General features: G+C 45.9%; 1 protein-coding gene and 1 long non-coding RNA gene across 2 annotated transcripts; both read right to left on the reverse strand.

Moving 5' to 3' along the window:
- Nucleotides 1–35928: 35928 nt before the first annotated feature.
- On the reverse strand, nt 35929–61001 carry EDN3 (endothelin 3). The gene is made up of 5 exons (XM_055544571.1): nt 60339–61001; nt 59453–59741; nt 40334–40510; nt 39173–39253; nt 35929–36443 (listed from the first exon to the last, which is right to left on the reverse strand). The coding sequence occupies exons 1-5, from the start codon at nt 60388–60390 to the stop codon at nt 36404–36406; spliced, it is 639 nt and encodes a 212-aa protein (XP_055400546.1). The 5' UTR covers nt 60391–61001; the 3' UTR covers nt 35929–36403.
- A 29327-nt stretch (nt 61002–90328) lies between these two features.
- Nucleotides 90329–102387, reverse strand: LOC129625018 (uncharacterized). The gene is made up of 5 exons (XR_008701223.1): nt 102329–102387; nt 95352–96799; nt 94089–94217; nt 93271–93467; nt 90329–90744 (listed from the first exon to the last, which is right to left on the reverse strand). It is a non-coding gene; the product is annotated as an uncharacterized LOC129625018 (long non-coding RNA).
- Nucleotides 102388–144179: the final 41792 nt, after the last annotated feature.

Below are 144179 nucleotides of genomic sequence, written 5' to 3' on the forward strand. Positions count from 1 at the left end.
AACTCTTATATCTCCTGCATTGGCAGGAGGGTTCTTTACCACTACCGCCACCTGAGAAGCCCTCTAGGAGATACAGTGGTGAACAATACAGACCCAACCTTCCTGGAGCTCATTTCCTAATGATAAAATCCCACAGATACTCACTGACTGCCTAGGTTGGCCCTGAAACAGGAGAAACAGATGCAAAGTGAGCAGTTGCCCCAGACCTCTAAGAACTGGGGTGGGGAGACACAGAATCTAGGGGGCATCAAAGAGACCCCTGCCTCCAGCTAACATGCTCAGGAAAGGCTGCTCGGGAGAGATGCTCTGTAGGTTCTGGGCAGGGAGTGGAAGCAAACCCAGCAGGAAACAGTCCATGCATGGGCCCTGCCCTGTCTCCCCAGGATCTAGAACAATATGAAGCATGCAGTAGGACCTCAAGAAAACCTTGTTGAATGGACGTCTGGTGAAAGTGAGAAAGAGAGAGAGAGAGTGCTTTAGGGAGCCAGAGAATCCTGTTTGGCACAGGGCCCCAGATACATTGTTAATGGAACGAAAGGAGGTTAGGGGGTATAACTGTTAGCCTGTCTGTACCTTGACGATGAAAACAGTGCCTGCCTCGCAGGGTTGTGATCAGTTACAGTTCTCAAAACACTAGTGGCCTGGCCCAGAGGGGTGATCAGTGTTACGGTTAGTGAAAAGGGAAAGTGAAAGTCAGTCATGTTCAACTCTTTGCGACCCCATGGACAGTAGTCTGCGGAATTCAGGATACTGGAGTGGGTAGCCTTTCTCTTCTCCAGGGGATCTTCCCAACCTGGGGATCGAACCCAGGTCTCCTAAATTGCAGGCAGATTCTTTAACAGCTGAGTCACAAGGGAAGCCCAAGAATACTGGAGTGGGTAGCCTATCCCCTCTCCAGAGAATTTTCCCAACCCAGGAATCCAACCGGGGTCTCCTGCATTGCAGGCAGATTCTTTACCAACTAAGTAACTAAGGTCAATAACAATCACTAATAACAATAGAGCAACAACAGTGATACTTGGGACTACAGTATCAGCATATAGCTCTTATTATCATCATCAAATACTGGCATCCATCACAGGGTGCTTTTCTGTATCATTTTGTAGGAGGAATTTGCCGGGGAGTCCAGAGGGGGCCCACGGCTTCATCTCTTCTCTCCCCTTCCTGAGCCCTGAGTGAGAGCAGGAGCTCTCAGTGGAGGAGCTCCCCTCGGGCTGGGGGGACTCAGGTTTTCAGGAGGTCCTGCCATGAGCCCAACCTCAAGCCATGGCAAGGGCTGCAGAAACGTGTAGGCGGGCTGGTTCCCACCTGACTGGAGCCAGGCCTCGCCATGGCCCCATGAGTGATGCATCCTACTCTCTAGATCATGCCGTTATGGCTGTCACCCATGAATGTCACTAAAACCTTTTGGAAATTGTTTATATTTTCAGCTGATTGACCTCTTGGGGTAATGAATTTCCATAATGACTGATGGGTGGCCCACATGCTTCCGCCAGGCAGGGTACTGCCGGCTCGGCGAGTACTGATGGCTCTTCCCGTTCCCATTCTTCTGCAGGGGACGGTGCAGTGTGGGAAGGGCCCGGGTCTCTGGCTTTGCCCCGACCACCCTGTGTAGCGTGAGCCTGTCCCCACTTGGGGCTGAGGGGACAGCCGTGTCTGGCTGGAAGCTTGCAGAAAGCACTCCTGGATCCGGACTGGGGGGCGCCAGGGCTCCAGGGCCATCTCTGCAGCTAAGCAAGGGGGCAAGCTTGCAACGCAAGAAATTGAGGGTATAAATCAAAGTGTCAGCATCCATGCCTGGGCTTCTTTCTCTGTCTGCTGTTCCTGGCGGTGGGGGAAGAAGAGAAGAGGAAATTTAGAGAGACCCCGACAGACCACCTCCAGTGGAGGTGGGTTTTAAAATAGAATGGGTCACCTCTGACTTGCAGCAAACATGTTGCCAGCCAGCATACCCCAGCCCAAAACCAGGAAGCCCCAGTCAGGCCCCCTCCCAGCCTGAAATTGGGAAGATTGGGCTGTTTCCAGCCTGGAACACTCTCAAGCACAGTGCCCACCAGAGGGCCAGTGGGGATGTGCTGTGTTGTACTTAGTTGCTCAGTCATGTCCAGCTCTTTGCCACCCCATGGACTGCAGCTCACCAGGCTCCTCTATCCATGGGATTTTCCAGGCAAGAATACTGGAGTGGATTGCCATGCCCACCTCCAGGGGGTCTTCCCAACCCAGGGATTGAACCGAGGTCTCCCCCATTGCAGGCGGATTCTTTACCAACTGAGCCACCAAGGAAGCCCAGAGGGAATAGGTGATCCTAAATTGTTTTCCACAGGCAGGGGTGAGCTGATGGGCAGCTCTTAGTGAAAGATTAAGAACCCAGGAAGCACCCAGCAGATGTCCATGGCCTCAGAAAAACTGTCTCTTTCTGTCTTGCCTCTCACCAGAACTGAGTTCCTAGTGCCAGTTTCAACTCACTCTCAGGGGCCTTGGTCACCGACAAGGTGAGGTGGGCCCATCAACCCTGAAGTCCTTTCTGCCAGAATCAGAGGCCATCGGACACCTGCTACCTCCTTTACAAATCCAGAGTTGCCTGGAGAGTGCCTCCAGGGTGGAGACCCCACTAATAGCTGCCAGGAGAACCCTCCCAGGGCGATCAAACCACTGGGACCTCTGTTCCCTCCCTCAGCTGCAAAATGAGAAGCTCTAGAGAGATGAGCCCAGACTCATAAAATGTCATGGCTAAAAAAGGCCCATAATGATAACTGGGCTCGGCCCCAGGGCCTCTGAAACTCAGAGCACGTTCATTCATTCACTCCACTGACATTTTTGAACACCTTCTTTGTGCCAGACAAGGGGCCAGGTATGCCAATGCAAGGATGAAGGGGCATGTTCTAGTGGGGCAGGAGGAACATAAGCAGGTAAACAAACTGAATAAAATTCCAGGCTATCATAAGGCGTGATGCTGTATGAAGGGAGACAATGTAACCTGGAGAAGTGACCATTGAGTTGAGGATTAAAGAATACGACGGATTGGCCATGGGCAGATCAGAGCATTCCAGTCAGAGGAATCAGCATGTGCAAAGGGCCTGGGGTGGGAACCTACTCAGAGAGTACCACCAGCTGAGCAAAGCCTGGAGTGGCTTAGGAGAGTGAAGGGGGAAGGGGAGGCATGGGTGCAGGCAGAGAGGACAGAGGAGGACCTGGGCCACTGTCCCCACCCCTGGCTTCACTCCCAGTGAATTGGGAGCTGCTGGTGAGTTCTGAGCCAGGGTTTATAGTTTAAGGTTCATTTTGGTAAAAAGCATGGACGTAGGAGCCAGAGAGGAACTGACCCCTGGAGATGCTAAATCATGGCTCCTGGGCAGAGCCAGGCTGTCAATATTTCTGAAGAGTTAAGTGCTCGGGCAGAGGTGGACCACTCTGCAGGCTCCAGTCCCTCGGTGGTGGACAGTAGCGAACTGAGATCCTGAAGGATCAGTGACACTTTAAAGACAGGCCCAGGGCTGCTGGCTTCTCTGCCTTCCTTAGGCACAGAAGTGAAGCTGTGCCAACAGAGGCGAGAACTCAGAAGCGAGAAACTTTCTGAGACTCTGTTAGTCATGCCTCAAGCAGAAAGGAAGAAAAGAGCTCAGAAATGAGGGAAGGGGGTCGACCAGCCACATAAAATTGGGCTTATGAAAGAAAAATCCATTTGTGGTCCTTTGCAGGAAGAGGGCCTCATGTGGCCCGAATTACTCCTCTGGGTTATTCGCTTTTGCCTTCAAATTAGAAAATTGTAGTTATTACAGCCCCAGGATTGACTGGCATGGAGGCAGCTTCAGGTCAGCACCTCTGGCTTTGTCTCTCCAGGTGCAGCTGGGAAGTAGGTCTCATTTCCTCCCTGGTAGGGTCCTCTCCAGGGTGATGAAGAAGGGAGGGCAAAGGCTGGGCATCTCCAAGTGGCTGATGAAGCAGCAACAGTTCCCAGTATGCGCTGAAGCCCTGGTTCCTTGGATTTGGCACTTGACGACATACTGCTTACCTCTGATAGTCAAAGGGGTGCGGTCACAGCAGCCCCCCTCTGAAGTCCCTGCCCACAAGGCTACAATGTGCTGTCCCCCACTCCAACATGGCAGTAATTGCCGATCGATCATCCACAGGCTTTAACCTTAATTCCCTTAAGCCTCAGTAAATAGCCCTTAATTCACAATCACCTGAAATGCTATTGATTTTTTAAAAAAATTTAACCTGTAGTAAGTCTCCAGCCCACTGCCTCCCAGAAGGAAGTAGATGATTTCAACCCCCCTCCCCAGAGCCATTAAAACACCTCCACCCCAACCCCCCCACCCCCGCAAATAAAATCCCATCTCTCAAGCACAAAATAGATATATTTTTTTTCTGGTCTTTTTTTTTTTTTTCAGAAACAAACTCATTTAAGATTTCTTTAAAGTCTTATGACTCCTTTACCAACAATTGTTATATTATTGCAAGACTGTAATTCAGTTTTCTCTTTGTTAAAACTGATCTTAGAATATTCAGTCTTTTCCCTAAAATGTGGATGAAATCTTTGTTTACATTGTGGGTTGTCTGCCCAAATAGCAGAGGTCTCATATTTCCTCCAAATAACTTGTGCTTTGTGCTAACGTTGGCGTGTTTTGGTCATTATTTATTGTAGTTCAATGACCTTTTAAATTCCTAACAGCTCCAAGAACAAAGACAAGGGGCTAGGGTGTGTTAGTTTTGCAATTTGTTATTAATTTGCAGTCCTCGGATGTGAGCAGCTACCTTCCCTCTGGTGTGAGGGGGGCCTCATTTTTGTTCAGTTGCTAAGTCATGTCCGACTCTGTGTGACCCCCTATAGACTGCAGTACGCCAGGTTTCTCTGTCCTCCTCTATCTCCCGGAGTTTGCTCAAAATCATGTCCACTGAGTCAATGATGCCATCTAATCATCTCATTCTCTGCTGCCCCTTATCCTTTGCTGTCAATATTTCCCAGCATCAGAGTCTTTTCCAATGAGTCAGCTCTTCGCATCAGGTGGCCAAAGTATTGGAGCTTCAGCTTCAGCATCAGTTCTTCCAATGAATACTCAGGGTTGATTTCCTTTAGGACTGACTGGTTTGATCTCCTTGCAGTCCAACCCCCATCCTGTGTGAGGTGGGTTTCCATTTGCCAGTGGTTTCTCCCCCGACCCTGACTGTCCCTGGTCACTTTTGCCCACCCTATTAGACTAGAGACATGTGACAAAGAGCCCCTTCTCCATGACACTCCACCTGTTCAGGTACATTAAGGCCATGCCCAGACAGGAAGACACTTGCACCACACCGATTTTTTCCCTAAAGCTCTGTTCTTTGCATATCATCTTTAGAGGAGATAAATTGATAAGAAGACATTTTTGTTTTTAATCACAAACTGTGTTTGTTGTTCAAGCGCTAAATTCATCCACTAGTCAAGTTCCCACCTATTAATCATGGTCCCAACTGGGAGGGGGGTGTGTATTGGAAAGCCTAGAGGGGCAGGTGGAGTGTGCAGGATCTGAATTTGATATTGCTTGGCTTGGCCACTTACTAGTTATGTCATCTTGGACAAGTCTCTCTTCAGCTTCTCTACAGTGTAGTTTCCTCATCTATGAAAAGGATATCAGAATGACAAAACTGAATAGAACCACACACACATATGCATACACACACACACACAAATGGTGCACAAAAAACCAGTGATTTCTGAGTAAGGGCTACAGATTCAACCATTCAAGATTCCTGCCTTCAATACTATACTGTTGTCACATAAGATACCAGCCTTTGGGGGAAGCTGGGTGAAGGGTACATGAGACCCCTCTGTTCTTTGTTTGCAGTTTCCTGTCTATTTCAAAATTTAAAAGTTGCTTTTCATAAGCAACAAGGTCCTGTTGTTTAGTACATGGAGCTATGTTCAATATCCTGTAATAAACCATAACAGAAAAGAATATGAAAAAGAATATATATTTGTATAACTGAATCACTTTGCTGTAAGCAGAAATTAACACAACATCAGAAATCAACTATATTCAATAAAATAAAATGTTTTTAAAAAAGATTGTTTTCCTAAGGATAAAACAGCATAGATTTCACCAGAGTTGGATGGGATTCAGAGAACTAAGTCCATGCAGAGTGCTGAGTGCCAAGCCTGGCATTAGTATGTGTTTAATAAATGGGATTTATTTTCGACCTACCAGTCTATGCATTTAAACCACTGGCGGCTCCTTTTCCCATTAGGAGTGCCCAGAAAATCAGAACAGTTTGTTGAAAGGGTGTCTGCCCTGCTTAGGAAAAGTGAAACCATTCCTTTTGTGGATTCATTTATTGTCGAGGTTAATTGTTGCTAATTGGCCAACAGGTGTCAAAACACCAGCTCAATTAGATGTGCTGGTTGTTCATTGGCTCCTGCGAAGTGAGCAGGGAGCAAGCAGAGCCTTGGGGAGAGTTTGGGGTCAGCAAATCAAGACAAATAAAGTATGAATAAGGTACGGAGGACCTTGGCTGCTGGCTGCGTGGTACTTGTCCCTCCTACCCTGTAGGAATTCAGGTCTCCTCCAGCCCCTTGCAAAGCAAAGTCCATCTCAGATAGAAATAAAGCTTTGCCCTCATTTCTGCTCTTAAGTACTAGACATCACCTTCCGCAGACACCGACAGCTCTGCTCCTTCCCTCTGATAAAGACAAGCCCCTGCTGCTCCTTTTTAAGCCCTTTGGTTGTTCACACTGACAGGCAGCTGAAGGGCCACAGGCAAAGCTGCACCCAGATTCACACTCACATCCTTGCTGCGTGACCTTGTGCAGCTTCCTTAACCTCTCTGGGCCTAAACTTTCTCTTAGAGACTGTCCATTAAAAACACTTTGATGTTAACACAGAAAACTGGCTCGGGGGCCTATAGGAATACTATTTTTGCCACTCTTTTCTAAATCTCAACTGATCTAAAAATTAAAAGTAAAAAAAAAATCTAACCGAGCACTAACTTCCTAGGTCGTCTGAGGACTGAAGATGACAAATGTGAAGTTGCTTGGCACGTACTCCGCAATCGCTAGCTTTTATGCAGAAGAAACAAACAGCCCAAACATCGCTTCATCTTTTTTTTCTTCCCCTCTACCCCCTGCTGTACTCTGTTTCAGATTAGGAAAACAGATTGATCCAGCTCTAAAGGGGTGATGTACATTAAAGAAGCCGATGGTGTACGAAAGCACAGTGGCGATTCCCTGAAGGGAGGCATGTTTCTTCCCCTTGGAGTTACAGTCACAACCTTAAAAACAAATTCCTGGGACCACCAGCTGGATGCACTGCCACTTCTCCCAAATGAGGGATTTGGGGCCACCTTCTCCCCAGGGCCATGCCAAGCAGGAGATATGGGGGGGGCTGGCGTTAGACCCACCTGGTGAGACTAGCAGGAGGCTGAGCATCTTCCCGTGGGTAATCTCCTAGGCGCTCCTGGCAAGTTTAACGCTTTGTGTCGTTCTGGATCCTGGGGACAGGTAAAAAATGCCCTGTATCGTTTCCGCTATTAAAGCAGGAGGGGTCCCTGATTATACTTACAGGGAGAGTTGGCAGGTGGAAGGCAATTCAATTAAACCAAAGGCAGGACACAGGGGAAGTTTGGAAGGAGGGTTGATGGCTGAAATGCTTCATCCACACACAGTTCCGTCCCCACCTGGAGGCCGCAGAGAAGCCACGTCCTGCCCAAGATTTACAGCCCAGAGCATCGCCTCCACAGGGTAATAAACTGTGTCTTCTAATCGATGCTGGCGCTGGCTGCTGTCTGCAGCCTGGCCGCCCATTTAGCAAAATCACTGAGTAATGGAAAACGCAATCAAGTTGCATAATGAGTCTGGGTAATTAGATGGACGGGGCCGAATGGCCCAGCTAAATATATTCAGGCCAGCGTATTAATTAAAAGGTTGACACTACAAGCGCCGCCCTAAGTGCCCCATTAATTATTCTTTGAATCCAAAGGTCAGACGTAGTGGGAGAATTATAGGACGTCGATCACATTGCTCAACGCCAGGCCTTTGCGATGAACATCCACCATCCACCATCCACTGTGGCGTGGCCTGGACTGACCTGTGGCTCCCGAGGAGGTGGACTGCCAGCGCATCTCTGTCACCTGGGCACCTCCACTGCCAGATCCGGGGGGGAGTGGGGTGAAGGGCCGGCACCTGCCGGAAGCACTGACCCGGTTCAGTCCCCACGCGGGCCTGGGGCCACAGTCACCCAGAAGCCGAGTCTCCCCTGCATGGGCCCAAGGAGGCACTCACCCCATTAGACCTCCATCTGTGAGCTCCACAGGCACACACAGGTGAAGGGACTTGCCCAGAGTCAGCAGGTGAGGATTCAAACAAGGCTGGCTGTCTCCACAGCCATACATTGGTGCCAAGTCGCTTCAGTCCTGTCTGACTTACTGCAACCCCATAGACTATAGCCCACCAGGCCCCTCTATCCATGCATGAGACTCTTCAGGAAAGAATACTGGACTGGATTGCCATGCCCTCCTCCAGGGGATCTTCCCAACTCAGGGATTGAAACTGCGTTTCCTGTGTCTCCTGCATTGCATGCAGATTCTTTACCGTTGAGCCACTGGAGAAGCCCCCACAGAGATAACATGGTTCTTCTTTTATATAAGAAAAAAATAGGAATTTTGTGCTCAAAACAAAAAGCAGAATTTGGTGCTCAAAGCAAAAAACGGAGCTTCCCCTGGGAAACTGACAAGCTGGGTGACCTTGGGCAAGTCACTTTGCCTCGCTGGGCCCCTGTTCGCCTGAAAATGAACAGACCACCTCATCTCTGGGACTTCACAGAGGAGTGGACCATCAGGAGGGGTGGCCCTATTTAGTGGCTGCCCATGGGGCTTCAAAACACTCCTTAAAGTAAGTACAAGGGCTCAGTCCATGTCAGCTGGAAGAGCAGCAGCCTCTAGAGTCTTCCATCTCTACCGTGCTGTCTCCCAAGCCCAGAGGGTCAGGTGGAAGGACTGTCTGTCTAAGACTCTGGGGAAAACCAAAACCTGTTTCAAGAGTCAAGGATGAGCTATCTCTTCAGATGGGTCAGCAATATGGCAATATCCATCAGAATTAATGACTTAGCCCGTCTGACTTGGGGACTCCGCCTCCAGGAAGCCACCCTTCCGATTCATCGGTTTATGCGTCTAAGAAGCAAGGGGCTGCCAAAGCAGAATTTCTCACAACCCCCACTGCCAGCTCCGTAGGGCCCTGAGAACAACAAGGGGGTGTCACATCCATCATGAGAACCCCACAGTCAGCCAACAAGGAGGCTCATCTGTATTCCTTCACTCTTCCCAAGTATTTCCTGGGGGCTACTTGGAGCCAGGTGCTGAGCTAGTGAGCAAAGTAGGGCCTCCACACCTCTGGGCTAATATGGGAAGAAGTCCCAGCAGATTCAGAGGAGAAAAAGCTAGTGGGAACCAGCACACACGCAGTTCCACTGTAGTTGTTAAAATATAAGATACATACACACAGGTGAGTAGATATGGAAGACTTTCAGAAAATGTAATGTCAGGGTGAAGAAAGGGGGAACATTTTTTCTTTTTCTCGTATTTCCTCCTGTCATGATTAATTTGTTTTTGTACTGTCACGAACATGTATTTTATAATACTTTGAAAAACAGTTTGAATTTAAAACTTCCATGACCAGCTCAGAAGTCTGTGGATGAGACAGAATTCCTCCTCCCTCCAGAAATGCACCCCCACCCACCCCACCCCCTGGGCTCTGAGTGAACCGCACACACATCAGAGTTCAGAAGCCATCAACCCCCAGGAGGGGGCAGCCAGGCGGTGTTCTGAGCCTGGCTAGCCCTGGAAACCGCCTGACTATTTATTTAATTGATGGCGGCTGTCTTCATTCAAATGATGTCCTCCCCATAAGCAATGAATGCCCCGAATCTGTCACCGTGACAAAGTGCACCTGTGTGTATCCTTCTGCCACCACGCTGAGAGTTTAAGATTTTGTACATTAATATTTAACACCTTTTTTAAAGTGGATCTTCAGCAAGGGAATCCAGGGGACATCACATAGGGTCTCCTCACTTCTTCCCTCTCCCAGGATTCAGCTGGAGGCAGTGGAGACACACTGAAGGGCCCTGCTGTTGAAACAAAGGTCATGTTCCCCCCAAGCTGTGGCCAGTGGGCAGAGAGAGGCAGGTGACTTTCTAACAGTGAGAGGCCACCCCGGCTTATGCCCAGATGCGTGTGCCGCCAGTATGAACATTCCACTGTCCCCGGAAAATGCCTAAACCTTGCTGAGGCCCCTGGGCTGCCTTCTCCCCTCACTCCGCCTGCACTGGCCATATGAGCACCATCCCTACTCCTGGTCTTAGCCCCTCAACAAATGTTCACCAGGCAAACTAATTTATTCTGTTTCCATGAGGCTCTGACATATCCTGTTTTGTTCAGTCACTCAGTCATGTCTGACTCTTTGCGACCCCATGGACTGCAGCATACCAGACTTCCCTGCCCTTCACTATCTCTCAGAGTTTGCACAGACTCATGTCCATTGAGTCGGTGATGCCATCCAACCCTCTCATCTATAGGGAAGGACAGAGTGATCCTGCTGTGTCAACTCATTCATTCATTCATTCTCAGCCTGTATGAAGCTCCTGCTGTGGGCCAAGTACCACGCTGGGTCTGGGGACCTGGCAATGAACCATCACACAGGAAAGCCCGTCCACAGGAAAGAGGCAGTCTTCCCAGGTCTGGTGGGTACTCAGTAATGGATGCCCCCTCCACTACTGCCCCCGTGGTGCTGGAAACCAAATGGTGCTCAGAACGTGTGGACGGGTAGAATTTGAAGGTGAAGGGAGACAGCCAAGCTGCCCATGGGGTTTTTCCGGTTTCTGGGGGCTGGAGCTACACCTCCGTAGTGTGTTTCTGTCACTGTGTCCCGTGCACCTTGGCTCACACTGAGTGGAGCTCATCCTTAGACCCTTCCCCACCCACTGCCTGCACAGGCTCCCTTCAGCCCTTGAACTCCCTGCTGCCTTGCTACCTGATTCCCCCAGCGGGGACAGAACAGCTCCTGCATTTGAGCATGGCTGGCTGCCCCCGAGCCCTGTTTGTGCTGTGTCCCTGCTGGTAAGCCCAGCAACCGATGCGGCCAGTTCCAGCTCTGCCTCCGGGACCCCGAGGAGGAAACCAAGACTCAAAGAGGCCAAGAAACAGCCAAGGCCACATGGCCACTGAACAGCACAGCTGGGATGTGAACAGTCACGTCCGACCTGAGCGCTGATGGCCTTGACCACCCTGCTTCCCCTGTGGATGGGGGTGGGGATATGCTGGGCTGCTGCATTTGGAGGCCAGGGCTTCATACAACCAGGCTCCCTTTCAGCTTCCTTCCTTCTGTCTGAGGTCCAGCCCGCATCCGGTCAGCATGAAATACACCACAGATGACCTCGTCCCCGTATCCGGCCAGGATGCGGCCTTGGGGCAGTGCCCAGAGGGGTCCAAGGCTGGGCCACAGTGAAACCCCCAACAGCAAGTTTCCCACATGGGAGCCCACCAGGTGGAGACAGGGGCCCCCTCCATGTCTAGAGAGAACTCCTGGTGTTTCATCTCAGTCTTTTGTTTCTCAGAGGGTGAGTGCTGTGAGCAGGTGGGGACAGGGAGACAGACATGGAAAAGAGGGCGTAGCTGTCCTGGGCATAATGATGAGCATGGCAGAGAAGCCTGGCCCCGATTCCCATGGAGCTGAGTGGGGCGGAGGAGATGTGCAGAGGTAAGGAAGGCCAGGCCGCACTTCCCTTCTGCTGTCCTGAACTCCAGGAGCCCCTTGGCACATGTCCCTGTGGTTCCCTTGGGGCTGTGCTCGAGCCCCTGCATCCCAGTGATAGATCCATGATAATGGGGGCTCCCCTGAGGCCCACTTTCTCCTTGCCCGTGTGCACTGTTAATAATAACACTGAGGATATTCAAAATAGCCACTTCCTGAGCCCTGGCCATGATTCCACCAGACACTCTGGGAGAGGCGCTGAAGTCACAACCATTTTTCAGGTGCATAAACTGAGGCTCCAGGAGTCCAGCAGCCCGCTGTCCAAGGTCATCCAGCTGGCGCGGCAAGACTGAGCCTGTGACCCTGCCTATTGTTTGCTTCACCAGTCAACTCAGTGATTAGACCCCCTGTGGAAGAGTCTCTCCACTTAGAAAGGATCCCCAGATAGGCCTGCCTCCCCAGTGAGAGCAGACTCACCCGAAACAAAGACCCCAGGCCGGTGACGCTGGGCAGTTTGTTGTTCAGTCACTCAGTCATGTCTGACTCTTTGCGACCCCATGGACTGCAGCACGCCAGACTTCCCTGTCCTTCACCATCTCCTGGAGCTTGCTCAAACTCATGTCCATTGAGTCGATGATGCCTTCCAACCATCTCATCCTCTGTCATTCCCTTCTCCTCCTGCCCTCAATCTTTCCCAGCATCAGGGTCTTTTCCAGTGAGTTGGCTGTTCGCATCAGGTAGCCAAAGTATTGGAGCTTCAGCTTCAGCTTGGCAGTTACAGAAGCCCAAACTCAAACTGTTTATATCCAATCTCAGCCTTATTAGGTAATACCATACATTTGTATAATTATACTTCATTGAAGGGGATCACAACAAACTGGAAAATTCTTATAGAGGTGGGAATACCAGACCACCTGACCTGCCTCTTAAGAAATCTGTATGCAGGTCAAGAAGCAACAGTTAGAACTGGACATGGAACAACAGACTGGTTCCAAATTGAGAAAGGAATATGTCAAGGCTGTATATTGTCACCCTGCATATTTAACTTACATGCAGAGTACATCATGAGAAATGTTGGACTTGCTGAATCACAAGCAGGAATCAAGATTGCCAGGAGAAATATCAATAACTTCAGATATGCAGATGACACCACCCTTATGGTAGAAAGTGAAGAAGGACTAAAGAGCCTCTTGATGAAAGTGAAAGAGGAGAGTGAAAAAGTTGGCTTAAAGCTCAACATTCAGAAAACTAAGATCATGGCATCTGGTCCTATTGCCTCATGGGAAATAGATGGGGAAACAGTGGAAACAGTGTCAGACTTTATTTTTCTGGGCTCCAAAATCACTCAGATGGTGATTGCAGCCATGAAATTAAAAGATGCTTGCTCCTTGAAAGAAAAGTTATGACCAACCTAGACAGCATATTAAAAAGCAGAGACATTACTTTGCCAACAAAGGTCTGTCTAGTCAAAGCTTTGATTTTTCCAGTAGTCATGTATGGATGTGAGAGTTGGACTATAAAGAAAGCTGAGTGCTGAAGAATTGATGCTTTTGAATTGTGGTGTTGGAGAAGACTCTTGAGAGTCCCTTGGACTGCAAGGAGATCCAACCAGTCCATCCTAAAGGAAATCAATCCTGAATAGTCATTGGAAGGACTGATGCTAAAGCTGAAACTCCACTACTTTGGCCACCTGATATGAAGAACTGACTCATTTGAAAAGACCTTGATTCTGGGAATGATTGAAGGCTGGAGAAGGAGACAACAGAGGATGAGATGGTTGGATGGCACCATCGACTCAATGGACATCAGTTTGAGTAAGTTCTGGGAGTTGGTGATGGATGGGAAAGCCTGGCGTGCTGCATTCCATGGGGTCGCAAAGAGTTAGACACAACTGAGCGACTGAACTGAAGGGGAAGTGGCTTTTATCACAAAAGGCATACTTCTGATTTTGCTTTTTCATTTAAAAAGTTCCATTCATTTAAAAAGCAAAATTAAAGGCCTAAGGGGACAGTGAAAGGGGTACTTTGGCTGAGGCAGGAAGAGCCAGCCAGGTGAGTGTGTTGGGAAGAGCACGTCAGGCAGAGGGCACAGCCATGACTCTCATGTGGGCCAGCAGGGCTCTGGCTAAGGAGACAGGGACCACCAGTCTCTGCTCTGTGCAGACAGAATGAAACAAATGGTCGTAGCAGTGGCCAACTGGGGCTCAGCGAAATCTATCGTGGATGACTATTTTAAGAAATGACTGACTAACACTATCTGGGGAGGCCAAACCCCATGAGGAGCAGAGAACAGGGTTACCCAAGGAGACCCCCCAGAACCATCACTGAAAAAACAGAACCAGCCAGAATCCAGCAGGCCAGAGTGAAGGGCAGAGGGCAGCGTGCTCCACAAGAAGGAAAGGAGCCCCGCCATCCCCTGGGAACAAATTACTAATGACCCAGATCATTCCAGTGGCACCAGTCCTGGATCCCTTGAACGATTCAGGGCTGAGTCGGGTTGAGGCTCAGGTGGATGAACACCGCCCGCCCTGGGAGGAGGCGCACAGCATCCGCCCATCCTCAGGTGAAGGGTTTCAAGACAAGAGTGGCACAGGTGCCGCCATGCTCCACCAGGGAAAGCAAGTTTCAACCACTCCAAGGCCTCCAAGGGATTATGAAATGCCACTGCGGTTCCAGAGGGAGAGAAAGCCATTTTTCTGTTTGTTTCTTTTTCACTCCTCAAACTTCACTTCACTTGCTAAGGCTTGCACAAGTCTCCTGCTGGCAGGTGGGGTACCAACTCAGCAAGCTGGCACACATGCCTCACCCACCCCTACATGCTTCTCCCACCTGCCTCGCTCTGCCCCTGCACTGCCCTGCCCGCAGGAGGATGGGCCCTCCCTCCCCTGTGTCCCCACGACCTGTTACCACCCTTCATACAACTGAGCTGAAAAAGAGGTATTGATTTGATTGTCCTTTCCCACCATGACTAGCGAAGGACCTCTTGAAGGATCACCACTGTATTCCTAAGGGCTTCGTGTGAAGATCACATCATGGAGGTACTCGGTGGTACTGGATGGGTAGATCAAAGGAAGGAAGCAAGGAAGACTTGCTGATAATTAAAGCAGTGTCATCAAATTTTAGTGTGCAGAAGCCTCATCTCCAACATGGGAATAGTGGGATGTCCCTGGTGGTCCAATGACCACGACTCCACTCTTCCAATGCAGTGGATGCAGGTTCAATCCCTGGTCAGGGAACTAAGATCTCACATGCCGTAGGGCAAGGCCAATAAATAAATAAAATGAAAATAGTAATCCTGCCTCTGAGTCAGGGGTATTATTGCCTCCAGTTTACTGATGAGAGTGCTGAGGCTTCAAGAACCCAGGATCTATCAGGCCAGAGCACACAGCCCCAGCCTACCTGGTGATGAGACACACTCAGTTCCTGTGCCCTGACACTCAAGTCTAGGTGGGGAGGGAGGTGGGCTTCTGGATAATTTGTTCCCTGGCTGCCACTGGGTAAGGATGTGGGAGAAGCAGAGCAGAAGGCAAGGAAAGGGTTAAGGAGGCACTGCTGCTGCTAAATCGCTTCAGTCGTGTCCGACTCTGTGCGACCCCAGAGACGGCAGCCCACCAGGCTCCCCCATCCCTGGGATTCTCCAGGCAAGAACACTGGAGTGGGTTGCCATTTCCTTCTCCAATGCATGGAAGTGAAAAGAAAGTGAAAAGGAGGCACTAGTAATTGGCAAAGTAAAGAACCCACCTGCCAATGCAGGAGACATAACAGACTCAGGTTGGCTCCCTGGGTCAGAAAGATCCCCTGAAGAAGGGAATGGCAACCACACCAGTATTCTTACCTGGAGAATCCCATAGACAGAGGAGACTGGTGGCTACAGTCCTTGGGGTTGCAAGAGTCAAACATGACTGAAGCGACTTAGCATGCATGCACAGGTTACTCAGAGAGCTGTAGAATGGTGACCTGGCCCAGGCAATCTGTCAACACATCACCCCTTGGAAGGGCAGGTGGTGAGGAGGAATTACTATAAAAGAGCTGAGGGCTACTCTGAACTTGCCCCAGGTCTTCTCGTCTTAGCTGACATCTTTAAGAGCCAGATTGTCTTCTGGGTGGCCTGCTGAAACTCAGACTCACAGCTTTTCTGATATATTAAATGGTTCCCCCATTAAAGAGGTCTGTTTGGCTGTAGATCTTCAGGGGAGAAAAGGAGAGGTGCATGATGCCATCTGTGCAGAGAGTGACAAGCAGCCCAGCGCCTTGGGCAGGCCACATTAAATTTTCATGTCGTCATGCCTGCTTTTAGTTCCTTACGTATTTGTTTAGATTACAACATAATCCCTGGAAAAGGTAAAAGGCCGTTACAGAATACATGTTTAAGATCCATTAGGAAAACCCTGCCGTATTCAAATGGAAAAACAGAATCTCAGTGAGTGGCCTGCTTACCTGTGTTTATTTTATCTTGGTGTCCTAGGGTGTCAGTGTTGGAGCAACCTGGATGGCCCTTTCCCTGTGTTTGACAGAGGAGGAAGCTGATGCTTTCTGGACAGTAGATTTGTCCCTGTTAGGTGGCATAAGCAAAGAGGGGAGGTGAAAGTGATCCATGAAGTAGTGGGTTATACTTGGAGATACAATAGGAAATTTCAGTAAACAGCTACCCTAGGTTTTCTAGCAGCTCAGCCACTGTCCATCAAGAGCCTGACACATAACAGGTATGTGCTAGGTGCTGGGAGGAGGGAGGTTTGGTGTTTGAAAGGCCTAATGTAACCTCTGTCCATAATCTGTCCTTTGGTTTTCAAGGTCAAGTGTTACTATCTTCCTTTTACCACAAGGAAAATGAGGCTCTGAAAACTTAAGTGACAACTGCCAAGAGGCAGGAGAAAACCTGACCTGAAGTCCATGCTCGTGACCTTGATGCCACACTTTTTTACAGGCCTGTCCATCTTTCTGGACACCATTCTCTCGCTTCTCTGCCTCGTGGGTAAGCAGAGTTATTATCCCACATTCCAGTGGAAAAGTCAGGACTCATGGAAGTCCTGAGGGTGGCAGTGGGTCCAGGCCAGGATTCAGGACTCACCTGCCCACACTCCCCTGGACTCCCCTTTGCTTGGCAGAGCTCTGATTTCCAGGGGCCATGTGGACACAGAAGAGCATTCACACCCATTGCCCTCAGTTGCACTTTCTAGAACTGTGAGCCCCTCCAGCCACGTGCTTCACCAAATGAGTTTTGCTGTTACTCCAATTAGTGCTGCTTTTGCAATCATTGTCTGTGTGTGTTTCTCTCGCCTTAGTGCAGCCCAATATGTTCATTTCTACGAGCCAGAAGCCCCCACGCGGCGCTAAGAAACAGAGTCTGAGCTACAAACATGCCTGATGTTCTCTCACTGCTCAGCCTGGGAGACAAGGGCCACTGCAGAGACTCCGGGCCACGAGCAGTCCAGACGTGATGCTGCTTCTTTCTCTGGTAAGTGTTTTTTTAGGTTATTGAAACAAACCTCCTATTGACTATGGTTCTGTTATTACAGGGACTGGCTCCACTGAAGCTGGAGTCTACACTCGGGACCCAGCATCCACCAGTTGTGTGATTCTGGGTTGTCACACAGTGACAGGTGTCTCCTCTGTCTCCTGTACATCAGATACCATTTGGTGCATAACAAACAAGCCCCAGACTTGCTCCCTCTGTGTCTACTTCCTCTCCTCATCTTCCAGGAACACTGTGTCCCTAAATATGAATATGCATCTGGGCCTAAAGGTGGCCAGTGCCAGGAGGTCCTGGGGTTTGCCTTTACCTGACTGGTGGGCTACCAGCGGGCACTGAATTGCTCTCAACTTTCCATTATTCACCGGGCCTGGGATGGACAACCTTGGGCATATATGCCTGCACTACTGAGGGGTTTCTTCCTGGAGGTGAACCACCGGATCCAAGAATACACCAACACCATGTCTTGGCCCCAGCCACTGATGACCCTCCAGAAAGGAGGCCATCACTCTGGCTTCTCCCAGCTGTGTATCAAGGTGTCTGCCTCCTCACACTCTTTCCTACAGCATGCAGGCAACTTTCAAGACCCCTGGGATTTCGCCCCATGCCTGACCTTTTGAACAGCCTAACCTGAACGCAACCAGTGCCTTGATAATGTGGAACAGGAAGGGGCTGAAGGTGTCTGGAAATCCCCCAAGACTAACTCAGGCTCTGAGGCAGTGCCAGTGAAACAAAATATGAATCAGAAAGGCACATGCAAGTCTCAACCCTTGGGAGACCTTTGCCCACAGCCTGACCAAGGCATGTCACAGCCCAGCAGATCAGACCCACAGGGACAGTGGGTGCTGGGGATGGGTCGGAGGAAAGGGGGCAGTGGGAGGCACTCTGCGGCACTCTCATGCCTCCCTAAGGCACGAGTTCTCAGCCAGGATTGATTTTGCCCCCAGGGCACATCTGGCAGATCTGCAGACATTTTGGTTGTCACGAGTGTTGGGGGGTGCTACTGGCATCTCATGGGTAGAGGCCAGGGATGCTGCTAAACACCCTGCATACACAGACAGCCCCACGATGGGGAAGGACCCAAAGCAAAACATCAACAGCAGCGGGGCTGAGAAACCCTGGTCTACAGAAGTGGTTCAAGGTCCACAGTTCAGTATTAGCCCCTACCCGTTCTCCTGAATCCCTCTCCTTTCCTGTTTCCTTGCCTATGAAACATAGATGGGCTTCCCAGGTGGCGCTAGTGGTAAAGAATCCACCTACCAATGCAGGAGACACAAGAGACCAGAGTTCGATCTGAAGAAACAGGCAGCTGGGACCTTAGCCCAGAGCAAATGATGAGGACCCCCATCACCAAGACCCGTGTCTCTGAGCAGATGCCCAAGTGGCTGTTCCTGGGCAAATGTGCAGCTCACGCGGCAAAGTAAGAACAAGGCAGACTCAAAGCAGATGCCACTGCCCTGTGACCTCCCCAGAACACCTCGTCCCCATCTTTGGGGACAAGCATCTTGAGGCCACACTAAAGGCTGCCTTCTCCAGGAAGCTCTCCGGATGCCTTCCCCCAATCCCAGGGCAGAACAATAACAGGGAGCTTGTGCCAGCTTTCCAAACACTTAGATTATTATCTCATTTAACCTTCACAAAAATCACAGATAAGGACACTAGCACAGAGAAGCTGAGTAACTTGCCCTAAATCACAGAGCCAGTAAGTGGGGAGCCCAGCTGCCCATCAGATGGCGGTCACCACGCTGCCAGATGGCACTTTCTTTGACAAAGGAACTCGGGGCTCTGGAGTTTTCTGGGAAAGAGTCTGTATTCCATGTGCACCTGAGTTCAGTGGCAGCCAAGCTCCCTCCACATGGGACAGGCCAGGAGAGAGACACATCGCATTGTGACCCATGGACCTCTCTTGAGCAGACTTGCGAGCTTGCCAGCAGCCCCCAGCCTTTGTCACCTCATACCCAGCTGGACTGTTGTTGCAGTGCCCTAGGGTCTCTGGGGCTCTGTCTAAACCCATCACCACTGGTGAGGAATCCCAAAAGCGCCCCTTCCAGAGTGAACCTAACTTCTCTCCTCCCCCCTCAACTTTATGGCTGCCCAAGGAGGCTCATCCTTTGAGGCCTCACTACAGGCTGCCTTCCCACAATCCCAGGGCAGAGCAATAACAGGGAGCTTGTGCCAGTTTTCCAAACACTTAGATGTAGTACCTCATTTAACGCTCACAAAAACCACCAGCACAGAGACGCCGAGTAACTTGCCCTAAGTCAGAGAACCAGTAAGTGGGGAGCCCAGATTTACGCCCTGGCCATTAGGCTTTGGGCTTACAGGCTTAACGACTGCCCTATACTGTGGTCTCCAGAATGCTTATCACCCTGCCCCCAAGTCCGTTGCTGTCTCTTAAACTTTGATCATGCTCCTAATGGCTGCTGGATACTGCTATGGGATTCTAGTAGGCAAGGCCCAGCCCCAGAGTCCCAGGGCTGAGCCCAGAGCCTGGCACCCAGTCAGTTTTGAACTGTTTCCACCAGGCCCTTTGGTTTGTGTGTGATTCTGAGTTGTTGGAAGGATGAGCTGGAAGACTCCCCTTTCATCAGCATCCACCTCCCCAGCTGCTCCCAGGCAGGCACCCCCAGCCTCACCACGAGGCTGAAACAGCACACTGCCCCTTATGAGTGAACCCCAGCACCCCTCGAATGAGCACCCGGCCTCCTGCTGGCCTTTCAACACATGACTCTTTGCAGAGATGACCAGTCGGGGATTCCTGGTCTGCCACGGTACACATTGTTCCCATAATCCAGATCAGGCTGGGGCTTACCGCGGCCAGAGGGGACTTCTCATGCCACACAAGGTGGGCCACCGGATGATGGAGGGCTGCATGGCAGGCACACAGGAGTGCTACCGGCACAGACTTCAGCACAGTCCCCAGCACAGACCCTGTTAAGCGCTTACAAGCTCCAGTTCCTGTAGCCCTCATAACCATCCTACAAGGAAGTGTCCTTACTGATTCCACTTTACAGATGGGGAAACTGAGGCAGAGAGCGGTCGAGGAGCTTGCAGTGGGCACCCAGAGATATGAGGAGACCAGGTTTCCAGTTCCAAGCCCTTGGACCTCCCGGGGTACCGCTGATTAAGGTGATGCTCGGATGTCTGGGCTGCACCCCAGCCCAGCTTTTGACGGCAGGGCATCAATGCTGCCTCCCGGCTTCTGCCCCCACCTGCACAGGTAGAATTTCTTGGAGTCCCCACGGTCCTCTCAAGTTTTACAGACACAAGGCCATGCACAGCCTCTAGCAGGACACCGGCCCTGCTTCCTTTCCCTGAACTTCCAGGAGAAAATCCATCCTCAGAGAAAGACCTTGCTGGGCAGATGTTGAAGGTGCCCAGAACCACTTGGTGGTTTTAGTGGGTCCCAGGCAGTTTCTCCTTACTGGTCCCCTTCTTCTATAAAAAAAAGTATGGAATAGCGTATTTTACAACTGCGTGAATGTAACCCAGGTGGGATCTGTTATTAGATACTTATTTTCCTAATGTTCATTTTTCTTCTGATTTGAAATGTCAGCATTGTCAAAGGGACCTGGAAGCCTTGCATGCCCCTGCGCTCTGCTCACTGTGTCTAGTGGGGGTGCTGGCCCTGAACTCCGGGCTTGCAGCACAAATTGGGTAGAAGCCCTATCCTGAACCCTGGCCCCTGGGGCTGACTCCACAGTCTTGTGAAACTGCAGCTCGAGTACACAGGGCAACAGAAAGAGAGATCAGGGAGACCCCACGGAACCCTCCTGCCTTGTCTCTGCCCTACAGGAAAGCCTCTGTTGCCCCAAACTCTTTCACGCACATCAATGTTATAGGGAACCCACAGCCCATCAACTCCCCAAATGTGAGGCAATGCTGTAGATTCCAGCCTCAGCTTGGCCAGACCACCGTTTACCAGCCCCCCTTCCCCTTTCCCCCAGCATTCCAGGATCTGGCAAGCCTGTGACCGCCTTGGCAACAGGGAGCCTCACCCCACGCTGGAATTGAAACCACAAGAGCACCCTCCCAGTGTACTCCTGCCAGCCTGACCTGAGCCTGTCTGGAGCCCTTATACCACCTCAGACGTTGTCATTAGGCAAAACTGTTGTTCCTGATGGGTTATTCGTGAAAGGAATTTTCAATGCATTTTATATGTTTCCTAAGACACCAATCCAATACTCTGATTTCATTTCTATGAGCGTAAGTCGCCGGGTCAAGGAATCAGAGCTGATGGTGTGTGAGTGAACTCTGAATGGTAAAGGGGCCAGTGCATCTGCAGGAGGAGCCCCTCTGAACATGGACAGTCACCTCCAAATGTCCATCCCCAGGATGACAACAGCCCAACCAGAAGACTACATGCGTGTTTTTTTTCTAACCCCACCGAAATCTTTGATAGCCATCATCAGATTCCTTGCTTCTTGCTAGAAAATTTGGGGGGAATATTTCAAATTATGCAACAGATTTTTCCCCCCGGGTTTTTTGCTATTTTGAATAACATAGTGATGAATACCTTTGTGATCAAAGTTCAGGGTATGAACATTTGTAAGTTCTCCTATCATTTCGACAGACTGTTTACAGATGGATCATCCCAATTTGCACTTCTGCCAGGATGCGATGCAAATGGTAATTCCTCTGTATTCCTGTCAGGTTTGGTAATTGCCCAAGTCGGTTCTATACTCAGAAAACTGCTGTTTTGTTTTGTTTTCCAATTAGGGAGTAAAGGGGCTGAAACAGGCCAGAGACAGACATCTGTTGGAAAGTGCAGAACGAAATCCCCTCGATCTTGGGTTACCAGAAGAAATACAGGACACACAGTTCAGTTTGAATTTCAGATAAACAACCAGTAATTTTTCAGCATAGTATGTCCCAATGATTGTATGGAATAGACTTCTACTAAAAATGTATTGTTTATCTGAAATTCAAATTGCACTGGGTTTCCCACACTTTAGTTTGCTAAATCTAGCAACTCAATCCCCCATTTTATCTGCTCTTTTCCTTCACACATCAGAGCGAAGCTCACTACCTCTAACATTTACACGCTCTTACACTATGCTAAGACCATCCTAAGCACTTCTCCAACATTGACTCATTTCATCCTCAGACTAACCCTATTGGTCAGTATTACTATTAGCAGTATTTTTTGGCTTACAGTAATTAAGCAGTTTATTATCTTAAAAGTTTCTGGTTAAGAATCCACATTCTAATGCAGGAAACACAGGTTCCATCCCTGGTCAAGCCCCACATGGCTTGGACCAACTAAGCCTGAGAAATGCAACTAAGGCCCAGTGCAGTCAAATAAATAAAAACTTTTTAGAAAAGCTTCTGGGAGTCAGGAATGTAGGAGGGCTTAGTTGAGTGGTTCCTGCTTGGGGGTCTTTCCTGAGGCTGCCATCAGGACTGGCCCTTGGCTGCAGGCTTCTGACTCGATGCTGGAGGATCCACCCCCAAAGTGGTCCTTCTGGCCAACCTGGCACATTGCTTATGACTGTTGGCAGGAGGCTTTATTACCCCCATTTTACAGGTGGAAAAGTTGAGGCTCAGAGAAGGTAAGGGATCAACCAGGGCAGCAGGTAGCAGAACTGAGGCTGGAACCCAGGCCACCTGACTCTGGACATGAGCCCTAAATTCCTTCTCAGCTTCGCTGTGGATTTACTATTCCCAGTGCATCAAAAAGGAAACAGTTGTGATGAGCTACATCAAGTGCTTCTGTGTGTGACTCAAGGCACAACCAAAACCAAGAGCATGTCGCCCACCAGAATCCTGATCAACTTGGAAAAGACTCATCAGCAATTACCCTATTAATTTATGACACAGTAACAGATGTGCAGAAAGGGCATGGACTTTCTTTCTATAGGCACGTCCCATGCCATCAGGGTTATGCTCTTATTTTGCTTTTTCACAGATAATTGGAAAACCCAATCCGTTCCCTACTAGAACAATTATAAACTTGAAATTTATGGAGCCCACATTACCCAGTGTGGGCCACACAATTCTTCAGGTGCAGAAAATCTGACATCAGGGGATGATTTAATTCAAACCTGAGTGCGAAATAGTGCAAATTCTCCTGTTCTGGACCTTATTGCTAATTAACCCTGAGGCTCTGGGAGGCTTGCAGACTGAACACCCATCTCCCTAATCCTTTCAACATACAGTTGCTTTCCAGCTTCCTCCGTATTCCCCCACAACTCCCCAGTGGGAGATGGCAGGCCACTCCTCCCCAATGAGGTTGGGGTAAATGTGAGAACCAGAGCAGGTGGGCACCACTTGTGGTTGGCTCCAATTCCAGGCACACAGCTGCTGCCCAGCTGCAGGGAGCCAAGTCCCAAAGTTTTCTGAGGATTTTCCCAGCATCTGGGTTCAGGAACTCCCAGGCCTAGAAGCTTTCTCGTGAGCCAAAAGGGTCCGAGTGTCCCATTTCGGATGTAACCAGTGCCTTTCCCAGCCCATTCCTGACCCCATGAACATTTTAATCCTCTCCCACTAAGGCCCCTCCGCCCCCACTACCTCCTGTAGCAATGAGGCCCCATCTGTCTTTCAGCAAGGACTGTCCATCAGAAGACAGGCTTCTGCCCAGACCTTCATCCGTGCCTGGTTCAGAAAGAACTTGGAATCTCTCCAGCAGTATTAGGTTACCCTTCGCTGTCACCGTGGTTTTACGTTCTATCAGATAAAAGAGCTGACTCATTGGAAAAGACCCTCTTGCTGGGCAAGATTGAGGGTAGGAGGAGAACGGGGTGACAAAGGTTGGATGGCATCATTGATTCAATGGATGTGAATTTAAACAAACTCCGGGAGATGGTGAAGGACAGGGAAGCCTGGTGTGCTGAAGTCCATGGGGTCATCAAGAGTCAGACATGACTGAGCGACTGAACAACAAGAGAAAAGCATCATCTCAGATTTCTCAGAAAAAGTCCTTTTCCCATCCTTCAGAAGCCTCGGGTTATTCACCCATTAGCTTTGTAGCGGTCCAGACATTCGACACGCAACAGGGTACGAGGGTTCTGTGTCGTTCCTCAAGAGACCCCTGGAGCCTGGCCAACCGTCCTTGCCTTCTTTTTCTGGCCTGCACTCTATTGCTCTGCTCTTGAGGAGCAGGTCTCAAATCATTTGCTCATTCAGTCAACAGATCTCCCCAGGCACAGACGTGGTGCTGGGCTCCAGAGGGGGCCAGCAAAACAGCAAGAACAGTTATATTTATTGAAGACGTTAATGAGCATGTCAAGCCCTCAGCATATATCACCCAAGTCCACATGGCAGCCCTCTGAGGGAGACAACACTGCCACTCCATCTTGAAAACAACTGGAATTCAGAAGATCGATTCATTGGCTCAAAGGCAGATGGCTGGTGAACAGCAGAGGTACAAACCTCAGAGCCCACGTCCTCTGCTAAGACTTCGGAATCAACATGAACGCTTGACCACCACACCACTCAGTGCTGGCGAATGCACAGTTTGCATCTTTGCCACTTGACGTAAGGTCCAGGCAACATAAATTGCATCATACGGGACAGACAGAATTGGGGTAGAGTGAGGTTCCATTTCTTGCCAGAGCTAAAGGTTTTGTTGAAATATGAAACACGAATGAGGGATTTGCTGTCCATCTCTGATAAATACACAACTGTAACTCCAATTTTCCACCTCTCTCCATATCCACGCCCTTTGCAATAGGATTTTAGGGCCCCTAATATCCAGAAAGAGAGTTCGTTTCTGGACTCCTCGAATACAAGCCACCTTGTGCTTTGCTTTCAGGAGCTGAGGCACCCCCAGACACCAAGCATCACCCCTCTCTTTCACACTCCTGCCTCCAGCAGGAGGCCAGCCTGTGGAAAGACAAGTGACCACATGGAGAGGAGCCAGGTCAGCTCAGCCAAGGCCATGTTGGCTCAGACAGCCCTGAGCCAGGCCACCAGCTGATGGCACATTATAAGCCAACCTGCGGACAGCAGCCAAGCCTGGTCAATAGAACCACACAGATGGTTCACAGACTTGTGGGGAAAATAACAAATGACTATTTCTTTAATCCACTAAATTTTAGGATGATCTGCTACAAAGTAGGCTTTCCTGGTTGCTCAGACAGTAAAGAATATGCCTGCAATGTGGAAGACCCGGGTTTAGATCCCTGGGTTGGGAAGATCTCCTGGAAAAGGGAATGGCAACCCATTCCAGTATTCTTGCCTGGAAAATTCCATGGACAGAGAAGCCTGGTGGGCTACAGTCCATGGGGGTTGCAAAGCAATGGCTAACTGAACTGTTCACAGAAGCTAACCCCCAACTTGAAGCATGTTGCTTTATTTCCATAGACTGATCATTTGAATGTAGGCAGTTCTTGGAGCCGTAATAATTAAGAACCCAAGTAGCAAAAAGATAAAGAAAAAAGAACCCAAATGGCAATCTGGAGCCATTTTATCCTGAAGCACTTCCTTATAGGAACAAGGTTTTGGGTGAGAAAACTTCCAAGGGACCGCATTTCAGGGCTGAAAAAAAAAAAAATCTACTGGCTCAAAAATACAAACAAACCTTGCAAAACAGAATTGATAAATGCTTCATTACATGCCTTCAAAACATAGCATTGTGTCAACTAGTAACTACAACTCTACCATATCCGCACGTAACTGTGTGAATTAATTCAAATTCAACACGCCCAACCCAAATGAATAATTGCTTCTTAATAAAACACCCAAATGTTGAAAATCATGAGAGTTTGCATTGTGATCTTTTCCACCTTCACTGAACCTAATTCCAGATACCCGTCCAAAGAAACACAAAGCTTTTAGGGAATTTTGCAGCCCCCGTAAAGTCATCCTGTGCGGCTGCCGGTGCACTTCCTGTAGTCGGTACATAGTAACCCGAGTCTGCTGACCATGACAGTGACCGAGGCCTGTGGAAGCCTATGAACAGCTCTGGGAAAGCATCCTCATTTCTCAGATGAAAAAAGTGAGAACTTGAGAGGCTAATTGCTCCTAAGGAGACATCAGCACTGATCTGAATCAATAAACACGCCAGAATGTGGGGACTCTTGGTGAGAGAGTGGAAGAGCCCTGCAGTTGGCAGGTACCTGTTAGGTGCCCCGGAGAAGAGGTCTGCTTGGCCCTTGCTCCTGTAGCATCCTACAGGTCACTGAGCTCCCAGGCTGATCATGCTTGGTCTGTTGGCTTGCTTTCTGCTGGATGGTGCACCCTGCCAGCAGGGACCAGGCAGTGCTTCCTGTGAGTGCTAAGTGGCGGGCTGAGTGCTGTGGTCACGCCGTGAACACAGCAGACTTCAGCTCTACCTGATGAAGGCGACAATAAGCAAAGTGACAAAGGAAGTGTGTGCAGGGCAAAGTCCTCATGAATGAACAAGGAGGCCTGCACCCTCAACTTTACCTCTCCCTCTGGCTCCTTGACTGACCCGCCCCGAAGGGTGAACCCTTCATAGGCCAGCTCTCTGGGCCCTTTAGGGGGTGGCCCTGGGGAGGGGCTCTCGGCTCACAGGAGATGTGGAGAAGGTGCGAACAGGGGCAGGTGTGCGGGGAGATGCTGACAGGCGTCCATCTGCTCAGTCTCCCTTCCCCACAACTGGGAGATTCAAGTAAAGGACTCAAGTCTTTCTGGTCACTGAGTTGTGCCTCTTTGTGGCTCCCTCCTGAGACAGGACCATGTGGATGAGGACTTGGTATGCATAGTGAAGGTCACTAGGAGGAGAGGAATTCAGGAAGCTGCAAGGAGTCTTGTGTGGCTGGAGCATCAGGAGTAACTGGGCAAGATGAGGTTGTTATATTAATAGATAAATACCAGGTATTTGACTATAGGTCCCCAGGTATTGCATGGGGACCTATAGTCAATATCTTGTAATAACCTATAATGGAATACGATCTGAGATTGTATACCTGAAACTAAGACCATGTATGTTGTCCATCAACGATAGTTAAATTTTAAAAATAATTAAAAAGATGAGATTGTGGATGAAGAAGGACCAAATCAAATATGGGCTCACAGCCACATGATGGATCTGCACTCACTTTACCTTAAGAGTATCTGGTAAATAGTGCATTCTTAGGAACTGACTTTCCCCCCCCCCCCCAAAATACTGACTTAATGTTTATAGAAACCAAGTCAAAAGTGAAACTGTTAGCTGTTCAGTCATGTCCAACTCTTTGCAGCTTCATGAACTGTAGCCTGCCAGACTCCTGTAGTCCATAGAATTCTCCAGGCAAGGATACTGGAGTGGATTGCCATTCACTTCTCCAGGGGATCTTCCCGACCCCAGGATCGAACCCAGGTCTCCGCCATTGCAGGCAGATTCTTTACCATCTGAGCCACCAGGGAAGACCAAGAGAAAAGGTAAAAACCTCTAGAACTCATCCTATCCCAGTTCTAAGCTGGGATCACAATTAAACTTCCTGAGCCAGTTGGAAGTCCCTGTTACCAAATAACTTTGAAGAAGATTCAAGAGTAATTCTGATTCATACTGCTGCTTTCTTATCTCTAACCTCTACCTGCATTTAGGACTCCTTGATCCCAAGTAAATCTATTAGTTACTAGGAAAATGTTTCCCCTGATTTTTGATTCAAGCAACTGAGTACACAAGTACTTAAAATATGAAAGGTTTGACTTTGAAACTCGACACTCTGACCCTGGGTATGACTTGGGTATGGCTGTAGGTGATAGTTTTTTGGGCAACCCTGTAAAGTTTCACACACACACACACACACACACACTCTCTCATTAATCTCATTGCTGTTTGAAAGGCAGTCTCCTCTAATATACTTTTCTTAAAAAGAAGGCATATTTTCCCTTTGAGTTTTCTCTTTCCCCCAGTTAAAGTCTAAGGGTCTTTCTTGGGTCACAGGGCATGGAAAGAAATAAAGATGGCACCAGGTCTCTTCTGATGAGAAGTGCCTGGAAAGAAGTCCCTGAATAGGATGGGGAACACATGTACACCCATGGCTGATTCATGTCAATGTATGGCAAAAACCACTACAATATTGTAAAGTAATTAGCCTCCAATTAAAATAAATTTAAAAAAATAAAAAAACAGAAGTTTCTGAATATGTCTGTCAAGATGCATTTCACATGGGCAGGCTGGAAATTGATGAAAACCATAGTTTCTCTTGCAAGCACTTAGTTCCCTTAATTCAAGGCAGACATGATGTCTTAATCAACACCCTTGGGTTACAGCCCCCTGCAATAGAGCCCTATGCATTTAGCTGCCCATATCTCATTTCCCTCACCTTCTGAGAAGAGCATCTAAACTTCCTTTGGTCCATGAGCAGAGAGAGCATCAGAGCCCAGGCTAATTCTTATACTGTATCCTCTTGACCCAGTAACTGGTTCAGCTATAGACCAATGACCCAATTTGGTCCAGTCCCAATGAATGCAAGACTTTATAGGAGCAATGGGCTCAACGCTCTCTCTTTTCCCTTGGACTTGAAGCCATCAGATTAGATCAGATCCATCACTCAGTCGTGTCCGACTCTTTGAGACCCCATGAATCGCAGCATGCCAGGCCTCCCTGTCCGTCACCAACTACCAGAGTTCACTCAGACTCACGTCCATTGAGTCAGTGATGCCATCCAGCCATCTCATCCTCTGTCGTCCCCTTCTCCTCCTGCCCCCAATCCCTCCCAGCATCAGAGTCTTTTCCAATGAGTCAACTCTTCCCATGAGGTGGCCAAAGTACTGGAGTTTCAGCTTTACCATCATTCCTTCCAAAGAAATCCCAGGGCTGATCTCCTTCAGAATGGACTGGTTGGATCTCCTTGCAGTCCAAGGGACTCTCAAGAGTCTTCTCCAACACCACAGTTCAAAAGCATCAATTCTTTGGTGCTCAGCCTTCTTCACAGTCCAACTCTCACATCCATACATGACCACAGGAAAAACCATAGCCTTGACTAGACGAAACTTCGTTGGCAAAGTAATGTCTCTGTTTTTGAATATGCTATCTAGGTTGGTCACAACTTTCCTTCCAAGGAGTAAGCGTCTTAATCTCATGGCTGCAGTCACCATCTGTAGTGATTTTGGAGCCCAGAAAAATAAAGTCTGACACTGTTTCCACTGTTTCCCCATCTATTTCCCACGAAGTGATGGGACCAGATGCCATGATCTTCGTTTTCTGAATGTTGAGCTTTAAGCCAACTTTTTCACTCTCCACTCTCACTTTTCATCAAGAGGCTTTTGAGTTCCTCTTCACTTTCTGCCATAAGAGTGGTGTCATCTGCATGTCTGAGGTTATTGATACTTCTCCCGGCAATCTTGATTCCAGTTTGTGTTTCTTCCAGTCCAGCATTTTTCATGATGTACTCTGCATATAAGTTAAATAAACAGGGTGACAATATACAGCCTTGACGTACTCCTTTTCCTATTTGGAACCAGTCTTTTGTTCCATGTCCAGTTCTAACTGTTGCTTCCTGAGCTGCATACAGATTTCTCAAGAGGCAGATCAGGTGGTCTGGTATTCCCATCTCTTTCAGAATTTTCCAGTTTATTGTGATCCACACAAAGGCTTTGGCATAGTCAATAAAGCAGAAATAGATGTTTTTCTGGAACTCTCTTGCCTTTTCTATGATCCAGCGGATGTTGGCAATTTGATCTCTGGTTCCTCTGCCTTTTCTAAAACCAGCTTGAACATCTGGAAGTTCACAGTTCGCGTATTGCTGAAGCCTGGCTTGGAGAATTTTGAGCGTTACTTTACTAGCGTGTGAGATGAGTGCAATTGTGCGGTAGTTTGAGCATTCTTTGGCACTGCCTTTCTTTGGGATTGGAATGAAAACTGACCTTTTCCAGTCCTGTGGCCACTACTGAGTTTTCCAAATTTGCTGGCATAGTGAGTGCAGCACTTTCACAGCATCATCTTTCAGGATTTGAAACAGCTCAACTGGAATTCCATCACCTCCACTAGCTTTGTTTGTAGTGACGCTTTCTAAGGCCCATTTGACTTCACATTCCAAGATGTCTGGCTCTAGGTCAGTGATCACACCATCGTGATTATCTGGGTCGTGAAGATCTTTTTTGTACAGTTCTTCTGTGTATTCTTGCCATCTCTTCTTAATATCTTCTAAGACCTGGTAATTACTGGATCCTCTTTGGTAAGTTAGAGGAGGATGCCCACATTAGAACTTGTATCCCATTACATGGGCTTCAGGAACTGGAGGGATTTTTCTAAGAGAAGAACATGCTATTTTATGAAATCCAAGTGTAAAATACAGCTAACCAGTGATCACAACAAGTAGAGCCAGAGACAAAGCATCACCAAGAACCAGGCTTCATGCTCTCATGTCTCCTGGTAAGGACTTCATCTGAGGGAAAAAAGGGGAGCCCCTCTCGAGAATATCATAATTCAAGAAAATAAATGCACCAAGGAACTGATGCTTTTGAACTTTGGTGCTGGAAAAGACTCTTGAGAGTCCCTTGAACTGCAAGGAGATCAAACCAGTCAATCCTAAAGGAAATCAACCCTGAATATTCATTGGTAGGACTGGTGCTGAAGCTCCAATACTTTCACCACCTGATTTGAAGAGCTGACTCATTGGAAAAGGCCCTGATGCTGGGAAAGATTGAGGGCAGGAGGAGAAGGGGACCAAAGAGGATGAGATGGTTAGAGAGCATCACAGACTCAGTGGACATGAGTTTGAGCAAACTCCAGAGACAGTGAAGGATAGGGAAGCTTGGCATGCTGCCGTCCGTGGGGTCACAAAGAATCAGATTCAACTTAGCCATTGAACAACAGCAACAACAATGGTCATAGCAGCACTTTTTACAACAGCCAAGACACGAAAGCAACCTAAATGTCCATCGACAGAGGAATGGATGAAGAAGATGTGGTACATATATACAATGGAATATTACTCAGCCATAAAAAAGAATGAAATAATGCCATTTGCAGCCACATGGGTGGACCTGGAAATTATCACACTAAGTCAGACAAAAACAAATATAGTATATATTTGTCTTATAGTATCATTTACATTTGGAATCTAAAAATCTTGATACACATGAACTAATATCCAAAACAGAAACAGACTCCCAGACTCTATGAAAAAAAAAAAAACGTGTGGTTACCAAAGGAGAAAGGGAGGGAAAGGGTAAATCAGAAGTTCTGGATTAATGTATACATACTGCTATATATAAAATAGACTGCCAACAAGGATCTACTGTATAGTACAAGGAACTATACTCAGTATTTTGTAATAACCTATAAGGGAAAGGAATCTGAAAAAGAATATATATATATATGTGTGTGTGTGTGTATAATGGATGACTCAATCATTTTACTATACACCTGAAACTGTACTACACTGTAAATCAAACTATACTTCAATAAGAAATATACCTTAAAAATGAAATTCGATTAATAGGCACTCCTGAGAAACAGAATGGCCGAGCAACAGTATTGGGGGCAGAGCAAAAAGCCTTCCAGAAACTTTTAAAATAGGAGATGGAAGGGAGAGATCCTCAGATTGAAAATAGATACCAAGTACTAATGGATACACACTGGAGGGAAAAAAAATCCCCAGCTAGACCCTTGCTACTGAAACTGCAAACCATCAAGGATAGGAGAAAATTCCTAAATCAACAGAGAGAAGAGACAAATTATGCACACAAGAAAGGCACTCTTAGAAATTTTCCACCATTAATAACTGACACCAGGAGAGAATGAAATAACATCTTCAAGCAACTGAGGGAATACAGCTGTCAACCTAAAATTCTATCCCCAGCCAAACTATAATCTATAAATTCCAAAGTAAAGACATTTCAGATGGACAAGAACATAGAAAACTCACTCCTCGTGGAGTACTCCAGTGCAAGGCTTGGCAAACTGCAGCTCACTGGCTGTTTTGGCAAATGAAGCTTTACTGGAACACAGCCAAACCATCTCATCCACTCACATACGTATTATCAAGGGTTGTTTTTCCAGTTAAAACAGCAGAGTAGCTGCAACAGATGTATATGGCCCAAATGGCCAAAGGTATTTACTATCTGGTCCTTTTCAGGAAAGTTTTGCTGATCCCTGCTCTGTAGGACTCAATATTTACATGTGTATTTATTCATCCAACACATGTTAGATAAGCATCCGCCATGTGTGCCAGACCCAAACACGGTGAGATGAAGGATGGCAGGTTCGTGGTCCAGGCAGACAGAAGCTTAGCAAGGGCTGTGCTCAACAGCCACCCCTCTTTTCTGGGCGATGGTGCCAGGGAGCACCTGGGAGGTGGAGCCCACAGATATGTCTGAAAACAGCAAAATAGAAACCTTTCTTGACCTAGACAACTCAGTCCCCTTTGAAGCTCATGTTTTAGACAGGGAGCTGGCACTCTGAGATAGCTCATGGGTCATGGAGTTGGCTTTGCTACCTTGTGTCATGGAGGTGGTCATGAATTCCTCATCTCTCTCTCTTTCCAGCAACGTCTGCTCTCTCCCACCTCACCCCAGCGCACAACTGGTGCTAGAACAGCCCAAGTTTCCTGGCCTTTCCCCAGCACAGTGCCCCACATGGACCTTCCCCAAACCTCTGCTGAGGCTCTACCCATCACTTGGGTACAGCCAATCCATTGCCTGGCTTGGCTTATTCTTACTTATCTCCTCCCCAAGGAAGTTTTCCTCACCTGCAGACTGTCAATACCCACTTCTTCATCCCATTATATATTACATTATAAGCATCTCTGGTGGAAAAGGCAACGGCACCCCACTCCAGTACTCTTGCCTGGAAAATCCCATGGACGGAGGAGCCTGGAAGGTTGGACACGACTGAGCGACTTCACTTTCACTTTTCACTTTGATGCATTGGAGAAGGAAATGGCAACCCACTCCAGTGTTCTTGCCTGGAGAATCCCAGGGACAGGGGAGCCTGGTGGGCTGCCGTCTATGGGGTCACACAGAGTTGGACACGACTGAAGTGACGTAGTAGTAGTAGTAGTCATCTCTGGAGTGCCTCTATTGCTCATCTCTGAGTCCAGGTGGGCTTTCTCTCCACCCACTTTCTGAGACTGATACATATCTAACACCGAGATAGCCAAAGGGGACATTCACACTATGCAACCTACCATGGAGGAAGACGCGGAAAGCCTTTGCTGTGAGTACCTTACATGAGATGAACAGAAGTGTGCTAGAGAAAGTTCTAATGCTTCTGCAGATGGTACAAAATACACCCCCACCACCATGCCAGCTCCCTCAGGTGGTGTTGGAGGGGAGCTGATACTGGGCACCAGACTTGACCTTGGTGGTTCTTGCCAATTGTATAGATATATAGGAATTGACACACTCCATAATGGAGGTCTGTTCAAAGATGAGAGAGGAGAAGGGAGGAAGGAAGAGAGGGGAGGTGATGAGCTCGTGTTCGATACACGACCTCCCCAGTCCCACGGGGCTCTTTCCCCCTGTCATGAATTCTTGATCCCTCTGCCTCTTCCGTTCCTCGCCCACCTCTTGTCACTTAGAGCATCATTCTGGAATGCTGCAAGGATTAATGACACACGCCTCGCAGAAAGTTGCTTGCATTCATTCATTCTGGCCCCCCACAGTTATTAATTCTTACAATTTCCCCGCACTCAATACCACTCAGATCTCAACAATTCTAAGCATTCCTGCCAGCAAAGAGAAAAGAAATCACATCTTCAGTGACAGAAGGACCCAAGTGGATTCATAATGGTGTGAATAACAGGTAACTTGATTTGCTTCAGCTTTGAGATACTTAAGAATTCATATAAAAGGATTTGGGGCTTTAGAGAATACATGTCTTCCGGGGGTGGGGTGGGATGATTGACTATCCTGACAATTTCTATAAGTCAAATTCCATTACTTTGAAGAACATTCAAAGATACACTTCCGTAAGAAACTTTTAAGTAAAAACAGGAGTGACTAAAGTTCAGGGCAAACTTTGAAGACTGTATCTTTTCCTTGTGTGAGATTAGGATTGAAAAAATAATTGTCTATGTACATCATTTCTTTCCATTCGGCCTCCTAATAAGGCTGATAGATAAGCAGTAGCCAGTAATCACATCCATTTATAAATGAGGGAACTGAGACTCAGTGTAAAGTTTGTTCCCCGTGGGGATTTGGCAGGCGGCAAAGGCAGGTCTCCAGCTCGAAAAGCCCCTTATGCTGGATTTCCCAGGCCTGCAACCTGGCCAGGTGATGGACCCCATGCTCAGAAGGGCTCCTAGCTTGGTTCCACCATCGCCATCTTGAAATTCTCAGTAATTTTGAACTGTGTTTGTTCAGTGTTGCTGAACCAGTATCCAACCCACAAGCCAAAATGCTAAGATGCAAAGACATGCAGCAAAGAAAGGGTTTACTCACATGGCAGCCAGGTGGGGAGATGAGAGACTGACTCCCAGGTGACCCTTCCTGGAGGCAAGGGGTTTGGGGTTTTCATGGGATAAAACAAAGGGCAGTCTTAGGCGAGGGCAGCATGGGGAAAGCTGGTTGGAAAAAGGTACAGTAACTGTCACCTGCACAGTGTAACCAAGCCCCAGGCTGCTGCATGTTAACAAGTGGAGGTGGGCTTTTCAGCTTCCTGACATCACAAGGTCACCAGGCAGACACTCACACATGGCCAGTTGGAGGAGTGGTTGTCCCATCCAGTCTTAACCCACTTAGCTTGAACTAGACACAGCTGACTCCAAGTTCTTGGAACATATGCAAATATCTTGTTGTTTAGGTGCCCCTTGGAGGACAAGCAATGATTTAAATGACCTTGATGCGTGAAGGCAGGTTACAGGTGTAATGGATTTAACTAATGTGTACCCATGGTTTCACAAGGAGTCCTGCATGGGTGTTCTGTACTGGATCCTGCAAGCCTTGTAGCCCATCTCACACACAACTCCATGGACTCTCCTTCTAGACCTCCACACAGGTCCCAGGAGCATTGGGACTCTCTGTCTCCCAGCTCCCGGGACTCCTTGACCCTTCTCCTCCTCTCTGGGTCTGCAGCAGCTACGAGGGCTGGAGCCCAGGAGGAGTGCTTCCCATGAACACTGGCAGCTCCTCCCGTGCTGCCGAACAGCCTGAAGGGTAAATCAGTACCCAATTCTATCAGTTCATCAAAGTCGAAACTCTCTAAAGTTTGTTTAATTAAAACAAGAAGTTCTTGGGCTTTCTCAGGTTAGATGTGCTCAAACCCCAGAATACTAGATTTATCCTGGCTCTCTGGCTGAGTCTCTTAGTCCCATTCCCTGATGGTCTCCAATGCTTGACTCAAAAGAAAGAAGGAGGGGAGAAGAGAAGAGCCTGGCACTCCCACCCCCCAGATGTCTTGTAAGTCTCGGAGGCTTAAAAACATTGTAATTGATAGAGAAGATCAAGCAAACATGGTCACTTTTGGCTTTTAATTCTCAAGAATCGTGAGTAGCAGGGCAAAATAAAATGCTACTCAAGAATCGTGAGTAGCAAGGCGAAGGTCCACTGTTGGCTGTTGGCTATGACTGTCTTCTCCCTGGGATCCTGCTCAATACCTCTGTGCCTGTGGGGCCAGAAGACAAAGGTGTGCATCCCTACGAAGCTGACAAGGGTAGCACCAGGGGAAGGAGCCATCGCTCCCCCAAATATATCTCTTCCCAACCACCTTGAATGTTTTATCTTCCTCAGACAGTCCCCCAGATCTGCTCCTTCCTTACAATTCAAGCAGCCCCCTTGCTCATCTTGCTCCATAACTGACTTTAGATGAATCTGCTTCTGGAACTGGAACTGTTTTCTGTCCTCTCCCAGGGCCCACAGAAAGCTGATGTGTAACAATGTGCATCACACCAGCCAGAAAAGCCCACAAATCAGAGCAAACTTTGAGATTTTTTTATTTTGCATTTGACAGTATTTTCTGAGTGTTAGCACAATGAATGCGTTTCCGAGATACCATCCTGCCACAGAGCCAAACAGTGCTTAGGTGTTTAAAACAAATGTAATTCAAGCCCTAAGGAACACGAGCTGGGATTCAGAACAGAATTTAACATCTCTGTGTACAGAGATTCTGCTGCGCACACACCCACCGAAAGGAGTTGATGTAGAGACCAGTTTCACAATAAATAATCCCTTCTCGAAACTGTATACCATCTCGCTGGCACATCAGTCCTTTCCATTTCCGTATGATGGATATTCACATTCGTACCTTATACTACTCATTGAGAATTTAGCATTTGGTCAAGGCTAACACCCCAGCATCCACCATTGCATTAGCATCTTGGCAGGGGAAGGGGGAGGGGATGGGCGGCCTCTCCCCATCCCTGCGGTTGAAAAACACCGTCTTCTTCAGCTGCTCAGTAATCTCAGCGTAGCCACTAGAGCGCAGCTGAAAGAGATTGCGAACTGTCAGGCGTTACAATTCCCAGTTGTTGCCAATTATATAGATAAATAGAAATTTACATAATTTACAAAGCGCTTGTGTCTGCGGCTTATTTTGAAGCCATTCCCCAAAGATCCACATTTCTTCCTGAAAACAAATATCACCCTAATAGTCTTGCGCTGGGGCTGCCTTCACAGCGGCTTCCAGGGAACCAGGTCTATGGTTCATCAGTGTGCCTGTTGGCAAAGGGCACGGAAGTCCCTCTGCTGCACGGCCTGGGGTTCAACACCTGAGGGTGTTCATTTCCTCCTTTTTTATCACAAACATCAAGAATCCTTTCTTTCTTCCCTTCCTTTTCTTTTTTAGATGTATTCTTTTAGTGGGTACCAAACACAGCTGAAAATGTCTGTCTAAATCCCATAAGCTTCAAATTCATCAACTCCTGTAGAGCTGTGATCTGCTAGCTCACCCCTGGTGCCTGCCCCCTGTGATGGGTCTGACGTTGACATGCTCCGACGGAGCCTGCATCTGTTCCCAGATGGACATGGGTTTACATTTGCAAAGAGTTAGCTTGGGGTCCACTCACTCCCAGAGAGAAGTGGCTTTGCGACATGCCATACCGCTCCAAAAACAATTTCCTGAGTGAAACCGGAGCCTTGGGCTGTGGGCCCTGAGGCACAGCTGGGATCGTTTTACCCATTAGGGAAGCTGGGGTCTTTGGATGGGGCATTCTTGGGAAAGGGCTGTATTGTTAAGTGAGGACCCTTTGAGTGGGTTTTCTCCCCCAGGCAAAACTCCTTTCTTGTCCTCAAAGAAGTGGAAATGTGAACCAAGGAGGAGCCATAACTGAGGTCTTCCTGCTGCAGGCCCTTCTCCCCAGGGAGCTGCCGAAAGGGCCAGTGGAGGGGCAGGCAGACCACGGGGCAGGGACGTCCACTTTGATGGAGGTCTAAAGCCTACTTGCTTTGTCTGGCCTTGACTTCAGCCTACCTCAGAAAAGGCGGAAGGGATATGCAAAAGAGAAGACAGAAGCCTATAACAAAAGCCAAGCTCTCCACTACCTGAAAGGGAGCCACCCCATCCTTCTTCAGCCTATTCCTTGTTTTGAACAAGCTCCTTGGCAGAGCTTCTTGGCAATTTCAGAGCCTGCCATTAGCCTGAAGGTGTACACACAGCCATCGCTGCCAACAGAGCCTTGGGAGCTCTCTCTCTTGCAGCCTGGTCCCATTTTTGAGGATCACAAGTTCAGGACCGTAGCAAGTCCCACTCTGAAAATGTCAAACTAGGGATGACTAACTCCAGTCTTGCAAGAAAGTCAGGACCATGATTATAAGGAAAGACTTTTTCTTTCCAAGTAAAGCTTCTTACAGGAGCGTGACAAGCAACGTTGTGAAGCCTAGAAGCAGATCCTTTCCAGGCGCGGGTGGGACATCTGTGCCAATGTCCTCACCTCCTGAACATCAACAGGACAATGACAAGAGCACTGGCCTGCCCTACCTTCCCAGAACGCGCCCAGCACAGCACGTTCCTACTGCAGGGCCTATGCGCTTACCCTCCCCTGTCTGACACCCCCTTCCCTTCCTCATCACTCTGGCTCACCCTGCCCCATTTCCTCTAGGTCTTTATGCCACTGTCACCTGGCCAGTGAGACCACCCCACCTGCAACCACCCCCAATACTCCCTACCCCCAGCCTGCTCCTGCTCTCCTTCACGTGCCCTGCTCTATGTTTTATGTACTGGTTTGCTATCTGTTCCTCCCACTATTTAAGTGCCAGGAAGGCTGAACTTTTGCCGTATTCTCGGTAGTGTCCCCAGCATTTAGGATGGTGCCCTGTACCTCACAGGTGCTCAATGAATCCTTGCTGAATTGAGTAAATGACATAATAGGTGGATGGTTTAATCACACTACTCCCTCACTGAGACTGGTTTGGGTTTGGGGTGAGGAAAAAGAGGCAAAGTGGGGTCTGGTGGGGGCCTAACTCATCCTCTCCAGGGTCTGCCTCTGCCGCTTCTCTGTGTTTTCATTGTGGATGCTGACAGAGTCCTCTCCAGGTGACTCGAAGCAATCTGCCACCAATTTGGAATGCCTTGTATATATCCAGAAGGGTTTAACCCTCCCTTGATCAGACCATGTAGGAACCCAAACCCCCTCCAGGCCACTGCTACGAACATAAATTACCATTCCCATTGCAGATGTGTAGACAACTCATTAATAACAATTTCTGACTGATAGAATGACAAACCCAGTTGGGCTGCTGGAAGCCCTTGGGATCATACAAAAACCACAAACGGGTTAAAAAAAATTTATAAAATGAACTGGAGGACTTGGAGGACCTGGCACCCAGCTGCTGTAATTCATCTCTGTCCAGAATCAGCTGCTGAAAAGAAGAAATGATTCTTTTTCTAAAGATCACATTTTGCTATGGGAGCAGAAGCATAATGTGGGCCCCAGCAGATGAGCCTGCAGGGGCTCCAAGAAGCAGTGGTTGGTGAGCTTTATCCAGACCTGGTGAAATCCAGGGCTAGACATCACTGCTCAAAAGCTACAGGGAATGCAGAAGTCAGCTCCTAAAACAGAGAGCAGGCTGTCCACAGCTTTTGGCTGCTCTGATCCCAGGGGACAAAGCAACCCCCCCACATGCAGTGGGGTTCCCGCTAGCCGCCTGCACAGACCAAATGCACCCCACATGTCCTCCATGCCACCCAAGGGGCAGCAACTCAGAAAGCAACTTCACCTCCTCGGACGCACGCCCCCCAGGGCACCACCAGCCTGCTTTCCCACTTCTTTGTCAGATGTTTGTGCCGACCTTGAATTCCTGTGGGGAGAGAGCCAGTTCAAATGAGTCAACCTACATTTCCATGTGGCTGGTTTTTCAGCATCCAGTAGGGCTTGTCTTTCCACCAGTATAAGCATGGTCCCCCAGGACTGCCTCTCGGGTAGTTTCCGAAGGCTGAGCACACGGGGGTGGAGTCCCACTAAAATCCAGCCTCCACCCACACTCCTCAGTTATCCATGGACATTAAGGAGCCAAGAAGAAAAATGTGGTTGTGCTGGGGGTTCCAGACAGCAGGCAGGCCCTGGGTCCCTGGTTGGGGTGGCACCTGCTGCATAGAGAGCCCCCCTGCTGGTGCTTACTTGCCCAGGAAGCACCTGGAGGTGCCATCCCACCAGTGACGGCTCTCAGAAGAGGCTCGGCAGGGTAGCTCTGCCTGGCGGGGTCTTGGCCCAAATTAATGAAAAACAGGAGCGAGGAGCATTAATAGGAATGGCTATTAGGTAAAACCCAACTTAAATGGCCACCACAGGGCAGAGCTAGGGCCTGCTGATTTATCTGAGTCCACACTGACTCAAAAGCTTCTCCAGTTGCTTGTAGGAGACTACAGGGTCTCCAACTCAGGGACTGGGGAGGCAGCCACAAAGTAAGACGATGAGTAACACAGGTGAATGGACATTGCACATCTCACCCGTGGCCTTCACTCGGTACCAGCCTATCTGGCCACGAGGGCATGTGGGCTGGTGAGACCAGATGCTCCCATTTGTTACTTTTGAAGAAGCTAAAAATGTGCATCTGTGGGGGTGGAGGTGGTATTCTTCAATTTTTAAGAGTTAGCAACTTATTCAGATTTTGGCAAATTGCTATGCAATCCAGAAGAAATACCTCTGGAGACCAGACAAGGCCGTGGCCGTGTAATGGGCTCTGCTCTGAAAGGCAGCAAGGGGATGGGATACCATGCCCACGGCCCTCCAGGAGCCAGGGATCCACATTCCCTCTGCGCGGTCCCCACCGTCACGGCACGTCGGATGGTATCCCCCAGGACAAGCCGAGCCCTCCTGTACCCACACTGCCTAGGGCAAGGGTCTCTGGAAGTGCGGAAAGCCAGGGAAGGGGTCATACCCGCGGGCAGCCAGGGACCAGGTGCAGAACTGCAAGCAGGCATCATCATCGCTGTCCGTGCAGGCGCAGCGCAGCGTTCCCTTCACTGGCTGTGGGCTCTGTGGGAACTGCCCAGCCGACCTCCTGCCCCTGTTTCCGCTGCCTCTGTAGCTGGACAGTCCATAGGGCACAGTCCGTCTGCAAAGGAAAGAGCAACGTCAGGGCCACTTCTGGGCAAGCCGCCTGGGCCTCCTCGCTCTTGGGTGCTGGCAGGTGTGGAGTTGGCGAAGGGGTGGGAGATGGTGGACACAGGATGGGTGAGACACGCGGTGCAGCCATGTCCCAGGATCTGGTCTCCACACCCTCCCCACGCTTTGAGCCTTGGAAAGCTTCTGGAGTGAACCCTTCACCCCTACTACCCCGACTCCCTGCCTCCTGCTCTCCCCTAAGCCCCAGGCAGTGCGCTGGAGCCGCAGGGTTGGAAAGATGGGAAGTCCCGGTGGAGGATGGAGGATGGCCTGTCTGCACCTCCCAGCAGCCAGCCCTCTCTGGGCAGGAGCCAGCAATGCCAGGTGTGCGTGTGTGCATTTTCAGTCTTTTCAAGACCTAACCTCAGCAAGCACACCTCCCGTCCCGGATCCTTGCAGGGCAGTTCTGGTTTCCCCTTCCTGCATCCAAACCCCTGACATGGATATTCCTGCTGGCCCAAATGCTGATCCTAGTCTTCATCTTTCAGCCAGCAGCACCTGAGCCTGGTCATCCATACCAGTAAGATGCCTTCCTACCCCGCGGCCCAAAGCCTGGTTTGTTCCTGCCCCGCCAGCCACTGAATTTCTTCTGTGCATACACCAAATTTGTAGTCTGTGCTAACTGGAATACAAATTCAATTATGGCCGTTGAAACACACTGTGGCCTTGGAACAAGGCTTCCTTAAAGACACAGACATGGAAGCCTCTGTGCCCTGAGAGATACATAGCCAAAGACAGAAGTGGCTTTGGGAAAAGTCTTCTTATGAAGAAATAAATGCCTGAAACTATTTACCCATTTCATTTATGGTTGGAGCTGGCATGAGGGTGGTGGTGTCTTTGAAACAATAAATGTTTAATCTGTTTCTTATGCTCATGTCCATCCAACCAGTGCTCTCCGGGGATGGGAGGACACTACCAAGCAATTCAGTGGCAAAAAGTTAAAAGCAGCTGCTTAATTCATTAGCACTACTGAATAGGATTTGGGGCAGATTAATAATAGCTAGAGGAAACACACGTGGCCAAAAGTTACTTTTCCAATAAATTCTGGCTTTCCTTCCAGTCCCCAAGATTAACCACCTTGGTTTCTGTGAGCCCCATGAAGTATCACCAATCAGCCACCTCAAAGGGGGTTCTGACATCCTCTGCATGCTTTCAAAATAACATCAAATTGAATTTCCTTTAATTTAAAACACATGCCATGGTGCCTTTTAGGGGTGGTGAGGACAAAGTGGGGGGTGCCTCATCCTGACCTGATGCTTGGGAGAAACCTGCTCCCTGCTGGACTTGAGACAAGCTGAGAACATAACCACCCCCACCCTCTTTCTCTTCCCCTCTCCCCACTCGTTCCTACCCGAGTTAGTTATGAAATGGTTCCTGGATCCAGGCAGGCCCAGTACGGAGCAGTCTGTGCCCACAGGATGGAGAAAGCAAGGGGCCCTTCCCGTTCTGAGCTGTGCATGTGTTTTCAATCACTCAGTCGTGTATGACTCTTTGCGACCCCATGGACTGTAGCCCACCAGGCTCCTCTGTCCATGGGATTCTCCAGGCAAGAATACTGTAGTGGGTTGCCATTTCCTTCTCCAGAGGATCTTCCCAACCCAGGGATTGAACCCTAGTCTCCTGTGTCTCCTGGGTTGGCAGGCAGATTCTTTACCACTGAGCTGCCTGGGAAGGCCCTGCTCTGAGCGGAACCTTTGCTAAAACCTCATCTTTTCTCAGGAATGGGAAATGGTGGGGGTGGGGTAGCAAGACAATACCGACATTGTGGGGAGGCAGGATTTGGCTAAAGGTATAGATTTCCAGTAATAGGGCCCCATTAAATCTCTAGGTGTTGACATTAAACCCAGGCCCCCATTTCTTGGTGAAAATTACACGCAGGGATTAACAACCACGGCTCCCATTTTTCCATCAACAGCAAGACCTGCAATTTTGAAGTTACTGTCAGCTGATTAGGCATTTGTGTGCTCAGAGCCAGTCAACTTCACAAAGTGTTTTAAGTGAGGAAACAGGGCGACCCGGTATTCATTAACAGAACTGCTAAGCACTTTCCCAGCAGCCTAGTGGGAGGAGCTAGTATGCAAATGAGCCCTTGAAACTTTCCAGGAATGTTCATGGAGGGAGAAAACCCTGCTCCAAGCCTGGGTGTTCTAGGTGTGCACTCTGCTGGCTGACCTAGGAGCCGGTAGCAGGTGATGCAAGCTGAGAACCAGAGGACTTGGGAGAGGGTCCTGCCCACCGAAGGCCCTCCCTCCGCTCCCCAACGCACAATAGCAATTCCAGCTCCAACGAAGGCGCACTTCGAATAGGTTGAAATTTTAAAGGTTTTTAAAATCTGATAAGCGCTTAAATAAGAGTTTGGCTTCAGAATACCTTGGAAATCAGAACTTGATTTTAGGATTCTGGGGCTCCTTGGAGTCCTGTGTTGCAACATTCAGCACTTCAGCTTCCCATCCTGTTCGACCCCAAGTGCACCCCAAGCTCCACCCACCCCCACCCCCATCCTGCGAGCAGCTGCGCCTTGGCTGCCCTGTAGGCCTTGGGAGATGTGCCCTAAGCCCTGTTCTGTCCATGGACGTCAGACCCTGAAGTGGGCTCGGAGACACCTGAGGAGGGGGGATTCCAGGGTTATAAATACTCGGTACATGGTCTAGAAGAAGGGGCATATGGCTTTCAGTCCCATAGACTCCTTGCAGTGGGTAGGAGATAGGGCCAGAGGAGGGTCAGAGACGCCCTCTACCCCACAGAACCAAGGCAGAGGTCTTTCTTGTCCAGCTCTTAGAGTGGACACCAGCTCCAAGAGAGTAGGAGACAGGGCTCCGTCTTTTGCACCTGCTGTGGACCCAGCACAAAGCTGAGAAAATGAAGACTATTAATTAAGTAACTGGTTGTTGAGCGTGAGATAAACTAGACCAGTAAGACTGGATTCTCTCCAACCTACAATGTTCAACAGCCACAAAATTCCTTACAAGGAATTTCTAACATTTGCCAAGCATCCACTATATCTGGGAATACCTTATTTTACTGCACTTCACAGATAATATGAATTTTACAAATTGAGGTTTTGTGGCCACATGCATTAGATGATGATTGGAATTTTTAGCAATAAAGTAGTTTTAAGGGATGTACATTTTTTAGATATGCTATTGCATACCTAATAGATGGCAGTATGGAATAAACAAAAGTTTCCTAAGTGTTAAGAAACCAAAAAATTCGTCTGACTTGCTTTTTCACTTTGTTGAGGTAGCCTGGAACCACATGTGCAGAATTTCCAAGGTCTGCCTATGTCTCCCTGGTATTATGCCAAGTGTGATGAGGATGCAGAAAGGCCTTAGGGCATCCACATACTACTGGTGTACGAAAACAGTACAGGATAAAGAAACCTCACCAGCCAATATGCACAGGTATGGACAAGGTACACAGAGCACAGAGAAAGGTTACCTGGATCCCATTATTATGCTGTGTAGCACTTACATGATGATCACTCCACCCGCTCCAGTTTCGTGATTTACAAAAGTTGTTGGACTGAATGATACACTGCACTGCATGAAGAGTACTTAGCAAAGAGCTCCTAGCAGTGAATGAATGTGGCTACTGCTGTTGCTTTTTCGGTCTGGGAATTCAAGTGAGTTGTACCGGGCATAAAACACCCTATCTACCAGCCCTGCATTTAAGATGTGTGACTAAGTAAGAAAGACAAGTAAGAAGGAACCAGAATGCCACCTGGCACAGCAGTGCCATTCTTTGTCAGGCTTCCTTTGACTGGGCCATCTTTCTACACTGTCTGCCCAATAAGCACTCATGTTTTAGCTGCTGTCTTGGTACCTTTGTCATTTCTTGAATGATAAAGAAACGAATGTCTCTTGAACGATGAATTGGAAGGAACTAATGAAGGAATCCTGAAAATGAAGTGCCAATGGCTGAGAACTTTGACCAGCACACCGTCTGACCTGTGGTTTAGCCTCCTGTTCTACAGTGGGGCTTAAAGAACACAGTTCTTTATAAAAGTAGGCAGCATTTCAACCTGCTAATGTTCCAGTTATAACACAGAGCTCCAAACAAAAGAGAAGCAGGTAAGATCAGTCCAAATGCTCTTAGACAAAAGAAAACACCCCAAAACAATCACATTGACAATGTCTAGTGTTGTGTGTCTTTGTATATTAATTGTCCTCAGCGTATGCTCAGAACATTCATTATTTGATCAGTGATGGTGATGCCAAGATCATACTTATCACAGTGTTCCTTATTTCCCATTTTCTCCCAGCTGTCATATATAAACGTGAGTAAATACTAAACTTTCAAATCTCCTGTATTCATTCTCCATCTGCATCATCACCCAGCCAGACTCTAAATTCTCAGCAAAGTCGATCGAATTGTCCTAGAAAGCCCAGTTTTCATAACCCCACCTACCCACCCCAAACTGAATAGCACTCAACAAATATTTGCAGAGTGGTTTCCAATGTACAGGCCTGGACTAGACTTCTGATGATTCATGACGGGCCCATGGCCCTGTACACACACAGTCTAATCTAGTGCAGAGGTTAGAAAATTGGCATTCCTGTAGGCTTCATCCAATCACAAGAGGGTGGTGTTTTTGTTTGTTTTTTTTTTTAACTTGAAAATTTCACACAAATATCCCAATTTCCATCTTCTCTCAGTTATACTCACTCCAGTCCCGCACTCCAACATAGCAGCAGCCATCTGCCGCTGAGTGGTACCATCAGAGCCTGGCTCAAACACTCGTGTTTGGCCCCAGTCCCTACTCCTGTCCTTCTCTGCTTGCTTTTCTTACCTGTCTGGCCTTCATGGGCATCTCAGGGTACAACCCCTGCCCTAGTGGCTTGTTCCATAAGGCAAGGCCAGACAGATCGTGTGACATGGTGACAAAATTAGCACCAGCTACTATTTTTACAAACTGTTGTCATTTTCAATTTTAAAAAGCCCAGGTTCTGGTGAGTATCTCCCCAACAAACAACATTTTCACTTCACACTCAGATGCCAAGATGATGCTGTCTCCTCCGCTTCACGTTTTCCTTCTGAAACGGAAGAGCAAGGTCAGGACCGTCTTTGGGACACATCGCACAGGAGGCACGACGCTGCTGACCGGTCCTGCAGCCGAAAGAAAGAGGAACAACTGTTTGCCAATGGCAGGCAGACGGCGGGGGCCCCCCAGCTGCCAGGCACCAGCGGTCATCAGATACTGCCCCTCACAGCTCCCTGGAGAATCAACTTCCAGACTCCAACAGGCTTTCTAACTAAGGCTCAATTTCAGATTTTATTAAATTTCTTCCTTAGAAGGTACCACTCAGTTGCTCTCTCAAGTTTTGAAACACATTCTTGGGCAAGGAAGAAAATGTGGATCCGCTTCATTGACTGTCTTTGTAAAACTTAATCAGAAAAAAGTGTGAACCAGGAACTCTGTTAGAAGAATAAGACAGAATGAAGTAACTACAGAAAGTGACTGAATATTCAAAGACCTGTAAAAGCATCCATTCACTTCAAGAAACATCTAGTGGACTGCCCCCTCCCCACTTCCACTTTACACAACGACACAGAGACAAGGAGGAAACAATAGCTCAGAGACAGAAATACCCGCCTTGAAAAACTTAAAAGCCCAGGATTCTCTAGAGCCTGAATTCAATGCTGGCTGTTTTCGTCTCCTGGAATCCAATCTCTTGTCTTTCCCCTGGGAAATGGTCCCTCTCTCCCTGTGTGAGGTCTTGATGAGACTGTCAATCACTGTATCTCACCTTCCCACACCTCAGGACTCATCAGGTGACCCAAGCTGGCTCATGGCACCCTCTCCTTCCCAAGACACCTGAGCAAACCAATTCGAGGTCAGCAAATAGTTTGGATGGGAATTCCCTGGTGGTCCAGCAGTTGGGACTCTGAGCTTCCCCTGTAGCAGACACAGGTTCGATCCCTGGTCGGGGAACTAAGATCCCTCGTGCCACATAGTACAACCAAGAATTAAAAAAAAAGAAAATAGTCTGGAGCTGCTACTAAGCATCCTGCATTGTCTGTTTTTTGCCCTGGGACCCCCAGTCCTGTCCTGGTTTCTCTCTCTTTCTAAGCCTGGTCCTGCTTCTCCCTCCCTTCCAGGTGGTGGATCACACCATGTCCTTCCAATAAACTCCTGTGCTGTGTGAGCTACATTTAAGTTTCTGTTGCTTGCAACCAGTGACCTCAAGCTGACCCTGGAACTCACTCTCTCAAGATGGATGCAACCATGATCTCTTAGGTTTCATAGAAAGACCAGGAGTCTCTGCAGCTGCCAAGGACAAGTAGAGATTTTCTTCATTGCAACAAAATACAAAAGAATGTGTTCCAATTCAGGACAAAACACAGCCAACAAAGCTAGCTGGAGTCCTTTCTTCCCAGGTGTGCCCACTGTGAAATGTTTGGTTTGGATCACACTGTCCTTTGGGCAGGTGGGAGCAAGCATACGACCTCATGATGCTCAGAGATACTTGGCTAACCACCTCAGGAGGCTTATCCTCCAGTGAATTTACTCCTTGTCCACTCATCAAATGCCTGTGAAAGTTGGCTTGGGACAGGCCTCATGCCAGACAACCACTGGGTGCCCTTCCAACCTCTAGGAAAGAAAATAACCAGGAAATACATCTCCTCAGTGACCTCATTGTACAAGCAGAAACACATGCTTTCTGGTTCTAAAGAACACGACACGAACTTCCTGCTCACAAACAACATAAAGGGAACTGGCAATCTGCAGCTTTGCTTCTGCAGAAAATTGCCGCATCTCTAAGTGGGAGGCCCCCAAGGCAGACTGTTCCTCCACCACCCACGAAAGGAGGAAGTCCTCCTGCAGCCTCAGGAATAGCCAATGACCAGAATATTTAGAAATATCAAAAGAGTGAGCAACATGCTGTGGGTTGGTAGTTAACTTTTTTTTAAAGATATCCCCCTCATCCCCTGCTCAAAGAAAGCAACCCACAACTCATGAGTTTATCCAGGACTTGGTTGTTGGGGAATTTTACCAGAATTACATGTATTTTCAAAGAGAACATTGACCCCCATCAGTCAGACCCAAGAAGAAGGGGTGTTTCCTCACCTGGACTGCAGGTGTGGCTTCCTTCCTGTCCCCTGGGGTACGTAACAGCTGACCTCTGCCTGTCCACCTCAGCATCCAGGGCAGCCCAGGCAGTGCCTGGCTCAGAGCAGGTGCATAATAATACTGCTGCTGCTGCTAAGTCGCTTCAGTTGTATCTGACTCTGTGCGACCCCATAGACGGCAGCCCACCAGGCTCCCTTGTCCCTGAGATTCTCCAGGCAAGAACACTGGAGTGGGTTGCCATTTCCTTCTCCAATGCATGAAAGTAAAAAGTGAAAGTGGAGTCACTCAGTCGTGTCTGACTCTTAACGACCCCATGGACTGCAGCGCACCAGGCTCCTCCGTCCATGGGATTTTCTAGGCAAGAGTACTGGAGTGGGTTGCATTGCCTTCTCCGATAATAATACTACAGCATCTCAATAACAAGGGTCTGCTATGTGAAGAAAGGAGGGGGGGAAAGTGAAGTGAAAATTGCTCAGTTGTGTCCGACTCTTTGCAACTCCACGGACTGAACAGTCCATGGAATTCTCCAGGCCAGGATACTGGAGAGGGTAGCCTTTCTCTTCTCTAAGAGATCTTCCCAAACCAGAGACTGAACCCAGATCTCCCGCATTGCAGGCAGATTTTTTGCCAGCTGAGCCACAAGGGAAGCCCAAGAATACTGGAGTGGATAGCCTATCCCTTCTCCAGGGGGTCTTCCGGACCCAGGAATTGAACAGGACTTCCCTGGTGGCTCAGAGGGTAAAGTGTCTGCCTGCAGTGTGGGAGACCCGGGTTCGACCCCTGGGTTGGGAAGATCCCCTGGAGAAGGAAATGGCAACCCACTCCAGTACTCTTGCCTGGAAAATCCCATGGGTGGAGGAATCTGGTAGGCTACAGTCAATGGGGTAGCAAAGAGTCAGAGACAATTGAGCATCTTTACTTTCACTTTCTCCTGCATTGCAGGTGGAAGGTATCAGGGAAGCTATCAGGGAAGGAGAGAGGGAAGGAGGTCTTAATTGGCCATTACTTCTCATTCCAAACCCAATCTCCCAAATGTTTAGAATTCTTAGCTGATGTATTCGATTTCTACTATCATTGTCCTGGAGGGAATATGGTCTCTAGATCACTTAAAATGGAAATACCACATCTTGATAGTAACTTCTGCAGACACATGAGGAAAAACCAGGCTGCCTGGAAGGATGAAGTCTCAGAGACAAAACCAGAGGCCTCCCTAGGCTGACAGACCTAGGATATTGGTCCAAATTGAAGACTAGCTCCCAGAGAGGCCCTGGCTGAGTGGTTTCTTTCTGGGGCTGAGAAATGAAAGGGCTGGATCTCTGAAGGCTCCGTCCAACTCCAAATTCCATGGAGAGATTCCCAAATGCCCTCACTGTTACACCTGAGCATCTCCGAATAGCACATATGCTAGAGTAGGGCTTCTCTCCAGCAATGAAACCACAATGAAATGTGGGGTCCCTACCTACCCCTAAGTGGAGAGAGTCCCAGGATCTTACCCACTGTTTTCAGAAAGCTTCACCCAAAGAGTAGGACTCTTCCACATCCTACCGCCATATAACTGAGCTTAGAAATAATCCCAAAGCCAAAGATTGAATCGCGCCATCAGGTCCCTGAACACAGTAGCCTCCTCCCCTCACACAGGCACACGGGCTCAGAATGAAGTCTATTTAGAGGAAGCACAAGTGGTCAAAGCCATAGAGAGTAACAGAAACATCCTTCTGTGTGTGCTGTGTGTGGGGTGGGATTTCCAAGAGTGACAGCTCAAAAAATAATCAAGAAGTTAGGGTAACAAATGCCTGCAATATTTGCAACTGAAGCCATTTAGGGAATCCGACAGGTTAGCTGGTTTCCCCCCTGTCTGCTACAACCCAAATGCGTCCATGTGAGTTAGGTTAGATTTCTCTCCCCAACCCCCAGTGACCCTAACACATTCCAGGTCAAATGTAGGCATGAGCAATCCACGTCTGTCTGGCACAGGCTCATTATAACTTTATGCAAAGCTGCAGACAGATGTGGCTCAAAATAGTTACCAGCAGTGGAAACAGAAGGAGTAAAATAAGGAGCAGGTATTTTTTAAAGGATGGGGGTATGTGTAGGGGGATTAAAAAAAAAAGTCCAGATGCCATCACACATCCCTTTAAACAACCCTCAGAAAGAAGAGCCTGGAGAAGGCAATGGCAACCCACTCCAGTACTCTTGCCTGGAAATTCCCACGGACGGAGGAGCCTGGTGGGCTGCAGTCCATGGGGTCGCTAAGAGTCAGGCACGACTGAGCGACTTCACTTTCATGCATTGGAGAAGGAAATGGCAACCCACTCCAGTGTTCTTGCCTGGAGAATCCCAGGGACAGGGGAGCCTGGTGGGCTGCCGTCTCTGGGGTCACACAGAGTCGGACACGACTGAAGCGACTTAGCAGCAGCAACAGCAGCAGAAAGAAGAGAAGACACCCTCGCTAAGTTTCATAAGATTTCATCTTTAGGTTGTGGTCACTCTGATCACTTGATTGCTTACCTTGAGCTAAGAAAACTTAAGTCCCTCTAGAGACACAGGCTCTATCCCAAACAAGAACCAACCAGAGTCAGATCCTGTCTTTATTAGAAATGTTGGTATTTGGTTGATTATGAAACTTCTGCACTGATTTTCATTTTTAAAAAACATCGCATTCCCTTTTATTTAACCTTATGGCATCCCCTTCAAGTTTGCTCCTGAAAGAGTATGTCACGAGCCTCACCCTATCTTGCCACCCTACAAGAAATCTGTGGAAATCAGATGTAGAAAAGCCCAGAAAAGCTACAGACACCTCTGCTCTCTCACCGACCTGCTTCTGGCTTTTGGCAAAGCTGTTCACTGCTCCCCAAGTTGTGGGTCATTCATGTCATCACCAAGCAGCACAGGACCGCAACACCTTGGCCACATCTGAGAGCCTCTGAGCCTTTCTCATGGGTGCATGAATCTGTTTCTGTTTTTTAAATTACTGGGCCAGGCACAGGGCTCGCTGGCTGCCACATTCTAGAGTTACTGTTTATTAAGGCCTCCTGCTCAGTTGGCCCTAAGAGGTCATAAAATAAGGGAAGACCTGTGCCTCCAGGACTCTGAACATCGCTAGGTTCTCCAAATGCTCTTGGCTCTCCCGAGACTCCAAACTGGGGCAGACGAGAAAGGGTGGGGATGCCCTGTTCTGCTGTCCGTTCCTGGGGGCTTGGTGGGGCAGCAGGACTCTAGAAGCCCCTGGAACCTTGTCTGGACCAGTAGCTTATCTACATTGTGGCCATTGCCTAGATTTATTTTCCTTCTAAATAAAATTGGTTCCTGTCCCAAATAGAGGGAAACTGTGTGTGTGCACGTGTGTCCCGTTTTAAGGAATTCTGTTTCCACCGAAACATGGCTTAGACTGAGAGGGTTATTTCCTTCTGTTAAACAGTAAATCTACTTCTAATGTACTCCAAAGCTGAGCGATGGTTACAGGGGACTACCTGGAGGGAGGAAGTGGAGCACAGGCAGCTCCCATCAAACTTGCTGAGATGCTGTGGATCCAAGACGGGATTGCGATCTGGCGCTACAAAGCCTGTGAGTTCCAACCGGCTGTGGGGCCCCCCTAAGGAAAGCACTGTTTGCTTCCCAGCTTCCTTTGTTTTAAATTCTTGCAGGAACAAACCACACCAGAGATGTCACAGCCTTTCATCTGCCTTCAAATTTAAGGCCAAGTTCCTAGTTGCAACGTCCTCTTCGTCTAGAAAAAATCCAAGTTCTTCCTTCAGGGGCACACAGGGTCATGACCTCCTCGATGCAAATCAACCTGCTTTCCAGCCTCAAGTCTCTTTCTCATCCAGTTGGGATCAGCAGCATTTCAACGAACCCATCTTTGCCCCCAGACATCTCACCTCCTCACATCTATTCTGGGGTAGAAAAGGAGACTTTAGGTCCAACTGAACCCAACCAGGAGGTCACCTTGCGTGAGCTGACCTTGCCAATAAACTCTGAAATTTAGCCCCAGGGCTATCAAACTTTAAAAATGCATCTTGCCATGAAATGTTCTGAGCTGCTGCTACCCAAACTCAAAACTGGAATGTAAACATGTATAGATTTCTAAGCAGGAGAGGGTTACGTGGGAGGGAAATGACTCAGAGAGTAAAAACATGATGAGTCAGAAACCTGAGTTCAAGATCATTTCTAGTCTGGCTGATACTGTCTTCTCTTTTTATTATTATTATTATTTTGGCTGCACCCCACGATGTATAGGATCTTAGTTCTCTGACCAGGGATCAAACCAGCAACACCTGAATTGAAAGCGGGAGTCTTAACCACTGGACCACCACTGGAAGTCCCAATACCATCTTTTTTTATGTGTTCTTATGTATTTACCATTTTTGGTAAACAGATTCTGTAGTTATTCCCTAGGATCCCTTCCTGGTGGCCCACACTCAGGTCTTGGGTACTGAGACCCAGGTGCTGTGTACAATGAGAAATGACTGCAAGGCATTGTGTTTGCTCTGTTGGGACTCAGCCTTACTAAGATTTCATCATTTAACAAAGGGGTTCCAAGCAGATCATTCAAATTATCCTGACATGCCCAGTGGCTCAGACTGTAAAGAATCCACCTGCAATGCAGGAGACCTGGGTTCAATCCCTGGGTTGGGAAGATCCCCTGAAGGAGGGCATGGCAACCTATTAGAATATTCTGGCCTGGAGAAAAGGAAGAGGAACCAGAGATCAAATTGCCAACATCTGATGGATCATCAAAAAAGCAAGAGCAGTCCAGAAAAGCATTTATTTCTGCTTTATCGACTATGCCAAAGCCTTTGACTGTGTGGATCACAATAAACTGTGGAAAATTCTGAAAGTGATGGGAATACCAGACCACCTGACCTGCCTCTTGAGAAACCTGTATGCAGGTCAGCAAGCAACAGTTAGAACTGGATGTGGAACAACAGACTGGTTCCAAATAGGAAAAGGAGTACGTCAAGGCTGTATATTGTCACCCTGTTTATTTAACTTATATGCAGAGTACATCATGAGAAATGCTAGGCTGGAAGAAGCACAAGCTGGAATCAAGATTTCCGGGAGAAATATCAATAACCTCAGATATGCAGATGACACCACCCTTATGGCAGAAAGTGAAAAACAACTAAAGAGCCTCTTGATGAAAGTGTAAGAGGAGAGTGAAAAAGTTGGCTTAAAGCTCAACATTCAGAAAACTAAGATCATGGCATCTGGTCCCATCACTTCATGGCAAATAGATGGGGAAACAGGGGAAACAGTGGCTGACTTTATTTTGGGGGGCTCCAAAATCACTGCAGATGGTGATTGGTGATTGCAGCCATGAAATTAAAAGACGCTTACTCCTTGGAAGGAAAGTTATGACCAACCTGCTGCTAAGCTGCTAAGTCGCTTCAATCATGTCCGACTCTGTGTGACCCAATGGACAGCAGCCCACCAGGCTCACCCGTCCCTGGGATTCTCCAGGCAAGAATACTGGAGTGGGTTGCCATTTCCTTCTCCAATGCATGAAAGTGAAAAGTGAAAGTGAAGTCACTCAGTCGTATCCGACTCTTCATGACCCCATGGACTGCAGCCTACCAGGCCCCTCCGTCCATGGGATTTTCCAGGCAAGAGTACTGGAGTGGGGTGCCATTGCCTTCTCTGATGACCAACCTAGACAGCATATTAAAAAGCAGAGACATTACTTTGTCAACAAAGGTCCGTCTAGTCAAGGCTATTATTTTTCCAGTAGTCATGTATGGATGTGAGAGTTGGGCTGTGAAGAAAGCTGAGCACCGAAGAATTGATGCTTTTGAACTGTGGTGTTGGAGAAGACTCTTAAGAGTCCCTTGGACTGCAAGGAGATCCAACCAGTCCATCCTAAAGGAGATCAGTCCTGGTTGTTCATTGGAAGGACTGATGTTGAAGCTGAAACTCCAGTACTTTGGCCACCTCATGCGAAGAGCTGCCTCATTTGAAAAGACCCTGATGCTGGGAAAGATTGAGGGCAGGAGGAGAAGGGGACAACAGAGGATGAGATGGCTGGATGGCATCACCGACTCAATGGACGTGAGTTTGAATGAACTCTGGTAGTTGGTGATGGACAGGGAGGCCTGGCATGCTGCAGTTCATGGGGTCGCAAAGAGTTGGACATGACTGAGAGACTGAACTGAACTGAACTGGAGAATCCCCATGGCAGAGGAGCCTGAAAGGCTACAACCTCAGACACGACTGAACGACTAAGCACAGCACAGCCAGACCCTACCACACTGCCACATCACCCCAGCCCTCCCCCGCCCCACCCCCATTGTCAATGTACCCACCTGCTTATTTAGCAATGCCTTCAGAGAACACCATGCCCCTTTCCCCAAACATTCCAATTATTCACCAGAGAAGCAAACAACAAAGGAGGGGCAGAAAAGGGCAGGACCAAATCTCATCAAGCCTGAACAACCTTTGGCCACCAGGGTGCTTATCAAGCTGCTTATCAGCAGGGCAGTCAGCCAGACACACCTTTTCCCAGGGTCTGTAAACCTGATGCAGAACAAATGCTGAGATCGCCCACCAAGAGGCATGGCGTAGGGAGGAACTGGGGTACCCAGGTGCAAGCTCCTCAGTGTTACTGCAGGAAGCTGGGTAAGACCATGGTTTAAGGGTCCAAGGAAGCTGACTTCAGCAGGACTTGAGCTTCTTCGTCCCAGGCTCCTCCAATCACAGACTGTGTGGAGTGGCAGGGAAGGTTATGCAGCCCCCAGGGTTGTATACTTATCCATATGGTCCTGTGATCTTGAGGTACGGAGCCCACTAGAGTTCAGAGACTGTGCTGAGCACACTCTGCATACTCTCTCATGTCATCCTCACATGTCTTTACTCACAGGAGTCATGGCCAACATCAGTGTGGACCACTGCCTGCAAAATCATGATCATGCTCAAAAGACTATCCCTCTGCCTCAAAAGCTGTATCTCCAGCAACAGTACTCCCAGTCCTGACTTGCGGGTCACATGATTGTTATTGGGATCCCTGTGATCACACAGTGGGTGGACAGCCAGTCCCACATCAGCGGGAGGCTGGAGAACCAGATCCATCCATTCCACTGGGATGTTCTCAAACTTAAAATGTCCCTTGCCTAGAAACATGTGGCATACCTCTCTTGAACAACAGCAGGGGCAAAGATGACTCTGTCGAATTGTTGCCTTTCTGTGGGAGAATATATTGAATAATTATGATTATTTTTACACCTCTTCTTTGGGGAAAAATATCGTTCCTGCTGGCTGAGTCAGTGTGGCCAGGCTGGTCACCTTGTTAGGTCACCATCCTAGAGTCACACTGATGTCTGCACCTTACCTGGGGGCACGGGGAGAGGGTGTACCATCCCCAGGCCATGCAGCGAATCACAAACAGGACACCGGGCAGAGCTCCTGGGGCTGGAGTCTTCTCACGAGTCTACAGAGCCCAGATTTCCACCACAGCCATGATTCCAAGCATCCTGCACTGCTCTTTCCAGAAATACATTCCTGCTTGTCAGACCATGTTGCTCAGATTTTTGTTTGGAAACACTGTCACGGTCACAGCATCACAGTGCCTCTGTCATTGCATCCTTGGAGGGATTAACAGATGGCAGGTCCACTCAATTCTCAGGAACGAAGTGGGAGAGACGGAGCGGAGCTCCTTGCTGGGGGCCCTGCGGCTTCATCGGCTGTCAGAGCTAGTGGTCTTACTCTGCGGCCAGGTGGATGGATGGTAGCAGGTGCAGAGGGGCTGCCCCGCTGTGGAGTATGGTTAGCACTGAGAACTCTGATGGTTAATTGTACGTGTCAACTTGACTGGGCCACAGTACCCAGATCTGTGACCAAAAACCAGTCTAGATGTTGCCAGGAAGGTATATTTTAGATTCAATTAACATTTAAATCAGTAGATGTTGAGTAAAGCAGATTACCCTTCATAATGTGGGTGGGCCTTATCTAATCAGGTGAAGGCCCTGACAGAGAGAAGTGAGATGCCCTGAGTAGGAAGGGAATTCAGCCTTCAGGATGCCTCAGACTGCAGACTGAAACATCAGTTCCTCTGTGTGTGTGTGTAGTGTGTTTATATACACATAGAGATCTATATATACACATCCTATTAGTTCCGTCTTTCTGGAAACCCCAATAGAGACAATCCCTCACCATGTCACAGGACACTCCTATTTTTGAAGTATTCTTGTGGAACAGCCCTGAGTGCATAGGGATGTAAGTATATGGCCTGCTGCTGCTGCTGCTGCTAAGTCACTTCAGTCGTGTCTGACTCTGTGCGACCCCATAGACGGCAGCCCACCAGGCTCCCCTGTCCCTGGATTCTCCAGGCAAGAACACTGGAGTGGGTTGACATTTCCTCCTCCAATGCGTGAAAGTGAAAACTGAAAGTGAAGTCACTCAGTCGTCTCTGACTCTTAGCAACCCATGGACTACAGCCTACCAGGCTCCTCCGTCCATGGGATTTTCTAGGCAAGAGTACTGGAGTGGGGTGCCATTGCCTTCTCCAGTATGTGGCCTTCTTGTCCCTATTTCTCTCCTTATGATCTTATTCTTGGCATATTTTCCATGACCATGAGATGAGATGAGTATTTCCTATGAGGTGGGGTTTTGTTTTCGTTGGCAATGGTGGGTTTGCTGGGGGTGGGGGCAGGCACGGTGGCTTCCTAACAGGGCCAAGGAGAGCCATGAACATCCCTTGCCTCGTGGGCGGACAGCTGTCTCCGCACCTCCCCAGGTCTAAGAAGGCAGCTGCCAGGGATGCAGTTGGCTCATTTCTCTTTGGGGCCTGAGATCTTCTGGAGGAAACAATGGAAGCTATGAGCAACAGCCCCAGAAAAATCCACATTCCTGCACGTGTCTCTAGGTATGTGAGACCTCTGGGACAGGACACCTCATTTGTGGGAGAAAGTCCTGCAGATAGAACCTCAGTGACAGCAAAGACCAGCATTACTAAGCATCTACTATGTGCTGGGAGCAGATCAAGCTCAGATCTGGAAGAGCTAAGTGCTTAGAAGGATGTGGGGAAACCAGAGAACGTGGATCTCATGCCTGGAAAACACCTCTGGGAGCAGCTGCTCTCTAGAACCTTAACTTTCCACATGAGATGCAAGAACAACATCCCCCCTTAAGCAGCTTGCAGGTCCTTAAACGCAGCTGAAATGACCTTCTCCAAGAAGGCCTTGCAACTTCCCAAGCATCATTCTGAGATAAAGCAGGATTGTTGCCTCTACCTCCGTGCAACTGGAAGGCAGTAGAAGGAAAGACACCGGAAGCTGAAAATCACCCAAAGTTCCAGACTCTCAATTTAGGCATGAAGACCCAGACTCCTGTGGTCTTCCAGCGCAGCCAGTGGTGGGGACCGGATGCAAATCACACCTGGAGAAGTCCCAGGAGATGAGGAAGGTCTGCTAAAGAAGAGGGGTGACAGCTAAGAGAGAGGAGCCCTCGACATAGGGTTCTGATGGTAGGTTGGGGAGGGAGTGGGAAGCAGAACCTGGGAAAGTCCTCAGTGTGCGTCACCCTGCCCTTTAGTTCACTCCAGTCATTTTCAGATGCTTCCATTTCTCCGAAAGCCCAAGTTCCCTAAAACCCACTCCCTCACTTTGCAATCTTGTCCAAGATGTTTTAAAGTTTGCCAGTGAGGTTGCCCATGCAGCAACAGACAATTTTCAGAAGGAAGGAAAGAGCAAAGGAGGGAGGAAAGGAAAGAAAGGAAGGAAGGCAGAGAAAGACCATCTGGGAACATCTTCCAAATAAAGGTTATGTTGCCTGTCTGACTTTAAAATGCTCAAGTCTGGCTATTGTCATTTTTTGTTTCCCAGGGTAGCTCATGAAACTCCCAAACACCATATTTAATCCTTCCCTCTAGTGTTTAAAATGAATCAGGGTCTGGGAAGAAGGGAAGAGGTAAATCAAGTTGTGAGGGGAACATTAGCAAGTTGGATATCCTGGGAAAAGCCAAAGACCCATGGCTTCATCTCAGGTCATACATGACAGCTCAGAAGGGGGAGACAGGATTCCCACCAGGTCATGGGGATGGGGCGAGTGCTTCCATGCAGCGAGTGCTCAGAGCTTGGCAACAGGCAGAGAACTAAGGTGGTCTCCCAATATCCTCTCCTTTCTCCCCTCCTATCCTCTGCAAAGTCCCCTTCCCCTAACTGGCTTTGCTTTCTTCTTTCTCCTTCTAGAACCACAGCCGGGGATTCCTGCCAAGGTTGCCCTGGGTTCTGTGAAGCTAATTTAGTCAGAGAACGATGCCAGGAGGATAAGAATCAGAGAGGACAAGTGTCAGGGTGATGGAGACCGCAGGAGAAGGTGACGCTGACAGCTGTCTGGGAATAGAAGGCTGTCAGTGGCAGCCTGTCCAGGAGTCCCTCCCCAGCACACCTCTCTTTAAGATCTGGCCTGGTCAGCCCTCTGTGTGCCGACCAGACATAAGCCAGCAAGCAAGTTCTGGCATTGGGGTCAGCTCTCTATTGGATGGCCTGGGATAAAATGCAAATGTAGAGCCCTTGCTTCAAAGAATATTAAGCATTTCATTGTGTTGTACACCTGAAACTAACACAATACTGTACATCAACTATACTTGAATGTAAAAGGTATTAAGCATTTCAAGACATCAACAATACATTTTAGACTGTGAGGGTCCTTCTGAGCCGGGACCTTGTACACGTGTCCAGGCTCCTGGGTGGAGCCAGTCCTGCCTGCCATGCAGGACAGCAAGGTGACTTTCTAGACCAGATGTACTCAGAGGACTCACGACCTGGTTTTGAAAGATATCCAACCCCCTAGGTTCAGTCTCCTTTGCACTTCATCCTTGGGGTATCGGTAAAACAAGGTAAGTATGTGCAGCCCATCAAGCTGTCACCCAGGGTGCTCAGAGGTCACATGGCTCGGGGACAAAGGAACCCCTGGATCAAGGGGACCCAAACACTGAAGCAAAGTTGCCTGTCCAGGCCCAGGGCTCTGGAAAGGCTAAGCAGGATGCCCAAGGTATCCCAAGAATACCCAGAGACACCTAGAGACGTCTGGTCCAAGTCCTGGATTTTAGAGACCAGGAAAGCAAATTCCAAAGGCTGGTGACCAGATTGAGGTCAAGCCCTCTTCACAGTTTGCAGGAGGATGTTTCTTTAGAAGGGGTTCCTGAGCTGAGTCATTACCCACGGCCTTGGGAGAGGGGCGACTTTACATTAAGGAGACTCCAGGAGGGACTCAGGTGGCACTGTCTCAGTTTTGCAGTAAGAGAGTTCTTACGGACTGGAGGAGAGAAGGGGAGCTGTCGGGTGCAGGGGTGACATGGGAAAGAGGAGGAACTGTGGGCTCACCACCCAGGAGGTAAGGAGCCTGAATTCCATGGAATGTCACCCCATGGGGGAGGTTTCACTAGGCCCTGCCCAGCCCACCCCTGCACTCCCTAGAGAACAGGCTGCTTTCAAGGAATTTGAAACTCCTTGGAGCCTGGCAGGGTCAGCAGAGGGGCAGGACCCACATGGCCCAGGGGCAGGAGTAACTTTCGGGGCTTCCTCCCCCCAGAGGGACTTCTCAGGTGTCTAATCCCTCTGGCTGGCTCATTTCATTCACCCCTCCACCAGACCAGACACTCTGGGCTTGGGTTTCTCCCAGGCCAGGCCCTCAGATGAGATGAGAGTCACACCCTTGACCTGCAGAGCTGACCTGGGTTGGCGGGAGGGCTGAAGTCTGTGACAAGCGGGCTCTGGGCTGACTGGGCTCAGAAGGAACTAGGTCCTCCTTCAGTGTGAAGAGAGGGTCCTAGCCAGGAGCACCCCTCCCCTCCCCCGGGCCAACTCCCCCACCCCAGGGCTGACTCACTCAGGAGTGTTGATCCAGATGATGTCCAGGTGGCAGTAGTAGACGCACTCTTTATCCTTGTAGGTAAAACATGTACAGCGCCGGGCTCGGTGGTGCACAGGAACCCCCTCGGCCCCCTGCTTCCCAAACTGACTTGGTCCCTGCTCCCGCCAAGGGCTTCTGGGGCTTGGACCCCGGGCTGCCATGGTGGCCACAGTCTCCTTGGTGTCCCCCTCCGATGTGGCTGCAGAGAGGGCCCGGGGCATGCTGCTCCTGCCAGCATCCCCAGACTGGGGGTGAGGCACCCATCCTGCAGGAGGCAGATGGAGGGGCTCCTGAGTTCCTAGGAATGCAGACCCTTACACCCACCATCCCGTAGAACCTGAGGAAGGGGACAATCAAACTTTCTGCCAAGTCTGCAAGCTAAGGGTACTTTTTTCTTAAGTCTCCTAGCTACTCCCAATGTTCGGAAAATTTTGCAAAGCTATGTGCAGCAGTTGATGAAAAGCTTGCAAGTTGTGTGCACACTTTGTGACAATCTTGGGAGCTCTTCTCACTTACTACTGCACAGCGTGTAAGCCATCTGCACCCACTGAAAACGTGCAAGCATTGTGCAGGCTTTCTGAACACTTTGCAGTCATTTTGCACAGTTTCTGAATCGTTTGCAAACTTTTGGAAAAGTTCCCGACTTCATGAAAAATTGACCAACTCGGCCCCGGGCCCCAGGTCTCTTGCCTGCGTGTGGGCTGCAACCTCCCGGGCCCGCGGGGTGGTCCGTGCCCTCAGCTTCTGCCCTCTAGCCTGCCCCCAGGCCGCTCCCCCGGCGAGGCACCCTCCCCGCGCCCCCGATCCGGGGTCCTTTTGTGTGCGCTCGCGCCAGGAGACGCGCGCCTCCCGGCCCGCTTACCTGCGGCGGAGGTCACAGCGAGCCCGAAAAGGAAGCACAGCCCCAGCTCCATGAACCCCGATCGGGCGCGGGCGCACCGCGCCGGAGGACGGGCGCCTGTGGCCGCCAAAGGGCGCTCGGGCCGGGCACAGCGGGCCTCACCCTCCAACTGCAGATGCTTCGAGGTCGGCCGTTGGCTCGCCGCGTCCCGGGCTGCGGCCAGGAGTCGGCTGCGACCGTCACAAACTTCAGAGCGCGCTGCCCATCCCGGCTCAGGGCTGCCGGCTGTGGGTTAGGGCTTTTCTGGCTCCCGCACCACCCCTTTCGCCTCCCCGCCCCCCGGAGGGGCTGGAGTTGCAGCGCGGGGGCCTTTGAACCCGGGGCGCACGGGGGTCGCCTCCCAGGCGCTGGGGAACCGGCTAGTCGCGCAGCGGCCCGCGGCGCACCCAGCACGGCGAGGGGTGGGGGCGGCGCGCAGGGCCGGGTTTGATGGGTGGGGTGGGGTGGGGGCCGGGACAGCTGCCGGAAGGCCACGCGCGCGCACACACGCACACGCGCGCACTCCCGCTCGCACCCCCACCTAGCTGCCTGGCTGCCCCGCTGCCCGGGGACCTGCAGCTCCCACCCCAGCACAGTGGGAGAGATAAAAGACCGCAGGGGAAGCCTATCTTTTATCTCAAGGGCTCGAGAAAGCCGCATTTGTCAGCGTTCACCTAATGACACCTTACCCTTGCACAGACCTGCCTGCCAAGGCCCTGGGCGTACTTTATACTCGTGACTCACGGGCACCGGCAGTCTCCCAGCCTCTCCCAGGGGCTCAAAGCCGGCGGGTGTGGGCAGCACTCAGGAGCAAAGTCAACTGAGAAGTTGGGTTAGCGGTCCTGGGGTGTCCCAGCTCGCTCACAGCCCCTTGTGCAGGGGAGGTGGCTCCAGTGAGAGGCAGGTTCCTCTCCTCATCACCCAAGCTGGTCTTCTGAGCCTCACGTGTAGGGGATTCTCCCAGCTCCCCTGAGACTGGTCCCCTGGGCTGAGCAGCACAGGCGAGAGGGTCGGTTAATCTGTTTAACACCCTCTTTGCTGAGAAGGGCACTTGGAAACTATGCTCAAGAAAGATTTGTGGATGAATGAATGAATGAACCAATGAATGCTTCCTGTGGACTCCGCCCTGGACTACTGACCTCTGAGCACATCAGGAAGCCCTTAGAGCCCCTCCCTGGCCAGAGTTCCCCCAGCAGAGGGAAGAGAGGCAGCACTCCAGGCGGCATCAGGCACTTCCCTTTTAGCTGCTGGCTGTTCCATCTGCTTGACTGATTTGGAGTTTGCTTTCCCTGGGAACCTGGGGCAGGGCAGGGAGTCGCAGGCCACACAGGGGAAGAAAAACAGGTCTGAAGTCATGAAATCACTTCTCATATCTCAGGACACTTGTGGTGACTTGACAATGTCCACCAATTCTTTAACACTCCTCCCCCAGAAGACAAAGTTGAATATCACCCCACTCCCCTTTAGCCTGAATGACCCACTTGGGAAAAAGTAGGAAGTAGCAGAAGTGACTTGAGTGCCTTTGGAAGCAGAGTTGTGCAAGTTGATACAGTGTCCACGTGCTCTCTGTCTCGGGATCCCCGTTCTCTCATACAGCCTCCATGTTGGGAGGAAGCCCATGCAAGCCTACAGAAAGAGAGTCCATGAGAGAAACTGAGGCCTTGCAGCCAACAGCCAATACCAACCACTATGTGAGTGAATGAGCCTTGAGGTGACTGGCGCCTCCAGCCTTGAAGATGTCCAACTGGAGACTAGCTGTTCCCCCCATGCCCTGTCTGAATTCTGACCCACAGAACCCATGGGCATAATGCATGGTTATTCTACACCACTCTTCAGTTCAGTTCAGTTGCTCAATCGTGTCCAACTCTTTGCGACACCATGGACTGCAGCACGCCAGGCTTCCCTATCACCAACTCACCCACACCACTATATTTGGGGTAATTTGTTACAGAGCTGCAGTAACTAGAAAAGTACCCAACCACCCAGAACTGAGCTGATGCTTAAATTTCTCCATCACCCTATCTTCCTTTCATTCTACCCAGTCCCTGAGTTCAAGTCAGGGTGTGGAGAGGGAAAGGCATCATCATTTAGGATCGTGTGTGCGTGCTAACTCACTTCAGTAGTATCCAACTCTTTGCAACCCTATGGACTATAGCCAGGCTCCTCTGTTCATGGGATTCTCCAGGCAAGAATACTGGTGTGGGTTGCCAGGCCCTCCTCCAGGGGATCTTCCCGACCTAGGGACTGAACCCATGTCTCTTATGTCTCCTGCACTGGCACGAGGGTTCCTTACCACTAGCACCCACCTGGAAAACCCCTCTTTTAGGGTCATTTGTCACCAAACAAGGCAAATACTCTGTAGGGGTCTCTGCTTCATTTTCTGTGTTCCACACTTTGAAAATTAGAAAAGCCCAAGACTAGGATTATCTTCTGCTCCTACCAGGCTAGGATCTGGATCACCTCATTATATCTCTCTCCTTGGACTTAGAATATCCATCACCTACAAAATAAAAAAATCTTGGATTGTAGGATGGCTGGAGAAATAGAAAATATATTAATCAGCCAAAAAAGAGAAAAGGGGTAGAAGGTGGTTTCCTGGTATGTTCAGACACAGGAGCTCTTGGACCACTCACTGGGTCTGCTGCCTTCCACAACTTGGACTAAAACTAACACACCCTGGGTGCCTGCCAGGCACGTGCAAGCTACAGAACACTAGCATGGTGCTGGCCCTGCCCTCAGAGTCCTGTAATCTAGTTGAGAGGGGAAGTCCAGGGATAAGAGGGCCAAGGACACAGGGCTAAGACTAGGAGTCATCACCCAAGTTGAGAGAAGTATAATCAGATGGAGGGTCAGAAGAGGCAGGTCCTTCAGCAGTTGAGGACTGTGATGCAGTGTGCCCACCATGACGCTCCACAGCATCCCCTCCAGGTGAGGAAGGTCTTCCTTCCTCTACTCCTTCAGTCCTACTGACTATGCTGAGGACACTCCACAGTTGGGTGTGTCTTTAACATTCTATCTCTCATTTTCATGCTTAGAGTCTTGGGCAGGCCACAGAATCTAGATAGGAATTTTTCCCCAGATTTTTTCTTAATTGGGGTAAAATATGCATAACATAAAATCTACCATCTTACCCGCTTTTCAGTATACAGTTTAGTGGCATGAAATATATTCCTAAGTTTGGGCAACCATCACTAGCATCCATGTCCATAACTCTTTTCATCTTGGACTAAAACTTTATCCCCATCAGACATTAACTCCTCATCCTCCCCTCCACAAGCCCCTGGAAACCATCATTCTCTAATGAAGCTGTCTCTATGATTTTGACTACTCTAAGTTCCTCATATAAGTGGAATCATACAATGTTGGTCCTTTTGTGATTGGCCTATTGCACATAGCATAATGTCTTTAAGTTTCAGCCATGTTGTAGCAGGTGTCAGAATTTCCTTCCCTATTAAGGCTGCATGATATTCTATTCTATGGTTAGACTGCTTATCCATTCATCCTTTAGTAGACACTTGGATTCCATGTTTCAGGTAATGTGAATAAAGCTGCTATGAACATGGTGTACAGACGTCTCTTTGAGACCCGGCTTTCACTTCTTTTGAGTGCATACACAGAATTAGAACTGCTGGATTATTATGTAATTCAATTTTAAATTTTCTGGTGGTGGTGGTGGTGGTTTAGTTGCTAAGTCGTGTCCAACTCTTGCGACCCCATGGATTGTAGCCTGCCAGGCTCCTCTGACCATGGGATTTCCCAGGCAAGAATATTGGAGTGGCTTGCCATTTCCTTCTTGGGGGGCTCTTCCTGACCCAGGGATCAAACCCACGTTTCTTTCATTGTAGGCAGTTTCCTGCATTGCAGGCAGATTCTTTACCACTGAGCCACTGAGTAACTCCCATATCATTTTCCGCAATGGCTATACCATCTTAGACTCCCACTAACAGTGCACAAGAGTTCCAATTCCTTCATATTCTCCCCAACATTTGCTAGTTTTTGTTTGTTTTCTTTAAACAGTAGCCATCTGAATGGTTATGAAGTGGTCCCATAAGATAATATGGAAAAACCCAAATCAATTTTTGGCCAACCCAAGAGTTTTGACTTGCATTTCTTTAATGATTATTGATGCTTAGCATCTTTTCATGTGTTTATTGTTTGTAAGTATATATCTTCTTTTGAGAAATGTCTGTTCAAGTCCTATGCCCATTTTTTAATTGGGTTGTTTGAGGGTTTTTTTGTTGTTGTACTTAGGACTTTGTGATATTGCTTTCATTGCATTTAATTTAATATTTATCTTTTGTTTATGGCACATGTGGTAGCAATATAAATTTCTCTCTAAATTATTTTAAATTAAAAATTGGAGTCAAGAGCTGGAGAAGCTGGGTGGTGACCTGATTTGAGCCCCTGGATCCAACTGGGCCTAAAATCCACACCATCCCTGTACCTTTCATTTGTAAATAGCTTGCAGTTTCTTGTTTTTTTAAAGTTTATTTGGGATTCTGTTGCTTTCAACTGAAAAAACTCCGGGCTGGACACCACCAGTCTTCCAGGGCTCCAGGCTACACTGTGTGCAAAGGAAATCTATAATTCACAAGCTGGTGGTGAGGGCTTTAATTATTGTTTTGCCTAATGCTGACTTGTAAATGCTAATGCTAATTTGTACCATCGTTAATCCTCCTTTTACAGATTAAAAATGAAGGCTCAGAAAGGTTAAAGTGAATGTTTCACAGTCACACAGCTGTTAATTGAAAGAGTCAGGATTCACATGCAGTTCCATCCACTTCTGGGGACAGAGCTCATAACCAGGCAGCACTGCCTCTAGAGCTTATACCATGCATACCCCAGGCTGATAATCAGACTCGTTTCCTTCTGGGTGTCATCAGCAAGTCACTTGTTGCTTTATTCCCATCATCTCTGATGAAAGGTCATGGAAGGAGTGGTGATTGTGTGCTTCCCCTGCAGAGGACATTGAGGAAGGGTCCTTCCCCCTTTCTCGAGTCCCCAACCCTCCTTGGTCATCCTTTGCTGTCTCTGCCATCAGATGCGCTTCTAAGAGAAGTGATCTGTCCAGACACTTCTCTCAACTGCAGTTGAGCCACAGCCAACTGCATGGCTAAGGTCCTTTGGCTTATTTTTCGGCTTTTTCCAAGCTGGTAGATGTGCAGCTAGATCTTTGAGACTACCTCTCACTTAAATTTTGACTCGAAATCCAGCTGCTAAGAATATTGTGATTTATCTAGATAAGCCTCCCCTCAAGATGCCTCTTCATGTGCTTTATGACTCTTTTGAAGATTGTTTTCCCTTAAAATTAGGGGATTTAACTGAGAGTAACATAATACGTTATGTAGTTTTCCACTATCCTGGACTTTCTTCCTTTCGCCCGACCTCACCAGCGGAAACCTTGAACTTGCCCAGAAGTCAGACAATTAAGTGCTTTTTCATGCTGTCCAAGTCTTAGCTGTGTACCGCCTCAGCTTCATGTAGTCACTGAGACCCACTGGTGAAGGTACCAAGCTCTAAATTTCTTGCTTTAAAAGTGACATAAAGTTCTCAGTGAAATAAATTGATCACAATGAATTCCAGACTTCAGCACTGCCAACTCTATGGGCTAAAAGGAATCTGATGGCAAGTCTAACAAAAACTTGTTCAAAAGCACCAGAGTCTTTCCTTTGTTTCCTATTATGGACGCTTGTTGTTGCAGCCCCTTGGGCATCCTGTCCTTCAGCTCTGGTTCAGACTACATCTTCCCCTGGAAAACAGCCCCTCCAACACTATATGGTTTGGGTGGGGCTCCAAGGCCAGGCTTGTGTCTCTAGATTAACCAATGAGGGCATCACATCATGTTTGAGACAGGCAGATCTCCAGAATTATAAGATCATAAACTTGCTTTTTAAAAAGCCACTCCATTTGAGGTAATTTGCTACAGCAGCAAGAGGAAATTAACTCTTAAAATACAGAGATTGGTTCAGATACAGGCCCATGAGGTAAACCCAGTCCTATTAGAGTCAGTGAGATTCAGTTCTGGGACTTTGGGTGGGAAACTCTTCTCTTTTTCCATGGACTTGCTTAAGAGGACCAGATGGAAGCTGGGAGGTGCTGGCAGCCATCTTGTCACCATGAAGGGGGAAAAAAAAAATCTGTCTAAGAACAGAGCCAATACAAAGAGAGAAGTACAAAGCAGAAGTAGGGAGATAAGACTAAGTCTTAAAAAAAAAAAAAAAAAAAGACTAAGTCTTGAGCCCCTGCATCCAACATGACACCCTGGACTTTTCAACTACATCAGCCACTACATTTCCATCTTTGTAAAGCCAGTTCAAATTAGATTTCTGCCACTCGCAGTCATAAGCACCCTGATATGGTTTGTCTCAAGTCATTGTGACATTGGAGTAAGTTGTCAAGACAACTGGTACAGGGGTGAGGGGTCAGGGAGTAGCAGCTGGTGATAGATCTGGCTACTGGTGGTTGTCTCAAGAAAGAGTAGCATATATATAAAGTGAATAATCATCAAGGACCTACTGTGTAGCACAGGGAACTCTGCTCAGTGTTATGTGGCAGTCTGGATGAGAGGGGAGTTTAAGGGAGAATGAGTACATGTATATGTATGGCTGAGTCCCTTTGCTGTCCACCTGAAACTATCACAGCATTGTTAATTGGCTATACCCCAATACAAAATAAAAAAAATTTTAAACTTAAAAAAAAAGAACATAGAAGAACGTCATGTTAGTTGACTGGTTGGGGACAAGAAGAACTATCAAAATAAATATTTAAAGCTTTTCTAGAACTTCTGAGGTTCCATACTTCCCACAGGCAAAAGACATGAGTGTCTGCTCAAAATCCATTTCTTGTGGTAGCAGACACTACACAGGATGGGGTGGGGGATCTATGTGAACCATGAAGTGGCATGATATATAACCGTAAAATGCAAAGCCAACCCAGAGCTTCGTGGTTGCCTGGCACAAGCGTCAAGTTGTAGAGGGACTGTTGCCTGATGGAAGGGTACAGAGACTCCACCTTCTCCAGCATCTTCTCGGCAGAAGTAGATTTAGTCTGGGAGTGTCTGCTCGACATTTCATTTCCTATTTTCCTTCAGCAATGCCTCCATCTCATGCCTTTCCCACCCTCTCCTGGAGCCCCTACTCAGACCACTCACATACACACACCCACTCTCATCTTATCTCCAGTACCTTACCTAAATGTGGGAATTTCAGGCATCCCATCAGATTAATGGGAGAAAGACTTTTGAGCAAGTTAAGTCAACATGCCACAAACACACCTGCTCCTTTTACTTACCTTGAAGTAGCCTTGACTTTTATCAGAGGAATTTCTCACAAACTGTATCCTTCTAAAGCTCAGATAGAGGCAAGTTCCCGTGTCCAGCAAAGGCAACCAACCACTGCATTTGGGAAACTTGATTCCAGCAGCTGTCAGAATGCCTCAATCGGTTTGCAGAATAAAAACACTCACAAAACACTCACGAATCCTGCCCAAAGCCACTTCAAAGCCCAAATGTTGCCCCTTCTAGAAAGTTCTGATTTGCTTGTTTAAAGGGAGTACCTTCCAACTCTTTTAGAGCTGCTGAAATACTTAGATCTGCAGTTAAGAAAACTTGCAGCACTGTGGGCGTGGGGTTGAACGGAACTAAATTGAAATACTGACTCCTCCTAACCTTGCCTAGCTGTGTGACCTCGGCCAGTTCACTCCATCTCTCTGAGTCTCAGCTTCCATATCTTTGAAATGGGAATAGGAGTAGTAGCTACTTAGTGGATTCAGTGAGACTATAGATGAAGTATTGAATAATGGGCTTGAGCAAAATAAATAAGCATTTAGTACATGCTATCCAGCCATGGAGTAGTTATAATGGTTACAGTTGTGTGCAGAATTTTCTTTCCTGAGCCATTGGAAGTCCTTTGAGGGTGGTTTTTTCATTATCTAGTTATATAATAGTATGCATAACAAACATCCCCCATACTGTAACACTCATTGGCCAAGCAGCTCTGTGATCTTATTGGGCTCACTCATCTATCTGGGGGTCATCTGATTGCTGGGGAACCAGCTTGACTTTGACTGAGACAACAAAAATGACTCAGCTCTGTTCTCATAATCCTTAACACCAGCAGACCAGCCCCAGCAGGTCCTTCCCACAGCAGTAGACAGGATTCCAGAGAGAGAAAACCCAACACACTGAGCCTTCTCAAGCCTCTGTTGATGCCATGTCTGTGAGCATCTCATTGGCCAAAGCAACTCCCTTGGCCAAACCCCAGGACTGGGGAGGAGGACACAGCAAGATCACAGGGTCAAGGGCATGAAATTGGGCCCATCTGCAACCAACAGCAGACAGGAACTTAAACCCTCTAACATGCTTAAAATGGTAGGTAAAATTGACCCTGAGAAATCAGCAAATGTTGGCTGAGTTGATCACAAACTTGGGCTCCAAACCCAAGTTGCCAATATTGCCAAGCATCAGAATCGGCGATTAAAAATACAGGAATTTAGAATACAGGCTTCCTAGTGGCTCAGAGGGTAAAGAGTCTGCCTGCAGTGCAGAAGACCTGGGTTCAATCCCTGGGTCAGGAAGATCTCCTGGAGAAGGAAATGGCAACCCACTCCAGTACTCTTGCCTGGAAAATCCCGTGGACAGAGAAGCCTGATAGGCTACAGTCCATGGGGTCGCAAAGAGTCGGACACGACTGTGCAAATTCACTTTCTTTTTTTTATAGAGTACAGGTGAGTCACAGTTACTGAGGTTTGGATTTTTTTTTCCTCCCACAAACAGATGACTTTATTTCCTTCCATGGGAATCTTTAACCTTTTGTTCCCAGGGTCAGAGGGAAAAAAAGGCACTTTCCAGTTGCCTAAATTCCCTGATTTGTCACACACTTTTCTTCTCATCTAGGTCTCCCGCACACCTGGGGAATGGTCCAGACTCTCAAGAGAAGTAAAGAGATCAAGGGTGAGAGGGATGTGAAAACAAATGGGGGGAAGAAGAAATTTTGGCGGGGGAGAGGGGGTCGCCTGATTCTGGAACTTTCCAAAGTTAGAATAAAGAAGGGACTCTACAGAACCCCTCAGGTTATGGCATGGATGCATTTTCTTCTGAAAGATATTTCACAATCATATTTTTAATGAGCTCCATATTTTCTCCTATAAAAATGATTTCCTTCTAAAAGACTAGAGAAAGCCGCCTCAGCAGGACACCAGTTAAACAAAAGAGTTATGAATTGAGTCTCGAAGTCGTAAGCCAAGTTCAGAAATCCAGAGAGGCCAGGATTTGAGCTGATACTTTCTCAGAGCCAGGGAGCCCTGAGTGGCAGCAAACTCCCATAGGGAAGGGGTGATGGATTAGGGGAGGAAAAAGAAATAGTTTGCCTTTTTAAAAAAAAACCTTTAGGATTAAACTCTTAGTTTCCAGAGAGGTCCACAGGCACTACAATGCAATTGCATTTAAAAGGGTCCTGAGTGTGTTTCTTTATTCATTCAACAACCATTCATGAAGAACCTGTCAGGAGCCAGACACTATTCTATTAGGTACTAATATTAGGACTTAAATGAGATGGATGCTTCCATGGTGCCTGCGGGCTATTGGTGAGAAAGACAATAACCAAGACATAAGAGACAATTAATCCATATGATTTGGGGTTGCGATAAGTGCCATGAAGAAAAATGCATAGCCGAAAGAGTAAGAGTGACAAAGAGCATAGGGAGTGGGCCCTGATTCTTTTATTCTTTTTTATTAAAAAAAATTAAGTATAGCTGATTTACAATATTGTGTTAATTTCTGCTGTACAGCAAAGTGACACAGTGATACATACATATATTCTTTTCCATTATGGTTTATCAGAGGGGCCCCTGTTTCGAGCAGAGTAGAAAGGGAGGTTGTTCTGAGGATGGGACTTTTGAGCAGAGACGCAGAGCTAAAGGAGAAAGCCAGGCCATGCAGAGACACGGGAGAACATTACAGACACACGGAATGGCAGGGCAGGAAGGAACATGGCTCTTTCTGGGAAAAGCAGCAAGACCAGTCTGTTAGTTACTTCCCATAGCATCATCTGATCTACCTTCTGATCCCAGATTGAGGGTGGTCAACCTCCCTGCCTTCTCAGGCTGGGTGGGGGTCTCCCTTTCCTGATGCTCCTGGGAAGACCTTGGGTTTGTCCCTCTTAGTGTTTTTCAGAGCTGTGACCACATGCCTGTTTCTGGGATGATCTGGTGAGTGATTGTTGCCCCCGTGACATTACTAGAAGACACGGACCACATGTTCTTATTTGCTGCTGGGGCTTCAAAGCCTACTCCAGGGCCTTCTGACACTTAGTGGCATCTTCACAAATGCATTCAGCTCCTTCTGTGCATTCTCTCCTTTAATCCTAACAACAACTCTTCCAAGTGGATACTGTTGTTCCCCATTTCAAAGATGAGGAAACTGAAGACAGAATGGGGAAGTGACTTGCCAAGGCTCTCATGGTAACAGGGGAGAGGGGGCATCAGGATTTTAATCCAGGCCTGTTTGACTTTAAAACCCAAACATTGCAGTCCCACCCTCTGGATGGGTGCTAAGCTCAGGGATGGGCACGTGACCCCAAGCAGAGACAGTGATAAGCTGGGCAACACAGCTGGGGCTTCTGGAGAAGAGAAGCCACCTCCATGGAAGACAGGATGGGGCCATGGAGAGAAGCAGGTCCACGGTGACTTCTGAGGTCCTGGGTTAGCCTCACCTGAATCAGACCTGCCCCTGGACGGCCAAGACTTCCTGTTCTGAGGCAGCGTGTCTGCCTCAGAACTCGCAATATCAATGTTTACTAATTGGTGAAACATTGCAGCAACAGTCATCACCATCCCTACTGGAGTTATTATTCTATAGAAGAAATAAGATACAAATACATACTTATTTTACCAGAGCTGGTCACACATCGAGTTTTCTAGCAAGGCTGCTTCCCTCCCATGCAGTCTAACCTCAGCAGCTCAAATTTCCCCATGGCAGACCAGCTGTCCCCACTCCCTGCTGTGGCCACCACAGACCTAGAAGGAATGAGATCTCTGGAGAGTCTGATGGAAAGAAAATCCTGAGCCCTGTCTGCCTTTTCCTCAATACCATGAATAAATGATTAATTTGTGTCAAACGCTGAAGTCAGGTACAGTCATGTGATCGCCGTTAAGCCCACAAGAGATGAATCCATCAATCACCTGGCAACTCAGGACCATTGTGCTTGGGCCCAGGGGCAGGCAGGAGTGTGACACAGTCTCTGCACTTTAAAAGCCAGTGATTTGCCAGGGAGATGAAGGAAAAGACGGGGAATTGTTCGAGCACAGTGCAAGACAGATGCAATCAGGGCTGAGTGGTGTCCTATGGTCTGCACGGGGGATGGGCATTCAGAGGAGGCAAAACCAGTTCTCGGGGCTGTCACACAAACTCTTCTACCACGGTTCTCCCCTACCATACCTACCCTACTGTTATTCCCTTCCGCTCTTCCTTTTTCCCTGTAACTTTTTTTCCTCATAATTTTTACTCTAGAAAGAGATGGCATTAGCTACACGGACACCAGTCTCATGAGCCATCAAGAGAAAAGAACTATAAAATTAAACCTAATGAAAGCACAAAACAGCATCATCCAACATCTAACCAGACCTCCTGGTCTTGTGCCAAAGACCCTCAGCTCTTTGGCTGGCCCTCTCTTTCAGAAAAAAAAAGAAAAAAAACAGGAAGTGAGAGAGTGCTAGGGAGGTGCTCAAGCTATGCTGTTGGTAGAGAGAGACTGACTGTCCTGGAGGCAATCAGGATTGAAAGAGAACTCGGGAGCCTCTGTATCTCGAGGTGATCATGTCTGTGCTGTGCTCCTCTCGCCGTCTGCGCCGCGCCTGGGACACCTGCAGGTAAAGGCTGTCAGCACCCAGCTCTAGTGAAGATGCCACTCAAAGTGCCGGTTCTGAGCCCTGACCTGTGTCATCCTTGAACAAACTGAGATAAGAATGACCCCTAAGTGGTTCACATAATGATCAGGAGGACTTTATGTGAGGTGACTTATGTGCAACGATAACACAGCACAGCTCGACAACTCTAAGCTGCTTTATTTTTGCTGAGATGACGATGGTGGTGGTAACACTGAGACCCACAGCCTGCCTGCCAGGACAAGTGGCTCAAAGTTGATTTATCCACCATTCATTCTCTGCAGACACTGTCCCTTTCCCCCTAGAGTTTAGACTTCAGCGGGGCAGGCAGTACCAGTCCCACAAAAGCAAAATGACAACTTTGATGACAGCAGCCCAAGGTGCTGGAACAGGGTAAGCCAACCTGGTCTGGGGAGTCAGAGCCGATCTCCTGGGAAAGCACCAGTGATGGTGAGGGGAATACAGGTGAGAGGGAACACCCCTGCCATGCAAATGAGCAGGTCCAGGCAGCCAATGGGAGAGCAGCTCCAAGCACCTGGCTGAGACAGATGGCTCTGGGAATTTCCACCCAGAGTCTCTCTGGGCAAAGGCCACGCTGGCTTCACCAGGAGCCGATTGATCCTGGATGAGGGTGTAACTGGGAGGCCTGCAATGTGTCCATTCCAAAGGGCTGCCTGGGTGTTGTCTGGCTGCTGCCGGGGTGAAGTCCTGCCACCAGCCTCCATTCCCATCGCCCAGCGAACTTTGCCTCCTCACAAGAGCTCCTCGCCGACCACCTAACAATGGAACCCGGGCCAAGCACACCCAGATATCAGTGCAAAGTAACGCAGGAATCACTCCTTTTGCAAAGTACAGGAATTATTTATAAAGGTGGAAATTTTGATGTATCTTGTCTGCTTACAGGAGACCTAGGAACACCTCCAGGAGAACTAGGGACATCCCCAGGAGATCTAAGGGTACTTCCAGAGACCTACGGGCACCTTCAGAGACCTAGGGGCACCTCCAGAGACCTAGGGGCACCTCCAGAAACTTAGGGGCACCTCCAGAGACCTAAGGGCACTTTCAGAAACCTAGGGGCACCTCCAGAGACATAGAGCACTTCCAGAGACCTATGGGCACCTCCAAGAGACCTAGGGGCACTTCCAAAAACCTAAGGGCACCTCCAAAGACTTAGGGACACCCCTAAGAGACCTAGGGGCACCTCAAGGAGACCTAGGCGTACCTCAAGAGACCTAGGGGAACCTCTAGAGACCTAAGGGCACCTCCAGAGACATAGAGGCACCTCCAGAGACCTAAAGTCACCTCCAGAGCCTAGGGGTACCTCCAAAGACCTAAGGACACCTCCAAGAGACATAGGGACACCTCAAGGAGACCTAGGGACACCTCCAGAGACATACAGCATCTCCAGAGACAGGGGCACTTCCAGAGATCTAGGAGCACCCTTAGACCTAGGGACACCTCCAGGAGATCTAGGGGCACTTCCAAACACCTAGGGGCACCTCCAAGAGACCTAAGGACACCTCCAAAGACCTAGGGGCACCTCCAAAGACCTAGGGGTATCTCCAGAGATATAGGGGTACCTCAGAGACAGTCTGGAGAAGGCAATGGCAACCCACTCCAGTACTCTTGCCTGGAAAATCCCATGGATGGAGGAACCTGGTAGGCTGCAGTCCATGGAGTCGCTAAGAGTCAGACACAACTGAGCAACTTTACTTTTACTTTTCACTTTCATGCACTGGAGAAGGAAATGGCAACCCTCTCCAGTGTTCTTGCCTGGAGAATCCCAGGGATGGCGGAGCCTGGTGGGCTGCTGTCTATGGGGTTGCACAGAGTCGGACACGACTGAAGCAACTTAGCAGCAGCAGCAGCAGAGACAGTCTGGAGACAACTCCAGAAGACAGGCAACTTCAAAACCAAGAATTCTACTTTGCTCCCAAAATGCAACTCCAGAGCAACTTTCAACCACAGTGATGCTGAGTTTGATGCAAGCAGGAGAAGGGATACAGTTTACCCTCTGCATGGCCAGACACAAAACCCAGGAGGTGGGTTTCTATGCCCTGGTGAAGGAAATGACAACCCACTCCAGTACTCTTGCCTGGAAAATCCCATGGATGAAGGAGCCTGGTAGGCTACAGTCCATGGGTTTCTATGAAGTTGAGTATGACCCATAACTTATTAGGATTAAAAGCTATTGCTTAGAGTCTCTGCTATGTGCCAGTCACTACACTAAGCTCTTCCCATATCTCATCTCACTTAATCTTGACATCAGTCATGGGATAGGTATCCTTATGATGCTCTTTTCACCATCCAGAAAACTGGAGTGCAGAAAGATCAAGTAACTGGCATTAGGTCAGAAAGCTAAAAAAGAAAAAAAAAAAAAAAAATAGAGGCACCGGGGCCAGAGTTCAAGTCTGCTGCTGCTTCTACTGCTACTAAGTCGCTTCAGTCGTGTCCGACTCTGTGTGACCCCATAGACGGCAGCCCACCAGGCTCCCCCATCCCTGGGATTCTCCAGGCAAGAACACTGGAGTGGGTTGCCATTTCCTTCTCCAGTGCATGAAAGTGAAGTCGTTCAGTCGTGTTCGACTCTTCACGACCCCGTGGACTGCAGCCCACCAGGCTCCTCCGTCCGCAGGATTTTCCAGACAAGAGTACTGGAATAGGTTGCCATTGCCTTCTCCTAGAGTTCAAGTCTATCTGACACCAAATCCAGACTTTTCTTGACATCCTCATGCTCCCTTCTCTGTAGTATCGCTCTTGCCCGGCATGTCACCCCTGATGGAATGGGAGCTCCTTGGGATGAAGACCATGCCATCATCACCTTCATGGTCGCAGCATCTCACAATATCTGGTAGGTGTTGGCATCCAGCTGAAGCTCATCAGGTGTGTTTGTAGAACTGAGCTGACATCAGTTCAGTTCAGTTCAGTTCAGTCGCTCAGTCGTGTCCGGCTCTTTGCAACCCCATGAATCGCAGCACGCCAGGCCTCCCTGTCCATCACCAACTCCCAGAGTTCACTCAGATTCATGTCCATCAAGTCAGTGATGCCATCCAGCCAACTCATCCTCTGTCGTCGTCCCCTTCTCCTTCTGCCCTCAATCCCTCCCAGCATCAGAGTCTTTTCCAATGAGTCAACTCTTCGCATGAGGTGGCCAGAGTACTGGAGTTTCAGCTTTAGCATCATTCGTTCCAAAGAAATCCCAGGGCTGATCTCCTTCAGAATGGACTGGTTGGATCTCCTTGCAGTCCAAGGGACTCTCAAGAGTCTTCTCCAACACCACAGTTCAAAAGTATCAATTCTTAGGCGCTCAGCCTTCTTCACAGTCCAACTCTCACATCCATACATGACCACAGGAAAAACCATAGCCTTGACTAGATGAAACTTTGTTGGCAAAGTAATGTCTCTACTTTTGAATATGCTGTCTAGGTTGGTCATAACTTTCCTTCTAAGGAGTAAGCGTCTTTTAATCTCATGGCTGCAATCACCATCTGCAGTGATTTTGGAGCCCCAAAAATAAAGTCTGACACTGTTTCTACTGTTTCCCCATCTATTTCCCATGAAGTGATGGGACCAGATGCCATGATCTTCATTTTCTGAATGTTGAGCTTTAAGCCAACTTTTTCACTCTCCACTTTCACTTTCATCAAGAGGCTTTTTAGTTCCTCTTCACTTTCTGCCATAAGGGTGGTGTCATCTGCATATCTGAGGTTATTGATATTTCTCCCGGCAATCTTGATTCCAGCTTGTGCTTCTTCCAGCCCAGCGTTTCTCATGATGTACTCTGCATAGAAGTTAAATAAGCAAGATGACAATATACAGCCTTGATGTACTCCTTTTCCTATTTGGAACCAGTCTGTTGTTCCATGTCCAGTTCTAACTGTTGCTTCCTGACCTGCATACAAATTTCTCAAGAGGCAGGTCAGGTGGTCTGGTATTCCCATCTCTTTCAGAATTTTCCACAGTTTATTGTGATCCACACAGTCAAAGGCTTTGGCATAGTCAATAAAGCAGAAATAGATGTTTTTCTGGAACTCTCTTGCTTTTTCCTTGATCCAGCAGATGTTGGCAATTTGATCTCTGGTTCCTCTGTCTTTTCTAAAACCAGCTTGAACATCTGGAAGTTCACAGTTCACGTATTGCTGAAGCCTAGCTTGGAGAATTTTGAGCGTTACTTTACTAGCGTGTGAGATGAGTGCAATTGTGCGGTAGTTTGAGCATTCTTTGGCATTGCCTTTCTTTGGGATTGGAATGAAAACTGACCTTTTCCAGTCCTGTGGCCACTGCTGAGTTTTCCAAATTTGCTGGCATAGTGAGTGCAGCACTTTCACAGCATCATCTTTCAGGATTTGAAATAGCTCAACTGGAATTCCATCACCTCCACTAGCTTTGTTCGTAGTGATGCTTTCTAAGGCCCACTTGACTTCACATTCCAGGATGTATGGCTCTAGGTGAGTGATCACACCATCGTGATTATCTGGGTCATGAAGCTCTTTTTTGTACAATTCTTCTGTGTATTCTTGCCACCTCTTCTTAATATCTTCTGCTTCTGTTAGGTCCATACCATTTCTGTCCTTTATCGAGCCCATCTTTACATGAAATGTTCCCTTGGTATCTCTAATTTTCTTTAAGAGATCTCTAGTCTTTCCCATTTTGTTGTTTTCCTCTATTTCTTTGCATTGATCGCTGAAGAAGGCTTTCTTATCTCTTCTTGCTATTCTTTGGAACTCTGCATTCAGATGCTTATATCTTTCCTTTTCTCTTTTGCTTTTCGCTTCTCTTCTTTTCACAGCTATTTGTAAGGCCTCCCCAGACAGCCATTTTGCTTTTTTGCATTTCTTTTCCATGGGGGTGGTCTTGATCCCTGTCTCCTGTACAATGTCACGAACCTCATTTCATAGTTCATCAGGCACTCTATCTATCAGATCTAGTCCCTTAAATCTATTTCTCACTTCCACTGTATAATCATAAGGGATTTGATTTAGGTCATACCTGAATGGTCTAGTGGTTTTCCCTACTTTCTTCAATTTAAGTCTGAATCTGGTAATCAGGAGTTCATGATCTGAGACACAGTCAGCTCCCGGTCTTGTTTTTGTTGACTGTATAGAGCTTCTCCATCTTTGGCTGCAAAGAATATAATCAATCTGATTTCGGCGTTGACCATCTGGTGATGTCCATGTGTAGAGTCTTCTCTTGTGTTGTTGGAAGAGGGTGTTTGCTATGACCAGTGCATTTTCTGGGCAAAACTCTATTAGTCTTTGCCCTGCTTCATTCCATATTCCAAGGCCAAATTTGCCTGTTACTCCAGGTGTTTCTTGACTTCCTACTTTTGCATTCCAGTCCCCTCTAATGAAAAGGACATCTTTTTTGGGTGTTAGTTCTAAAAGGTCTTGTAGGTCTTCATAGAACCGTTCAACTTCAGCTTCTCCAGCATTACTGGTTGGGGCATAGACTTGGATTACTGTGATACTGAATGATTTGCCTTGGAAACGAACAGAGATCATTCTGTCGTTTTTGAGATTGCATCCAAGTACTGCATTTCGGACTCTTTTGTTGACCATGATGGCAACTCCATTTCTTCTGAGGGATTCCTGCCTGCAGTAGTAGGTATAACGGTCATCTGAGTTAAATTCACCCATTCCAGTCCATTTTAGTTTACTGATTCCTAGAATGTCGACATTCACTCTTGCCATCTCTTGTTTGACCACTTCCAATTTGCCTTGATTCATGGACCTGACATTCCAGGTTCCTTTGCAATATTGCTCTTTATAGCATCGGACCTTGCTTCTATCACCAGTCACATCCACAGCTGGGTATTGTTTTTGCTTTGGCTCCATCCCTTCATTCTTTCTGGAGTTATTTCTCCACTGATCTCCAGTAGCATATTGGGCACCTACTGACCTGGGGAGTTCTTCTTTCAGTATCCTATCATTTTGCCTTTTCATACTGTTCATGGGGTTCTCAAGGCAAGAATACTGAAGTGGTTTGCCATTCCCTTCTCCAGAAACCCAAGTAAGATGGTAGGTGTTGCAAGAGGGCATCAGAGGGCAGACACACTGAAACCATACTTACAGAAACCTAGTCAATCTAATAACACTAGGACCACAGTCTTGTCTAACTCTAAGAAACTAAGCCATGCCCGTGGGGCAACCGAAGACGGGCGGGTCATGGTGGAGAGATCTGACAGACTGTGGTCCACTGGAGCTGACATCACAAACTTGCAAATGAGGAGTGGTTGGTGTCAACCAAGTGGTTGGTGCTCTAATGTTTGGGGTTTATGTTAGAGATAAACTGACCCAGCCCTTCTCTGGAGGAGAAGGCGGGAGTTCCCTGGCCTTGGGCACCTGTGTGCCTGTTTCAACCCACAGCTGACTCAAGTGGACACTGTCTTGGGAGCAGAGGCTGGGAACATGCAAAATGGGATCAGTAGGACCCCATGACAATGCCAGAAGACCTTAAGAGGTTTGTTTCAGCCACCACCCACTTCTCAATTTCCCAGGTCCAGTTGCTCAGAAGCAAAGCAGACCTGCAAAGACCAGCAAGGGTGGAATCAAGCCTCTGCAAAGGACACTTGACATTGGACTTAGGGCCACCCTAATCCAGAATGATCTCATCTCTTAATTATAAATACGAAGATTCTTTTTCCAAAGGAGGTCACTCTCACAGGTTCCATGAGGACATGTCTTTTGTGGAGGGTCACCATTGAACTCCCTACATTTTGGCCTCTGCCTCCCAAAAGTCACATCCATCCGATGTGCAAAGTGCATTCTCCACAATCCCAATTCCCCCCAAATCTCAAATCATTACATTATCAACTCGAAAGTCTCAAATCTTGTCATCTAAATCAGCAACAGATGAGACATTGCTTATGATCCATCCCTCGGTAAAATTATTTTCCACCTGTTTATCTGTGCACTAGGAAACAAGTTATCTGCTCCCAGAATACAATAGTGGGACAAGTATGTGCTTTGCTGTGCTAAGTGGCTTCAGTTGTGTCTAACTCTTTGTGATTCCCATGGACTATAGCCCACCAGGTGCCTCTGTCCAGGGATTCTCCAGGCAAGAATACTGGAGTGGGTTGCCATTTCCTCCTCCGTCCAGAATACAATAGTGGGACAGGTATGTGATAGTCACTACCATTCTGAAATGGAGAAACAAGTGGAAAGTAAAGGGATCACTGGCCCCAAGCAAGTTAGACATCCAGCAGGGCACATTCCATTAGGTTTCCAGTGTGTGTACTCAAGCGCTCAGTCCTGTCCAACTCTTTTCTACGCCATGGACAATAGCCCACAGGGTCTTTTGTCCTTGAAATCTTCCAGGTAAGGTTTCCAGGCCTGAGAATAATCCTCTGTGGTTCTTGGCCCAACCCACTGTACCTGTGGGCTCTGCCCCTAGGCCCTCTGCTGCTGCTAAGTCGCTTCAGTTGTGTCTGACCCTGTGCGACCCCATAGACGGCAGCCCACCAGGCTCCCCCATCCCTGGGATTCTCTAAGCAAGAATACTGGAGTGGGTTGCCATTTCCTTCTCTAATGCATGAAAGTGAAAAGTCAAAGTGAAGTCGCTCAGTCGTGTCCGACTCTTAGTGACCCCATGGACTGCAGACTACCAGGCTCCTCCATCCATGGGATTTTCCATGCAAGAACACTGGAGCGGGGTGCCATGCTGCTGCTGCTGCTGCTAAGTCTCTTCAGTCGTGTCCGACTCTGTGCGACCCCATAGATGGCAGCCCACCAGGCTCCCCCATCCCTGGGATTCTCCAGGCAAGAATACTGGAGTGGATTGCCATTTCCTTCTCCAATGAATGTAAGTGAAAAGCCAGTAAAGACTGCATTGTGGATTTCAAGGACAGAAGCATGAAGCCCAGTCAAGAGGCTTGCATAGACCAAACAGGAGATGCTGGTGCTTTAATCTTGGATCACGGTGGTAGGAGTAGGGAATCATGGTCAGATCAGATTCAGAAAATATTCTGGGTGCAGAGCCAACTGGATTTTGTGATATTGAACTTGGGAAGCAAGAAAAGAGTGATAGAAAGAACTCAAAACGCCCTCAAGGATTTTGGCCTGAAACTTAGAAAGGCAGACGGATGCAGGCGTGTTTTGGAATGTGTGGAATTCTGTCTGAGTAAAGAGGATTTTTCACACCCTTTCAGAAACTGAAACTAGGAGGTAGCCAGCCCCTACACCCCAAGGTTAGAAGGTCACCCCCCAAAGGCCTTTCCCTTAGCGCTCAATTAGTTTTATTCCAACCGTCATCCCCACTTCAGATTCAAAGCACCTTTCCCACAGAAGAGTTTTGGGGTGTGAGAAAGAGAAAAGCGTTATCTTGGAGGCCAGCCCCACAACCCAGAGTGCTGGAACACCTCTCTCCAATTCTGGGGCCTCCTACCTATCCCCCTCACACCCACTGCTGGGGACACTGTGCTTGGCTGTACCACCCCAGCCCACATCTGTCAGCCCAACAAACAGACCCCAGGAACAGGTTAAATGCAGGGTCTTGTGACCCGCTCATTCTCACCAAGCCACGCCCCCTCTCAACACCACAGTCATTTGCATCTCATAATAATCTTGGTATCTTACCATCCCTGCTCTGAACTGCTTGAAGACAAAAGGAAGTGACAAATGAAAACCCTTTGGGAAAACAGATAGACAAGGAAAAGAGCAAATAGCATGAAGCAGCACACACTGAAGCCATCAAGGCTGGCTTTGAGCTGTCTGCCCTGCACGCAGACTTTAAGAACAGCCAAGAGATGCTAGGATCTACAGTGTTTTAATTATTGCTTTCAATTTTTTCCCCAAATATTTATTAATTAACGAATGTCTGATCATAGAAGTGATCTTGGGGCCTTCCTACAGCTGAAACTTAATAGTGTGAAAGTCACTCAGTCATGTCCAGCTCTTTGTGACCATGGACTGTAGCCAGACAGGCTCCTCTGTCCATGGAATTCTCTAGGCCAGAATACTAGAGTGGGTAGCTATTCCCTTCTCCAGGGGATCTTCCTGATCCAGGGATCGAACCCAGGTCTCCCGCATTGCAGGTGGATTCTTTACCATCTGAGCCACCAGGGAAGCCCTAACCTTAATAAGATAAGCTTAAAATAATGCTTACTACCTGCTGGGTGCCCCATATTAACTTACAATATGTATAACACACAGCAGCAAGGAAGGTCATTTTATTTCTGTTTAACAGATGAAGAAACTGAGGCTTAGAAAGGCTCAGAAACTCAACCACAGTCTGGAGGTTGAATTTGGGAGTTGTCCCCAGCAGGATTGCCCACAAAGATTTTGGGATAAGCTCACTGTGGAAATAAACATGGATCAAGAAGACTTCTGGAGGGCCTCCTTGGTGACTCAGTGGTGAAGACTCTGCCTGCCAGTGCAGGAGACAATCCCTGATCCAGGAAGATCCCACATGTCACATGGCAACTAGGCTCGTGTGCCACCGCTGTTGAGCCTGTGCTCCAGAGCCCAGGAGCCACAACTACTGAGCCCACACGCTGCAACTACTGAAGCCCACGCACCCTAGAGCCTATGCTCTGCAACAAGAAAAGCCACTACAATGAGGAGACCATGCACCACAACTAGAGAGTAACCCCCACTTGCTGCAACTAGAGAAAAGCCCAAATAGCAATGACGACCCAGCACAGCCAAAAATTAAAATAAATAAAATATTTTTTTAATGTGATCTATTTTTTAAAAAGGAGATATCTAGAGATTGAGAACTGGGGAGAGCCAAAGTTTAGAGCTAGAAAGGTCCATGAAAGGGGTCAGAAAAGAGAATCCAGCTGTGATTCAACCCAACTGGCTCACTGCCCTGCACTGGTAATGGGGGGAGGGTACCAATCCACACATCTGTGGTCTCCCTTCTATTTCCAATGCCGTTTATGCACTGGCTCATCTGCTTACTCAAAAGTACTTCTTGAGACATGAACAATGGAGAGGGTATTGTCAAGATGCTCACTGGTTGGAAGACTGGACTGATGGTACAAAATCGTTAGAATTCTGCATAAGTTATCTATGAAATGCCCAGGGTGGGGATGAGTAGGGATCCATGTGGACCCACCCACCAGCTCACTTAGGTCAATACGTGCATCTGACTACACTGATCCAATCCATCTCTTTAAATGAAAAAGAGGGTAGTAGGCAATACCAAGATACAAAATAATGAGAAAATCTAGGTGCCACTGTTAAACAGGTTATAAGATCCAGTGGAACAACTAGATAGGAACCAAGATCATGCAATTGCTGTGAAAACATGGCAGATTCAAATAATGCATAAATACAGTAAAAGTTATGAGTGAAAGAACAGAAGAAAACCCTTGCACACATATGCAGATGATTTTCTTTTCAGCCATGCCACAAGGCACGCTGCTTGCAGGATCTTAGTTCCCCTACCAGGGATTGAACCCACGTCCCCTGCAGTGGAAGCACAAAGTGCTAACCTCTGGACCACCAGAGAAATCCCCCAAAATAATTTTCAACAAGGGTGCCAAGGCCATAAAATGTGGGAAGAATCAGCCTTTTCAACAAATGGTACCAGGAAAACTGGAAATCCACATACAAAAAAATAGTTATGTAACACCATATACAAAAAGTCATATACAGAAATGGTATGAACCTAACAGAAGCAGAAGATATTAAGAAGAGATGGCAAGAATACACAGAAGAATTGTACAAAAAAGAGCTTCACGACCCAGATAATCACGATGGTGTGATCATTCACCTAGAGCCAGACATCCTGAAATGTGAAGTCAAGTGGGCCTTAGAAAGCATCACTATGAACAAAGTTAGTGAAGGTGATGGAATTCCAGTGGAGCTATTTCAAATCCTGAAAGATGATGCTGTAAAAGTGCTGCACTCAACATGCCAGCAAATTTGGAAAACTCAGCAGTGGCCACAGGACTGGAAAAGGTCAGTTTTCATTCCAATCCCAAAGAAAGGCAGTGCCAAAGAATGCTCAAACTATCTCACAATTGCACTCATCTCACATGCTAGTAAAGTAATGCTCAAAATTTAGAAAAGGCAGAGGAACCAGAGATCAAACTGCCATTTGCTAGATCATTGAAAAAGCAAGAGAGTTCCAGAAAAACATCCATTTATGCTTTATTGACTATGCCAAAGCCTTTGACTGTGTGGATCACAATAAACTGTGGAAAATTCTGAAAGACATAGGAATACCAGACCACCTGACCTGCCTCTTGAGAAACCTATATGCAGGTCAGGAAGCAACTGGACATGGAACAACAGACTGGTTCCAAATAGGAAAAGGAGTACGTCAAGGCTGTATATTGTCATCCTGCTTATTTAACTTCTATGCAGAGTACATCATGAGAAATGCTGGACTGGATGAAGCACAAGCTGGAATCATGATTGCTGGGAGAAATATCAATAACCTCAAATATGCAGATGACACCACCCTTATGGCAGAAAGTAAAGAGGAACTAAAAAGCCTCTTGATGAAAGTGAAAGAGGAGAGTGAAAAGTTGCCTTAAAGCTCAACATTCAGAAAACGAAGATCATGGCATCTGGTCCCATCACTTCATGGCAAATAGATGGGGAAACAGTGGAAATGGTGTCAGACTTCATTTTGGGGGCTCCAAAATCACTGCAGGTGGTGATTGCAGCCATGAAATTAAAAGACGCTTACTCCTTGGAAGGAAAGTTATGACCAACCTAGATAGCATATTCAAAAGCAGACACATTACTTTGCCAACATAGGTCCATCTAGCCAAGGCTATGGTTTTTCCAGTGGTCATGTATGGATATGAGAGTTGGACTGTGAAGAAAGCTGAACGCCAAAGAATTGATACTTTTGAACTGTGGTGTTGGAGAAGACTCTTGAGAGTCCCTTGGACTGCAAGGAGATCCAACCAGTCCATCCTAAAGATCAGTCCTGGGTGTTCATTGAAAGGACTGATGCTGAAGCTGAAACTCCAATACTTTGGCCACCTCATGCGAAGAGTTGACTCACTGAAAAAGACCTGATGCTGGGAGGGATTGGGGGCAAGAGGAGAAGGGGACGACAGAGGATGAGATGGCTGGATGGCATCACTGACTCAATGGACGTGAGTCTGAGTGAACTCCGGGAGTTGGTGATGGACAGGGAGGCCTGGCGTGCTGTGATTCATGGGGTCGCAAAGAGTCGGACATGACTGAGCGACTGAACAGAACCGAACTGATAAAAAAAAATTCACTCAAAATGGTTCAAAGACCTAAACCTAAGAACTAAAACTATAAAACTCTTAGAAGAAAATGAGAGGGTAACAGGCAGGAAGGCCAGGGGTCTCCAAATGGAAGAAATAGCCTGCAAGTGTCAGACATTTTTATCTCTCTTAAGCGGCAGGAGGAAACAAACTAGCAATATTTTTTTCCTTCTCTATACAAATTTAAAGAGAGGTTTCTCTTAAAATACTGTGTTGCCATAATGACACCTGGTTTCGCCTGAAGTTAGCTATTTGAGCCTAGAGATAACCAATGCCTTTTTCTTATGGAAATGTTTGTCTTAAGCTATGCTAATGTACTACGCCTTTACCCCAAACTCTGTCTCCAAGTCGGTTCCGCCTCTTGGCCCAAAACCTACTTGACAAACCAGTATGTTATACTCAGATATTGTTCCCCTAATCTATGTAAATGAAACTATTTGTATGGTGGTCTGCCCTTCTTTAAGATTCAAGTTAATCATTTTATGGCCCAGGATAAAGCATTTGGTGCCAAGATTATCCTAAAATGCATCTTATGGGCGAGGGGCCTGGTGCCATTCTGAATTTTAAGACATTCCTTTCTTTCATTAACAGACTGCTAGTGACTATATAACATCCAACTGAAGACTAGCAAGGGGGTACTCTTTCTGCCCCCTTCTGATGCCTATGTCAGAAGCTTTCTCTATCTCCTTTATACTTTAATAAAACTTTATTACACAAAAGCTGTGAGCGATCAAGCCTCGTCTCTGGCCCCGGATTGAATTTTTCTCCTCCAGGGGCCAAGAATCCCGGTGTATTCGCGTGATTCAACAACAACCTTTCAAAAACTAGGGGAAAATCTTCATTACATTGAATTTGGCAATGATTTCTTGGATACGACACAAAAGTACAGAAAGAACAGAAAGAAGAAGCATACTGTTCCCCATAGTAGCTGCACCAATTTACATTCCCACCAGTAGTATACGAGGGTTCCCTTTTCTCTGCATCCTTGCCAACGTGTGTTGTTTCTTGTCTTTTTAGATAGTTGTCATTTTGACAGGTGTGATGTGCTATCTCATTGTGGCTCAAAGCTAAAAGTTACAAGTACTGTATGATCCAGCAATTCCACTTCTGGGCATTTTCTTCAAAGAAAAGAAAAAAAAAAAACTAATTTAAAAAGACATATGCACCCCTGTGTTCATCGCAGCATTATTTACAATCACCAACACACAGAGCAACCTAAGTGTCCATCTATAGGTGAATGGATAAAAAGATGTGATCTAAACCAATACAATATTGTAAAGTTAAATAAAATAAAATTTTAAAAAAGAGTTAATTAAAAAAAAAAAAAGATGTGGTCTATATATACAGTGGAATATTACTCAGCCATAAAAATGAAATCTTGGCTTGAGTGAACACATGGATGGGTCTGGATAATATTATGCTAAGTGGAATAAGTCAGAGAAAAAACAAATACTGTATGATTTCTCTTACATGTGAAATCTAAAAAACAAAACAGAAACAGACTCATAATACAGAGAATTAACTGGTGGTTGTCAGAGAGGAGGGGACTGGGGGAATGGACAAAATAGGTGAAGTTGATTAAGAGGTACAAACTCCCAGCTAAAAAATAAATGAGGATATAATGGGGATATAATGGACACCTAGGGAATACAGTCAATAATATTGCAACAGCTTTGTATGGTAATTGATGGTGAATGGTCTACTGCAGTGATCATTTCATAATATATAAAAATGTATTCAAAATGTATAAAAATATCAGAACACTATGTTATATACCTGAAACTAATATATATGATATTGTATATTAATTATAAGTCAATAAAACACAAACAATTTGGATTTCATCAAAATCAAAAACATCTGTGCATCAAAGATCACTATCAACAGAGCAAAAAGGCAACATGCAGAATGGGAGAAAATATTTGCAAAGCACATATCTGATAAGGAATTAACATCTAAAATATGTAGTGAATACTAAAACTCAACAAAGAAACAGATTCAAAAGTGGCAAAGGGCTTGAATAGACATTTCTCCAAAGAAAATGTACAAATGATCAATCAGCACATGAAGGAGGAGCAGAATCACTAATCATTGTCGTTGGTTGTTTAGTTGCTAAGTCATGTCTGACTCTTTTGTGACCCCATGGACTGTAGCCTGCCAGGCTCCTCTGTCCTTGGGATTTCTCAGGCAAGTATCCTGGAGTGGGTTGCCATTTCCTTCTGCACCCTAATTATTAGAGAAATGCAAATCAAAACCACCATGAGATAGCAATTTCTACACCCCTGTTTATAGCAGCATTATTCACAATAGCCAAAAAGTTAAAGCGACCCAAATGCCCATTGGTGATAGAATGGATAAATAAAAGATGATACATCCTGCATACAATGGAATATTATTCTGTTGCAGCAAAATGGATGGACCTGGAGATTATCATAGAAGTGAAGTAAGTCAGACAAAGACAAATATATAGTACCATTTATATGTGAAATATATAAAATGATACAAATGAACTTATTTGAAAAACAGAAACAGACTCACAGCCATAAGAAACAAACTTATGGTTACCAAAGTAGAAAGGGGAGGGGAAGGGATAAATTAAGAGTGTGAGATTAATACATGCATATCACTATATATAAAATAAACAACAAAGACCTACTGTATAACACCAGGAATTATATTCACTATCTTTAATAATTATAATGGAAAAGAGTCTGAAAAGAATCTAAAATGGAACCACTTTGCTATACACTAGGAACTAACATAGCATTGTAGACCAATTATCCTTCAATTAAAAAAAAACAAGTCCCAGGCTTCACAGGCGGCTCAGTGGTAAAGCATCTGCCTGCCAAGGCAGGCGACAAATGAGAGGCAGGTTCGAGCCCTGGATCAGGAAGATCCCTTAAAGTAGGAAGTGGTAACCCACTCCAGTATTCTTGCCTGGAGAATCCCATGGACAGAGAATCCTGGTGGGCTACAGTCCATGGGGTCGCAAAGAGTCGGACACAATCAGCAACTAAACAACAAAAAAACGTTCCAATGGTGGTGGTGATGGTTGAGCAGTGATAAGAATTTTACTTAATGCCGCAAAACTGTACACTAAAAATGGATTAAAACGTTAAATACTATGTTATATAGATATGGTAAAATGGTAAATCTTGTGTGTGTGTGTGTGTATATATACATATATATATAAAACCACAATTAAAAAATAAAATTAAAAGGGGGTGGAAATCCTCCCATACACCCCCAAAGTTACTGATGACATGCATGCTTAGTTACATTCAGTCGTGTCTGACTCTTTGCAACCCCATAGGCTGTAGCCCACCAGGGTCCTCTGTCCATGGGATTCTCCAGGCAAGACTACTGGCGTGGGTTGCCATGCCCTCCTCCAGGGGATCTTCCCAACCCAGGGATCGAACCCAGGTCTCCTCCATTGCAGGAGGAATCTTAACAGCTGAGCTACCAGGGGTGCCCAACTGATGACAGTAATGGCCAAGTAAGTTGTTATATTCTTTTTTTTTTTTTTTTTCAGAGCTCTTTAGTCCACGGACAGAGGGTTGTTAGTCTTTGAAAGAGTAATTGGGGCAAATCATTTCTAACCCCTCTCAGCTCCTCTACAAAGCATAGCTGGTCTGCAGTGACCGCTCAGCATATTGCTCCCACCATGTCTTGAAGGGGCAGGTGAAGGAGAGCATGTGATTCAGAAAGGGGCCCTTGAAATTCGATCCTCATCTTACTGCTGCTGTAAATCTGTCCCTCCATGCCCAGCACCTGGTGAGGCACTCGGAATGTGATACATTGCTGGACTGACTTCCAGGCTTCTCTGTAGTTTCTATAAAGGCAGGGTAGCCTCCAATTAAAATTAAAAAATAATAATAATAAATTTAAATAAATAAAGGCAGGGTGGCAGTGGGGACTTGAAAGATAATACAAGTTTCAAATGAAAGAGATGTTCCAAATCTCTTATTAAAAAAAAAAAAAATGTCAGGAGAAAGGTCAGGGAAGAAAGGTTACATGGTAATGAAGGAGGAGGGCACAAGTCCCAAGGTGGCCTTGATTTTTTAATTTAAATCCAGGGCCCATCACTAGCTGCGGCTCCTCATGAATGATAAGCAGAGACTGTCCAGATGTGGCTGCCACCCGGGGCGATCAAACCACACGAAGTTGCTTTAGAATAATACATTACTCTGGATGAAACGTTTCAACAGGTGCTGATTTCCTAGGCAGAATGGTCTCTTTCCCCGAGGCAAGAAAATACTTCTTTTGCATACCCTGCCCTTAGAAACAGTAAAAGCCCCTTGGCCTCTGTGTGCTGCTGATTTCCCTGGTAGGTGTCACCTCCTTTGTTTTGGGGTCACTTGAATTATAATTTTTGAACTAGTCTGGCCTTTGGCCAGAAACAAGCTCTCTTTGAGCACTTTCTCTCTCTGGAGGGGAATTTTACTTTTAAATACCAATAGGTATGTAAATGAAGGCTTCCATGCTAGCTTGGGCATTGTTTGAAAGAGAAACACTATTTCATGACATTTTGGAAAATATTTCTACTGAATGGATTCCTTTGATGTTCAGACAAATTAAAGGTTAAATCACTTCATGGAGTTGTCAGGGACAGGAAACAAGATTATTTGCTGTGTGCATGGCTTTTTTGTTTGCCTTAAATACTTATTTTGTACCCGTCCCTTAGAGTTCCTTGAAAAATTAGTGTCTAAACATACGCTATGTGGGTTCTTCCAAGCAAGACCTCTGGGTCATCCCTTGATCTCATCAAATCTGTTTAAAAATCTGGCATATTTGTCCATGGGTCTTGTTGGGGGCTTTTTGTTTTTGTTTTCCTGCGCTGACTATTTAAATTAATTTAAATTCATCCTTTTCATGTGTCATTGAGAAACACATGATCGTTCCTGCTGACTGCCCAATGTATTCTCTGGAGCTCAGCCCTGCCCATGCTTCTGTAAAGTGTGTGTGTTCAGGATGGGAAAGAGGTGGCAAAAGTCCCTGGGAAGTTGTGTCAGCAGATTAAAAAAAAAAAATCTGGGCAAAGCAGGGGTAATGAAATTAAATGCTAACATGTAAAGTACACAGCTGGCTCTAAGATTTTCAGATTTGGTTTTCACCACGGGTGCTTTTCCACAACACAGAGATGCTGACGCTTTCTCTGGGAAACAGAGAAGCATTGTGGGGAGTGATCGGGCAAGGGGTGGTGATGCTTCTAGCTTCTGAGGAGGTTTTACAGCCCTGGTGCATTTGTTCTGTCTCACAAGAGACTTACGAATAAGATTTCCTGGTTAGAAGTAGCCTCAGACACCCAGGGAAGGAAGGCAGGGCCTTGGGAGAACATCCTTACATCAACCAAAAGCGAGGGCAGAGGTTGTCTAAACAAGCTTTGAGAAATAACAATTCTGCACAAAGCAGAGCCCAGTTCTGTGGTGTAATGAAAGTTCAAAGCTATCCAGATTCAGCAGAGGCGATGGCTGTGTGCACAGGGAAATGTGCCCAGCATCAAGAGCCACTGTGGTGACCTAGAGGAGTTGGGTAGGGGCAGTGGGAAGGAGATTCAAGAGGGAGGGGATATATGTATATGCTATGCTATGCTAAGTCACTTCAGTCGTGTCTGACTCTGTGCGACCCCATAGACGGCAGCCCACCAGGCTCCCCCGTCCCTGGGATTCTCCAGGCAAGAACACTGGAGTGGGTTGCCATTTCCTTCTCCAATGCATGAAAGTGAAAAGAGAAAGTGAAGTCGTTCAGTCGTGTCCGACTCTTAGCGACCCCATGGATTGCAGTCTACCAGGCTCCTCCGTCCATGGGATTTTCCAGGCGAGAGTACAGTAGAAGCTAACACAACATAGAAAAGCAATTAATACTTCAAATTTTTTTTTTTTTTTAAGTGGAAAACTAAGGTGCTGCAGGTGTTGCAGGAAGGCAGACCCCTTCCAGGGCCTGAAACTGGGCTCTTGTCTAACACTCGGAAATGAATTGTCCAAGGAGACACATGTGCTGACAAAGCAAGAGATTTTATTGGGAAAGGGCACCCGGGTGGAGAGCAGTAGGGTAAGGGAACCCAGGAGAACTGCTCTGCCGCATGGCTCGCAGTCTCTGGTTTTATGGTGATGGGATTAGTTTCTGGGTGGTCTTTGGCCAATCATTCTAATTCAGAGTCTTTCCTGGTGGCGCTCGCATTGCTCAGCCAAGATGGATGCTAGTGAGAGGGATTCTGGGAAGTGGATGGACACAAGGCGTCTCCTTTAGATCTTTCCCCAACTCTTCCGGTTGGTGGTGGCTTATTAGTTCCATATTCCTTATCAGGAGCTCCTGTCATGAAACAACTCATGTAAATGGTTACTATGGTGCCTGGCCAGGGAGGGCGATTTCAATCAGTGTGCTTCCCCTAACAACTTCCCCCAGAGAGACTTGATACTCAAGATACTTCTTGGGAATTGGGGCGGAGGTCTCTTTCTTCTGTGACTTCTTCCTGCTGTGCATGGGCGTAGGCCTGCCTAGCAGAGCAGAAGTCTCTCTCTACCTGATCTAAGTTGGGGTGTTCCACATCTGAAACCAGCTTCCACCCTTGTAGTAGCAGCAATTTAGCTTGAAACTGTTGGCCCCTCTCAGAGATGAAATAGACAAGGGCCAAACAGGAGACCTAACAGGATGGTCATCTCTGGTCCCTGGAAACAGAAGGCAACATTTGGGGTGAGGGCTGCAGGGTTTGTGACCCTTTTTGATTCGTTGGTGGTGAGGCAACAGAGCTGTGCTCCAGGAATCTTGTGTTCAGTCTGAAGTCACCATCCTCCACCTGGGTTGGGGCTCAAAGACATTGTTATGCATATTTCTTTGAGTAGGAACCAGGACTCTGTCTGAAGGTTGTACCAACCTTTGATTGTTTCTCCTGTTTCTGTATCCCCTCCCTTCCCTGATTAGCAAGGGTTTGAATCCACCCTTTGGAACTCAGGGAAGGTCAAGGAGGCTGAATGAAGCATATATCCTACAGACAAGAAATGAAGAACACAGAACAGATCTCTACTCCAGAGCCCCACAGAGTTCTACTCAGTTTTAATTTAGGGAACTAGGCAACTGTGACTGTGATAACTTCCTGTCAAAATGGAGTATAGGGCTGCCTCAGCTTGGAGTATAGACACTGAATTGGAAGTATTTCTGAGTTCCAAGTTCTAGATCTGAGTCTTGTATGATTACAAAATTTCAATCCCTTGGTCTGCCATTTTGGTGTAACAGACCCCATTAGAAGTAGTTGGAGGAGTGGTAACTGGAATTTAGTAGACAAAATAAATCTCATTTCTTTTTAGAAGAATAGACCTGAAACCCAGTCCAGACCTGGCACTTCAGGGAGACTTGTAGCCGGGTAGCCAGTTGCCTAGTTTTATAAAAAATAAGGTTACTAGTTTCCAGCAGACATTGTTTTGAGAATGGTGGCATCCACGCCTGACACAACTCAGAAAACTCAAGTGTTTAGCAATACAAGGTCTAATCTGAAAGGACATCCATAGCATCACCTAGTTATTTCCCAGGATATCTGAACTATAGCTACTCTAGTTTGACTTTTAATTGTAAACTTTTCCTTAATGACGTCAGTGTTTCTCTAGGTATGAGAAGATGCAAGAATTGGGACCATAAAATCTTCTCCTGAAAAGATTTAACTATCTGAAGGCCTGTTCTGCCAGTTTTTCCCAGAGCACAGAGTGCCTCATTCCTGATTTTCACCCTGAACTCCTTTCAGGGGCGTTGAAAGTCAATAGTTGCAGTGGCCATGATTTAATCTTTGTAGATGTAGCTGGCAAATGTCAGTCTTCAGTTGGCAGAGCCCCTTTTTGCTCATAAACTTGACCATGATTTTTCAGGGGGTCATTTCATGACCATTTTATCCCATGGTGCTGGGAATGTCCATTCTCAGGTTTGGCAAAGATTTTGTTGACAGGCCACTCAATGTGCTGTTACTGGACTAGGCCATAAAAAAGTATCCAAAATTCTGTGGACCACCTGTCTTACTAGCCTCTTGGTCCAGGAAAATATTCCCTCTTGTTGCTTCTTCCCATATCTAGAGTTACACTGTTACCATCATCGATCTCATATGGGACTATATATTATTCTATTAGAGGCCTCACACACACATTTGATGGTGTAAGAAACAGTAATTTTGTAAAACAGGTGAAATACAAACAACATAGCCAGCAGTATTAGTAAAGTCACAAGTAAGACTTAAAAGCTTCCATTAGATGTAGCCCAGTATATCTCAGGTCATCTGACTTAGTCTGCTCTGTAGAATCTTTATCTTCCAGGGAAATTAAATATTGGCACCGTCTATAAGGCACATAGCCCCGTTTTCTAGTGGTACTAGACCGATTATCCTTCGTATGATTTAATTGTTTCCAACACAGAGGAGACTTTAAACCTAAATTATCATAGCCTGGTGTTATCTATATAAATCCATCCTATAATTGTGGGAGATTTTTTCCTCCTTTGCTGAAACTTTTCTTGTTGCTCTGATTGAGCTTGAGTAATAGAAAAAAGCTCAAATTTATGGCCAGAGTCAGAGCAGGCATTATTAATTGGCCCGGTGAGAGGATCCCATCTAGTACTATCACAGTAACCTGAGTATGACTATAATTTTTTTTTTTTAAGTAAATTTTCTCAGGGCCAACCAGTTAGAGTCTTGTAGTAGAGAAATTTACCAAGGTAACCCAGAACTAGACACAGGTAATTGGCCACAAACCCAACAATTGAATTGATTTCTGAAACTAGCATAGAATCAGGCCTATTATAGAAAAGCATTTGATTTATATGCAAAGGTCTAAGAAGTCAAGAAAACATAAATGATCATACGAATCAGGTCCAGCATCTTGGGGAAGCTGTCTACGTCTGATGTCATCATCTTCTCATCCTGGTGTAGTGTAGTTTCTCCTGATAAAAAGTCCTTCCATCCAGGTTGGAGACAGTCCCTTAAATTATGCCTTTTTCTAGTCCTGGTTGCAGGTCATGAGGCATCTGATCTTCATCCAAAGATAGATTACTGAGATAAGCTTCAGAAACAAACTTAAGGTGTTCTTTAAGAATTCAATTAAATTTTACATTAATATCACATAACAGCAAAGAACTATCTAAGAGAAAAGTCTTACTAGACGCAGACCTCCATTACAAACTGGGATTTAACATTTTTTGAAATATCTTTTTCTCCCTAAAGTTACCCTCATTTTTATCAAATATAACCAAATTAAGGCTAGTTTGTTTGCAAAATAGGTCTGTTCTCACTAATTTTGGTCTGATGATTTATATAACCATAATTGATTATAGACTTTTAATTTTGCTGAAACATTTATAGAGTCTCAGACTGAACTTTTAAAATAAAACAAGGCTGGGAAACTCACACCAAAGGCTTATCACAGATTTTGCCTAACAAATCTAGGTGAATTCTTCCTTTTTTAAGGTCTCAAAAATTTCTTGAGATTTTTGTACCCCTGAGATAAACTTCCTAACTCATTTGATAAACTTACTGGAAACCTAAGAATTTCCAATTTTTGGAGGAGTCAGAAAATATAATTGTTTTGTTTATAACATTTAATTTTACCAAAGTATTGTCATAATTCGTTTGAGAGGAAGGTTTTCCCTACTCCCTGAAAACCCATAATATTTCAGATACAAACCATAAAAGTTATAAGCATATTCGCTGGTCCATTCAGTCCTTCTGTTAACTTTTGTGAAGTCATCAGGTTTTCCATTAGAGTACCAGGATATATCAGAATGTTAAGAACTCCATATAATTTCTAGGATATCTGTATTAGTAATTTTACCATACATTATAACATGAACAGATTTATTACTCATTTGATAATCTTTTTCATGTAATTTAACCAACCAAATAAACACAGTTTAGTATCTCTCTTTGGGATGTTTCAGGGGCCCTCTGAGGCACCCCAAAGTTAGCTAGAGGTCAAAAGAACTTCAGAAGAATTCTATTTAGGAAGTTTTATCAAAAAGATCAATTAAAAGGGTTTAGAACATTTGGTCAGATTTAGTCAATGTTGATGGGTGTATCACTTAGCTTGCTGATATGTCACAATAGGCCTAAAACCCAAGGCTCAAGGTCTAGTGAAAGTCAGCTCTGCCATCTTGGACCTAGTTGACTCTAACCAGTTTTCTTATGGCTGTGTCATTTCTAACAAAATCCATTTATCTAACTAATTGTAATCCAATTTTAGAAAATCCTGATCATGCATAACTCTTTAGTATTTTTCACACCTTTTTCTTTCTTTTTTTTTAATACTGAAAACACACGTCCTACTTTCATTTAGCAAACCAAGAACTAACTTTTATATTAGCATTTTATAGATTGGTGAGCATAAATACCAGTGATAATTTCTAAAACCCTTGCTTTCTTAGAACATTTTAGAATGACACTGAACATTATTCATTTATAGTCCCAAATCTCTTTAGTTTCTCTGTAAAAGGAAATTAGTGTTTAGTAGCAAATGTTTCAAAATCTTATTTTATTTGGAAATGACCTAACTATTCAATAGACTTTCAACACTTAGCACACTTGGCACAACCCTTAGAAATTTAAGTTACACCAATCTGGAGAGACTATTTTAGACAGATATTTCTAAAGAATAATTATTCTTAATAGAGTTTATATAAAAGCTCATATCTCATTTACATTTTTTAGAAGTTTCTTCACTTGAGGTAATTTCCTTGTTGACAAATTTGTAACAGATATAATATTTAACTTGTATTAAACCTAGGTATAATGAAAATATTCTTCTTAATGTTAATTACTCTAAGACATGTCTATATTAGATAGGTCAACAAACAAACATTAATATCAGGTATTTAGTACTGAATATTTCCCAGTTCACATGAACCTGGAATTTATTGTTTAATTTAGAATTATTTGATTTGTAAGCACTTACCTTTTTTAAGCCAGTTAAATAGAGCTCATTTACAAATTAACCTCAAAAATATTACCCAGAGACAAAGACATACCAAGACATATTTAGACAGACACAGTGCAAGATCTGGCTTCATTTTCTAAGTTTAGTCATGAATTAGATATTACAATATAAAATTTACTAGTTTATTAAAAAAACAGTTGAAATAAATAAAAATTTTAAAGTCTTCTTCCCCTTTCCCCTCAGGCTCAGGAGTTAGAGATGGTCTAGATAAGTGTTCCTGAGAGCCCTGGTCTCAAGGCACAGGGAAAGAAGATCAAGTTCTAACAAAATGGCAGCAGGTCTAAACCAAATGGTGGCCAGACAAAGCAAAATGGTCATCAAAAATCACAACACAGAACACAGAGTTGAAACACACACATATAAACCTGGCAGTCCTCATCAAACACTCCCTTAAATACAAGAATACAGTCTCTCAGAAAACCTCCTATAGAGACACAGAACTTCAGATCTAAGTACTAATATCAAAGATTTCAAAGGGAGGAAAGGAAGCCAGGTTGAAAGAAGAAGGGGGAGGAGGCGGGAGAGGGGGGCGAAAAGGGTGGCCTTACAGATGTCTCCTGCCACCTACAGATACCCAGGCGTTATGGGACTTTTCCCTGAGCCTCCAGAGAAGGGAGGACTGGAACTCGGCCCTACCAGAAATCAGACCAGACCAGAACCAGAATTCGAGTTCTCTGCCGAGAGGAAGTGATCAATCTCCAATCCTCAGCTCACTCTGACGGCCCTTCGACCAGATTCCTGCGTCCAGGACTGGGGAACTAGAAAAACAGGGAAGGATAGGAAGGGTTAAGGAGAGGGAAGGGGAAAGAGGTCAGTAAAGTCTCTTGTTCTTTACTGGTCGGGGCACTCTGGCCAGTTGTCCACGTCAGGAGGAGACTAGGGACAAAAGGGTCCCAGTTGAGGCCGCTGGGTCTGGTCCATTGGCAGGCAAGCTGGCCCCTGAGTACCCCGCGTGGTCAGGATGTCAGTCTCAGCGAAGAAGAGTCCCCGCCAGAGTCTCCATTTTTTGCAGGAAGGCGGACCCCTTCCAGAGTCCGAAACTGGGCTCTTGTCTAACACTTGGAAATGAATTGTCCAAGGAGACACATGTGCTGACAAAGCAAGAGATTTTATTGGGAAAGGGCACCTGGGTGGAGAGCAGTAGGGTAAGGGAACCCAGGAGAACTGTTCTGCTGCGTGGCTCGCAGTCTCTGGTTTTATGGTGATGGGATTAGTTTCTGGGTGGTCTTTGGCCAATCATTCTAATTCAGAGTCTTTCCTGGTGGTACACGCATCACTCAGCCAAGATGGATGCTAGCGAGAGGGATTCTGGGAAGTGGACCGACACACGGCGTCTCCTTTAGATCTTTCCTGAACTCTTCTGGTTGGTGGTGGCTTATTAGTTCCGTATTCCTTATCAGGATCTCCTGTCATAAAACAACTCATGCAAATAGTTACTATGGTGCCTGGCCAAGGTGGGCGGTTTTAATCAGTGTGCTTCCCCTAACACAGGGAGAGCCTACAAGGTTGCATCCCTGTGAGCTAAAGCTGATGGAAGCCTTACCTGCCAAGGCCAGTTCTGGGACTTCTCCTACCTGCAAACCAGAGAAAAGGGAAGCCTGCATTCTGTGACAGGACCCAGTTAATTTCAGGATGTGTTATAAACCTTCTGCTGCAGAACTTTGGCAGAAAGCAAATCTGTCATCTCGAGAGGAGTTCGATGTTCTAAATAAGATGATAAGCACACGTCTCCCTCCTCGAAACCCCTTCATTATTAAGAGAGAGGATACAGACAGAGTGGGACAGGAAGAGTCTGGTAAGAAAGTAAATGACTCCAAAACAGACCCCAGGGTGGAGGGCGACTGGCAGCTTCTGATGAATGAAACCAATTTTTCTCCCAAAGCTTCTGGAGTATAAATGGCTTGGATCAGCTTCTGCATTGGCAACTGAAGATGGCAAACTGTTGCCGAAATTCCAAGTGGCTCAGACGGTAAAGAATCCACCTGCAATGCGGGAGACCTGGGTTTGATCCTTGGGTTGCGAAGATCCACTGGAGGAGGGCATGGCAACCCACTCCAGTATTTTTGCCTAGAGACTCCCCATGGACAGAGGAGCCTGGTGGGCTACAGTCCATGGGGTCACAAAGACTTGGACACACCTCTGTGACTGAGGGCAACAGCACAGTGTCCATTGCATTGTGAGGCCAAACAAGACCAAAACATCCAAGACTGGAACAGAGAAAGCTTTACTGCAGGGCCCTGCAAGGAGACGGTGGCTCATTCCTTACAAATACCAAACTCTGACTTCCCTGGTGGCTCAGTGGTAGAGAATTCGCCTGCCAACAGAGGAGACATGGGTTTGATCCCTGGTCCAGGAAGATCCCACATGCACTGGGGCAGCTAAGCCTGTGCCCCATAACCACTGAACCTATGCCCTAGAGCCCTTGCTCTGTGATGAGAGAAGCCACCGCAGTGAGAAGCCCACTCGCCACAACTAGAGAAAACCTGCACAGCAATGAAGACCCAGCAGAACCAAAATGAATAAATTAATTTAATTAATTACCAGCCTTTTAATTAATTTATTAAATAAAAATAACCAGCCTTCTGGTCCTGGAAGGCTTTCAGCAAAACCCTTTTCTAGGAAAGGTGAAGGAGGCACGAGGTTGCAAACATCTTGGCTTCACAGCCTTTGTTCTTGAGGTCAGGTCATGGTCAGGTAATGAGGTTCTGGGAAATCTATACCAAATGAATGTTATTCTCTGTTCTGACAAGAAGGTCCAGGTCCCCAGATCCTGTCCAGCTGCCATTGCTGAGGGAGTCAGGCACCCGGGACTCAACTGGCCTTCAGGCTCCTCAGGCTGCCTGTAAGGAGGGGGCCAGTAGGCTGCACCCTATGCAGACAGCCGCTGCCATGAGGTGGCTGAGGCAGGGATGGGGGAGAGGGTCACCACAACCACCTCAAGGCCTGGGCCCAGCAGTGGGCGGCCTTGGCAAGGGCTCTGGAACCTGCAGGACACAGCCTGCAGCCTGTTCCCCAGGCTCCTGGCTCACCCACTGGGCCGAGGCCAGGAGAATTGGAGGGCCCCAGGGAGAAGGCTGGGCTCCACCTCTTACCCTAATCTCAGTCTGAGGACTACCATTCCACAGACCATTGGCTGAATGCCCAGACTAAGGGTCACTCACTGACAGCTGGTTGCTTGTGGGAGGGGCCACTGCAGCGCTGACCAATCGTGAACAGGGACCACTAACTGCTCTGCAGTAATCATCACCTGGAAACAGGTGGGGGAGGAGGGGTAATGGCCCATAGCAACGGTCTGGTGCTAGGGCTGTACTGGGCCACGCTCTATTACAAAACCTCTTCTAAACCAAAAGGGACACGAGAAATAAGATCTTGACACAAGAAATAAGATCAATTCACCTTATCTCATTTTATTTTTTGGTGTTCTCATCCAAAACTTTTTTTATATAAGAGATGCTCAATAAATTCTTCAAAATGAAGTACTGAATGTGTGTTTATATCTGTGGTTCTCACCTGGGAGTGGTGTGTCTGGCTCCCAGGGGACACTGGGTAGTGTCTGAAGACATTTCTGATTGTCACCATGCAGTGGTGGCCTCCCCCACCCCAACCTGATGTGTAATCAGCCCTTCCTTCCGTGACATTGGCCTGAGTGCACTGACCCAAATGCTCCACTGAGGCAAGGACCTCTCTGTCCACAGCCCCTCCTAGCCCATCAGGCCAGCCCACTCCTGCCACCCACCCACCGCACTGCTCTAGCAAGCAGACAGGAGCTCCACCCTGGGGGCACCAGCTCTGGGCCTATCTCTGGGGTCAGGAGCTGACTGTTGCGGCCAGGGTGGGCTGAACCTACAGTACCTGACAACCTCCACATGGCCACCGTGGTCTCTGCCATCTGCACACCTCCTTCCACCAAGGGGTGCGATGGCAGTGAGGCAGATACCAGTTACAGTGGCCCAACTCAGCCATTGATTGGCACCACAGTTGACCCCCCACCTTTATATGTAAAAGGAGTTTGAATTCAGACCGAGGGAAGATGATTTTTTGAGATGCTAGATGCTAGTCTGCCATCTTCTTAGTCTGCTAGCTTTCCCATTAAAATCATTAGTCCTTGTTTCAACTACCCAGGGGGGGCACAGGGTGTGGGCAGGCACATCACCCCTAGGTGAGAACCACTGATGTAAACTCCCCTGCAATATTTCATTTTGAAAATTTATTGAACATCTCCTATAAAAAGTACCACATGGACTGGATGAGAACACCAAAAAATAAAATATAATGAGATAAGGTGAATTGAAATGATCTTATTTCTTGTGTCAAGATCTTATTTCTCACAGGTGATGGTGATGGAATTCTGCTCAATATTATGTGACATCTTGGCTAGGAGGGGAGTTTGGGGGAGACTGGATACATGTATTAATATATGTGTGCCTGAGTCCCTTGGCTGTTCATATAAAACTATCACAACATTGTTACTTGGCTATGAGAATGAAAGTGTTAGCTGCTCAGTCTTGTCCAACTCTTTGTGACCCCATGGACTTAGCCCTCCAGGCTCCTCTGTCCATGGGATTCTCCAGGCAAGAATACTGAAGTGGGTTTTTATTTCCTCCTCCAGGAGATCTTCCCAATCCAGGGATAGAACCCAGGTCTCCTGCATTGCAGGCAGATTCTTTACCATCTGAGCTACCAGGGAAGCCCAAAATAAATAAAAAATTTAGAAAACTCATCTTCCAGTTTATTGGCCTGTCGTGTGGCAAGCAGAATGAGCTTGGGCTCGGTGACAGCCACTTCGGGGAGGGAGGTTGGTTATTGGTATCTACTGGATGGAGGCCAGGGGTGCTGATAAACTCCTCCAGTGCACAAAGCAGTGCTACAAGGAAGCCTCTGGCCCCAAATGTCAATGCGCCAAGGCTGGGAATCCTGGACAGGACAGTGTCCTCTAAAGCTATCAGTCATTCAGACAGGGATGCCTACAGAGAAGCCCTTTGCAAGCCAGGCTTTGTGTTTAGAAACCAGGGAGGTTTAGATGACAAGACACAAAATCCAATGCAAATCAGTTGAGGCACTACAGGGACCCCAGTGACTCTAGCAACTAAAATCGACATCCATAACTTTTGAAAGTTGGACCATAAAGAAGGCTGAGCACCGAGGAATTGATGCTTTTAAACTTTGGTGTTGGAGAAGACTCTTGAGAGTCCCTTGGACTGCAAGGAGATGAAACCAGTCAATCCTAATGGAAATCAACCCTGAATATTCATTGGAAGGACTGATGCTGAAGTTGAAGCTCCAATACTTTGGCCACCTGATGCAAAGAATAGACTCATTGGAAAAGACCCTGATGCTGGAAAAGATTGAAGGCAGGAGGAGAAGGGGGTGACAGAGGATGAGATGGTTGGATGGCATCACTGACTCAACGGACATGAGTTTGTGCAAGCTCCAGGAGATGGTAAAGGACAGGGAAGCCTGGTGTGCTGCAGTCCTTGGGGTCGCAAAGAGTCAGACACAAATGAGTGATTGAACAATAAAAACTTTTGATGAGTACCCCTGGTATGCTTACTCTAACTCTGCTCACTTGGGCCAACATGTCTGCAAACAAAAATTCAGGTATGGGGAAAAAAAAACCCGAAACCTCAGGTATGCATTCATTTTATGGCTTTGTCCTACTGAGATCCTCTGCCTGATCTGGGCAGAAGTTCTGTTCTTCGTCAGTGGAAGTTGGGAGAAAAGAAAAAAAGCAATGCTGGAGCCCTTTGATTTTCTATTGTCTGCTAGCTCTAGGATTGATTACTTCACCTCTGAGGTTTGAACTTCTCCCTGGAAAATCATAGTGAAAATAAATGTAATTTATACAAACTCTTGAGCTTAAACATATACATTGTGCAAATTACTTTGGAAATGTTCCTTACAGCCTTGCCCATCAGAACTGTGCTGAAAGGGTGTCTGGTGAGCTTTGGAGCATTTATCAGTCCTAAGTCCATTTATAAGTCCACAAGTGCTAAGCTAACATCTTCCCCTTGCCCTCAGAAATAAAAAATAATTGGTTTCTCCTAGTATCCATTTTCACCCATGATCCTACATATGTCATGAGCTCTTTACTGATTAGGAAGTCGTGATTAACATGTTCCCATAATTGCAAAGAGCAGAAGGAACATTCTACACATACCCATTGCTATTGCTTCTTCTGCCAAAAATATAAACACTCATTTGAGTTCAGTTGGACATTCATTGCCACTAAAGAATACCCCCATATCAGTGCTGGGAACTTGTTAGATGCTCCTCTGAAAACCATTGTTTGCTGAATTGAAACAAGTTCCTGAAGCATATCTTCCAAGGTTTTTTAAAAAGGGTGAGACTACAGGTTTGCATGTCAAGGAATCACACTAACCATATTGTGTTTGATTAAAAGCTTATTATCTAAAAATTGCCTATTTCTTGTAAGAAAGGGAAATTTCCCTTCAGTCTGGCCACTCAGAGGCAGCAAAAACTCCAAAGCAGCATATATATATATATATGATAGTGTCACCAGGCTGGTGAGAAAAAGGGACTGGAAAGACAGGTGAGACCACCTCAGCCTTTTATTTAGAAACCTTTGTTTTGCACTGTTTTCCTTCAAAGCACTTTTTACATGTTTTGTACCTTTTGAGTCTCACCATATTCTAAAGCTGAGCTTTTCGAGGCAGGAAGACTGGGGCTTTTTGGTCTCTGTGTCTCCCTGTACCCAAAGTCTCATCAACCTAAGTTGGAGAGAACCTGGAGAGAAAGAACGCTCCCCTAGGACTGTCCCTGTTTTCGCATTCAAGGAAATCAACAATGGCCATTTTGGAAGCGTGCTTCCAAGGTTAAGGTGGAAATCAATGCAAAACACCCTACGGATGTTCCTCTCAGCCTCTGGGTTCCACTGAGAGCTCTTTCAGAAGGATCCCCTCCCTTCTTGTACTCACTGTCTCCACTGCATGCTGAGCGGTGGCTCTGTAAGTTGCCATCCCTTTGTCTGTGGGGCTGTTCATCCCCGACCAGAAATTGCTGTGTTGGTTCATGTTCTGGTTTCACACACACTCCAGTTGCCAGCAGTTACAGCCCTAACTCAGAAATAGCTGAAGAAAGGCATCATAAACAAAGCATTATGGATTGGAGTTGGAGGTGGCTGTCTACATTCGTGACTGGAGTGTCCTGGAGGGTAGGAATGGGGGCTGATTTGTCTTTGAAACAGACACAGAAACTGACAAAGTGAAAATCCTCAATAACCACTTGGTCCATTGTTAGTTCATTTGTCTAATCATCACAGACTTTCTAGGGGCCAAGAACTCTTCCAAGCAACTTACAAGCATGATATCATTGAATCCTCACACAGTGATGTTCCATGATCAAGCTAGAAGATGGCATTAACTCCTAATATGATGTGATGAGAAGGGCCTTTCACCTATGTGATCCCCTCCACAAAGCCCACCACTGCAGCTTAATCCCTAGGAAAACACCAGGGAAGCCCCCCAAAAGTATTAGTCACTCAATCATGTCTGACTCTTTGTGACCCTATGGACTGTAGCCCACCTATCCATGGAATTCTCCAGGCAAGAATACTGGAGTAGGTAGCCAGCCGTTCCCTTCTCCAGGGATCTTCCTGACCCAGGGATCGAACTTGGGTCTTCTGCATTGCAGGCAGGTTTTTTTTTAACCATCTGAGCCACCAGGGATGTCAATCATGAGGAAAACATCAGACAAACCCAAATGGAGGGACAAGCCACAAAACAACTGGCCAATCCTCCTCCAAACTGTCAAGGTTATCACAGCCCAGAGGAGCCTAAGGAGACATGATGATGGCCAAATGCAAAGGGGTGATCAGGATGGGGTCTTGGACCTGCAAAGGGACATTAGGTGAAAACTAGTGACATCTGAATAAACTGTGGAGTTTCATACATAGTCCCTTGTCGGAACTCTCATTGTCACCAATGTACTACAGAAACAAAAGATGTGAAAAATAGGGGATATTGGGTAAAGGTTGATGGACACTGTCTGTACTATCTTCACAACTTTTCTGTAAATCTGAAACTATATTAAAATAAAAACATGTTTAAATTAGAAAGCCTGCTTAAAAAAAAAATAGAACCCTTTAAAGTAGGGATTTTTAACTGCCCCAATTTGATGGTGAGACTACTACCCAGGGGAGTCAAAACTTATTGTCTCCTAACCTGCTTATCATTCTAGCAGATTGTCCCACCCTGCTCTGAGGCTCCTGTTAACACCACGGAAACCCTCCCAAGGCTCCTGGGAATTAAATGTGAGAGCAGATCTTGAAGGGGTCATTTCTCTGCTTGAAAAGTTGAGTCACCCAGGTTGCTCTGAAGGGCAGAGAGCAAGCCGACAAGGTCTGGGAGCTCAGGAAAACATCGCCAGATTGATTTAAAGGGATGTTCAGAGACCTCCTCAGAACTCCTGGGAAGTCTTGGATGTCTTGAGGAGGTTGAAAAATTGTTCCAATTCTGTGAGGCCTGGGCAGCAGGAAATCATCCAGAGTAACCTCTCACACCATCGAGACACCAACTTTTCTGCTTCTCTGCAAAGTCCAAGACCCACAGCTGCTTCCAATCAGGATAAGCAAACCCTCCTTCCGGAACATCTCACTCCACGGTCCCCGCGGCTGGCTCTTCAAAGCACGCTCCGTCGCCCCATGCAAGGAAGAAAACACACCCTTTCACCACCTGGGGCCCATGGTCCCTTCCCTCTTTCCCCTCTTCACCATGTTATTTCTTTTCTGAGTCCTCAGCAGCTCCAGCCTTATCCACTGGGATTTCTTGGAAGGTCCCCTTGTTTCTGGTGTTTGTGTCATTCCAGTGAATTTCTCCCAATGACATTCAGATCTATAAACTTCCAGTGCTGCAAAAACGCGCCATGGACCATGCTGGGCACTATGGGTTCTGCTTCCTCAGCATCCAGTCTCCCTTTTCTCCCATGACAGCTTGGGAGGTACTTCATCCCCACAGCTGGCTCCTTACCTGCAAGGTTCTTTGGGAGAGGCCTTCCCTCCCTTGTTCAGGCCTGGCTTAATCACAGTCCCAGTGAATATGGGTTTGTGGGAGGGGGATGTGAACCAAGAAGATTTGCCTGGGATTTTGTCACCAGCAAATGAGGGTCCTGAGTGCTCTTCAACACCAAGGAAAGTCCCCTGTGATACCCCAGGGGGCTTCTGTTGGCTGCTGAATGATATGACCATGCTACTTATGACACCACCCTCCCCCGAAAGAGTCAACCTTTCAACTTACCAACTGCTGTGTGATACATTGTCCTGTGTATTCCACTGTTTTCCTCTAGGCTCTGTTCCAACACATTATTCCTTCTTGTTTGTTTTTATAAAAATGGGGACATCCGATAAACACTCTTATGCTAGACTCGGTGGCCCTTCCCTACCATATTTATCAATCGACTCATTCTTTTGGACCCTGAAACATATGTCTTGAATAGATGTACTCCGGTTTATTGAACTTTTTACTTGCTGGTGGGCATTTATGCTGCATTCTACTACAACTGCCTTGGTGCACCTGTCAATGTACTTTTTTAAGACAAAGTCTAGAAGTAGACATGTCAGTTGAAAGGGAAAATGTCAGTGACCACGCCACAGATGGACCTCAAGAGCTCTGCTGCCGCACACCTTGACCCTGCCTCTCTGGCCACCACCTGCTGCTGCCCTGAGTCTTGTTCTGTGAAATTTAAGGAGAGGGCTCCTGGTGAGTGAGAACCTTCTGTGTGTCAGGCTCTGAGCATTTAGAATTTTATGTGCATTTAACCCTGTGAAGCCAAAACAATTACTACCCCCATTTACTTTGCAACTCTATGGACTGTAGCCTACCAGGCTCCTCTGTCCATGGGATTCTCCAGGCAAGAATACTGGAGTGGGTTGCCATGCCCTCCTCCAGGGAATCAACCCAGGGATGAACCCACATCTCTTGCATCTCTTGCCCTGGTCGATGGGTTCTTAACCATTAGCGCTGCCTGGGAAGCCCACATTTACAGATGAGAAAACTGAAGCTCAGGGAAAGTCAGTAAGTTGCCCCAAATTGTAGATCTGATATATTGGGGAAAAAAAGGAATTTGGCTCCAGTCTTGCCTGACTTTGTAGCCTGTGCTCAGCATCCCCACCTCCCCTTCCCAGAGGCTGTTGGTGGGTGCATGGATGATGGATGGGTGGGTGACGGATGGATTACCTCCACAATAATTGATTAGAAATCAGAGCAATTGGTGTGGGGTAGATGTGAAGTTCTCTTCATCTGGTTTGAATTATTATGAAATCAGGATTATGTTGTTATTTTTCAGGCTACATTCTGAAAGACAGTGATTACTTTCTTTTATTCATTTATTTTCTTTTTCTATCAGCTTTAGCTACTAAATCCTCCTCAGTACAACCTTCTGGATCTTCCCAGAACTGCACAGGAAGACGAGGCTTATTGTGTTCTGAGCCGTCGACTTCTAGGGTGGGTCAGACGTCCTCACAGGCAGACAGGCCCTTCTGAGGTCATTGCCTTTGGGGCTGTTTTGTCCACAAACTTCTGGCTTCTCAGGGAAAACACATTTCTATATGTGGAGAAAAAGGAACCCTCGTGTACTGTTGATGGGAATGTAAATTGGTGCGTCCACTGTAGAGAACGTTATGGAGGTTTCTCAAAAAACTAAAACTAGAACTATCATGTGACCCAGCAATCCCACTCCTGGGTAGATGTCTGAAAAAAAGAAAAACACTAATTTGAAAAGATCCATACACCCCAATGTTCATAGCAGCATTATTTACAATAACCAAGACATAGAAGCAATCTAAGTGTTCATCAGCATATGAGTGGATAAAGATATATAAACACATTACTGTTGGTTGCTCAGTCGAGTCCAACTTTTTGTGACCCCATGGACTGTAGACCACCAGGCTCCTCTGTCATTGGGATTCCCCAGGCAAGAATACTGAAGTGGCTTGCCATTTCCTCCTCCAGGGTATCTTCCCCACCTAGGGATGGAACCTGGGTCTTCAGCATTGCAGGAGAGGGCCATAATGGGCACAACGTGTGTGATATCAGAGATTTGGCAAATGCAGGATGACCAATCTTCCTATTTTGCCCAGAACCGAGGAGGACCCTGGAATGCTACACTTCCAGTCCTAAAATGGGGGAAGTCCCAGGCAAACCAAGACAAGCTGGTCACCATGCCAAACATCTCTATCCTGTTAAGGATAAAAGAATGGATGGAGCTCATGAAGGCTCAGACTGGACCACTCCCCAAAGCTGGGGCCATGTACCTTGAGTCTCAAAGGCACATTCTAGAAAAGTTTGGTGGAGTTTGGGAATGCAAAAAAAAAAACACAAAGCCCTAAATATTAATGACTTTCCTCCCTGCCTAGGTGCTTCTGATTGAATCTAGGGTGTTTATGTCTGATAGGGGGCTTGACGGTAATGAAGTCAAATCACCCTGCTATCCTGCATGGGGCAAAACTCCATTCCAGGCAACCACCAGAGCTAAACCCACCAGCCACCAGAGTATATGGCAGGGCCTCAGAAATTGCAAAGCATTATGCAAATATAAGTAAGATATTATTTTCATCCTAGTTTGTGAAGGTCCCTTGTGGTATTGGCAATTCTTATATGACAAAGATCTATGTTCCTTTTATGCTGAATTAATAATTCACTTATGCTAATAAAAGAAATCCAGTTGCCAGGGTCTCAGAATAACCCTATGTCCTCCCATGAATTCTAATATGCTGGTTTTTTCCTTTTTTTTTTTTTTTCTTTTGAACCAGCAAACAGGAACAGGTGAGTTGCAAACTCTTGGCATATTTTGAGCCAAAAGTGGTCCACAGATTTTTTTTTTTTTTTAATGTGAGACACATGCCTCTGCTTTTGCTTGGCCTCAGAGCATACCACCAGCTGCAAGTCGTTTGAATCGACTACCCACGTTTTTGGTTGAAGCGTGAGAGACCTGTGCTGATGTGACCTTTCACCCCTCTCCCTTACATGTGTAAGTTTTGTTTGTTCTCCACAAATGTGCATGCCGGGTGGGCCCCATCACAACATCAGCATTCCAACTCAGGTGGGTATAATTGAGCCTTCCCGTTAGCAGAAATAGGTCTAACTTGGTCTTGGAATCTTGGATGTCTAGAAACGGGCTGGACCCACAGTAGTTACTTGTAAGCAAATCAGACATGCCTGATGATTTTGAGGGGTCTCTTCTCCATAAAAGCCCAAAGACTTTCTTGTTCAAAGAATCAACCCTATCACAAAATCCTTGTCTTTTGAAAACTGGAAGAAAGCCCTGGAAGCGTAACAGAAAACTACCTATCAAACTTGGATGCTAAAGAATTCATATTAATTCAGAAAAACCTTCCCTCGCTGACCTTCATCTTATCTCGACATTTAGTGAACCCCTGAAAGGTCATTTAAATACAGACACAATCTGCCTTTTGTCTCTCTGACTTGCAGGGTAGAAAATGGCTGAATGCCCCCAGAGGTATTTCATAGTCGAGGCAGATCTGCAGTCTATTTAGGCCAGGGCTACGGCAAAGGCTTTGCAGGAAGGACAACAGCACATGGCTCCAGGAGACAGCTGACCAGGTGGGCTTCTTACAGATGGGGGCTTTTCACCACCTCCCTGAGCCCGTCCCTAATGCTTTATAATTGCACTATTTTATCTGGTGATGTGGTTCTGCCCAAACGCATCCAGAGATGGGCTGTAACTGTCTATCCACACAAATTCTTCCCTCTGGTACACCAGGTGTCATCTGAAATTCATACGTATGTAATTGAAAATGACATTTCCTCCCACTAGGCAGGAAAACACCAAGCAGTGACCACAGGAGTGATTAATAACATAGCTCCTCCCACCTCACTCCCCAGCTCTTAGGTTTAAGGTAGAAATCAATTAGACTTCCACCTTGAAGCTCCCTGCTGCTCCAAAGCATATTATTTTATTCAATCTGTCAGTAATTTCCAACAATCTGGTTATAAAATCAAAGTACAACCCATAGGGTTTTTTTCCCCTCCATTCATACTCTTAGAAGCTCTTTCTCCCTCAGATGAAATTGTGTTGAAATCTGTGTAGTGAGGCTCTGATCCTTGGTCCTATAGCACCCTTTGCACGTTCCCAGATCTGTGGGAATCTCCAGGCAGAGAACCATCATTTCTCCAGCTCTGTTAATGTTTTGTGGCAGACGTGTCCCGCAGGAGGGGGACTACAGCTTTGCTTCCCGCACCACTGGTGAAAATAGACTTGTCACAGCGCAGGGAGTCCACGATCATTTCTAATCACCCCAACCCCTGGTGGGAAGCATTTAGCTTTGGGTCAGTTGCACAGACCAAGGCAGGTATGAGGACAACCAGGGCAACAAGCCCATCTTCGCCACCCAGGTGCTTCACGTGGCCATGAAGCCGCCGGTAGATAAAATGTTAAATGTTCTTCCTTCTCAACAGTTCTCTTAATTAAAGACCAATACGCGCCTTCTGTTCCCAGGCTCCCAGCCTTGAAAGGTTCTCTTCTGACACTTTGAAGGCAGCACATTTTGAAGTGCTTTTTCCTGATGCCTTCCTCGTTGGATGCGGACCATTTTTATACGCATCAAACAAAAGATGACTCATCTACACTGATCCAGGAATTGGCTTTTTTTAATTGGCAGATCTCTATGGAGCGGGGGGGGGGGGGACTCAGCTACTAATGGAAAAGGTTAAGCTTTTCAAACTTTATGTGAAATCAGAATGAAGATGGCCGAACAAAATAAAGCAGCCTCGGTGGGTGGGGTGTTTTGAGTGAGTCCTGGGTGAGACCACACGTGGGATAGAACCGCTCCTTCTCAAGCCAAAAACAGGCTTGTTTTTCAAATGCTTCCCCATCTCAATGAAGAGAGAATGAGAGAGAAAGAGGAAGACGCCAAATACAAACCTAAGCCTCTTGAATTTTATCAGATCCCAGGGTGTCTCACTTCTGTCCCTACGTAAGTCAGAAGAGATCATCTCGCTCCATGCGTCTCACAAGATTCAACACTGGATGCCAGGCATTCGGATTTTTCTGTTATTACGGTGACTTTTTCCCTTTCATCTTTTCATCCAGATGACTGTAAAAACTGCAAGGTGATTAAAGCCATCTACTCCTTTATCAGAGGGTTTATAGACAGCAGTTCTCAAGCCTTGGGGTCAACAGACCCTTTAAGTATTTTGTTTTAAGCCTTAGATTATTCACATGTTAACAGTTGGGGCAAGCTGTTGAGAAAATTAAAGAAGGCAGGGGGGAAAATCAGGTTAAACCAGATGCTGACAGAAAACCCTAAATGTGTCCATACAGAGTTTTGCGCAGCTCTACACAACTCCCCCCTTGAGCTGGTTGGAAGATGCTACTTTCATCTTAGGTACTTCCCATTCTCAGGAACAGTATACACCTTGTAGACAGGAGTGTGCATTTACATTTTAGGTCAATTTTCAGCTTTTCAGTTCCAGAAGAACCTCCTTCCTAGATCCCCAAGCATGGTGTGGATTTCTTGGTCATAGCTTTAGGATAAAATATATTCTAACTCTGCCCATAAAATCCCCCAGTCCAGCCCTGCCCCCTGCAGTCTCACTTCCTGCTCCCCAGTCCACACCTGTGCCCCTTTGTGCCACGGGCCATCCCATTGTCTTTTTGGTTCCTTCCCCTCAAAGCTCCCTCCACCTGGAACATCCATTTTCCTCTCATTCTAATTCATCCTTCAGTGTTCATTCTCAAGGTACCATGATTCTGTGGGTTCCCCCCATTCTTTTCTCACCTGGTATGGCCCCTTTGAGCATTTGAAAAGTTGTAAGTAAATAACGTGTAATATCTTGTTTCACGACATCTTCTCTACCAGGTCGTGCCTGGCAGATGGCAGGCGTTCAATAAATAGTTTGTTGGATGCATGGAAGGGAGGAAGAAGGGGAGGGAAATGGAAAGAAGGGAGGAAGGGAGGCCGGGGGAGGGAGGGGAGGAGAGAGCGTAGATGCACCTGCAGCGGAGCCTCACTGTGGTGGATACTGTGAGGCACCACCAGATCTCCTCTAGTGAAGGACTGTTGCCCCGGCCCCTGGAAGTGCTATCTGCACTGTTGGTCCCTATGGCGACTGCCTCAGCTGCAGAGAGCTGCCTCCCCAAGGTCACACCCCTTCTCCAGAGCATTCCACAGGTTGGCCAAGGCTGTCATAGTCTGTGTTAGAGTTCAGCTTCTCCCTCTGCCCAACGTGTTTCCTCATTCTCCTTTGCATAGGGCTGGACCTTGAGAGCATTTCCGGGTAGACCTCAGGCACTAAACTCTGTTTCAGAGTCTGCTTATGGGAAAAGCTAACCTGAGACTCATAAGCCTCTCCTAGAAAACGGATGCCCTTTAAGCCTAGGATGGACCAAGCCCTAAAAGTCAGGCTCCTGGTGGCGGTGGACAGGGGGACACTCAGCAAGATTCCCAGCTGCATCTCTAAAGCTGACAGTTTAGGCAAAAACCTGAGAAGAAGGGCCTTTCTAGAACTGTTGGAATCAGCAATGAGGCACTTGAAGTTCTCTACTGAAAGTAATTTTAAAAGTAGAAAAAGTCACAGAAAGTCCTGGTGCCTGGCAACATACTAAGTACTCAGCAAATGTTTGTTGAAACAATGAAAGCTTCTCTTTTTTTCTCCTGTTCTCTCTTTCTCCCCTAAGAATTTAAAACCAGAGAAAGATAATAAGACTAAAACATTCAGCTCCATCAGTTGTTTTCTCTAAGTCACTTGTTTTTAGCATGAAAGTGATAACTATTTGTAATGTATTTTTCCATTATCTTCTTTGTGCAGGAGGTTTTTAAATTAATTTATTCTTTGCATCAGGTTGTCTTATAATTGAAGACGTGAAGTGTTTGTCTTCCAAATGCTTTTGGTGATGTCTTTTTTGCTGTTAACATCTTCTTTGTCTACACTTGTGATCCCTGCCAAATTGCCCATAGAACAGCAACTCAAGTACATAAATTATGGGACCACATAGGCACCAATCACATCTATTTGAGTCTAAATGTCTTGAGAGAGTTTTCTTTTTGCAAAACCAACACAGTCACACCTCGATTAACTGGAACATTTGGAGGATGGGTTAGTCTGGATAATATATTTATTCTGGCTGATTTCCAGTTAATCAGAACTCCACTGATATTTCCCAACCCTGATGCAGAAAATCTTTATAAAATGTATTGATCCTCTTGATGCTCTTATCAAGGAGAGTGGAGATAATGGACAATTTCAGAGGCAGAATCTGGTCATGTCATGGCAAGCATGTTGGACTTTGAGGCTTTGATATCAGTCATATCCTTGCTTCTGACTCAAGCCAGGACCACATCCTCAGGTTCTCAATTTCCTCTACAAAGAAGATGCAAAACAACCTTTCAGATTTGGTGCATCCCCATCAATCCTAAAGGAAATCAACCCTGAATATTCATTGAAAGGATTGATGCTGAAGCTTCAATACTTTGTCCACCTGATTCGAAGAGCTAACTCATTGGAAAAGACCTTGATGCTGCGAAAGATTGAAGGCAGGAGGAGAAGGGGCAGCAGAGGATGAGATGGTTGGATGGCATCACCAACTCATAGTGATGAATCTGAGAAAACTCCAGGAGACAGTGGAGGTCAGAAGAGCCTAGTGTGCTGTAGTCCATGGGATTGCAAAGAGCTGGACACGACTTAGTGACTAAATAAGAACAAAACCAGATCTGAAAACTCCTTGGTTCCCAGCAGCAGTATTCATACTCTTTCATTTCATTTGGTCATAGAGGTCAATGAAGACTGTTTGGGACCCTGGGTTGCATCTACCCTCACAGTAAAAGCTGATCTTTAGATCTGTATTTGCTGGATGTCTAGTCGATATTCAAACATCTGTTCACATGGACTTAAGTTCCCATGTCCTAGTTCTTTCTCCTCAAAGTGGAATGAAGAGTGAAAAAAATGAAGTTAATTGGACCATAACCCATAGATGGTCTACAGTGCATGGATTCAAAATGCATGTCCTAATGCCTCTTGATGAAAGTGAAAGAGGAGAGTGAAAAAACTGGCTTAAAATTCAACATTCAAAAAACTAAGATCATGGCATCCGATCCCATCATTTCACGGCAAATAGATCGGGAAACAGTGATGGACTTTATTTTCTTGGGCTCCAAAATCACTGCAGATGGTGATTGCAGCCATGAAATTAAAAGACGCTTGCTTTGAATTTGAAAGATGCTATGATCAACCCAGACAGCATATTAAAAAGCAGAGACATTACTTTGCCAATAAAGGTCCGTCTAGTCAAAGCTATGGTTTTTCCAGTAGTCACGTATGGATGTGAGAGCTGGAGCATAAAGAAAACTGAGCGCCAAAGAATTGATGCTTTTGAACTATGGTATTGGAGAAGACTCTTGAGAGTCCCTTAGACTGCAAGGAGATCAAACCAGTCAATCCTAAAGGAAATCAGTCCTGAATGTTCATTGGAAGGACTGATGCTGAAGCTGAAGCTCCAATACTTTGGTCACCTGATGCAAAGAGCTGACTCATTGGGAAAGACCCTGATGCTGGGAAAGATTGAAGGCAGGAGGTGAAGGGGATGACAGAGGATGAGTTGGTTGGACGGCATCACTGACTCGATGGACATGCATTTGAGCAAGCTCCAGGAGTTGGTGATGGACAGGGAAACCTGGCATGCTGGAGTCCATGGGGTCACAAAGAGTCAGACAGGACTGAGTGACTGAACTGAACTGAACTGAACACAACTGGGGAAGTTCCAGAGGTGATGTAACAGAAAGCATCAGGACTGGGATATGGAGCCTAGACTCTGCTTCTGGTCCTGCCAAGGCAAGTTTTTCTCCCCATTCTAGTCTTGTCATCCAGTCCAAGTATAAGGCTGCTCTGGGGTCTCTAATAGACTGTGACCTCACCTTCTTAGATCAGAGTTTCTGAACCTCAGCAGTATTGGTATTGAGACTGGATACTTCTTGGTGGGGACCATTCTGTGCCTCATAGGATGTTGAGCAGCATCTCTAGATGACTTTGTTCGTCTCTGATAATGAGGCAATAATCAGAAAAGGGGTGGAGCCAAGTCACACATCTTAGACTCTTTCTTTTTTCCCCTTGATGCCTAGTGAGCCATTTCTGTTCCTTCACTTAGTAGATGTACATTAATACTTGCTATGAACTAGGCATTGTCCCAGTTGCTAAGAACCTCAAGACACCATGCCCTGCCTCCAAGGGAGTCTCTTTGGGGCTGTTTATGTAGCTGTCTCATTATGTACTTCATGGACCTCCACCACCCAGCTCTTTATTTTAACAAGAAGGGGACTTTCTGAGTAGAGTATGGCTTACGTGTGCGCACCTGGGCATAGGGTGGGACTCCTTAGAGCAAACATGTCTTATGGGAACTCTAACATACAGAAAAAAAAAAAAGCCTAGATACCTGACCTTTTATTTAAGATGAAGTCTAGGGACTCTGTCTGAATTTCTGCTGAATTCTAATGAACTCTTCCCAGTTTCATGCAACATACACATAGAAGACAACTCGACTGCCACTGAGGTCAGAGACAGGACTGAGTCCCATCCACAGATGCTGCACATACAAAGCTGCCAATTTTCATTCAAAACTGCATTTATCCAGAGAATAGTTCCTCTACTTATGGGTAGAAATCACATGGACTAATGCTTGATCCTCAGAGGTAAAGAGTGTTGAATTTGCCTCTGGCAGAAGCTGAGGGAGACTGAGAACAGACGTCATTCACAGCTGGGGACAAATGTCTTAGACGCCACCAAGCAGTTCCTTCTGCGTTTGCAGCCTGGAGATTAACAGGCTGTCCCCAAATATGCGACTGGAGACTTGTTCTCGGTGGCTGTTAGCACAGCCAAATCCATTTGCTTCAAATTCAAGAGGAAGGAAGCTGGTCCTTCACCAGAACTGAAGGGACTGCTGGTGGTTCAGCATGAATCCCTAATACACTTTCTTGTGTATGATTCTGCACTCATTAACCAACCAACCAATAAAACAACAAAACATTAAAAAAATAAATTGACGCAACCAGCTATTATATGATTGTTCCTTCGAGACTAGTAGATGTGAGCGTCCTTTGACTTGGAATGTTAATTGCTCTGCCATAAAGTTTGACTGAAGACACTTCTCTGATAAACCTACAGTGCAACTTGCCCTCACCAGTTCTGTTGGCTTGAGAGAGAGCTGAGCTTAATAAAAACTGGAATAACTGAAGAAACTAACACAAGTATCTGTTAGATTAGTTCCATGTTTCCCCCCAGAGTGTGTGTGTGGGAGGGGCTATCCTGGCTAGTACAAAGATGATATTTAACTGGTATGTGATGACCAATCTTAATACTTTTAATTCATATCGGAAAATACACACAACTACCAAATTAAGGCTGAGATTTCACAGATACTATAATTTACAAAAAGAGTAGCTTCTTTAAACTGAGATGATTTAAATAAAAGTATTAAATAAAGAATGTACCCACGTGTGGACAAATACAGCAAAAAGCAGTAAGATGGTTCTCAAATGATGGAAGTTTGGAAAGAACAGATCAATTTATGACTATAAGCGTTTGATGAGTTAGCAAAAAAAACTATGAAAATCCACCAGTCAGAATATCTGCTCTTCCTGTGTTTCCATTCACACTTTTTCTCCCAGTGCACTATGTCTCCATTGACTTCAAATGGCTCCAGGAGGTATAGACAAAGAATACTGTGTTGGTATGTAAAAATAAGTCTACTGTTCTTGCCAAGAGTACATGATTTATACTCATAAGGAGGTATTGTTTTTGAAGTAAGGATGTTTTCTCGGTTAATGAATAATATTAAATATCCAAGTAACATCAATTCCACAGGGAAAAGTTTGGGATTATTGCACTGTGGATAGTGCCCTCATGTGGCCTTAAAGTCTAGCTACATTTAAAACCACATTTCTAAGTTATGAACCTTGAAATATGGCAGACAATGACAGAAGGGACACATGGGGAAAAAGAACAACACAAGAAAATGTGATAATTTGCCATTACCCAATTCTTTCATTGAGTGGAATGGGATACCAATATGGCGGATGAAATGTCTGGTCAACTTTTCAGGAATATTCAGATATCCAACTTATCTAGGCTATATTTTGGGTGGTAGTTTGAGTTAAAATGTTAACAAATCAAACAAGACATTTTTATTTTCAGTTTTATTTTTATCAAAACAAAATAATTTAACCATATAAAGAAGGAAATACATTAAACAAATAACCAAGAAGCCAACAGCTTCTTGATTCTGAACAACAGATAGTGTAGTAAGTTCTAAAGAGTTGGCTGCATATATAAGTACTGAGTCATCCTCTAGGGCTCCAAATGACAGAAGCTGATTATTTTCCCTGGCTCTTTTTTCTTTCAGTGGTAAAGTAATACACTCAACATCCTATACTTCAGATTGAATTATGTGTATTCCCACATACATACAAAGCATGGATGAAAAGGATTGTACAGGGTACAGATCTAGCACATAGGATTTCTTGGGTCCTGACATCTAGGTTTAAGGAGTATCTGGGAAAGAAGAGCAAAAGGCTGTGCTTACAGATTGAGAAATGTAGTGTTTCAAACGCCAAAGAGTCTCCCTCGCAAGAGTTCTGGAGTCACAATTGAAGTGAGAAGAAATACGCAAGCCCTGTTTGCCATGGCTGTAGAAATATGACCTCCATAGAGCCAGGCAGCTCATTTTTTTTCCTCACCAGATTAAATTATGTCTGGAGATTTGAGCAGCGGTATATTCCGATAATGATGACAGCTTCCATAACTACAAAATCTGCTGCACCAGGCAGATTTTTGTGCAAAATGCAAATTTCTATGCTGGGAGAAAAAATGAATAATGTGGTCATTCTAAGTAATGAATGTAAATGCAAGGAAATACATTTTGGCATGAGACAGAAATCATTCATCTGTCATGGCAAGATCTGTGGTCACAATGCAGTTGTACAAAGCCACACTTCTCATCTGAGCTCTAGAGGAGGGATTTTAGGAGAGGGAAGTTTAACTTGCCCTTAGTTACCCATCATGCTGTTGACAGGGTTTTGATTCGAACACAGAAGCACCAATCCCCTGTCTCTCTTTTTTTTTTTTTTAACCTCTTGGAAGATGAACCATAAGTTCTCCTGGGTTGTGAAATGAGGGGTATTAGCTTGGTCCAGAATCTCAAAGGCCATGAATTGTCTCTATCATGAGACATGAGTTGTCTCTATCAAGTCTTACAACAAGGAGGCATGAGTTGTCTCCATCATGCCTTACCTCAAGGAAGATTCAGGTTGTCCATCAAAAAGCACATGACATTAAGAGCCACTTAACAGTATAGTTTGCCAAGAGTGGGGGAGTGTGAAACCTCTTTTCTCTATGCATTGTCAACAAGTGAGATCTGGCTGGGTGTAGGTACAGCTGGAGGGGCACACATGGTGGTGTCTTGAGTATCGCAGTTCATGGCATTTGTATACCTCACTCCAAGAGAATAGGAAAGAATTCCAAGTGCACTTTATCTTTGTCTATGACAGCATCCTGGGAGTTATTCTCTGTGGGAGAAGCTGAGACACCCATTGGTTAAGACCCTTACCTCAAGCTACAGTGAAATTAACAGCACTGGGAAGAATGGGGAATCCCTGATTTTTAGACTCCATTTTGCCCCTTTCTAAAATAAATTTGCTTTCCCTTAACCATTCCACAGCACACACTTGTACAGTCATAGCAGCAATGACCAATCAATAATCCTGAAATTTTATTTTCGATAACCCTAACTGGGTTATATTTCACCAATAATATCCTTAAAATGTACCCCTATAGTTGCAGTTCACTTTAAGAAAATCCTTAAGAACTTGAGAAAATTAAGACTTATAAAATCAGAGATTGTCTGTTGCTTTATAAAAGAATTTTTCATTAAAAAAATATTTACCTTGGGATGATTTTCAAGAGCCAAGTCCTCTAGGGTCATTCAAACTACATTTTTTAAATTTTTTTTTAATCCACTCAAATACAGCTTTTCACAAATTCATGTTGATATGAAGTAAGGTACACTTGTAAACATTGCCACCAACTAGCTAAAAAGACCATCAGAGAGAAGAAAATTGGTGACCTGCTCACCTTTGTATGAGAGGCACAGAGAGTTAGCGATGGAATCAGCATTCTGCCATGTTTGATGGAGCTTGGGATGTGGCAGCCAGCAATGATGGGTTGTAGAAGGATCAAGCTCCCACCTGATTCTCCTGAGGTCGTGCTATTGGGAGCTGTGATGTACTGACCTCAGTACAGTGATGCAGCCAGCAACTCAGCAACCACCCGGGAAAGAAGGGTCTAGACCATAGTTTTCCCCCCTGACCAGTGCCTCCCAAGACAAAGTAACTAGCTCATCCTAGAGATATGCTGGCTTCCTCCTACACAGTAGTGTTCTGTCTTTGCTTCTAATTTTTACATCATAAGCCACCATTTAGAAATAGGTTGACTGCACCCCCCTAAACCTGGAACTCTGGGGAAAAAATTAGAAGAGCTTCCCTGAGTCCACATTCTTCAAAAAAATAATAATTGGGTTTAGTTCCCCACATCCCCCTCCCAAACTTCTTGGGTGCAAGACTACTCCTCATGAGGCCCTCCTCCAAGCCACGCTCATGAGAATCAGGGCCCAGAGCAGCATTCAGTGCATCTAGTCATACTCTCTTCTTCCCAGAAGGAGAAAAAGGTGCCAAAAGGGTGTAAGTCTTCACCAGGATTCCCTAGCCAGCTCTGCGCAAGGTCAGGCCTTCTCTCCCTCTTCCTCCAGGACTCAGAACACTTTGCTAGACCTTTTTTCTCTACAGTGGCAAGGATAAATCAAAGGGTAGATAATTGTATCACTTTTGTTTGGTTTAGAAAGTACAGGAAGCAAACGCCTAGCTTCCTTCTTAAGTTTTCCTTGACTGGACTTGAAAACACTAGGCTATGTCGAAGCGCATCTGAAATGACCACAGACATAAGCTAAGTCACTGGGAGAAGCTGACCCTACCACAGAGTTTCTGTATAAACAACCCTAAAATTGGAAACTTCACTTGAAGACTCTTGAAATCTGACCGTCCTTATCACAGACAAGGATGTATTAAAGCATCTTCGTACCGTGCGAGATGTTTCGCGTTGCGTTTGAACTATGTCGTAGGAACATCCTTACATCAAAGTGAAGCCAAAAGAGCTGGGCTATAAATTCCAAATGGTACAAAATCATACCAAAAGCAAGTATAAAATTTTATTGAAATGCAGCAGTGTGAATCTCCTGAAGTTTCTCCTCTCCCATTTAAAGAGGAGAAGAGTGTGGTAACTTGGAGGCTTTGCTCACCGCTGATGTATATCAGCTATTTTCTTCTGCACAGCGGTGCACAGGCTTGGAATCCTGGGGAATTTTCTCTGTGCTCTTCTGACTTGCACAATACAGAGGCTGATTTAATTTGACAGCAAAGTAACACCAAGCCCCCAAAATAAAATTACCAAGATGTAAAACAGCGTCAAAACTCCAATTAGTTTTGTAACCTTGAAGCTTCTGGAGGAAATCTGAAAGGCTCCCATCACGATGAGCAGGCATCAATTTAAGCTGCAGAGATTACTAAAATGTAACCCTCTAATTGAAATTGCTCAGAGCACAATATGACAGAGAGAATTGGAGGAAAACAAGTGAATTTTCCCCCTCAAAAATGACTCATTACAGAGACTGTTCTATCAACTTTTAACACAATGTTCCTTTTGCAAGAGCTGGAAAAACCAAGGGCTCCAGAGGTCTCCACAGAAAAGGCACCAGGAACACAAGCGAAACATGCTGTGTCATTGAATCACACATAAGCATTGACCATGTGTGCAACATTGAGAGACACTCGGTATTTCATCAGATCATAGGCATTTTGAAGTGTATTTACAACTTCCACTAAGGAGGCAAATTACTGAGCCCAAACTTCAGTTTTGGGAAGAATCCAGAATGAGCAGAAGTATCTCACTGCCCAGCTCCTTTGCAGGCTCCCCCAACTTTCCCAAGTACCATTACCCTCTTTGAAGCCAACCCCAAGCTCACTGATGGAGGAGACCTGTCACCTTGACCCTGGTTCAGAAGCAAGTCAATTGTGGCTGTCTGGGTCAATGCCAGTTTCCTGGGTGAGGCAGTGAGGAACCAAAGCAGAGGACGCAGCTAGGAGTCAAGCGACAGTCCTCATGCAGGTCAACCCTTCTTACACTTTGTTTCACTGCCACCTTTGCCCTGCTGGCACCTTGTGAGCAGGGCATCTGGGGAGGAGTGAGGCTGAGCTTGGGTTTCAGAGTGGGTTGGGGACATCTTAGAAAGACCCCCAGGTGGCTTTCCTCTCTGCAGGGGCTTCATGAATAGAGTTCATTTCTGCCGCCCACTTGATGGCATTGACTGCAAAGCATCAACCATCTTTGACAACAGACACCATCTTTCTCTGGAAGCGTCAGATTTCTATCACTAACCGATCTTCATCATCGCTGCTGGTGTCGCTGGACTCCACACGAGTTTGCTTTCTCATTCCTTCCAAACTCCTCTTCCTGAGGGTTTTCAAAGAAGCTGCAGGGATCTCCGTGGGCAGCCCTGGGTTAGAAGGGACAGCATCATCCTTTAGAGCCGTGAATCCAGTTCCTTGACATTTCACACTGTCAGGTTCTACCAGAGGGCAGGGGACCAGCCCTTCCCTACACCCACATTGCCCCCCAGAAGGAAAACATGACTTGTGTTTCCCTTCCTCTTGGTGTGAACTAGCTGAACCTGGTCCTAAAGCTGGTATTTCAAGATGAATTTTTCCAGTGGACCCTGGTGTAACTGAACCTGAAATTCTCTGCCCAGATGAAGGCTTCCCTGGCAAAAGGTTTGGGGACACACCCTCTGCTATCGTTTTTCTGTCTGGAGAGCTTTGTGCGAGAGTCTCCTCTTCACCCTGGCTGTGGTCTTGTGGTTCCACACTGTGAATTCCCAGGGTTGTGTGGCCTGCTCTTGCCCCCAGGGAAGGACAGACGGCAGCTGCAGAGGTAGCAAGGTCATGGCCGAGAGAGGTTCCTTTGGACACAAAGGAAGAAGGCTCTTGAGCATCTGAGAAAACGCATGGTGTGGGGTCTGTTGAGATGTGCTGCTGGGACGGCAGCAGGTGAGTCTCCAATGATCCCACGTCGAGACCTTTGCTGTGGGCTGGAAGGCTGTCAGCCCCCAAGGAGTCAGATGGCAGAGATAAACCTGACCCCACAGCCGTGGTTAGAGGACAACCAGCCCCATGCTCGCCAGCAGATGAAATCTCCTGCAATAAAGTGCAAAGGAAAATAAATGGAGGGAAAAAAAGTTAATTGGTATCAAAAAACTTGTGGTCAGAGATGTGGTCCTCATTGAAAACAAGGTCTGGAGGTCCTGATTCTTTACCAAGTGTGAACCTCGATACAATGTTCTCCTCAGTTTCCATTAATAACTAATAGATGCATTAACTCTAGGAGAGTTCCCTGTTGACACACAATAAGCTACTGAGACTGCTCTGTATTTTTATCCGGATTTAAGAAAACTCAATCACTCAGTTATCCAACCAGCTCTGAGCATCCAGTTTTAGATCATTACTTAATGTGTGCTACTCAGTGTGTGTGTGTGCTGACTCTTTGCGACCCCCTGACTGTAGCCCACCGGACTCCTCTGTTTTGGGGGATTCTCCAGGCAAGAAAACGAGTGGTTTGCCATTTCCTCCCCCAGGGGATCTTCCTGACCCAGGGATCAAACCTGCATCTCCTGCATTGGCAGGTGGGTTCTTTACCACTGCCACCAACTGGGAAGCATCTTTATTCAAGTATGAATTATAAAGGGACTTGGGATTTTTTTTTTAACCGACTGTGAGATCATCCCAATGGTTCACCATCCACTCATTCAGCACCATGTTTGAGGCATCTGTTTGCCTCGAGGGGCTTTTTATGCCAGGAAACTTCTCTAGGTATCCTGAGTGAGTTCCGCCACACTGGACACTAACAAGAAAAAGAGAGGTATAAATCCGGACCACAGATGGGTAGAGACAACTCGAAATCACAATTCCCACCTTTGTGATCGGTCTGTCTGTATCCCCGATGGTTCTTAAGCTTGTGTCAGGACAAAAACTCCTGGAGACGTGTCTGCTCTCCTCTTCCTCCTGCTCTCTGTTCTCAATGCAAACAGATGATTCTGAGGTGACACAAGAGGGCTCCCCTGACGGATTCACACCTGAAGGGGGGGCACACAGATACACACTTGAAATTATAAAATCAGCCAATAGCCACTTCCCAGGGGTTGACCTATGTCTTCCATACCAGCTCCGAGCTCATCAACTGCATCCTACATGGGATGTCCACCAACTCGATTTACCTTGAATCAGTTCACATGGTAAATAAAATGTCTCCACTTCTGCTAAGGAGAGAGATGGAAAAACCAATTCCCAAGGTATAAAAATCCTTTGATTACAGATTTTAAAAAATATTTCATATGGATCTTTTTTTTTTTTTTTTCATTAGAGTCATCTTCCTTGCCACATTGGTTAATTTTGGATTGGCTTGAATTCTGTGGTCATTCAACTGAGGCCAGAGTAGAAATATTGAGAAAGGAAATTTCCCTGTTATGTTGGATGTCTCGATCTCCATCAGAGCACTGACAGCAGGAGGGTGATGGGGTTTTTGTGTTGCTGTTGTTTTGTGGTGGTTTTTGTGATGTGTGTGGGAAGAGGGGCGACAAAGACATGGCCTTGACAGTCCCCACCAAATATCATCTCCCTTTCAAGGGAACCTTACTCTCTCTTCCATCTTATCATTTTGGCCTGGGATATAGGTTAGAAGGATCATGGAACTTCAGAGCATGTAGATCCCATCATGAGAGCAGAGCAGAAAAGCATTCTATAAGGAATGTGTTGCCAGAGAAAAGGGTTTAAACCACTTTTCAGTTTATGAACTTTAAAAAAACTTTGTGTGCTGCAGTCCATGGGGTCGCAAAGAGTCGGATATGACTAGGCAACTGAACAACAACAGCATAGCTGATTTACAATTTTGTGCCAATCTCTGCTGTACAGCAAAGTGACTCAGTTATACACGTATGCGTGCTAAGTCACTTCAGTCATGTTCGGCTCTCTGCAACCCTATGGCCCATAGCCAGCCAGGCTCCTCTGGCCATGGGATTCTCCAGGCAAGAATACTGGAGTGGGTTGCCATGCCCTCCTCCAGGGATCTTCCTGACCCAAGCATCAAACTTGCGTCTCTTATGTCTCCTGCATTGGCAGGCGGGTTCTTTACCACTGAGCCACCTGGGAAGCCCTAGCCATATATAGACGTTCTTTTTTATATTCTTTTCCATTATAGTTTATCACAGGATATTGAGTGTAGTAGAGCTCCATGTGCTCTACAGTAGGACCTTGTAGTTTACACCTGCTAATCCCAAACTTCCAGTCCTTCCTTCCCCCACCGACTCCCCCCTTGTCAATCTACTTTTAAATCTGCTTTTATTTTGATTAACATTACACATGCACAGGGTGTTTTTTTTTTAAGTTGTCTTTCTACTTAAGAAAAACAGCCCACCCACTCATTTTTTCCCACTTGGGATTCCTTTCATGTTTATCTCCTTTTCTCCTAAGGACAAGCATGTAGCATTACTTTAGATTCCCCTTTTCCACTTTGGAGAACAGCTGATGATATCATGAGGGGAGAGGTGGGTTTAGAACCCTCATCCACAAGCCTCATTACCCCCACCCGTGGGCACACATCCCTCCCCTCTCTCTCTTCAGTTATATGTTATATGACTATGCTGTCAAGATTTTGTTGGGGATATGCAATGTTTACAACATTATGTTCAGGAACATGCTTTTCACCACCAAGTCAGATGGTGTACTGTGATTACATTGCCTTTCTTGCCAACACTGTTTTTCCTGGAATTAATCATTATTTTGTCTTCTTCTTCTGCCTAGTTTTTTGTACGATTTTATTACCAAAACCACCTCCCATTTCCTTCCCAATTGTCTTTTATTTCATTTTATTCATTCATTTCATTGCCTTGGAAACATCTCACTCAGAACTTTCTGACCTATTCCCAGTGGACCACTGCTCACTAGGCCCAAAGTGGGGCTGAGCCAATGCATCTCCCTACACCCCCATCCTAACAGTTTTTTTCACCTCTGGTTCCTGGACACACACACCCCCACACACAGACACACAGACACACACATACTTCTTTTTCCTGGGTTTACTCTCTTTGCGTTCTTTGCTAATGCAAAACTTCTGGCAATTTCATGAGAAAGGGTGAAATAAAATTCTTTAGACTTTTACTAGCGGCTTGTCTGATAGCTATCTGAATTAAAATTCATCTTCCTTCAGAACTGAAGATGTGGCTCCACAGAGCTCTAGCTGTTGAGAAGTCTGGAGCCAACATGATTTATTGTTCCCAATCCTTTGGAGGAAACGGTTTTGTTTTTCTCTCTGGAAACTCCTAAGCTCCTTTTTACGAGAGTGTCACTATGGTCCTGCATCTATTTCCATTTGTTGTCTGTACACTTTAAATGGGTCCTTGCCATCTGAACCATGTCTTTATGTTTTACAAAAATATATTATTTCTTTGATATATTTTTTCCTTATGTTTTTTCTTTTTTAGCTAGAACTGCTCTTACTAGGTTATTAGACCTCTTGAGTTAACACTCTATTTTTCTTTTCTTTCCTATTTTCTATTTCTTTTTCTTTTCTTTTGGGGGAATTCCTTCAACTTTCTATTCCAGCCTACAAGTGTCTGTGTCTGTTGTTGCTCAGCCGCTGAGTCATGTCTGACTCTTTGTAATCCCACAGACTGCAGCATGCCAGGCCTCCCTGTCCTTCACTATCTCCCAGAGTTTGCTCAAACTCATGTCCATCGAGTCAGTGATGCCATCCAACCATCTCATCCTCTGTCGCCACCTTCTCCTCTTGCCCTCAATCTTTGCCAGCACCAGAGTCTTTTCCAATGGGTTGGTTCTTCGCATCAAGTGGCCAAAGTAGTGGAGCTTCAGCTTCAGCATCAGTCTTCCTTAAAGGTAGGATTGATATGTCTGTATCATGTTTTTAATTTCCAAGAGCCCACTCTTGGAATAATTATTTCAAGATTATTAATTATTCCAATGATTAATAATAATAGTTAATATTATTACTAATTATTATTATTGTCCCTTCTTTATAGCATCCTGTTACTACTTCATGGCTCCAGCATCTTCTCACCTGTCTCAGGCAAGATGTTGCCATTGTTGTCATTGCTGAAACTTGCCTGTCCCTACACTATCTTCTAGGTTCCTTTGTTTCTGTTTGCTTTTATCTCTTTCATATTTAAAGGCTTCCCTGAGATATCCAGCAATCTATCTGCCCATGTTTTAGAAATAGGTACTGAAAAGCTGGTTAGAAACTCTACAAATGTAAAGTGTCCATTGTGGACCTCCCTGCAGGCTTATCTTTTCACCTTGTTGACGTGGAAAACCCTGAAGTCATCCACTTTGGGTCTCCACACAGGCTAGTCGACTTTTGCAGAAGGAATTCTCTGATGTCCTGCCTGGAAATTGTAAGGCAGGTGTCAGCATTCTGCAGTCTGAATTGGGATTGGGCAGGGAGGGGCTCAGCATCCAGTGCCAACCTTTGGTTAAACCCTCTGTTTTCAACCTAGTCCCCTTGCTCCCCAGCATTTTGTAGGGTCTCCAGAGACTAAGCCCCAAGCATTATTTGGGAGTGAAAATGAAGGATGTGACCAGGATCTGAGAATCAGTGGTGGGGTGGAGGTTTCGGGGGGGTGGGGAGTGGTCAACCAACACTCCTGTTTTCAGTCCCACCTGGTACCATGAATTTCTTAATATTCTTGACTTGACCACTGTTAAATCAGGATGAAGTTTGCTTGGGTCGCTACTCAGTGACCATTCAGCCTCTGCATTCTAATTCCCACAACCATGGCACTATTTCTTCTCTGGTTACCTAGTGCCCATAGGCCTGGACATTCTAAACATATTCCTCACTAATTTCTGGGCTTTTAGAGGAAAGTGGAAGAAGGTGAACATGCTCTCTCCTCCATCGTGAACCCAAAGGAACAGATCCACTTTTTATACCTCCGGGACAGGCCACAAGATGACCTGAACGCACTAATCTTGAGCAAATCAGCTTAAACATCTATCCAAGTTGCAATGATTTGGCAAAGGAAATTGTAATTTTCCCTTTAATACAATCTTTACTTGAGCACCACAATACCACAATCATCTAAAGACATAGCACCAGGATTTTGGTATTTCGTTCATCCACTCAACAAACATGTTTTGGGCTCCTCCAAGGAACCAGGCACCATGTTCAACCCTAAGGAATCAGAGAACTAGACCAAGATGCCCTGGTTCTTATGAGACTTTGCTCCAACAAGGAAGAGAAACAGAAGCATGTAAGATAATTGAGGTTGTGATGGGGGTCAAGAAGGAAAGAAATGAGGGGTGAGTACTCCAGGGAGGACCAATACAGAGGAGGCTATGACAGAGATGCAGTAAACAGGGAAGGGAGAATGATACTGAGAGTGATAATAAACAGAGTATTATAGAGAGTAGCAGTATCCAAGGGGCAGATTACAGAGAGTAACTGGGGGTGGGACAGTTAACTGGCTTGCCTAGTAGAGGAAGGTATCTCTGATAAGGTGCCACCTGAAATGAGACCTTCAGGATCAGGAAGAACCAGCCCTCAAAGGCCATTCCAGATGAAGGAGAAATAGAGGCAGGGGCCCTGCAGTGGGATGGAGCTCAGAGGATGGACCCAGTGGAAGGAGGCTTTGCTGGAAGCACAGTGGAGAGCAGGGGGCTCAGGTCTTGTAGGATGCAAGAAGCCCTGGGAAAGGATTAGATTTTATTCACCATTCATTGTGAAGAAACCAGTGTTTCCATCAAGAAGTCTACATCCTCTAAAGATGCACATGGTTACTATACAGAGACTGAATTAGGGGAGAGGGCATTGCGGTGGGAAAACCAGTTACAAGGTTCCCAGGGTCATCTAGGGGACTGGGGGGATGGCATGGCTAGGGCAGTGGGGAGAGAAATGGAGAACATAGATTTGAGATCATTTTCATTCTCACCTAAGAAAAACCACCCAAAGACAATAATGATGAAAGACGTTTCTAGAGTCCCAGAGTCTACCAGGCCCATGCACCTCACTCTAAGTGGATTAAGCTGTGTCCCCACAGTGACAAAACCACCAGGCAATTCATTCAATTCAATGAAGAGTAAAAACCAATTAGTATAGAGAAAATAATCAGATTGGTCAAGCATCTTCTCAGCAGGTTGTTTGGGTTTTTAAGCTTAACGAAAAGGCCATGTGTGCCTTTGACTAATAACTTCTGACTCATCAGAGAAAGCGAGGGGAGAAAATCCATTGATTTAATTTGCTTGTGACCTACAGTCTTACAGAGAAAAGAGAGTTATCTTTAATCATTGTGAAAAATGCCCAAATAATGTCACTAAAGTGTGTTAAATGAATTGAGATTCTTGGGAAAGGACAGCATCCTTGCTTTTAGATGGATGGCCCATTTCAAAAACTTTTCAGGTCCAATATTAAAGCACAGAACAGGGTCCTGTTTATGTTCTGGCATCATTCTATGAATCACTTCATACACCTTCAGAAATTATGGATTTCTATGTCCTATGGCAATCTTTGCAGATTCAACCGCTCTTATGCAATCATCAGCATCTTATTATTAGAGAACTCATGTCTCACCACTTCTGTTCCCCTCCCCATTAACGACTGCATGTTTAATAATTTCCCTCAGAAATAACATGCTTCCCTGGTGGCTCAGACGGTAAAGCACCTGCCTGCAATGCGGAAGACCCAGGTTCGATTCCTAGGTCAGGAAGATCCCCTGGAGAAGGAAATGGCAATCCACTCCAGCACTCTTGCCTGGAAAATCCCATGGACGGAGGAGCCTGATAGGCTATGGTCCATGGGGTCACAAAGAGTTGGACACGACTGAGCGACTTCACTTTCACTTTCAGAAATAACTGCCAAACCACGTGGAGAAAGGAAGAGACTGCTTAGTGTGGCAACAAATTTAAATTTAGCCATCTTGAAACAGCAATAGGAAACTGTAAATAATTAGAAGGAAAATGGAATGAAGAAATGACACCATGAAACTTACAGCTTAACTGGTGAGACCCTTAATGCCAAGCCTCCTGCCAGCTATGTCATGGCGAGGCCATATTAAAATGCTAATAGACATATTACTCAAATATAATTATCTGGAAATGTAAGAAATTCAATGCCTTTTCATCAGTTGCCCCAAACCACCCCAAACCTCCATGAATTTAGAGTCCAAAGATGATGAATTATAAGAAAGGAGTAAAAAGGAGTCTTCCACGTGGGCCTCGTTAAGTAAATTGTAAGTATCAACAAGATCCCAGGAGTAATCGCCAGACTACTAATTTATCTGAGATGAAATTGTGTACAAGCATCCCTGCCACTGAAAGATGCACAATGTGTTAGCATTAAAATTTGTGATTACTTCAGGAAAGCCGGGCAGAGCTCTAAATGGAGTCACTATGTGGGCAATTATTTATTCATATTCCAAATACTAGTTGAGCCCATTTTTTTTTGAGTCCATATTTTTGTTTTGTTTTGTTGTTGTTGCTTTTTAAACTTGAAAAAATATTCATTTTTGGCTACACTGGGTCTTCATTGCTGCACTTGGGCTTTCTCTAGTTGCAGTGAGCAAGAGCTACTCTTTACTGAAGTGACTTCTCCTGTTGGGGTGGCTTCTCTTGTTGCAGAGCACAAACTGTAAGCACCAAGGCTCAGTACTTGTGGTTCACAGGCTTAGTTGCTCTGTGGAATGTGGAATCTTTCCAGACCAGGGATCAAACCCATGTCCCCTGCATTGGCAGGAGGATTCTTATCCACTGTACCACCAGGAAAGTCCTTGAGTCCCTATTTCTTGAGCTATTTATGAGTCCATATAATTGTGCCTAAATATTTATTACTGACCACAGTCAACACTCTGCCAGGAACTGTGCTGAACACAGGCAGTTTATTCAGTGACTGAGGCAGACATCTTTATGGAAATGACAATCTAATGGGGGAGAAATTCAGCCAGCAAATCATTACACCAAAAAATGATCTACAAATAACAAATGCTAGAAAAGATGTGGAGAAAAGGGAACCCACCTGTACTTGTCAGTTGAAATATGAATCGGAGCAGCCACTCAGAAGAACATTGTGGAGGTTCCTTAAAAAACTAAAAGCAGAGCTACCATATGATCCAGCAATCCCACTCCTGAGCATATATATCCAGAGAAAACCATAGTTCAAAAGGATACATACACCCCAAGCAGAGTTCATTGCAGAGCTGTTTATAATAGCTAAGACATGGAAGCAACCTAAATGTTCATCAAAAGATGAATGGATAAAGATGATGTGGTATATATGTACAATGGAATACTACTCAGCCATAAAAAAGAACAAAATAATGCCATATGCAGCAACGTGGATGGACCTAGAGATTATCATACTAAATGAAGTCAGTCAGAAAGAGAAAGAAAAACACCATATGATGTCACATATATGCAGAATCTAAAATATGACACAAATGAATTTGTCTACAAAACATAAACAGAGTCACAGACAGAGATCAGACTTGTGGTTGCCAAGCGGGGGCGGGGGGACTCGGAGGATGGATGGATTGGGAGTTTGCAATTAGCAGCTGCAAACTATTATATACAGGATAGATAAACAACAAGGTCCTACTGCACAGCACAGAGAACTATATCCAATATACTGTAACAAATCATAATGGAAAAGAATGTGAAAGAATATTTCAAAATATAAAACTTCAATTAAAAAAAATCACCAAGTAGGTGTAGCAAATGCTAGAAGGAAAAAGCAGAGGGTGCAATAAGATGGTACAAGGGGGTCCTGACCCCACCTGTATCCATGAACAGGAGTAAAACCATGCACGCTGTAAGACTGTTAACCCACACTACCTGTTTAGGGCTGGTTTTCTCTCTACCTAGTCTGAATCATTCATTCGATTAGTTATTCAACCAATAGTTTTAAGGCTCTCAGATTGAACTAAAATTTTTTGCAAGCAAATCCATTCGTTTCTGCCATTCTACTACAATTTCTGTTTGTAAGGAACTTCAGAGGAGAAAAAAGTACAGCTGAAAATGATGGAAGGAAGAAGCTTTATTCGCAGGCAGAGGCTGGGGACATTCATTCCAATCAGAAAATGATCAGAAGTGGGTGGGCCGTGGGTGATAGGGAGCACGTAGTGCCCGATTCTAGTTCCATAGATGGACAGGGACGGGAGAGAGAGAACCGGGAAAAGGTATTTATCCAAAGCAACCTTGAGCACTTTTGTGCTATCCCAATGCAATCTTTGGAAAGTTGGCCTCTAACTAATCACAAATGAATCTTTTATTCAGAAACACTTTCCTCGTGGCTCTCATCTCTTTTCTATTCCTCTGATGAAAGGCAATCAGGACAAGAAATCATCCCGCACAGAAATTCTTTACCTAAACTATGTTTAGTGGAAATTGCTGTTTAAAATCGTGCCTGAAGTTAACAGTTGGATCCTGTCCAGACAACAAGAGAGTGACTTTATAATGGAGATTGAAAATAGAATGATGAAACCATGTCAGGAAAAGAGATGATCAAAGAAATGGCCACCTGAGACTTTAAATGCTGAGACTAAATGCAATCCATCCACTCTCCGTATTGTTATTTTAAAAGTTTCCTGTTGCTAAATGCAATTGTCTGCAAAGGTCCCTTCCCCAGGACCTAACTGATACACTCACGATGGCTTCTCATCTTTCCTTGAGATTTACACCTTGGAAGGAAGGAGAAATTACTCTGTTTCAGCAATTCCAGAGCTTGGCGACTTAACTATTAATAATAGCTTTAGGGAAAGAATGAATACTTCTCTATTAATTCTAATGAGAAAAGATGTAGGAAAGTCATTAGCTCCTGTCAGAGGAGGACAGCGAAGGCAAAGTGGGAGAAGAGCCTAGGAGAGACCCCTCCTCTGCCTTCCAAATTCTTTCGGATGCTCAGGAACATGCTGAGGACTCTTTAGAGAACAGAAGGGGAGAAGGTTGCTGGCCCGAGGCCCTGAATCACAAAAAGAAACTGCTACAGAAAACCAGGAAAAAAGGCACAGTCACCCTTTATTCTGGGGACGCATTCAAGCCTCTTCATCCAGTGTTTGGAAATTGGCCCTTTTATGTGCGTGTAATTAGGAAGAGTTTTTACTTGAGAAACCACCTGTAATCATGGCCATGTCTACACCTCTGTTCCTGAGATGAAAACAAAGCATTTTGATCACATTCTCCATTCAGATATTTTCTTCCAACTCTGCGAACAGGGTTGGTTTGAAATCTTTCCGTGACATTAAAGCTTGGTCGTGTACAGAGTTCAACAATGTTCCTTCAGGAAGCAAGACAGATGCCTTCGGGATAAAGACAAGTAATGAAAGCAACTCAGGAACACTCTTGGAAAAGCTTTTCTGAACAGCTCCTGAAGAAAATGTGTCTAGTGGGTCAAAGACAGTGATTTTCAGCCAGAGGTGATGTCTAGGGAGTTTCCAATGCGTGGTACACAGGATAGACCCCCATCCCATTCTGGATGGACCCAACCCCAAAGGTCAACAGGGTCACGACTGGGAAACCCTGGTTGAAACCAAAAATCATAAACTCAAAAGCTACAGGGCCAGATCAGTAACAGAAACGAGGGCTGTGGATGAAGAAGAAGGACTGGCCCAGCCTCAAGGGCCAGGCTGCCCCTCAACGCCCACTCACAGAGACCAGCAAGGACCAAGAGGCCAGTTTGCTGGAGCTATCAGTTTTTCATGAGAAACCAGAAATCTGAGCTCCATGGTTCCCTTTTAAACACTGATAAATTAATTTTCAAACCACATCACTGTGCTAACCAACCTATCTGTGGCCTGAATGCCGCCAAAAGAGGCCAACAAGTGACCCTTTGTTGGGGAAGAGGTTCAGGGGCACCAAGGATGAAGGCAAGGCTTTAGTCTCCACTCAGCCTCTGCTCTTTTGCAGAAGCAAGGTTTCTTTCAAAAAATACTGTCAAAAAGATATTTATGGGAGAGTAATCCTGTTTTTGAAAAGTAATTTAGTAGTGTCTTATAAAATGAAATTTATAATTATAAAACATGCCTTGATCCAGCAACTGCTCCCTGGGAAATTGAGCAAGAATATTTACTGCAGCAATAGCTGTGGTAGGAAAAGCAATAGCAATCAACAGGAACATCCATCAATAAAGGAAGAGTTGAATAAATAAATTATGGTACAGCTATACTGTGGGATTTTTGTGCCATTATTAAAATGATCTATCCATCAATCTGTAATATATGCCTAGAGTTACATACAAGATATATTAAGAAGAAAAGAGTTGTAGATGACTGAATATGGTGTGATCTCTTATTTTGTGTAAACAACAAAATAAAGTGTCTGTCCATATTTTTATGTATGGAGAGAAATGCGTGATGGTGCAGCAACCCAACTCTGGCAGCCTCGAGGGCCCACGAGGCTGGGGTTTGTCAAATTTTCCTTGCATATGTCAGTGTTGCTTTCTTTGTTGCAACAAGTATGGTATGGTTTTATTAGTCTGAAAGAAAAATTAGAGGCCAATAATGACATTGGCTTTAAAACTCAGACTGAAAGTCATGAGGAAAAACTCCAGAGTGTGCAGGGCAAATCATTTCTATCAGAACAAGGAAGACCGTCACACTCTCATAACAATAGGTCAGTTTCTTAGGCAGAGGAAAGGTTGAGAGACACACAAAAGGAAAAGGAAAATATATTTTTCCATCTTTTAACCAAATCTGAAGTACTTCTGTTCTATCCTTATTTTTTTTGTATGAAATTTTGCTGCTTCCAAGTAATCATTTTCCAATCTCTCTCTTTTTTTTTTTTTTTTCCCAGAAACCACTTTTCTCTATGGTTTAAATTTCTCTTCTCCTTCTCTGATGAAAAGCAATCAGTTTGAGAACACTTCACTTACCATTTTCTCCAAAAAAACATATTTAGTGGGAAAGTATGCTTAAAATCTTTTGGTAAGTTGAAACTTCAAATCATCCTCAGACAAAAAGAGAATGCCTTAAAATAAAGAGAGGACAAATTGTGGGGAAGAAGGAAAATGAAATGAAGAACAAAAAAAACCCAGCTAATATTATTTGAATTATTTAGTGCCAAAATTGAATCAAGAGAACCTACTTTAGAGATCATTACTTTCAAACTTTCTTAACTCTAAATGAAAATTGTAGCAGAAAAAAAAAGAAGTTCAGGCTTTTGGAATATAATTGATGTGTTTAGGCAATTGCCTCATCATTTCTTAAGATTTACACCCTTAGAAGGAGGTGTTATCCTTGTTTCAGCGATTCCGTAAGCAATATTACTTAACTAATGGCTTTAGGAAAAGAATATCTCCCCATTAAATCTGACAGGAAAAATAATGGTACGGAGCCATTAGCTCTAGTCAGAGGCGGAGAGGGAGTTGGTGGGTGAGGGAACCCTGGAGTTCAGGCTGCCATTTTGTTTCTCTCAGGGAAACATTTGGAGGTGATTTGTGACAAAGGGAGCAGGTCACGAGAGACATGAAGTAAACCAACCCTCACCCCCCATCTCTGCCAGTCCCAGTTCACTCATGACTAACAGAAGTTGAAAGGGTGAAAAGATAAAAACAATTCAAATGTACTTAATTTCAGAGAATTACATCACCATCCTCATATAATATTGAGCTATTCCACCTTTTCAATAGGATTCAGTAAACCTTTTATTTCAGGAAGTACCTGTCAGAGAAGTTCTCTTTACCTTTCTTTTTTTTTTTTTTTCAATGAAAGATAGCTGCTTTGATAATGTTTGCCTCATAAGAATTTTTCCTAACTATGTTAATGGGAAAAAAAATCAGTTAAAATATTTCAGTCACTTAAAAGCTTAGGTATGGACAGAAAATTCAAAAGAAGAGATTCCAGTGAGAAAGAAAGCATAGAAGTGCCTCCTTCACCCTGGAATTAAATAAGGGTTTATTGTCAATGATTTAAGCAGCTCAATTCCGCCTCACTGATGTAGTGTACATGTAACTGAAGAGAGGAAAATAAAGACATAATTACATAAAGATTGGTATTGTGGTAAATGCCACAAAGGAGATGGGTTATGAATCATGGCACGAAGACATCTAATTAGGCTTGAGAGGAAGTGACCAGCCTGAGGAATCAAGAAGATGTCACCTTGCAGAACCATCCAAGGGTTGCACTGCATCTGTGGATCGCCTTGGGTGGTGTAGTCATTTCAACAATATTGATTCTTCCGACCCAAGAACACAGTGTCTGCTTCCGTTTCTCTCATCGGTGTCTTATAGTTTTCAGAGTGCAGGTCTTCTGCCTCCTTTGGTAGGTTTATTCCCAAGAATTTTATTCTTTCTGATGAGATGGTAAATGGGACTGTTTCCTTAATTTCTCTTTCTGATCTTTCATTCTTAGTTTATGGAATTGCAACAGGTTTCTGTGTATTGATTTTGTATCTTGAAACTTGACCAAACCCTGCTCGCATCCTCAGGATTCTCTATGTATGGTGTCATGTCATCTGCAGACATGGACAGTTTTACTTCTATTCCAATCTGGATTCCTTTCTTCCTCCTCTGATTACTGTGGCTAGGACTTCCAAAACTATGTTGAATGGAAGTGATGAGAACGGACATCCTTGTTTCGTTTCTGATCTTAGAGGAAATGCTTTCAGCTTTTCACCACTGAGTGTGATGTTAGCTGTGGGCTTGTCATGTGTGGCCTTTATTTTGTTGAGGTAGGTTCCCTCTGTTCTGGAAAGGAATAGTATGAAACCTCAGCTGGGTTCTTCAGAGAGAATATAGTTGAAGGACCCACCAGAGGGACAGAAAAGTACATTTACTAAATCCCACTCCATGCCAGAGTATTTCTCTCTCCTAATGCAATTTTCTAAGCAATCATATGTTTTCCTTCAGAAACTAATCTTAGCGGTACTTACTTCTCTTCTTTGATGAAAGGCAATCAATTTAAGATTTCCCTCTCAGAGATTTTTTTTTTTTTCCCTGAAAGATGTTGAGTGGAAAGCTGTGTTTAAAATCAACCCTGAAGTTGCAAGTTTGTTCCCAGACCATAAGCATGTACCTAAAATTTAGAGAGCTACTGTGGGCATGAGGTGAAGGAGAAAAAAAAAAAATACAATTACTGAAAATACTATTTGGAATCTGTAACACCGAGATCGAAATCAAAAGTATATCCTCTTTGAATTATGATTCTCAATGTTTCTTTATGAGCCTATAAAATGAGGCTGCAAAAGACTGTCCATTTCTTGAAATATAATTGAGATATTTGAGAAGCTCAATTTGTCCTCAAGATTTGCATTCTTAAAAAGAAGAAATTGATTCATTTCAATGATAATAGCTGAGAAGAAAGAGCATTTGTTTTCTCCTTCATTAAACCTGATAAGGGGGGAAATGGACTAATTTCTAACTAGAAACAAAAGCAAGAAAGAAAATATTGGCATTGGCCTCAATCCATTTTGGTTTTCCAATCACTTTAGGAAAGAAACATTGTAAGTTAGCCTCTGTGAAAATATAATATCCAGGGAGAATCTCTGTCTTCCCTCAAACCTAACATGCAGTAAAATCAATAAGACAAGAAACCCAGGAAACAAAACGAGAGAACATTTTTCTGTTTTTGTAACGTGTTTAGATACTACATCGCATGTGCTACTAGGGCATTTTTTGTCTTTCTCCAGAACACCTGCCTTTACCTTTTTGTGAGGAAAGGCAAGTATTTAGAAAGCTGAAAACTTCCTCTCACTCAGATATTTCTTCCAAACAACATTAGTGAAGGAGCCAGTGTAAAATATTTCACTAATGTGAAATCCCGTACCCAGAATTCAAAAGCATTTCTTAAACTCTATTATAGAGGAGCAAGGGGACTGGGAGAAAAGGAAAGGAATAAAAGCAACTCAAAAGACTCTTTGAAAACTTTTCAGACCAAAATTTACTCAAGAATGTATGCTTTCAACCCGATTTCCTAAGTGTGGTTTTCTTAATAATGAAAGAAACTCAACTGGGCTGACTTTGCCCATAATGGAAGGACTTTCAACTTGGCTTCAGCTTTTCTCAAGATTTCCACCTCAAAAGAAATGAGCCCTCCTGCGACTGCAATTCCGTAGCAAAGAGACTCAAGGGGTGTGTTTTGAGCAAAAGCCTCGATGTGTTTCTATGGATGCTGGAGGAAAATAAAGGGGGACAGTCATGAGTTCTTTCAGCTGAAGCAGGAAATAAAATATCAAGGGTTGACTCTGCCCTGTGATGAAGAGGCTCCAACTTCAAGGTTACGTGGAACTTGGAAGCGTGTGTAACAAAGGGGAAAGAGTACTAACAGGAAGAGATGGACCCAATTCTTTCAGAATCCTAGGAAGTCAGTCTTTTGTCCTCCCAGCAGCTTTAGAAATTCTGCCTTTTATAACAGGAAACTTAAATGACAGGATTTTTTTTTTTTTTTTTAACTTCAGAAACTCTCCCAGTCTTGGAGTCACAGACTTTATCTTCCTCTACATTTAATCAGTCTGGTTAAAATGCCCTGGAAATGTAAAACCTCAGTTACACAACTGAAAACGTTCTTGGAAATACAGATAGGACTCCTAAAGCAACATGAAGGAGAAAGAGAAAATAAAAAGGCAAGAATATCCCTCCCTAGAAATAAATGTATAAGTGCTCATGCTACGAAATTCATTAAGAAATTTGATTTCTAGATTTTTAAGAACAGCAATTGACATATTAGAACCATGGAGAAAGTCAAGGCTTTCAAGCATATAAGAAATCTTTACATCATTCCTTGAAGATTTCTCCTCCATCACCCACAAAGGGAGTCTGTTTCGCAAGTCAAGAGCACTATAGGAAGGGAGATCCAGATCTAACAGAAAGTGGGAGATGCTTCTAACTGTTGCCTGGAAAGGAGTAGAAATAATGTCAGGAATCCAGAAAATTCCACGTGGGGAAGAGGTAAGGAATGGAGTGGGAGACGAGACTTGGAGCAGATACAAAATTCTGCACTATATACAAAGGCGAAGGGGCTGGGGAAAAAAAACAGAATTTAAAATAGGCAAAACTGGCCTACAGGGAGAAAAGACAATCTTTACAAACTCCTGTCTTCCAGCAGTCCCTGGAATCCTCCCTGGGGGTGGTCCCCGGCAGGGTTGGGATTGGGGCACCTGTGCACCTGACCACACATCTGGCCCCTGGTTATTTTCTTTCTTTCTTTTCTAAGTCTACTGAATTAGTTACAATATTACTTCTGTTTTATGCTTTGTTTTTTTGGCTCAGAGGCATATGGGATCTTCGCTTCCAGGTCCAGGATTGAACCCGCACCCCCTGCGTTGAAAGCTGAAGTCTTAAATACTGGTCCCCCAGGGAAGTCCCCTTGGTTATTTTCTTGAATCAAAGACAGCTGGGTCGATAAGACGACCACCCCTCTCCAAAATTTTCTCCTCCTAAAAGTCCCAGAGTCTGTTTAAAATGCCCGGAGAAAGAAAGGACAACTCATCACATATGTAGAGCAAAGTCCAATAAAAGGAGATTAAAGAAGGAGGTGGGGTGGAGCCCAGAAACGTCAGCAGTCATCATCGAAAAATTAATTCAGGAAATCTTGACTTCTGTTTAAAATATGTTATTACTAAATTCAAATCAGAAAAAAGAATACATGGCTTAAATGATCATGGAGTAAACTAACATAATGGTTTTGAAATAAAGTAGTTTACACGGTTTCTGTGAATGCTGACAGAAAAATAATGAGAAAATTGCATGAACATCCATCAAAGAATGAGGGCTAGAAGCACAAAGAGTGGTTCTCTTGTCTTTCTCAGTCAGACTCCTCGTGAAAATCTAAAAAAAAGGGGGGGGGGAAAAGTCAGCGTGGGGCAAGCAGAAGAAAGATGTGAAGTGGACTGAGCCCCAGAGGATGCTGGTACCCAGAGAGACAGGATGATGGCAGACTACCACGGAGGGAAATCATAAAGGTGCACATCTCAGAAACTTTCTGCCCCTTCAAGGAGTTTTCAACTTCTCTAGGCAAAAGCAACCTTCAAAACTTCTATCTTGAGAAATGATTAGTCTATCTGATCTCAAATATTTCTCTCCCACAGAGGAAAACAAGCCTGACCATTTTCCTTGCAGAATATCCTCCAACCCTGTATATTCACTGTGAGTGTCTGCCAAGTATACTTCATTATTATGAAAGTTCTCTCAGGGAAAGAAATCCATACCCAGTGTCTAATAAATACAAGAGGTGGGGAGGGCAGGAGGAAGTGAAATAGCATGCGGGAGACAATAAAATTTAGGTTTTAGTGTAGAGATATACCGTGTCTAGAAGGTCGAGACTCGCCCCTGATTACAGCTTCTGAGTGTATTTTCTTAGCCAGAACTGACAGATTTGATGCCACCTCCCGCATGGATTTCTCGAAAAGAAAACTAACCCCTTTCCTTCCAGGGTTTGGCTTGGAAAAGAGAGAAGTGAAGGTGCCCTGTCATCACTGGTGGAGTAGCACAGCCTGGAGGATGCCTGCCCCTGCCACTGACCTCATTTGGGGTCCAGGTGACTTGCTGAGTGGCCTCAGGCCACAGGAAGAAAAGCCTTATCCAGGGGAAGGAGCCAGAAGGCAGAGATGGACAGAGACACAAAGGCAAGGAGAGAAAGAGAGAGACAGCAAAAAGAACCAATTGCAGGGCAAATGGGGAGATGCATGTGCCCAGGTGACCCAGAACAGGTGATCCGACCAGCTGACCCTGAACCAGCCTCTTCAGAGGTAGCAGGTTAGGAGTCTGAACAACAGACAGCCCAGAAGCCAACCCATCTGCAAGAAAAGGTGGTGCCCTGCGCCCCCCAGCCTGGGCATGGAGGACAGGGCACTGCCACACTGATCAAGTTGCAGAGGTGGAATTAGATTTGAAAGAAAGGTCAGGTGCATTTTCAAGTACATGGAGCCCCCCTCCTGCAGGATGGTAGAGGCTGGAAATGGTGGTCTGAGGGCCTCAGGGAAGGGTAGTAGATGAAACGGGATGCCGAGTTAAACCTGAACGTCAGGTCAACAATGGATCATTTGTAACATAAGTGTATCCTATTGCCAAGCTTGGGGGCATACTTATGCTAATATATATAACACACACATACGGATGTGTATATATATGTATGTGTGTTTGTGTGTGTGTGTGTGTTTAGGGGCTTCCCTGGTGATACAGTGGTAAAGAATCCATCTCCCAATGCAGGAGACGTGGGTTTGATCCTTGGGTCAGGAAGATCCCCTGGAAGAGAAAATGGTAACCCACTCTAGTATTCCTGCCTGGGAAATCCAATGAACAGAGGAGCCTGACGGGCTACATCCATGGGGTTGCAAAAGAGTTGGACATGACTTAGCAACTAAAAAACAACAACAATATATATATATATCAGTTCAGTTCAGTTCAGTCGCTCAGTCGTATCCGACTCTTTGTGACCCCATGAATCGCAGCACGCCAGGCCTCCCTGTCCATCACCAACTCCCGGAGTTCACTCAAACTCATGTCCATCAAGTTGGTGATGCCATCCATCCATCTCATCCTCTGTCATTGCCTTCTCCTCCTGCTCCCAATCCCTCCCAGCATCAGAGTCTTTTCAAAGAGTCAACTCTTCATGTGAGGTGGCCAAAGTACTGGAGTTTCAGCTTTAGCATCAGTCCTTCCAATGAACACCCAGGACTGATCTCCTTTAGAATGGACTGGTTGGATCTCCTTGCAGTCCAAGGGACTCTCAAGAGTCTTCTCCAACACCACAGCTCAAAAACATCAATTCTTCGACACTCAGCTTTCTTCACAGTCCAACTCTCACATCCACACATGACCACTGGAAAAACTATAGCGTTAACTAGATGGACCTTTGTTGGCAAAGTAATGTCTCTGCTTTTGAATATGCTATCTAGGTTGGTCATAACTTTCCTTCCAAGGAGTAAGCATCTTTTAATTTCATGGCTGCAATCACCATCTGCAGTGATTTTGGAACCCCAAAAAATAAAGTCTGACACTCTTTGCACTGTTTCCCCATCTATTTGCCATGAAGTGATGGGACCAGATGCCATGATCTTCGTTTTCTGAATGTTGAGCTTTAAGCCAACTTTTCTCTCTCCTCTTTTACTTTCATCAAGAGGCATTTTAGTTCCTCTTCACTTTCTGCCATAAGGGTGGTGTCATCTGCATATCTGAGGTTATTGATATTTCTCCCGGCAATCTTGATTCCAGCTTGTGCTTCTTCCAGCCCAGCGTTTCTCATGATGTACTCTGCATAGAAGTTAAATAAGCAGGGTGACAATATACAGCCTTGATGTACTCCTTTTCCTATTTGGAACCAGTCTGTTGTTCCATGTCCAGTTCTAACTGTTGCTTCCTGACCTGCATACAGGTTTCTCAAGAGGCAGGTCAGGTGGTCTGGTATTCCCATCTCTTTCAGAATTTTCCACAGTTTATTGTGATCCACACAGTCAAAGGCTTTGGCATAGTCAATAAAGCAGAAATAGATGTTTTTCTGGAACTCTCTTGCTTTTTCCATGATCCAGCCGATGTTGGCAATTTGATCTCTGGTTCCTCTGACATTTCTAAAATCAGCTTGAACATCTGGAAGCTCACGGTTCACGGATTGCTGAAGCCTGGCTTGGAGAATTTTGAGCATTACTTTACTAGCGTGTGAGATGAGTGCAATTGTGCGGTAGTTTGAGCATTCTTAGGCATTGCCTTTCTTTGCAATTGGAATGAAAACTGACCTCTTCCAGTCCTGTGGCCAATGCTAAATTTTCCAAATTTGCTGGCATAGTGAGTGCAGCACTTTCACAGCATCATCTTTCAGGATTTGAAATAGCTCAACTGGAATTCCATCACCTCCACTAGCTTTGTTCGTAGTGATGCTTTCTAAGGCCCACTTGACTTCACATTCCAGGATGTCTGGCTCTAGGTCAGTGATCACACCATTGTGATTATCTTGGTCGTGAAGATCTTTTTTGTACAGTTCTTCTGTGTGTTCTTGCCACCTCTACTTAATATCTTCTGCTTCTGTTAGGTCCATACCATTTCTGTCCTTTATCGAGCCCATCTTTGCATGAAACGTTCCCTTGGTATCTCTAATTTTCTTGAAGAGATCTCTAGTCTTTCCCATTTTGTTGTTTTCCTCTGTTTCTTTGCATTGATCACTGAGGAAGGCTTTCTTATCTCTCCTTGCTATTCTTTGGAACTCTGCATTCAGATGCTTATATCTCGTTCATCTGAAATTCAGCTTTAACTGGGTACCTTATATTTGCATCTGCTAACTATGTCCCCACCCCTACAGGGTGTGGGGAAGGGGATCTGACTGGGGACTGGCTGTGCAGAAATATTTCTCCCCCTAAATGAGGCCCCAAGGCAACCGATTTTCTACTGAAATCACCCTCCCCCACTGCCTTGCCCTTGATGGCAGAGAATCGAGTGTTGTGTTCCCTCATGATGAGGGTCCTCCAAGGGGAAGGAGGCTGTGCCCACCTGTGCTCATAAATTCAGGGAGAGGAGATGAGAATGGATGCAAGAGTACAGGGTAAAGGATAAAATTCGAAAGAGGTTTCAGTGTGGAAATGTACCCAATGGTTCTTCCCTTTTTTTTAAAGATAACATCATTCCTCTGATGATAGGTTCTGGGTCTACTTTCTCAGTGAGCATTCTCATGCACTTCCTTTCAAATATTTTCAATGCAAATAAAAATAATTTACTTTTCAAATAATGTTTTGGTTTGGGTAGAGATGATACTACTTGGTCTTTGGTCGCGGCTCCTGGTTATCTTTGTTCTAGAAATAATAATTACGTCATGCATCACAGGGACAGGATGGGGTGAATGGGGGTCTTCAGGGCAGAGCTTGCAACCAGTGGTGGAACAGGGATGCAGAGGAGATCCTGGATATAATGGGGAGAGAGAAGCAGAATTCCTGTGGGTAAAAAGTCCAATTGTGGGAGCAGGTGTGGGATAACTTGACAAGGGAGAACCCGGGAGACCTCAGCCAGGTGATCAAGGTCAACATCAGTAACGGTGAGTCATGTGATGGCGCACCCTTGATAGGATGTGACAAGAAGGTCAATTCACCTCCGGAGTCTCGCTCGCCAAAGCCACCCCCCACCCCAGTCTAACCATGATAAAACCATGCGACAAACCCCAGTAGAGGCACACCCTCCACAACACAGAGCAAGAGTCCTCCCAACTGTCGAGGACATGGAATACAAGGAAAGTTAGAGATGCCGTCATACACAAGAGGCACCTAAGAACCTTCTGGAAGTCCACACTTATCTCCTTATTCTTCAGATCTTGGATTCGCGATGCAGCTTTTCCTCTGAGATATGTCAGAAAGCATTTTTCCTTCCTTGATGGGTCTTGAAGTAAAAAAAAATATGTATTTTTTCAGTTCTCCCATTTCAAACCACTTTCTCTAACAGTAGCCAGGGTATTGTGCTGTCTGCCCAAACTATGTAATTTGCAGAGCTCACTGAGCATGAAAATGTGGGCCGTTATTTAAAATGGTTAAGAATTACAAGATATGGAAGCACCAATAGATGAATGGATAAAATGCTCATCATAGACGGAGGAATGGATATTAAGATGTGGTATATACATGCAATGGAATATTACTCAGCCATAAAAAGAGTGAAATCTTCCCATCTGCAACAACATGGATGGACCTAGAGGGTATTGTGCTTAGTGAAGTAAGTCACACAAAAACAAATACTACATGATATCACTTACATGTGGAATCTAAAGAAAACTGTGAACAAACATCACCAAACAGAAACAGAGTCATAGATACAGAGGACAGGGATGGGGGGCAGTGCACAGAGAAATAGGTGAAGGAGATTACGAGGTGCCAACTTCCAGCTACAAACTAAATGAGTTGTGATATGAGATGTACAGTGTGGGGGACACAGTTAATAATTATGTGATATCTTTGTATGAGGACAGATGGTAACTAGACTTATCATGACCGTTTCAAAATGCATAGAAATATCGAATCACTATGTTGTATAATGGGAACTAACATAGTGTTAGAGGTCAGTTATACTTCAAAAATACATTCATAGGAAAAGGGATCAGTTTTGTGCTAACCAGAGGCAGGGGATGGAAGGAGGGGGAGTTAAATGAAGATGGCCAGAAGGTACAACCTTCCAGTTATAAAATACTAGGTGTGTAATGTACAATGTGATAAACATAATGAACACTGATCTATGTTATGTAAAAAGAGTTCTCTTCACAAGGAAAACATTTTTTTAAATTTCTTAAATTTTGTATCTCTATGAGAGGATGGATGTTTGCTAAACTTATTGTGATCTTTTCATAACGTGTGTAAGTCAACTCCTGCTGCTGCTTGCCTTAAACTGATACAGTGCTGCGTGTCAGCTGTTTCTCAGTAAAACTGGAAGGAAGAAAGAATTTCAAGTCAGCCCAGCAGAGCAAGCTCGGGGCCTTCTGAGTTTGGCCCTGTGTGCTGCGCAGCTCCCAGGCACACTAGGGTTTCCCTCAGCAGGTATTGACTGCTGTGGAAGAAGCCCATCTTCACACCAACAAGGAAAAGAACCAACACAACAATTCTTCAAGGACAGAAAGAGCTGAGGAATGGAGCTTTTGTAAAATGGCATTATGTGGACCGAGGTGAGACTGTGTTTCAAATTGAGGAACACACCTCTCTGTGTTGTTAGTCCCCAAAGAACCCCGAGACCCCCTGACCCCTGGCTGACCTTTCTTCTCAGGGAGGAACCCAAAGTCCACAATGGGGAGAGAGGGATTCTGTGAGAAGGAGAGGCTCAGTTGGGTTGTTTTCTCTTTTATTCATTTTCAGAAAGTCTGGAGGGGTGGTTGTTGTCACACACACACACACACACACACACACACACAAGGATTAACTTTTCAACAGCAGACACACGATGAAGGTAGTTGTCAGTTTGGCCCTTGGGAAAATTGGAAAGGCCTTTAGAGAATTCTTCAAAGTCCGTCCCCAGTTCCTGCCATGTGTTTGGGATAAAGCACAGGTAGGCTTTAGGTTTGATAAATAAAACTGTCATCCAACCACAGTCCCTGTGTTTATGGAGTTGTGTATGTGTGTGTTCAGTAATGATCCACTCTTTGCGGCCCCCCTGGACTGTAGCCCACCAGGCTCCTCTGTCCATGGAATTCTCCAGGCAAGAATGCTGGAGTGGGTTGCCATTTCCTTCTCCAGGGGATCTTCCTGACCCAGAGATGGAACTCGCATCTCTGGCACTGGCAAGCAGATTCTTTCCCATCTGAGCCACCAGGGAAGCCTGTTTATGGAGTTGTAGGTTCTTTAACAGATGCAGCGGAGTTCTCCTGCATTCTGACAAGGCCACCTGCACCCTTGCTACTCAACCTCCCCCCAGCCTTGTACCCAGAGCAGCAAAAAGGCAGATGTGGGGAGGAGACCACTGGCCACAATGGCGAACCTGTGCGGCATAAAGCCAACCGTTTGGCGGTTACTGAGTCAGCCAGGAGCTGGAAGGATTTATTCACCTCCACGCACAGATGCCTTCCCTCTGTGCTGCTGTATCCTCGTCTGTGCAGTGCGAGGAACCCGGCACTGCCTATTGGGGGGCTTGAGTTAGATGAGTGGGTACCACACACACCATGTTCAGGACCTGGGATAAAACTCAGGTCTATATTGTTATCTTAGTCATTAATTTGTGGTCTATAGCCCATCTCCCTCGACCTAGAACATCAGCTCCAGGAGGGAGGGGACCTGACCTGCCTCAG

The sequence above is a fragment of the Bubalus kerabau genome, chromosome 13, assembly GCF_029407905.1.
Source record: "Bubalus kerabau isolate K-KA32 ecotype Philippines breed swamp buffalo chromosome 13, PCC_UOA_SB_1v2, whole genome shotgun sequence".
NCBI classification, from domain to species: domain Eukaryota; kingdom Metazoa; phylum Chordata; class Mammalia; order Artiodactyla; family Bovidae; genus Bubalus; species Bubalus kerabau.

Bases quoted from the DNA above. Each gene is read 5' to 3' on its own strand.
- EDN3 (XM_055544571.1), bottom strand. From the start codon at position 60,390: ATGGAGCTGGGGCTGTGCTTCCTTTTCGGGCTCGCTGTGACCTCCGCC. The intron at 59,742-60,338 runs GTAAGCGGGCCG...TGCCTCCTGCAG, and splicing joins CGCTGTGACCTCCGCCGCAG to GATGGGTGCCTCACCCCCAG. The intron at 40,511-59,452 runs GTGAGTCAGCCC...TTTCCTTTGCAG, and splicing joins ATCTGGATCAACACTCCTGA to ACGGACTGTGCCCTATGGAC.